Source organism: Passer montanus, unplaced genomic scaffold (genome assembly GCF_014805655.1).
Source record: "Passer montanus isolate IOZ18808 unplaced genomic scaffold, ASM1480565v1 scaffold6, whole genome shotgun sequence".
In the NCBI taxonomy this organism is placed as follows: Eukaryota; Metazoa; Chordata; class Aves; order Passeriformes; family Passeridae; genus Passer; species Passer montanus.
The window spans coordinates 8,460,754-8,604,932 of NW_024371037.1; the positions used below are offsets into that span (position 1 = coordinate 8,460,754).

The window sequence follows — 144,179 nt, forward strand, 5'->3', positions numbered from 1 at the left end:
TTTAAAAAAGACAAAACAAACAAATCAAGCAAACAAACAAAAAAACAAACAAAAATGCAGAATGGCAAAATATGTAAGTAAAGTGGGTTTATTCCATTTTAAACATAAAAACTTAAAAGTATTTGAAGGGTAAATCTGAAAGAAGAAGAAATTCCTGGGTTTTTTAACAGTAGCTCCATCCTCGAACAAATTAAAATAGTAGAAAGCCCTCACTGTACCAAGAGTATCAAAAAGTTCTTGATCATTATATAGTAACATGCAATATTAGTATTATACTATTGGACTCCCTTCTCTCTCCAAAAAGCAAGTGTCAGGGAAAAAAAAAAAGCCCTAAAAACTTCCTCCCAAGACTAGATTACTTAGCACTCCTGGATTTGCCAAAAGGAGACTGGCCCTTTTCAAGTAGCAAGGATGATAAGTTTCATTGAAGAGAAGAAAGAACACATGCAATTACTGAATCAGTTCCACAGATGAGCATGGTTTGCAGAAAATGCTAATGTGACTAATGCCTTCTTCCATATCAATATCTCCACCATATGGTGACAGTTGAAGACAAATGGTTGTTCCTGGTTTCTTAACAAAAAGTGACATGACTGAACTATGGTATCAAATTATGATGAAACTTAAGTAGCACAGTGAAAATAGTACACAATGGAAAGTCATCTATCTGTGCTGTCTGCAACAACAATTTTCTTAATCTCAAAGGAACATAGCTGGTACCACACTTAGAGAAGAAGGAAAAATTATGCTCAGAGTTACAAACAGGCTGAAATGATTTAACCAAATATTCTTAAAGACTACTCTGAATTTGCAAGAAATTTTATTTTAAAAGTGTATGTCAGCATTTTTGCCGTGATGATACCCACACAGATATACCACATCACTTAAGCTCAATCTTAAGTAAAATACTTGGATGTTTCATAACTGCCTCTATACTCAAAAATCAAGCATATTTTTACTAGACTCCTGACTTGCTGAATTTTATGCTCACATGTTTAAGTAAAAGAGACTGACAGACACAGAAATGTTAAAAGTATTTTAATGAAATTATATTAATATAATGACATGACTCAGATATTAACTGTAGATTCAGGAGACCATTCCATGAGTTCCAGGAAAACTCCTATGAGACTAAATGTGTAATAAAGTTTGGAGAGGTTGCTCACTTTCCAATAACTCTACATCATAAACACAGAAATTTCATTCTTAGAAGAAACAATTTTCAAAGTATGGGGAAAAAGAAGACCTTTGAACAGACTGCGGTGAGGAGGTAAAATTAGTCATGGAAAAGCTAAAGAATTAGAACTAAACTTATTTTGGCAACAATACCTTCTTCCTCTTATGTCTGTATAGTATGACATTTTTCAGTTACATAGTAGACTACTATGTTGCTTGAATATCTCTGTCTCTCCCATTGCACTGCACAATTTCCAAAGGATCATAAGAAAAAAAAATATCATTCTTCTGTACTGAAGATGAACTCATCCACTGTCTATGAAAGACATGGAAAAACAAACAGACCATCTTAGTCTCTCTTCTTGTCTCCCATTGACTGGAAAATAGCTGGTAATTTAATTGAGTACTTTTAATGCAGGACAGATGTGATAGATTCAAGCTACAAAATTCAGTTTGGTTTTACCTATAAAATGTACAGTGTTCAATCAAGCTGTCACAAGGCTGCACTGTTGCATGAGGTCACCAATAAAGACCAGAGAGCCTGACAGGTTTTTTCACATGAAGAGCCATTCTCAACATCACTTAGCTTGCTTTTGGGAGGGAAGAAGTTAAGTCTGAGAAAATGGACTTCGCAAAAGGCAAAGAAGCCATTGCTGATGCTGCAAGTGCTGAGAAACAACAGATGCATAGGGGACCCTATGAGATGGATTTGTGTCACCTCCAATGCCTATTTTGCAGATATTTGTACAGAGAGATTTGCAGGCTACATTTTAATTTATAACAATAGAAAATACTTCCATTTTCTCACCAAACATAATGAAAAAAGTATGTACAATGTGTAATGTAATCTGTCCTATAACTAAGAACAGTTTGTCTGACAGGCCATTCACTGATATGCATGATGCTGTGTTTTTATATGGTGGTCTTCTTGGCATATAGCATCACCAAACACTTCAAGGGAAAACTTTTCTCCTCAGATTTTAGGTCCATTTTGAATAACATTTGAATGACAGAAGAAGAGGGGGGAGGAACTGTCCAGTCCACATCTTTTTTATTTAAGCTGGTTTTAATAACTCTTTTTAACTGTTGCAATTATGGTGAATGAAGGCAGACAAAACAGTAGGCCAGATTAACTTTGCCTTTTACTTCATAGGACAGGTATTTTGCTGAAAACTGCTCATTAATTAATCAATCACTTTCATTGGCCAAAATATGTCCAAACCCTATTTCTCAAAAAGCAATTATTAATTGCTGTACTAGAACTATCTCAAGTCAAAATTTTACAAGTAAAACTTATCATAAGCTTTAGAAAATGTGTGGATGTATCACAAAAATTTTTTCCTTTTAATAGTTAGAATATAGACTGAATTTGCATTGAGCACCATATACCTGCCAAGCAGGCAGCTTTGTTCAATATCTAAACTTATTTTAGTTATTCACGACTTTTAAATGAGTAGAGGTTCTAACAAGAAGTATTACATGAAAATTGCACCAACTGAATAATAACTTCTGCACAAGTTAAACACTTGGTTGAGCAAAAAAGACCTATTACAGCTGCCTCCTGAGGAGAAGAACAGCCAACAACTTATGTTTTCAATGAGCTGTCCTGTCTTTTTAACCATGATGGAACACATTGCTCCAAAACCAATCAATAAAAGACAGCACTACATCTGCCCTCTATCTAACATTCCACAGAACAGAAAGCTTTTCAGTGAGACTCTTACATATGTTGATGTGACAGAAATATAGTAGAAGAAAAACTATGGTAATTAGTTCTTTTCATCTCAGGAATAATCTGTTCCTGTAGTGCTTTCTTGTAGCATGAATGAGTTTGAGATAAGAGTGGAGGGAACAGACTAGAAACAGATTTGCATCTATGCTTTACACTAGTTAGGCTTTAATACTCCTTTTGGCTTGGGCATTTTTGTACACACACTCAAGTTAGAAAGACTATAAAAACCCTGCCTTGTAGGTGGAATCACAACAAAATAAAGTCATATTTCTGAAAGGGGAATAAATCCTGTGCCAGTCATTGACCCAGCTTGTTCCTAATATTTTCAATTTAATGATGCACCTTTCATGTCCATTTGACAGAGGTGAATTGCTAGAAGACAAGTAGATGTTATCAAAAATTAAGAGCTAAACTCAGAATCTATTCACCCCCCTGACAGCCTTTGAAGGCTCTCAACACAGGAAAAGTTTAGTTTGGTATCATGTCTCATGTACCCTTAACCAGTGTAACCGTCCCTGAGTATCAACTGTTCTATTAATTATTTACTCCGGTCACATAAATCCTTTTTTAGCACTGCAGTAATAGTACTTGTAACATGATTTAGTGTTGATCTATATAATTTATAAAAGTCTAGCTGATATTTTAAAGCATCTGTTGCACATCTGGGAAAATATCATACTTCAACACACACAGTTTAGTGGAACTGATGCATACAGAAACAAATCTGTCAGTGAAGGTGATAGGTGTACCCTATTCTCTCAGTGGGTACACACAAACTCTCTGCTTTATGGACACTCTCCCAGTAAAGAAATGCTGACATCACTATAAGTATCTCATAACATTACATGGATATATAGCTTTGCCAAATGTGGCATTTCACTGCAGAAATGATAGCCTAGCTGATTGTAAGGTTGCTACATGAAAATTATTAATTTTAAAGCTTCCCTTTGATTAATAAATGTCTGGGCTAATTAATTTTAAATAACATATGATATTCCCTTAGAAGTTGAATCCCTTCTTTATCATCACTACTGTCATAAACTCAGTCACAAGTTCAGAATTCAGCAAAGAAATCTAAACAATTCCACATTAGACACAACTGTACAGTAAAAAAGATCAGAAATAAACATAACAATTTTTTTATATATCATGTATACAGATTCCTCTCATAGGAACTTTTCATGCTGAGAAAAATTCACGGATATTACTCAAAATTTCTGGAACCACTGACAGCAATCATCTCAGTTTCTGTATGATGCCCTGACAGCATTAAGAAGGACCACTACTGTCTGTTCTGGAAGGAATAGAAGAGACTGATACAATCATAAAATTATTTGCAAACTTCTACAAAAACTCCAGAGGCTGCATTCTTAGTCTCAAGCAAACATTATCCTGCATGAGCTCAGACTGGGCAAACACTTTCAGAAATAATATGATTGATTTTTCCCTAGAAAATGCTCTCCAAAGCTAACAAAACAAACTTGCACACAACAAAGAACACTCACTCTTCTTTATACAGTACTTGGTTTTAATAATCCAGCTACTCATTTTTGCAGTGGAGACAGCCACAATACAAAAAGTATCACCATACAATTTCAGAAAGCTTCAACCCCTACAGAGTAACACCAAACCACATCAGGTTTCAGGTGTCTGCCCATACAGAGCAACATCACTTGAGAAGGCTGCAACCATCTACCTTTCTTGCTCTTTAGCCCAAAATTTATACCCCTCATGTTCATGCATTGCCCCTGTGTGCCCTCTGTTCCCTTTGGTTGGTCAGTGCCCCTGGGCACTCCATGGCTCATTGCTGTCAGTGCTGCTCCCCTGTTTCTCACAGCTGTGCCCATTGGGGATGAGGCTGCAGCCCCACTCCCAATCTCCAAAAACTGTGTACTTATAACTCATCATCCATTTGCTCCCTAAAAATTTCAGGTGTTCAAATGAGAAGCAGTAACAATACTGCTTGACTTCATTGCCAAGTCCCAAGATTAATAGTAACAGAGTGCCTACCAACAGGAACATTTTAGAGGTGATCCATGGGAGGAATGGCTTGAGGTACCCAGACTATCAGCAGAAGTCACAGCTCCTAAGGACAGCTCTTAATGTTAGCACTCCCATTCAGGCCAACCAACACCTTTAGCCACATGCAGAGAGACCCTGCAAGCATACACCTTGTTTAAACTAAAAGGAATTGTTTATTGACCAAAAAAACCATAAAACTCCCCTGTATTTTTCTCCTCTGAGATTTTATATATTTTCAAAATGGCTTTTATTTTCTTCTCAATCTCTGCCACAACAACCCTACATCTGATTGCATTTTCACATTCCTTATCTCTCTGTAGACCTCTCATAGCTGGTTCTCCCCATAAGGCAATTTCTTCATAAGCCAGGGTTATGCATCTGGTCCATGCAAAGTAAAGCCAAGGATCCTTGGATATCACCAGTGCCAGCCTGGGCCAGGGAAAGTCCACAGAGGGGGTTACAGTGTGAACAGGTTGCGCAAGTGACTACTTAAATGAAATACTAAGTTATTCTTTCACGTACAAGTACAGTTCTGGTTCTTGTAGTACTGAGAGGGAAGGTTTTTCTTCCTGTTAGCAACCAAGTACCCCCATCCCATTTCAGAGGCAGCACTCAGGATGACCAGCTTCAGAGAACAACCTCTACTGAGTCCTTCCAAAAACAGTGCAGTCCAAGTGAACTTTGCACTACAAGGATCTGCCAGATACAATATGAAAATGAAATACTCAGGGTTTCCAGACATGCAGCTCCAAATTACTGCAATGACAGCTACAGTATAATGCCCCAAAAACTGACACAACTTCAGTCTTACTTGGGGGCCCAGATATAGGATGTGCATGCACAAAACCAGGATCATACGGAGTAATGCAGTAGAAAGGGTTATGCTGCCTAGTGCTACACCCATTTAGCTTCTCCCATCTTGTATTGCTTCCTGATGGGAGATTTGTCTGTAAGATTGTGGGAATCTTTCAAAAACATAAAAGGGTCTTGATGTGGTTAACTTCCATTTGATGCCCATGAAAATTTGAGTTCTTACAGTTATTTGTGCCTCTCAAGATGTCACTAAAATTACTTTTGATTTAATTATTGTAAGCAAGGATAATAAAGTTGATTCTGCTTTGTGCCGTTAACAATCTTTGTCCTGAATTGCACTGCCTACATGTTACATTAATAATCCTTTTGCTATTTAATTTCTCTTGACTAGCTCTTTAGAATTGATTAATTTATTCTCCAAAGCATTATAATGACTTTGGGCATACAACAGAATACATTTAGGATTAGACTTTACATTTGGTGTAGTACTTTCAGGTTCCTGGACATTCAAAACCAGTGAGACCATTTCTACAGTCAATTCAGTTTCTTACTTGTACAATTCCTCCATTTTTTTAGCTTACAAGTGAAGAGGTGTAGGTTACAAAGATTTACATAACTTAATTATGCAAAATTTAATCAAGAAATTACATTTTTCTTATAGCTTGAAGTAATTCCTAAAAATCTAATTAAAATCTCTTTAATTAATGCTGGCAAAACTGTTCAAGTGTCAAAGCAGATCATATTCTTCACCTCTAGCAGAAATGATAAAATCATTTTACAATTTATATGCACTATTGCTTCTGGGAAAAATATGGCCATTCGACACTTTCTAAACACTCTGCTCAAAAATGTTCAAAGAAAAACTGTGCAATGAGTCATACTGGCATTGTACTGCACATGACAAGCATAGAAAAATCATGATTATTCTGGCAAAAACAGTGTACTGAGATGTCAAACACTGTGTCAGTCAGCAATGTTATCTGGAGTGTACACTGATTTATTACCAATTGGATGAGGCAAAGTACTCCATTCTGTCTAATGCATCTTCTATTTTATTCATTAAACAATAACTTTTGAAACTCATGTCTGATCAGTGTCAAAAATGCAGGGATTGCCCAGCTAAATCTCATTCATTGTGGTCAAAAGTCAAAAAACATGCAAGGAGAAACTGGGTAGTCACAAAAGCTATTTTTCTCTCTTTACCAGCAAAACCTGCACAGGATCTTGGAAACATTGGCATGCTCTAGTGACATGCACACAGAAAAGAGCTTGAGCCTTTGCAATGCAGGAGTTGTGTCCACTCAGCCTTTCATCACATGTGCCACGGAGTAAATAGGGGACTCATTTTGTGCATCTCACCCCACAACCTTCTGCCAGCAGCATGTTCCATGACCACCACAGCATGCCCCACCGAAAGGACTGCAGCTCTCGCATTTCTCTCAATGTCTTAACAAATCATGCTGCAGCCTTCTGCACTCATGGCAAACAGTAAGATGGGGACCAACACTAGGGCCAGCATCTCAGGAACATCCTCTCCTTCTGACAGGAGAAACAGTGTAATTGCACAGTGGCATGTGCAGGGCTGACAGGGGATGCACATCGGAAAGACAAGAGGGAGTGGGCAGAGAGAGATATAAGGGGAGGAAAAGGAATGGAGATGGGGAACAATACAGTCAAAACTGTATGTTCAGAAATGGGGCCACAGAGAGTCAAACACCATGTCCCTGGGATTTTCGGCTGGGGGTGCACCACTCCTAGTGTCAGCTGTTCCACTCCTTTCCGTGTAGCATGGCATAAAAATGCCAGGAACACTCAGCAGGTCTCCATCTCAATGCACTGGTATTATTGCAAGACCTCTCCTGCTGTCTGTTATTCTGTCTAATGGAAACTCACCTGAAAAGTTAGTACAGACACTGTGTACCAAAAGATCGCTGGCTCCCAGACCAGAAGAGCTATCTTCCTCATCACTCCCTGGATGTGTTTATGCAAGATAGCAAAAAAATCAGGAATACAACAAAGATAAACAGATCATAGAATCATAAAATATTTAAGGTAGGAAAAGAATTCTAATATCATTGAATCCAACCATTAACCTAACACTGCCAAGTCCACCGCTAAACCATGTCTCTAAGTCCACATGAAGACAGATAAACATGCAAACACACATCCACACCTGTAATAAATCACCAGCAAAATTTCTCCTAATTCCATGACAAATGATGAGATTCTTCTGCCTTCACTCAGGCAGGAAGTGAAGGTATAGACAAAAGTCTGGGGGCACAGAGCTAGTAAGAACATAAGAGATCCAGGTCTGGTTGATTAAAGGTTTCACCTGGAGTTCCTATCACAACCCAAAACTGAGAGCTCCCTCTTCCTTCTGAAAATACTTTCCCTGCCATGATGGAGAGAAAACCTATCACTCCCCAAATAATGAAATGTTTTCTAGCAACTTCATTTTCTTTCTTTTTGATGTGTTGTTAAGAACCTGAGCATCAGTTCTACCTCCTTCAGGTCAGCAGACTGTCTTATTTTATGAGTACCTCAATTAGCTAGTAGTAGTAGTACATTTCTCATGTCAACTGCCTTTTTCTCATTATTCTTTGAAATATCTCAGATGCATTGGAGAAGTTGGTGGGGGTAAAATAGAAGTTTGAGGGTCATCTCTACAACTGAAATCTGATGCTTTCAGAGTTAGAAGACCTGCAAACCACAAGGCATTTGCAATAAATCATGTTGTTTCTTATTATGCACGAGCACAGGTGTTCTGGAGAGGGATCCAGTGATGATTCCCTGCTTAGTCACATACAGCCATTCCTCCTGACTGGCTGCTGTTATGGTTTTTACTACTATAATTAATGCTAACAACAGTAATAATAATATTGTCTAAAGCTTGGTAGAGCTCTCAATTAGTAGATCTCATAATACATCCCAGGAACCATTAACTTCTCAGTTTGTCAGTGGCATAAATGAGATGAACTAAAGCGCCACTTACTTTCAAATGCACATCACTGTCTGACACTAATAGGACTGGCAATTGCCTTTATCCACGTATGTGAGCATAATTACTTATGGTTGTTGTCTGAAGTGCTGCCATAAACTAAGAATTAAAAAGTCTCAAATGCTTTTAAATAAGCTGCCTGCCAAAAGAATCAGAAGGGATATCAGCATACAAAATCTTTAGAGACATAATTTAGACAGTGAAATGTTTCAGTTGGTTTTTCATACTTTCTTCCTACCAAATTGCAAATGGAAACTTTCCGTTATTATCAGACAATTTTCTTATTGTATGTTTCTGTTTAAAAATTTCGTTAGTCCATGACTGGCACAAAGCCAATGGCACCTCTGTGCTTGGGCATTCATGCACCAGTGCAAACCATTATGCTAGTACAGAGCATCAACACCACAGCCATTTCCACAGAAGCCAGCCCAGCTCAGAACACATGCACCCTAATTCTCCCTAATAAGTTCTGCTAAGAAAAGTAATTTCCTGAAGTATAAGGCCACCTGAATGAAGGCACACAGTGTTGAAGTTAGTGGGAACTTTTTGTGAGTTCTGATGTGCGTTAGGATTTAAAGTTACTGAAACAGTTTTTAAAGCCTAACTTCTTGTTCCTTTTATTATGGATATGAGCAGGGAATTAAAGGTCATAAGAATGAGTTAGAAGAGCATTATTTATGTATATGCAATGTCAGTTTATCCACTGGAAGCATGTTGCCAAGCAGAGTAATAAATGTTGTATTAAAATTTTCAGGATTATACCTAGTATCTTATTTCTCTTTCATAATCAAGTTAAAAAAATATCTTTATTATGTAATGATTATATATCCAAAGAAATAATTGCATTTTTAATTAATTATGACAAAATTATGACATTGCAAGATTTAGAACAGGCTGGGAGAGATTAAGAACTATGCTATTAGTTGACTCAGGTATTTCACACTATAAAAACACATAACGAATGTAGCAGTTATAAAATTTACCCTAGGAATAAAGTTTTAAAAATTAATACACAGGCTGCTAACTTGGTCACTGCAAATAAAAAGAACATTGAGTTGTGCAGGCAAGTTGGACTCAGATGAGGTTGAACTTCTGGCCGAGCAATCAATTTCCAAAAATGAGTAATTTTTACACCATACTCAGTACAGCTACTCACAGCATTATTTTTATCTTTGGTTGCAATAATGCATTGGAATAGCTGCCCTGAGCGATGAGTTTTGTGACAGTACAAGTGAGTCTTGTGCAGACTCACTACAAGGCCCAGCTGTGACCTAACAACTTTCTGTCTTCATGTCACAGGCAAAGCTTACTAAAAATTGCTAACAAAAGTTGTTAGAAAACTGCATAAGACCAGATGTAACATGAAGGCACATAAGTTTTCCTCTTGCATACTTTTCATGGACACACTAAGACAGCCAAGATATTTCCTTCTGGTTTACATTTTTTTTTTAATTGCAAGACTGGGTGTGCCCAGTCTTGCAATAAAAATTGTGTGAGATGAAAATTTATTTCCTCCAAATGTCTGTGCTAAAATTTCCACCTCTACACCTCCCTTGACTATGCAGAAATCTTGCACTGACCTGAATGGAAAATGCAAAATGATGCAAAAGCATCATTGTAGGAAAGAAATGTTGAAAAAGGTAGTAAATGCATAACCTTTTCCTCATGAACATTATCTGGTTCCTGCTAACAGCAGAGTTGCATACTGCAAAATATGTTTTGGGGTTTTTTAGACTGAAACAGCCCATTATTAGCAGTTCATTCATTCATTAAGCACTGTGGACACCATAACTCTACTTGTATGAATTATCCCCTTATGTATGCTAAATATGGACAACAGCTGCATTTAGCAGATTTCATTGATTGCCCAGTGCTCCTGAAGTGTAGAGAAGTGCTGTGTACATTTAGGACTAAAACATTTCCAGGTCTCTTTTTCGTTATCAGCCAAGGGCAGTTAATCCCTGGAGGAGAGGAGGTACAGTATGTTTTTAGTTTGCTGTTCTCAGCATCAAACTTGATTGTCTTTATTCTCCTCCATTCCTTCCCAAAGCAAACAACTGGTTGTCTGCTTCCTATTCCCCAGCGGCCCAGTAATTTCAGGCTGCTTTTGAATCCTTGAAGAATCCTGTTTCTTCCAGTCAGACTTCAAAAGAGAATTATCAAGTGGGCATGGCTGTGTAACTAAAGATTACTTTTTCACTTAGCATCCTCCTCATGTTTTTCAATACATTATTTATTTTTTTTCAAGTCTGAATTTCCTTGAAGAATCCTGTTTCTTCCAGTCAGACTTCAAAAGAGAATTATCAAGTGGGCATGGCTGTGTAACTAAAGATTACTTTTTCACTTAGCATCCTCCTCATGTTTTTCAATACTATTTTTTTTTTTTTTCAAAAACTCAGCTTCCTCTGTACTTTGAACAAAATCTTAATCTTCTTTCTCTGTCCTATATTTGTCTCCAGTTGCACGGAGACAGAAGTTTGATGGGAGCACACAGCTGTGATGACTACTGAGGGACTGTCTGAGCAAGGAAGAAGTTGGAGATTATGGTTCTTAGCACAAAGATTGTTGTTGGCAGAAGTCTGAGATGAGGTCCTGAGGGAAGCACTTCTACTAGGAGGAGTGCTTTGAGGAACAGGATGAGATAATTTAAGGTGGTACTGTAGGAAATGGAAAAAAATGGGAAAGATTAGGAGAGGAGGAGAATACAGTGATGAAATCACAGCAGGATGAGAAAGAAATGCTAAGTACAATTCAGTTCCTGAAAGAGGCATTTAGTGCTATTTGAGATACTCTACAGTACTTTAGACATCTCCATGGAACTGGCAGCTGAAATACAGAACACAAGTGAGTGTTCCTGGACTTGCAGGGGAAAATTTCCAAGGACATTTCAAAGGAAAATAAATCCTTATGAGTATTTGATTGAACTATTCCTGGCATATGTGGCAAGACATAGAAATAAGGGAGAAACAAGGACCACTCTATAAAGAAAGCACAAAAAAGTAATCACAGAAAATGGTAAAAGCAAAGTAAAAAAGGGAAAACTTGACAGGTCATATTAAAAAGAGAAAACATGTTGAAGAGTAGAAAGCACAGAAGCAAGGGATCTCTGGGGTAATAGTAAACAAGCAGAAAACTGCAGTGCTGTTTAAAAGCTTCACTAGAGAGCTACTGGCAGACACTCCCTACACAAGTCAGGTTAAACTTCAAAAATATCCATGTCCCACAAGACCTCAGGTTAAACACAGCTTTTATTCTGTAATCTCAGAACCTCATGCATGAGTATATTCAATTAACACGTGGAGGTTCTAATGATACATTTTGCTTAAAGGTAATACATTTATTATTTTCTAAATTAGAAGTTAAAACTAAGGAGATAAATTATGTAGGTCAGCCACTGAAGCACATACTTTGCTTATGTCTGAATCCATCTTTCTTGCTAGTTGGTAAGAGTGAGCAAATGAAGGATCATAAAGTCCTTTATACAGTAGAAGGAGAGGGGAAGGAAGAGGGTGGAAAAGAAGCAGCTTCATCCTCTTGCCTTAGATCAGCTGGGCATGACTTCAGGAAGAGGGTTGTTTTTCAAACTGGAAACAAGAACTGGATTGATATGGTCAGATCCAGACTCAAACTGAACATTTTTCCCCGTGACTTGCATTTTGCATATTCAATTCAGATTCCAATTTAGTTGGATTGATAAAGAACTTGAAAAACATGCTATTTAATAATAACTCTGCCTGGATAGACAGGAAAATAAAGATGGCAAATCATTCAGCCTAATAGGTTTTTTAATTGCTAAACATATTTACAGATTTCATTGATTCTTCTATGGGAACAAGGAATATATTCAAGATGGCAGATAAGGGCTTACCTTCAGTGGCCCCAAATTGCTCATCTTAGGTTTTAAGTCTGTACATAATGCTAACATACTGGAAAGAAAAAATAGAATTTATTGCAACCCCTAATGTCTCACCACATAACCAAAATTCTGTAAACATAAATTGCTCTGCATAAGGCACTTTAGCAGGTAAGATGCTGCATTAAGCATCAAACTAGCTCTCGTGATGGCTTGACATGCAAACTTGACTTCCTGTGTTCTTGTGTACCTTTATCCATTTTTCTTTCACTGCTAATGAGCTGCAGCATGTACAAAGTGTTATGTAGTACCCTGACAAAAGGAGAGTCCCAGTTCCTATGAGATTTGTGAATGCAGAAATAAAAGTATTAAAAAAGGGTATCCATAACATCCATAGCTTCATGATCCTAATTTAGCCTAGGAGCCCACTCTGTTAGCCAGTAAACCACAGTTCCTGGGAACTGCCTATGGCCTTTTCTGCTAGGCAAATGTTACTCCTCTTTAGTGAAGCATGGTGCCTATTGCTCAGCAAGAGAACATCCTCCCAATGGAAATGTACCACATGTTTGGAGAGGCCTCATGGGCCTACAATGCAGCAAAACCAAAGTAAAATACGAAAACTTCAGTTCAGCTGTTGACTTCCTACTGTACTTCTCACGGAAGAGGGAGAGTAAGAAGAAAGATACAGCAATGTAGTTTCTATTTCAGAACAACTGAGAACCACCCACAGATCACTGTAACATGCAGTCATTTGATCCATGTGAATAGAACCATCAGTGCCCAGCCTGGGAGCACAGTTCATGTTTTCCCTAAGAAATTAAAGTAACATTAATTCTTGATGAATCAAAGAGTCTTCTAAATACCAACCATTGTAATTTGTTTTAAAAGCATTTTTTATCACCAGACTATAAATGGGGCAATATACCCGTAAGCCTGTCACTCTGTAGAGAACAAAGCTGAATATCTATGACAAAGAAGAACTGTCTAATTAGTCTACATTTAAAAAAAAAAATTTTTGCTGTCAACCATTTAAACCATGTTTGTGGAAACACTTTTCCCAGGGAAGCTATTGAAATGACAGGATGTGGATCCCTGAGAATATAAACCTTCCTCAAAAGCAGTCCTATTTCTGTTGAGTTGTAGAAAAGTATATTTTCTGTGTTATTTTATATTTGAAGTGCTAAGCATAAAATTAAGGAAAGATGTTTAAACGTTTACCAGGGCTCCAGCAACAATATTGTTCAACTAATGTACAATAGCTCATTTCAAATAACAAGGCCAATGATTTATTTTATGGTATATGGTAAGTGTCCCTAAACTTAAACAGTTTAAAGCATTGATGTTAGTTTTTCAGAGGACATAAAGCCCATGCATTAACAGTGGCATGAACAGAAGAATGTGAGGTTGAAGGAAAAGGGGTTGAATATTGAAGCTGTCACTCCTGAGGAAGATGGAGGCTATTTTTGGATCTTCCTTTTAAATTGTGCTTAGAGCAATAATGCATTTATTATCAGACTCCATTAGTACTTCTACAAGGTAAAACTTATTCTGTATGCAGTGGTACAGAGGCTAGGTTCTTTCTAAGATATTATTACAAAATTTAGAAAACATAAAGCATACTTCAATAAATATTAGTATCTTTAGCAAAGCTCAAATGAGCTATTTTCCAATACCTCATTATGTATCGTGCCTTCTTATTCTAACAGCAATTAGGCACCAGGGAGGAAACAGATCTAATACCAGGAAAAACAACTAAATTAGAGATGGCATAGACTTGTTTTGCTCTAGTTATATCCCTGAAGATGAATCTGGTATGATGTAATCAAGAAACTGCTAAGAACATTGGTGAAAACTCTGCTTAATTATTTATTGGACATTGATGTTTATCGATTTGTATAACTCAGTTCTTCACATAGTACAATTTGTAAATGCTGTGATTTACAAATCACAGTTAATTTCTGTTTTTTTCAAGGCTAGGGTTCTACACCTTTAAAGTTTAAAAATTAGAAAACTTAGAAAATGGGGAAGTTTTCATGTTCACACTTACCACGACTTTCAGCAATGCATCTCTCTACAAAATACTTATTCTTATCCTTATCACCCAAAGCACTATGGTATTTAAACAGGGGCAACTAATATTTGCTTGCAAAAAATCTTTATTTCATTTTTTACCTTAGAGAAAGATTGTGATATTTGGCTTTCCAATATATATATAACCAGAAATAAAAATCCCTGCTAATTTTAATATGCTTTTGGAGCACAAAACTAATTACTTCTCTGAAGTTTACACACTAGAAACAAAAAAACCCAAACCTCTCTTTTGCCATCTGAATTGGCAGACACCACATGTAGGGGGTTTTGTGTTTACTTGCCATTCATAATTGGAAATCTCTTAACATCAGCCTTCAGGAGTATTTTTGTCACACTATCTGTGAAGCAAGAATCCTGATTTTCTTTCCATATTCAACATATAATACATAAGAGAGATGGTATTGCAAATAGAAAAAAAAATCCCTGATCTTAATTAAATTAGTGATTATTTGACTACAAGACCCAACATGAACATTTTCCAAAATACTATGTTCATTCTTTCAAAATACTACATTCACTCCTTTTGCTAAATAAACACCCCAACAAATCAATACCTTTAGATACATTGCTTCTAGGTACCTATATACCTAAATCTAAGTCTTATTTCAGCCACCTTCAAAAATTTCAAAAGATACCCTTCACTTATACTGCAAGGACACAGGATAGCCTTAGAATTCTTTTTATTTGAAAACTATTTATATGAAAGGATTTTTAGTTGTGTGTATATAGATATATAACATATCACCTATGTGTGTTCTGAAAAATAGAAAAATTAGTGGATTTGGAACTATAACTATACTTTTCCATGGACCATCAAGTTTCCATCATGAACACACCAGTGACATCACTGAGATTTTACTTTTGTACATGCAAACAGAATCCAGACAAGACTGGACAAATACATCAAACAATAATAAGCCATATTGCTTATTGCATATTGCTTAGGTGTGTGTTTGGCTTTGATTACACTTTGTGTGTACTATATGCATCATTTTCAGGCATCTCTGCTGTAAATAACTAGAGTGGTAGACTCTGTTTAGAAACAAATGGACTCTGTAAAACAATATTCTTGGGTATACCAATATAAAAAATTAAGAACCTCACTGGGAAAAAATTTGGCTTACCACATCAAATGTGACAAGCAATGTATTAAATAGACTAGTCACAAGTTTGCTGTGGTGAACTATGGAAACAGGTCACATTGTACTTTTGTGTAATTTTTAGAAGGAAGTCTGAGCATGCCTCCCACTCTCTCTCATTTGTTCTGTCAGCAACACTTGTCTCTTTGATGTCTAATTGCAAACTGTCTGTATAATGCAATTCTGCTGGTACCCACTACACCCAAGCTCTACTTTATCAAACCAAATTGGTTATTACTGGTCTGAGGTTGAAATTCTTGATTCAGTTCTCAACAGAGATGTTATAAATCCTCAGATAGCACTGAATCTTGTAGGTCACACATGGCCATTCTGAAAAAACAGTTCATAAACTTGCAGTCCCTGTCAGAGTCTAGTTACCACAAACAATTCAGAGGAGGAGGCAACAATAAGAAGTGGCATACCATCCAAAAGAGGGTAAATGACACAGGGGTGTTAGTATGGGGAAAATCACAAGCAACATTGCAATCATCTGTATCAATTTGAAGAGAACATAGTTTACAATTCAATGTTATATATAATAATAACAAGAAGATAAAAACAATGAAAAAGAAAAATACAACAGAAGAAAAGGTTTTTTCAGTGAATACAAAAATAAAGATCACAGTGAATATAAGAATTGGTAAAGCCATCACTGCAATGCAGTTACAGAAGAGGAAATCGAATAAGTGAAGAAATTGCCTTTTAGAAATGTTTCTATGCTTTTATTACAGAATCAGCACCAACTGTGATTTAAATCTCAGGGGTTTTTTTCACATTTATTGCTAAGTAAATTGCTAATGTTTCAACTGGAAAAAAGCTCTAGCCCTAGTGCTGGTGAAGGGGGAGAAAAGCACAACTTTTTTTAAAATAAGAACATCTCTATTGCACCAGGCCATGGAACAAAATCTCACCACTGGGGCCCATGTTAAACTCTTACAGCTACCAACATAATTGAAAAGGTTTATCTTCCTACAAAGAAGAGAACTTTCACTGAACTACTGTAAAGCACACGTTTTACCATTTCCTCAAAGTTCCTCTTGGCTGCCATCCAGTAGATCATACATAGCTGCTGTGCTGCAATATGCAGTGGGCTTAAAAGCCTTTTCTGCAGAGACTAGTGGAATGTACACTTTTAATGTTGCATCATGTCATTAAAAGCAGAATAAATTTTGGTGCACATTGCACTGGCATGTATCTTAGATGGGAAAAACATGTTATTGCAGAATTATTTATGTGATCCATTCAGTTCCTCCGAAATACACTTGGTATTGGCCTCACATAATTACTACAATCTCTATTTTTGCTTCTAGAATACAGGTTGTATTCATAGTTGTAATACATCATGCCAAACATTACATGGTAGAGGTCTGCAGTAGGGAATACACTTTTGTTCATAAGATGCCCTCAAGATTTGAGGAATCAGTATGGATACAGAGAATTCCTGTTGGTTTCACAAATTTTTGTGGTTCCCTTTTGGTTTACTGACTCACACTAGACAATAATGAGAAACTGTCTCCACTTATAGTCAAAGAGAAATATGCTTTACAGTCACGGAAAGTGATAATATTCAGATTTGAATGTGAAGCAGTTTAAGCTCAATAATCAAATTTAAAAGAAGACTGAAAATATTAACATAGCTCTAATGATATTGGAATAATAGTGTGTGAACTTCAAAATAGCTGAAGCCTACTGAGTTTATCTACATGCATACATCAGACGAAATGTAATGAAAAAATTTCTTACTATGAGGGTGGTGAAACATTGGCATAGTTGTGGTAGAAATCCCATCCCTGGAAACATTCAAAGTCAGATTGGACAGGGCTCTGAGCAACTGATCTAGTTGAAGATGCCCCTGCTTATTGCAGGGGTGGTGGGACTAGACAACCTTTAAAGGTCCAAGGATGCATCTACTTAAGCATCACTGTAATTAAAATACAATAAACTCATCAGATGTGCAGGTTTCACCTGGGATAGAATTACTTTTCTTCTCAGTATCTGGTAAAGTGCTTTGTTTTGAATTCAGTATGAGAATAATGTTGATAATACACAGATGTTTTAGATGTGGCTAAGTAATATCTACTCTAAGCCAGGGACTTCTCAGTGTCTCATGCTCTGCCTGGCCATACTCTCTCCCAGCAGGAGCTGCACAAGAAGCTGGGAGAGAGTATGGCCAAGACAAAGGGATATTCCACACCACAAAACTTCATGTCCAGTATATAAACTGGAGGAAGTTGACTCAGACTTCTCCTTGGGGACAGGCTGGGCATCCATCAGCAGGTAGTCAGCAATTGTATTGTTCATCACTTTTTCTAACTTTCTAGATTTTTCTTGTCTCCCTTTTCATTACATCATCATCATCATCATCATCATCATCGCCCTTTTCATTACATCATCATCATCATTATTGGGTTTTTGTTATTATTAATATAAATACTACTTCAATTATTAAACTGTTCTTAACCCACAGGTTTTATTCTTTTTTCCCTATTCTCCACCCCATCCCACTGGGGCAGAGGGGATGTGCAGTGGGCTAAGCTAATGGCTGCATGGTTCTTAGTTGCTGGCTTGGGTTAAACCATGACGTCATTTAACTCAGCATTTTCTTCTTGAGGCTGGGAATGACAGTTGATCATTGCCATTATTACTTTTAAATGCCTGGGAGGCACTCTGATACTCCAGTGACAGAAGTACACAAAGTCTGAGGCAAATAAATGGATTTTCTAACTGAAATCTAAAACACTATTATCAGTTTTTTCAGAAGATGTGATGTTAGTCCCAAGGGCAGTACAGTGATGGGAACACACTGCCTGATGTTATAACTCCCATACAGTTTTTCATTTCTGTCCCTTTCATCTCCCTTGTACCATGACCTATCCACATGCAGAGAACTGAATGGAAGGGACTTTTTACCAGAAGATTTGTGCCTGGAAGGAATGAAATGCACTTTCCTTGTATTCTGTGTGAACAATGGATGATCTTTCCTGCAGCAGCGACTAACTAGGCACTACTGAATCCAGACATTAAGTCATGAACATTTCACAATATTTTCAGAAATGGACAAGTAGTTGCAGGGGCCAGAAACTTTGCAAGCAGATGACTTCACACTGCAGCTTCCATCTCAATTAGTTTTCAGTTGAATGTCCAGAAACATATGCACACTTTTTTCTTTTAAACCACGAGTTATATAAAATAGGAAAAAGTACTTTTTTCAAAATAAGAATCTGGGGTTTTTTGTTCATTTAATTATCCACCTGCCTCAATTACTTCTCTGGAAAATATTTTTTAGTGTGAAAGTTTATAATGGAAATTGTTGTTTAGTCTTTACTGTGTATCCAACTCAGTATTACCTTTCATCATGTAGGGAAATTTTATCTTCAAGAAAAATCATAATTTGGAATGTGGTATACAAGTACACTAAATTATTCTGCTGTTGTTATTGTGGTTTTAGTACATTATTATTTCAAATCATGATCTCATTTATTGTCCCTTTCTTACAAATAAAGGGCAGAGGAAATGGCTTAGTTGGAGTTTAATTTCCCTACAGATGGTAAAACCAGCACACTGAGCTACAAGCTGGCCACAAAATACACTGACAATTTAAAATACACATTTGGTAAAGTCATGGCTTTAACAAGAATTCACACTTAATCATCACACTGTTGAGATGACACTATATTTCATTACCTGAAGAGTTGAGTTCAGGATCTATCTCTCTGTGTTATAATTCAGTGGTTTATAGTACTAAACTGAATGTATTTGAAGTATAGACTATGACAGGCAATAATGGAGTGTGTTTAACTACAAACTGTGACAGGCAATAACCACACTCTGGTTATCAGGGAAGTATTATACTCCTAGAAATCTTGAAACACTAGTGAGAGAGATTAACATGAGTCTATAAATCTAATGAAGACATCTGCATTAGTCTTTCCTCAAACGATAGTGACAAGACAAATTTCAGGCTGTAGCTATCATGAATTTAACTTCTGACAACTTTCTTGTTAGAGTGTAACAAATACTAAGTAGTTGGTTACAGGTCTCCTCCGGCACCAGTGAGAGACAGCAGAGTAAATACTCAGGGAAAAGCAATAATGGTAAAATCAGAAGTAATAAAACCCATAAAGCATCTTAAAATAGCTCTAAGTGTATGAACACCTAATATAATAGAAGTCCTTCGTATAGACTTCCACTCAATAGTTCAGAATATCATGCACCTTTAAAAACGTGAGGAAAAAATAAAACAGCATTGAAATGCATAAACAGCAACTTTTCTGTATGCCTTTGTCAATGAACATGTAATGTTTTAATCCAACAGCAACTTTAGCTTTATAACTGGAAACTTGGACATTTTGCAATATTTAACCTTAAGTGCTTTGGAAAGAAACTGCAAAAAAGTAATCTACTTATTCTTTCCATGATGAAAAATGACTGTGCTGGAATGGGGCTAAAACCAGCCCAAGTGTTTCTTCCTCTTAATCTAAAGTTTGCAAGCAGTCCAAGTAACTTTGAAAAGATCACTTGAATATTTAAAATAGCTACTTACCACATCAAGCCTTAAACCTAACCAACAAATGCTAATAAAAATATAAACGCAATAACATTATAAAACACTAAGTTAGAAAAACCAGATTGACATGAATAAACTCATTTATATAAGAACTCAGTTTTGCATCTATCATGCTGAAAGAAGCATGTAGCATGTCTTTTTTTTTTTGTTCAGTCTAGTGCTCTCCCAACTGCACTATTGAAACATCCAAACCTCGACCTCACTTTCAGTGGGATAATGAGCTGTTCTAGCGAGATGGTTTTTTAATCTTTGGAAAATGTAATGAAACATAAAAGGTGTTTGCAGTCCTTCGTGGCAGAAAGTATTAGAACAAAGGAATGCATGTTACCAAGCATTTTTCAACTATTACATGCAGCTTCCTTTTTCTAGCTGCCCAGTATTTTGACTAAACTATAAAACAAGTACCAGAAAAATAAAAATAGAAAAATATACAGGAGTTTGGTAAAAATTAAATAAATCCAAGAATTCCTTTTTCTTTCTTTTATCTTAGAATCATGGCTAGGTGAAACTAAGTGCTTTTCACGCACACGTCTTAATTTTTCTTTATCTTGTTAAAGGGTAACTAACTGGTTACTTTTCTAAAGGTTTTTTAATGCATTGCTGTCACTGAGATTGCTTTTTATGACTCATTCAGGTTAATCTACTGCATTTTTCCATTTATTGCTACCTGAAATTTTATATGCAAGAAGAAACTCTGCAATGACTGCATTTGGCCTCTTAAGAAATTTTATTTTCCTTTCATTTACTTTTCTTTCTATATTCTTCTCCATCACCCAGTCTCACCCCACTGAGGTTTTATTGCTAGTGAAAGAACATTTAATTACATGAAGCAAGCACACTTTTTCACAAATACATGTGAAACAGATGACATGGCCATAGAAAACAAGATATATGCATCCAAGATATACTGTACCTTGCCAATGCAGTTTGATAACTTAACATTAAATGCTCAGGAGAAATGTGCCCCTCAGGTCAGCATTATTCAGATCAGTACAGATGATTGGATAATTTGGCTTATTCAAAAAGCATTCCTTTATGTGATTTATATGTCACCCATTGAGAAGAAGTAAGTCTTTGGACTGTCTCCTGTAGGGAAGGAAGATGATATTTATGACAGAAAATGCTGAGCTGCCAGTATAGGTCTTGGGTCCACCAGCACTTTTTTAGTCCAATCTCTTCAGTGTCTATTTAACATACTTATTGGCTCCTACTGATATAGCTTCTAATCTGAGGAACATGTATTCTTGAAATCTTGTGGTCTGAGAAATAGCACTGCTCCTGTTCTCACAGTTGGGTAGAATGAGGCACAAGTATTTTAAATAATTTGCTCAGGATCAAAGAACAAATTCCTGCTTCTCTACAGTTTAAGTCTGAGCTACAAATGCTCTTGTCAATTTAATGACTTCTGAACTCTCAAACTCACTCATGAACAAGCAAAGCAGAGCAGTGCCTGGAGAGCATCAGTCTGATGTGGGGCATGTGCATACCTAACAAGTTCCCAAACCACAAATTATGTTACAGCAGAACAAAATCCTCTCTTCCACAGGTCCCTGGCATATCTACCAGGGCTTCACTGGTGGACAGAAGTTTGAGGGCTGAGACAGGATAAAACCTATTTAAGTACTGAAATCAATGTTGCTGCACAACAATAAAACGGGATAAGACTACAAGGACTCTGATGCACACTGCTGAGTGCATGCATCCTGAAACTACACAGGCACCTTCCCCAAAGCAAGTCTGGGAAGAGGCAGGTTCAGCACAAGCTTTTTCTACTTCTTTCATCCTGCTGCAGCTGGTGCAGCAAGCACACAGCTCAGAGCCATTACAGGCAAAGGAAACAAACTGTGTTATGGAAGACAGGGCTGCTGAAGCACAGCTGTGCTTTGGTTACATGGTGCTGGGCCTGATGCCTTTGGTAGGGAAGAAAGGCCTCTTGTGGCCCTGAATGTCTTCCTGGGACTACTTAGGGGGGAAAATACCCATCATTACTATAGAGAGGAACAAGGACCTCAGACTGAAAAGGTGTTTTGTCAGTGAGACAAAGTCTCACTATGGCATTTGTTATTGGCTCTGGGAAAAGAAGCCACAGAGCTGTGTACTTAAATCCTCTGAGTCATCTGTGTTGGAAAAAGGACTTCTATCTGTCCTGAATATATAAATCCATCCTCTTTTAACACTGCAAATACATGCTTCCTGGTTCTTTGAGATCCAGACAGTCTCTAATAAAGAAGCTGAGGAATTTAACATTCTTCCTTTTGGCTGTTGAGAGCACTTGCCCACCACTATTATATAAGTCACCTAGAACCTCCTTCAGTAAATGCTCTAAGTGCAGCTTAAACCTAAAACTGATCTAAGCATGGACAGAATAAATCAAGCCAGATAGGGGCACAGGGCTAAATGTGAGCAGAAGTTTTCAGAGGTAGCTCAGGGAGCCTTTCCCAGGTGGGAGGTGATCAAGCTTAGCTGAGCCCTCCTGCAGCCCCTGGCTCCCAGGAAGAGTGGAGTGTCAAGTGAACCATAAACCTTGTTCATGGTTAATGTCATTCATTTAGGAGCAAGGGTTTTCAGAAAAGAAGACCTGTGTTGATTGTTTTGTGTGAACAAATGTTTTGGATTTTTTTATTCCTCTTCTCTCACTGAAGCTTCAAAGTAGCCAGTAGCTTTGCAGTGCATGTCTGTGATGTTTCAGATGTATGAACATTCTGTAATTACAGCATGAAAATCTGTGGAAGGATATTGTTGTCACTTCCTAGCCCCAAAGCTGTTACAAGAGACCAAAATTTCTTGTTTTGTAACTAAAAGACAGTGTTTAACATTAAAACTACCTTATTCTAAATCTGTTAGCTTCAAAATAGTCCTATTTATAAACATGGTGATCCAATTTAATTCAGTTGCCTGTTTCAGTGTATTACTCTGGCTCATTCAGCTGTAGGAATCAGCAAAGGTAAAATCACCAGTGAACTGATCTGTTTCAAGCTCACGCAAATCACCAACATCAAATTTCTCAGTGGCTTAATTTGTGAATCGGAAAGAGTTTTACTGAACCTAGCAACTGTCACTGATGTCTGATAGTGTATTAAAGTACTTGCTTCCCTAATTTTTATCACTTTTGATAGATAATAGCTTTATAATAGCTTGAAAATTTTCCCATCTCTACCACTATAGTTTCTTCATTAACAGCAGCCTACCAGCTTAAATATACTGTATATAATTTTACAGTGTTTAATATTCCCTGACTACTTTCAATTTACAGTATCTCCTTTCCTCCCCCCTCTCACAGAAGAATATTATATTTTGACCTCTTTCTCCCATTTATACCTCCTAAACTGCAAAAGCTGTTGCCTTTTCCCTGCTGTTTAAAATGTCTTCCAAGCCATCCATCAATTTATGTCAGAGTGGCGCAGTGAGGGAAATGCAGCAGGGCTCTGCACCTGCACCAAATCCAGTGTTGTGCTGGGCTGGTGAATAAAAGCAGCAAACAAGCTGCAGCATAACAAAAACAAACCCAGCAGACTGATTACAGCAGTGGGTAGTACTAATGTCTTAAATTAAATATGTCTGACAGTATCCTCATCTATTTCTCACACTTGATGTCAGGATGTACTTAACTTCAGCACAGGCCATGGCAGCCTGCAGCATTATAACAGGGATGGAAAGAGTCCTGATCCCAACAGAGAGCTGTACAGGCATGCAGCTGTACAGCACAGATATCAATGGAAAAATATGTTTTGTGTCAGCTGATCCTAATGGAAAGAATAAAGCCTCATCCCTGCTGCTATACCTATGTCTGGTTATTACTTGGATTTCCACAAAAATATCACCACGAATCCATCTGCCCTGTAGTTCATGTACATCTCATGCAATTAACTTGTCATGACTAAGAGGTATGGGTTCTTGCAACATTTACCCAAATTCCAAAAATTGGTACAATATAATGTATTTGAAGTCATGACATAAAACACCTGAAATGAGAAATGTATTTCTGAAATGTACAGACTTTTTCACAACACTTATTTGCACTTACTTAACCTCCAATCTAGTTTTGCTCTAGTACGATCTATACATAGTATTTGCATGATAGTGAACCCAAGACACAGCCCCAAGCCACAGAGTGGTGGCAGTGCAGGGCCAAGCTGTGCAGAGCACAAGCCCCAGTGGAGTGACACCAGTGCTGGAGGCAGCTGCTCAGAACGGTCTGAGGTTCCCACTGCAGCATGGCACAGTGCAGATGATCTAGTTTCTGAGGGGGTTTGTTTGCCCTAGATCTCCATTGTCTGCTTTGTCAGACAGGGCAGTGGGAGCATTAAGCTGTGGAAGTTCTCATGAGCCATATTGCTCCTGTCTTCCCAAATACCACATGGCCCTGGTGCAGGGCTAGTTGCCATATTGCTTTCATCTGGAAAACCACACAGGGCACTACCTTAGGGAAGTGCTCTTGTTTGCTTGGTGGTGAATATCCTTTTGTGGATAAAAAACTCTCTCCCTTTTGTACAATTTTTGTTATTAATATTGCTGTGGTTATTGCTATTTTCAGTAAATTGTTATTCCAATTCATAATGTATCCTAATGTTTCTCCATTATCAGAAGGGAAGGGGAAAGGGGGAAGCTTGAGTGTGTTTCATTTTCCACCTAGGTTTTAAACTACTACATCATCCTTCTTTTATATAGAAGTGTATCAATCCTGCAACCCTCCCCAAATGCCCATCTCCACCCCTGCACATGGTCCCTTCCCCATTTTCATTGGAATGCAGGGATAAAAGCAGACCCAGCAAAAGAGAGCCATGCCATCCACTTATGCATAGCCACATAAGAGAAGCTAAAGAAAAGACTCACCCTGAGGGGCAGCGAAGGTTGGGTCAGCTGTCAGCACTGCAAAGGAAAACCAGAAAATGAGGACTGAGGGCTAATAAGAGAGCTAAAATTCTTTCTGCACAGTGAAGCACATCTAGACCATGTTCTCTTTAAGACTGCCTGGCTTCAATGAGTTCCTTCGTAATCCCATGAAATACAGAAAATGACACAAGACTTTAATAGAGAAGCACTATCCAGTATTATACTAATCTCAACAATACAGCACAAAAAATGCATACATTTGGAAGGAGTGATACCAGACTTTGTCTCGATTAATACTGTTTCCAGGCTGCAACTGAATAATAATTAAATGTAAAAACTCTGCCTTTGTATACTGCTAGGGTTAATAGTTTACATACAGCAGAAGTAAAGAAGGAATAAAATTATATTATTTGTCTGCCAAATCAGATGAAATTGATCTATGCAGAAGATTTCATAAAGATTTCGTAAAGAAAGAAACACATTGCTCAGTAGAAGGCAACAATAAGACTTATGTCATTAGAGTACTACAAATAATCTAATTTGTATCATAGATCATGTCACTACAGAATTTTGAAGGGTGCATAATATAATCTTGTTCTCCATCTTAGGAAGTTGTCCTGTGGGCACATGTCCCATGTTGTGCTTTTGTAGCTTGAAATAAAAGAAATAGCTAATCCTGAGTTGGGCTATTTAACAAGAATCAAACACTTAACTGCATCAATGTCAGAAGCAGTCTGAGTAGGAAAATTTATTGTAAAATGAATCACTCCTAATATTAGAAAATCCTAAAATGTCTCAGTTCTCAAGTAAATTACTCTGTCACCTTAAAAAATCACTTTCTGGAGGGAAACTTCCGAAAATCTCAGACATTGGTCTTGCCTGGCCCCCACTATCTTCTCATGTGCACTTTCCTGACCTCTGTTAAAGCCTTCCTTGTATTGTCTATCCATCAATTTTTGTGTAAGACATTACAATGCTCATGGGAGTCATTTGCAAGTTACTGAAGTTGAACAGGTAATCTGAGAACTTCCACTCATATGCCTTCTGAAAAAAGGACTGAAAACCTGAAGAGCTCAATTCTGTTTAGCGTCCTCCTACATTAGCAAATAGCTTGGCATTGCCTTTACTATGCAACCAAATTACAGCATCAGAAATATTAACATCAAGGTCTTTGTTTTTATCTTGCCTGCCTTTCATCACCTGAGATAATGAGAACCTAACTGGAAAAACTACAATGGAGCACACCAAGAGGAAGAGAAAGGAAGCATAAAATTTTGCTTATTATAGATTAGTAGGTGATATCCCAAAAGAGAGATGGAGAAAGATGTCATGCTTATCTTTTGCTTTCCTTCTCTGTCTCAAAACCCACCTATCACCTGTGATCAAGTTATAAAACTGCTCTTTTTAATGACTTAGAAGCCAGAAAAAATTCCACTCCCATACACGTCATCTGTGGTAAAAAGCCTGCATGATTTGTGTCATTTTGTTTTGGCATGAAAAGAAGACAGTAGAGCTTATCGTTATGATGAATGCTGGATTCTGGATATTCTGATGATATGATTCTATAAAAGAAGAGTTTCAGTATTGCTGAAAAGATCCTGTACTAGTTCACCAATTATAAATATTTTCAATCCCTCACTGACAATCTGGAACAGCCCCGCCTCATTAATTAACACTAATGATTAGGAGGATCAAATTAGTGACTAATGGATGAATACATAATAAAGCAAGGCAATGCAGCAACAAAAGTCTGTTAATATGTTTGTTCAGAACAGTTTCATTTAGTTTTAATGCAATGATTTATGATTAGAGTCAATTAAAACTTTCTTTTTATAACTATTTTTATCTATTTGAAAAAATACCTTCCTTGTAGCAAATGCCATTTTGTTAAATCTGAGATATCATGTAGTAACATCTGAATGCAAGGAAAAAATTTACAGAGAAAAGGTGTACACCTCCCTATCTCTCTGGCATCCTACCAGAGGTTAGTTACACTGCTTGGTTCAGACTAGCGTCAGGCAGAAACACTGAGTCTATCTCCAGATAAACTGGTGTTCCCACAGAGCAGAGGTCAGCATTATCCAGATTTTTGCTTGTGTCCCATATAGTAGTACCCAGTAGTACCCAGTCCTTTTACACAAACCTCTGCTCATGCACATTAGCCAAAACAATGCTTGTTATCCAGATTTTTGCTTGGGTCCCATATGCAGTACCCAGCCCTTTTACACAAACCTCTGCTCATGCACATTAGCCTAAATAATGCTGAGCGCCTTATTTTTAGAGCATCAGGTTTCCAACCTGGCTGGTTCAAAAAAAGCCTTGTGCCATACATGCTCATGCCAAGAGACAACCAACAGCCTGGCAGCTCTTAATCAAGTCTCCAGTAGAGATTAGAGAAGGTCTGCAAGCATCTCCTGCATCCCCTTACTGTAAGTATGTGTGTATAGTTTGGCAGGATTTCCTCATATCTATTTTGGCCCCATGTACTGTCCATACAGCTGATCAGGACTGTTTCATCCACTCAAAAAATATCAGAGTAGCTAATTACCATTTCTCTAAACTGAAAAATTCTAATCCAATTCTTTTTCCATATAAATTGTTTAAAATCTACTCCTTTTTTGTTTCATTTATTAAATTATAGAATTTCAGGAATTGAATTGCATGATGTGTTACAATAATAATGGTACACTTAAGCCCTAAAATTCAAACTAAAAGTTATTATTGTAGAAAACTTGAACTTTCTTAATGTGGCTGTGTTCTACATTTCTCCCTTAGGAGTATCTGTAACATCACCAGCTGGATAGTGAAGGATATACTGGAATAGGCAACAGCTCCCATCTGGCATCAGGCATCTGTGTTACCTTTCAGATAGTGTATTTATTGGAAATATATCTTCCAGAGGGATTTGAATATGAAGGAAATCTAGAAGAAAACTCACTTTTATGTAAAAAATGCAAAATGTTAATAAAATGCAAGTTTGTAAAATTTTGCTTTAACACTTCTTCCCAAAATATGATTGATAATCTGCCATGATAACAAAAAGGCAGAACAGAAACTATAAATATAAAACAGGAAGCCAAAAGCTGCTAATTAAATATGAATTTTGAGCTCAAATGATCACTGCATAATTCTCTGTAAAGGAAATGCATTACTGAATTTACCTGCTCTTCTAGCAGCCCTATCTTATAGAAACACACCCAAAAAAGGGAAATTCTCAGTGGAAGTTGAGTCCCATGGAGGTCAAGTGGGGGATGTCTACACAGATGGACTTGTCATGAGCTCTCCTATGCCCTACCACTGAGCCATGAACAGGTTCATCCCAGGAAACCACACAACCTTATTTGTTAAATGTAGAGCTGTGGGCAGTGGGAACAGACATGGCGGTGTCACTCTACACAGGTATGATGCCCCAGGCTGGCTTGGCTTACATCTTCTGCCAGGGATTTCTGTGCTGGGTGACAGCACTGTGTTAGCAAAAGTTGTGGTGCTTTTCCAGAGCTCACAGGTTGGCCAGTGGTGCTCCCCAACCTGAGAAAAGAGCCCCTATGGACAGCAAGGCTTCACACTGTTCCAGCAGAGACAAAGCAGTGCCCCTGAGCCTCACCCCTCTCTCTTCATTACAGAGCATATGCACAGAGTGTAAATAAACTAATTCACCAGGGAAATTATTTTCTGTGTCACTTAATTTTCTACAGCCTCTCCTTCCAGAGGCCTGAAAAGGCTGGTATTGAACAAAGAGGCAAAAATAATTAACCTCTCTCACCTTCCAATTGATCAGCTCACTTTTATCTGGCTACAAGGAATAGGTTTGTGGAATAACTTTTCTATAGTTTACCACTGGTTGCTGCATGAGACATTATGAGATCTACTGATGCAGAAAAAACTTATAATTAACTATCTGAGATCTTCAAAAAACTGAGCCAAAGGGTCAGAGATGAGATCTCAGCCCTTAACACATGTTTGGGGAAAATTACCAGCTCAGTGACAGACCCCGACCTCCTGCTAGCAACAGTCTACTCTAGAAGGATTTAACTCTTGGTCACTATTTTTCAAATGGAAATTCTGTTTCCATGCTGCTCCAATAAAACACCTTGAATGAATGCACAGGTTTGCCTTTCTAGTAATCCAAGTGCAGAGATTTCTAAATATTCATAGCTAATGGGTGATGCAGGTCTCAGAATAGCTGTCTGCCCCCAAGCACCTTTTAACATTACTCAATAAAGCAGCTGTGAAAATGTTTCCAAACTTGTGTTACAAATAATCTTCTCAAGACAGTTCTCTCCATACATGAAAAAAAGGCATATGTCTTTTTGTTCTGGACAAAATCTTCCCCAGATTTTGACCAATGACTTGTGGAAATGGTCAGCAAGTGTCTTACAATAACTGTTTTGTTAGAAAGTCAATGCTCTTCTGCGGACTGTGTTACGAACAGGACCCTTATTGCAAGCTGACATCGGAGCTCTTGTAACACCTCTGCCTCATTTTTAGACAGAGAAAAGGCAGAAGAGATTGAAGATCACATAGACTGCTGTGTTTAGAATGGTGTTTTGCTCAGTGATGTCACACATCTTACAGTCAGCGACAGCCCTGAAGGGTTTTTGAGGGAGAGAAGGGTGCTGTTGAAGTGAAGGGGGAAGTGGAGCCTTGCAGGGCTTCACAGGTGGCACTACTTTCTGGAAGCAGAAAGCATGACCACAGCAAGTAGGAAGTTTAGTCATCACCAAGTGACCAAGGAGATTGTCTTCCTGTGGTTGTATCAGAGGTTCTGTCTGCAGATCTTAGGTGGGCCATCTTGGAGAAAGAGAGGATGCTAGTGCTGATTTGGAGGATTTAATATTTAGGCATGTCAGGACATAGAGACCTGTTATCCCAACCATCCCAATGGAAAATAGATGGGTAGCCTGTCTCTTAGATCTCAGGGACCAGAATCACTGCACTAGTTATCCCTGCTCTGTAGGGACAATGACTTTTTACCCTGCTATTGACTGACGTAGACATATTAATTATGGTCCTTGAGTCCACTGAGTCAAGGACTTTTGAAGCCTACATTCAGCCTGCATGCAATTGCTGTAGGTCTGAAGTACCTGAAGTTTTACTTCAAAAGCAGTCAACCTTGAAGTTTGGCTGCTGTTCCTTTAAAATTCAGAACAGGTCTGCTCTGTGTGGAAACACAGACACACTGTTCCCCATCTTTACAGTCTAGACTGATCCAAATTATGAACATTTTACAGGCTGTATGTACTGGTCTCTTAAATATTTTTCTCTTGAGTATCCTCATATGTAATTTCCTCTCTTAAAGTCTTTCTTTACACCTGTTTTTGTCTGCTCTCTTCATGTCAGTGCATCTCCTAATTCATTTGTGTTACCACTAAACTGAACTTGAACATACAAGGAATTGTATTGTTAATCTTAAATAATCTGCTGTACAGCTTGTTATCTTTCCATAAACCATTACTGCTGAGATGTTTGACAGACAAAGCGCAGCTAGTAGTTCAGTAGTAGATAACAGACCCTGGGGACCTGTGCAAAAAAATGAATCAGGAAGGAATAATTAAATTAGTATACTCTACTGAGGCCTACATGTTGTACTTCTGTGAGAAAGAAGTGGCCAGCCGAGTAAAATCCAGGAAACACAAAGATGCATTAAGATAATGCCAAATAATATGGAAATCTAGTGGTTCTTAAGTAAACATTCATGTTCATCTATACCTGGAGCTCACCAAGACTTCCAATACAACAGAATGCACAATATACAAATAAAAATCTCCAGGGGGAACTGAAGGCATTCAGCTACCTAGCTAGCATTCTGATTGCCAGGGTGGGACACAACAAAGCCAAAGCCTCTGGCAGACAAAGTGCTGAACAGACAGGTAAGCTGTCCCTAGAGGACAGTGACAGTAACAATGACACTCTTTTTTTTTTCATTGTGGTCAAGCCTAGAGATATATTACTGAGATTAAGCAGAATAAAAATCTCTGTAACCTCTTTCCTTGAGAACAAACAAAAGCAGCCTGGTAAAAAGATCAGATCTCTGGGAACAGCACGAGTCTTCACCACTGACCACTCACTCTGTGTCGCATCAGCACATCAAGTCTCTGATTTATGAAAAAGTCAGAATCCCAATAACAAAATACACCTTCAAGATATCTGCAATTGGTATTCTTTTCCTTTTATTTTTCTTCTGTGCTAGTCTTCTTTAACTTCAGCTGAAGTTCTTGTCTTGAAGTAATAGATTTTTATAAATAAAATGCTCATCCCAAGAAGATGCATGGAAAACATGAATTCTTTATACTGTGCAGCATCTGAGCTGGATCATTCACACCCCCCTGGATTCAGCCAGACTGGTAAAGCTGGTTCAAGGTGTTGGTTAGTGGCACTGTCTCAGAATTAGAGGGGAACAAATTACCAAATCTGGGTGGAAGCAGATTAACTTTGCAAACAGCTGCCAATATCCATATCTAAAGCTATTACCCTGAGCCTGTGGGTTGTTTTGGCTGGTTTTTTTCCCCACAACTGCTTCAGGTGGAATCCAGTCAATCACTTTAAAAGGGAAAGCCCATGAAGGAATAAGGGCAACCTCTTTCATTCTGAGTGGATGGCAAAAGCACAGGGGCAGGATCATCCTGAATCACCACATATGCTTGCTAAACAGACATATATTAATTAAACATCTGCAAACAGTTTAGTAATTGGGAAGTAGCCATCTGTGAAGTTTCCACAGGATAAAGCAAATTAACAAGTTTCACACATAGGAGACTAAGCCACTAAGAGTTCAGTGGGGAAACAGCTCTGTAGCCACACAGCAAATGTGGTGGGATAAGAGTCTTGTCCTCATGTTGTCCTGGTGAACAGGCTGAAGATACTGCTAAACAAGCTCACATGCTTATGGGTGCAAATCTAGCTACAACAACATAATCTAATTAAGCTAAGAAAGTTACCCTTTCATGGAATGTAGGTTAGAACCCTCCATTTCCTTGGATTAGAAGACTTAGGTTCCCTCCTCCAGTGCAGTGCAACTTGGAGCTGTGATTTGAATATTCCTTTTAAGACTTGTTACCTTGCAGTACACATCCCTAAATCAGCAACCAGGTTTTCATACCATCACGTAATGAGTATTTGGTTAATTAACTCACAACTCCATTAAGCTTCAGAAAAGTACCGATTTTGAGCACTCCTGTGGTTTTACCTGACACTGGATACTTCATCCAACCTGACCATTCCATCGAGTCTCCTGACCCTTCTCCACAGCAGTACAGTCAGCAGCATGGGTGGAGAGTTGCTGCTTGATGGAGGGGTCGTACTACAAACAATTTTGTACCTTGCCTAAAAAGTAAAATTGCGAGGCAAACAGTACACGAAGACGTAGCTGCCACTAGATGGCACAAAGTGCCCATGAAAAGCAAGCGTATTTCTGAGAGCACAACTAATGGTCTCTTCACTTAGAGGAGTTTACTCCACCATGGGCAAACAGAGGTAGGAAGGCAACAGAGCAGCACAAAAGCCCTGCCTGGGTACATACTGTGCCTTTCGAAAAGCTGTATTGTATCCCAACGCTGCCTAATTCTCCACCTCCCATTGCATCAACCTGTGTTTTAAAGCTAACTAACAACAGCAGCAACAAATACAACAACAAAGTTGCAGCTGAAGCCCCAAAGGCTGTTCAGATGTTCAGAGAAGCTTTAAAGACAGCGCACAACAGAGTTCAGGACTCTGGGTGCAAGAGACTGTGAAGTTGTGAGGATAGTGAAAGAGGAGGGAACATAGGAAACTCCTGAGCCATTTGAAAGGATTTACTCCAGAAGTCTTGTTGTTGACCTGTGGAGTGATTATGTGATCTGTTCCACATGATAGGAACAGAGACTAATTAAATAATACAAAATGACCTCACCTACACTAGGCCTGGGGACATACAACACTGTAGGAGCCTCTTGAAAAAACACTGGCACCAAACACTAATCATCACAATGATGGTGGTGTAAGTTTTCTTTTCCAAAAATACTGGGGAACAGATCTCCCAACATACTTCCCTCATACAGACAGCATCATTTCCTTTTAACACTAGGCTGGGAAGTGACCCTTACTGTCATTGCATCTCTGTGAACACAAACTGAGATGTCCCTGAGGGCTGAATGACTGCAAAGGTCACAGGTTAATAGGACAGCAAGGACTTGTACTACACATCCTGGCAGGTCTACTACAAAGGACCATATTACTGGCAAGCTTAATTTATTCTGGCAGAGTGCTACAGACAGAGTCCATTCATCCCCTTTTTGCTAGTAGATGTACTAACCTACTTCACATCAAAATCCACTTTCCATCACTTCTTCAGCTGAAAAGACTTCACAATACCTTGCAAAGCACAATGACTCAAAAAAGAGCAAACTGAAGCCGCCCAGAAAGCAAGTGCAGAGCCTCTGGGCCTTCACATTCTCCTGTGACTGGGACCAACAGGGATGTGTTCTCAAGCGTGTTTGTAGCGGGCCGTGTGCTGTCGCTTGGCTGGTGGAGCAGCAAAACACAAAATCAGCGCTGGCAGCTGGCACAGCAGCAAGTGCCAGCAGTTACCACGGTGTACGGGGATAAAGACTCTGTCTGGTTTTCCAGAGGGACAAGACAGAGGAGTTGGGGAATTGTCCTGGAACTCTGGCATTGCAGCCTTGGAGCGATCACCTCCGAGGTGACTGAGAGCTCCGGTGGCCCCCGCCCGCTCGGGATCCGACCCCAACCTGAGGCTTCCTTTGGGACGCGAGCCCAGCGGCACCGGCCATGCGCTCACGAGCTCCGGTGGCCCCCGCCCGCTCGGACGGGGATCCGACCCCAACCTGAGGCTTCCTTTGGGACGCGAGCCCAGCGGCACCGGCCATGCGCTCAGGGCAGAGCCCAGAGCGGACGAGGCGAGAATTGCTCGGGCGCCTGCCGCAGCCTCCGGCCCGGCCGGAGCAGCCAGAGGCGAGCCTCACAAGCCGCGGGCCGCCTCCTCCCCGGCCGCCTCCTCCCCGGCCGGCGCCTCTTCCTCTGTGACGCGCCCGGTAAATCTGCTGCCGGCCACTGTGGCGCCGCAGGCTCTGTTGGTGCCCGCAGCCGGCGGCCAGAGCTGCCCGACCCGCTCCGGGAGCAGCAGCGCGTCTCAGGCTGGGAGCACTGCGCGTCCCTGCCGCCCTCTCGGAGGATCCAGACCGCCGCCACTGCGCGGGGCGATCTTGTCTGCCTCGTACCCGGCGCCTGTTCTGGTCCTTTTCGCTTCCCTGCCCTTTATCCTCGCCCTGTTCCTCATCCTAATCCCGTCCTTCGTCCCCTATCCACACCCGGGGCCAAGCAGCCCGCCGGGTGCTTCCTGCGGCTGATCGTCCCCAGCAGGGCCATGTCGCACGCCCTGCAGAAGAGACTCGGGTGGCTGTTGGGCAGTAGGCGACAGCGGTGGCCATCCAGTAGCCCGTCTGGGCAGCCCTGTGCCGAGCTCAGTGACAAGGTCCAGGGCAGGCTGAGGCGGTGGCGCTGGTGTTTCAGGACAGGCGGCATCGGCCCGCGAGAGCAGCTGAGGGGGTCAGTTCTGTGGGACACTGATGGGACACCTTGGCTGCCTCCGGCAGGTGCTACCGCGGCTTTTTCTGAGCCAAGCTCCACTAGTCCTCAGCAGGCTTCTCTTCAGGAAAAGGCAGAACCAGAGTATCAGCATGGTGCGACCAACACCCCCCAGCAGCTTTAGATGCCACGTGGAAGCACCCGCCCTTAAGGCTGTGTGTGAGATCGCGTTCAAGCTAATGGCTTGAAAAGCGAGATTTGTCCTGTCAGCTGGGAGAGTGAACTCTCAGAGAGTTTTTCGTGGCTTGGAGCCGCCTGGTTGACTCGAGCCCTGTTGGAAGTGCATGCTGCCAGCCTGCCGCTCTGCCACTGTCTCTCTGCAGGGCTGTTGCACTGCTTCACATCACCCATTCTCTTCTGCCCTGTGGCTCGTCCCGTGTGACTGGTACATGCAGGTCTGCTCTTGGCTGCTCTCAGACCCTCGGTAGTCTTGTACTTTGTCTGCTGAGGACTGCCAGAACGTGTTGTCTGTGGTGCACTCTCCTCACACAGACCCAGACTCACTGGGAAACTTGCCATTAGATCAGCAGCAAGGTTGCTGTGCAGGAGAGGGGGTTTTAAGCAAAGGACCTAAGTGCTATGAATTGGAGCATTGGGAGAAAGAGAAGAAACTTGTCCAAGGGGAGATGATGGATTCCAACCACACATGAAGAGAAAACGTCTTGCTGTGTAGATGGTCAGGTAGTTGAACAGCTTGCCCCAGGAGTTAATGCAGCTGCATCCAGGGGGATTTTGAAGAGTCGTTGAACAAGCAATAAACAGCATAGCCTTATTCCATAGTTGAGCTGCACTGCAGAGGCGGTGGGACTGGAGACATCCTGAGGTTGTCTAATTCTAAGCTTCCTTGTACTTGGCTGTCCTTTCACAGTTCTTGTAGGAAAGGGGGAAAGAGTAGACTTGAGAGCAAGCAGGGAAAAAATTATGTGGAATTGGACATATTTCCCATTAAATTTTGGATGCTTTAGGACTGCTCTTGTGGTTACTACAAGCCATGAGGCCGATGTGGATGAAGACAGTCTGCGCTTGCAGGAGAGGTTGGAGAGGGCTGAAGTGGAGGTATGGAAAGCCTGTTCCTACAGGAATAAACCATGGGGTTCCTGTCCATCATGAAAAAGGACAAAAGAGTATCCTGTGAGCCAGAAGAAGAGAGACCTAAGCAAGTGATGGTTACATTGGGCTTTGATTTTTCCCAGTCCCTCCTGCCTTTGTGCCTCACCATGGTGAGGTAAAGCTGCCTCTCCTCAGGGTTTCACCACTTTCCAGTCAGGGGCGTGGGATTCCTCTCTCTGCTCTACATTCGAGGTCTTCCTGGTTTAAGGACCCTCCCCAAGCACCCTGGCATGATTCCCAACTCCAGAGCAGGTCTGATGACAGAGTTCACCTGGAGCCTTTGCTGAAATGGTGCTCCCCGGGATATAACTGTTGCCATCCCTCCTGGACCCACCACGCTGAGGTAGAGCTGCCATTCCTCAGGAATCCACTGCTTCCCACTCAGCAGGAGCTGGGCACCTCTCTTGGTGCTGCATTTAAGGTCTCTGCCATGTCAGAAAACTCCCCATGCTCCCCTGGCTGTGCTCCAGAGCAGGTCTGCCACAGCCGTTTTCCTCTGATACTTCCAAGACTCCTTTATTCTTTAGGAATGAAAGCACTTCAGTTCATGCTTTTCTGCAGTAGCAAATAAAGTGAATACAAAGAGCATCATCACAGGTCCCCAAAAGGGTCAGAGCAGCAGTGTCAGTGTTTAGAACCATGCTCTAGGAAATCTGTGGAGGGATGGGAGAGGGATGGCCTCTTCCATCCCTCCACAGATTTCCTAGAGCACGGAAATCTGTGCTGTAGATTAGGAAGTAACACAGCTTGTGTTCATTAGCTAGTAGAAGCTTTGAAGGTACTTGAGATGACTACAGTTCTTTGGACGGTGGGTATGGGCAGATATCTGCAGCATGTGAATCCTTGGGCAGCAGCTGAATCCTCTGTATAAAAGCTTATCTGAAGACTGTGGATCCTTTCTGTCATTTTACAGCTGCGGGAGGTAGAACACTATTGTAAGTCTAAGCATTTTCCTCATGACTTGAAGATTGCATTGGATGATAAGGACAGAGAAGAGCTGGCTGCTGTCCAGGAACTGCAGGACCAGCTGTTGGCATATTTGGAGAATCAGGATACTGTGAAAAGACTGCAAGAACACCTGCAATGGTGAGGGAACAATGCAGTGGGATGAGGTGTCTGTTGCTTGCGGGGGCTGGAAGGAAACCACAGGACACATACTCTGACTTTGAAGGACACTCTTGTTTTTCATTTTGTTACTTCACACTGTTCATCTGTAATTGGAGCTCTCCTTATAGAATTTTCTTCAATAATACCTCTATTTCTCTTAAAGCCTTGAAATTGAAAACACCAGATTGGAAGCCACTGTCCAGCAACAAAGTGACAGGATTGAAGCCCTGCAGGGAAACCTGCAAGCCTCTGCCTCAGTAAGCTGCTCATAAATTTCTCTTTTGGAGACTCCTGAGCCTATTTCTATGGGGAAGTTGTATTGTGTACTTTTCCTGAAGACCTGAGGAGAGCTCAGTGCCTGCATTCTCCTGAATACAGGCTTCTCAGAAAGCAGCTGAGGACCTGGCATTCATAGCAAGTGGCCTTTGAGTAGCCTGTCTAGTCTCAAATAGAAGGAGTGAAGTTTTCTGTTTCCCCCTGCACTTTGGGCTGCTTGGCTGGAAAAGGAGGAGAGAGAGTTCATTGGTTTTCTGGCTACCTGCTGGTGGCCAGCAGCATTTCTTAGTTTGAATTCACTCTGAACACAGGCATAATTCTTCAACTGAAGAAATAAAAGCACCCATAATATGCTCAGCGAAAACATCATGCTTGTGAAACACCATTTCCCTAGGACTCAGTGCCTGCAGCAGAAGGTTGCCAGTGCAGTTCTAGAGCAATCTACATCCAAAGCTTCACTGTCAGTTACTATGAGCCTTGAGGCTGACTTGGAGAAAGGCAGCCTGTACTTTTGTAAGGAATTGGCTAGGGTGTGAGCAGAGTTAGGGAAAGCCTGTGCCTTTAGGAAAAAGCTGTGCATGCCTATCTCTTCCAATACATCTTGAAAAAGAGCAAGACAGTATTCCAGGGGGAAGGACACCTAGGAAGTGGTAGTTACATTGGGCTTTGACGTGCCCTCCTGCCTCCTCCTCTAACCATGGTGATGTAGAGCTGCCTCTCCTCAGGGTTTCACCACTTTCCAGTCAGGGGTGTGGGATTCCTCTGCTCTGCATTCATGGTTTTCCTAGTTTAAGGACCCTCCCCAAGCACCCTGGCATGATTCCCAACTCCAGAGCAGGTCTGATGACAGAGTTCACCTGGAGCCTTTGCTGAAATGGTGCTCCCCGGGATATAACTGTTGCCATCCCTCCTGGACCCACCACGCTGAGGTAGAGCTGCCATTCCTCAGGAATCCACTGCTTCCCACTCAGCAGGAGCTGGGCACCTCTCTTGGTACTGCATTTACGGTCTGTGCCATGTCAGAAAACTGTCCCTGGTGCTGTGCTGTGCTCCAGAGCAGATCCACCAAGCAGTTTTCCTCTGACACTTCCAAGACTCCTTCATTCTTTAGGAATAAAAGCATTTCAGTTCATGCTTTCCTGTAGTACCAAATAAAGTGAATACAAAGAGCATCATCACACGTCTCCAAAAGGGTCAGAGCAGCAGTGTCAGTGTTTAGAACCATGCTCTAGGAAATCTGTGGAGGGGTGGGAGAGGCCGCTGTAGAAGATTAGGAAGTAACACAGCTTGTGTTCATTAGCTAGTAGAAGCTTTGAAGGTACTTGAGATGACTACAGTTCTTTGGGCAGTGGGTATGGGCAGATATCTGCAGCACATGGATCCTTGGGCAGCAGCTGACTGCCCTATATAAAAGCTCACCTGACAACTGTGGATCATTTCTATGACGTTACAGTTGCGGGAAGTGGAAGAAAAATACCGAAATGCTAAGCATTGTGTTCACAACTTGATGGCTACCTCCGATGATAAGGATAGAGAAGAGCTGGCTGCTGTCCAGGAACTGCAGGACCAGCTGTTGGCATATTTGGAGAATCAGGCTACTGTGAAAAGACTGCAAGAACATGTGCAACGGTAAGGGAACAATGCAGTGGGATGAGGTGTCTGTTGCTTGCGGGGGCTGGAAGGAAACCACAGGACACATACTCTGACTTTGAAGGACACTCTTGTTTTTCATTTTGTTACTTCACACTGTTCATCTGTAATTGGAGCTCTCCTTATAGAATTTTCTTCAATAATACCTCTATTTCTCTTAAAGCCTTGAAATTGAAAACACCAGATTGGAAGCCACTGTCCAGCAACAAAGCGACAGGATTGAAGCCCTGCAGAGAGACCTGCAAGCCTCTGCCTCAGTAAGCTGCTCATAAATTTCTCTTTTGGAGACTCTTGAGCCTAGTCACCTATTTCTGTGGGGAAATTGTATTGTGGACTTTTCCTGAAGACCTGAGGGGAGATCAGTGCCTGCATTCTCCTGAATACAGGATTCTCAGAAAGCAGCTGAGGTGATCACAGTTCTTTGGGCAGTGGGCATGGGCAGATAACTGCAGCATGTGAGTCCTTGGGCAGCAGCTGACTGCCCTGTATAAAAGCTCACCTGACAACTCCTTCTGTGACTTTACAGTTGCGGGAGGTGGAAGAAAAATACCAAAATTCTGAGCGTTGTGTTCAGAACTTGATGGCTATCTCGGATGAGAAGGAAAGAGAAACAACAGCTTCTGCCCTGAAACTGCAGGACCAGCTGTTGGCATATATGGAGACTGTGAAACAGCTTGAAGAACACGTGCAACGGTAAGAGAACAACACAGTGGGACAGTGTCTGGTGCTTGCAGAAGCTGGGTGGAAACCACAGAATAGAACCCTTGATACATCAGAGCAAATCATTATGGTTTTGAATGATGCTCTTCATTTTCAATATTTTACTCTGTTCTTTTGGAATTGGTGCTCTGGCAGATTTTTATAGTAAGACCTGTATTTCTTTTTAAGCCTTGGATTTGAAAATACCAGTTTGGAAGCCACTGTCCAGCAACAAAGCAACAAAATTGAAGCCCTACAGAGAGACCTGCAAGCCACTACCTCTGTAAGTTGCTCATACATTTCCCTACTGATGAATCCTGAGGCTAGTTACTTATTTATACAGGGAAATTTTGTAGTGTGTTTTTCCCAGAGAGCCAAGGGGAGCTCAGTTCCTGCATTCTGCCAAATAAAGGCTCCTCAGAAAGCAGCTGGGGACTTCCCTGGCTTTCAGAGCCAGTGGCCTTTCAGTATTCTCTATGCCTGTCCTACAGAGATCGTGCTCTTTCATGAGTAGATTTGTAGCAGTACTAATTTGTCCTTCATCCTGAGTGAAAAGACTTAGCTCCAGGATTCTGCCTTAACTGCTGATGGTAGTGAGAAGGCACAGCTGCCTCTGTGAGCCAAGCTGCGTGCTTGAACTTGGATACATGCAACTGACAGGTGGGGAGAGTTCTCTTGTTTTTTTTGTGATGGTTGAAGGTGCACTGTCTCTTTCAGGCACAGGCAGCCACTCAGGAGTTCATAAAACAAAGCAGCGCCAGTCATCATGATTCACTGACCAACCAGCTAAAAGACAGAATTAGAGATCTTGAATGTGAATTGGACAGGATAAAAGATACTAAACAAGAGAGTACTTTTCAAAAACAATGTACACAGGCAGAAGTGGAAAAGTACAAGGAGCTGTATCTGAAGGAAGTGAATATTAGCAAATGGCAAGCAAAGGAACTGGAAAGGTGAGTCCATATCTTTGGGAGTGGTAATAAAAGTGACTCGTTTCCTCATGCATCTTCTTTCCAAATCCCTCTTCTCCACCTGCTTAGTGTCATGTGTGGAAGCATGAGATGGCATAATTCTGGTGAAAGATCCTTCCCCTTCATCAGCCTTCTCTTCATTTCTCTTTAGTGTTACAACAGCAACACCACAGTAGCAACATTGTGGCACAAACAGGATACTTTTCAAGTTGATGATTTGTTAACTGGCAGCTTTTTTACCAGTCTCTATGATATTTTTATCCTTTGTACAACACAAAATATTAATTTCATGTCAATTACTCTTTGAGTGTGAATAGGCCCCTCAGAGAACAGAATTCAGTTCTGTTAAGGAAAAATACAAAAGATCTTTTTTTAGCTTCTATTCAAGCAGTGGCTCTGAGCTTTGAGCTTTCCTTGGGAAGGGTATCCAGCCCAGAGTTGTTACAGAGGTGATGTACCTTCCAGAAGAAGCTGTGCAAACACATGGCTTTCACAGAAGGCTTTGAAGCCCTCATGCTGAGCACTCCTAAGCACTGGTGATGCTGCTCCTTACACCTAGTGCGACATCTTAGAAACAGGCCCACCAAATAAGCTCAGGTCAAATGATGAACTACTTTTGGGGGTTCTTCATCTCAGAAGTGAAATAATAGTCAAGGACCTGGAGAGTAACTTTGGGAAAGTGTTGCTAACAAAGGTAACTGTCTGTGTGCTTCCAAATGTTTCAGAGCTAATGAGAGACTTGAAGAAGCCAATGCTAAGCTCCTCCGGGAGCGCCATAAAAGCAAATCGTTAATCACGAGCAGCATTGTCAGCGGAGGTCTGGCTGCAACTCCAGTTCTGTATTCAACTGCACTCGGATATCCTGCAAACAGTTTAGGACTGGACAGAAGTCTTACTCTAGGGGGAAGCTTCCTAAGCCAATGTGAGATGATCTTATCATCAAGAAAGAGACTTGCAGCTTTTGTGGCCAAGGTAAGCATTTTGAAATACCATTCTCGACTCCTGCTGAAGAGTAGCCATATGCAAGGTTCTCCCTTTTAGCCTGAAGTTAAAATCCATTTATTGTTCCATGTCATATTACGTAATAGGTGAAAGCAACTGCTAATCGTCAGAACAGTGCACAACTGTACGTGGTAAGGCTGAAGATTTTTGGTCATCAGGGCTGTAAAAATTTTACTTTTAAAAGCTGGTCTTTCCTCTCTGAGTCATAAATAGGAAGTACTGTTAGTGGTCTGTATACCTGGATTTGGAAGATGGGGCCTTAGGCAGAGAATGTCTCTGCTGCAAGTATTGCAAGAAGATTTTGGGCCTCAAGGCAACTTGTTAAACTGTCAAGCTTCCATCCTAACAGCTGTGCCAAAGGCTGCTGCAAATGAATATGGGTGTTTTGATGCAGAAAAGAATAGTGAATTCTGCTATCTGCAACCAGTGTGAATTGGTGGATTTCTAAAACCAGTTTCCCTGCCTAATGTGAGAAAGGGAATGTCAGCTCCCTACGCTCTCTCTCAACTTCTGTTCCTTTTCTGGTTTCATTTTCCAAATGCCTTCTTGTATTTTAGTGATCTTCTTATTGTGAGCTTTTTTCCTTGCCTCGTGTACATGTAGGCCTTGTTCTTGTGTCTCACTGAAGACCTTTGAACTAAAGGCTGTTTTTCTTTCTTCAGATCCTTAATCAAAAATCTTCTCTCTTTTCTCTTCAGCCAGATATATGACAAGGTTTGTAGCCTGTCCTGTTTAACCTTGGGTGCTATTGCAGATGTTTGTCTATTTATGCTGCTAGGTTTGATTCAAACTTACTGATGCATTCACACTGGCCTAAAGCTGGAGACACTTTGAAGCTGCTGGTTTCTCTTGAGTAAAAGAGTGACTTGCTGCTGAGTAGTTCTGTGCTTTATGTCTTTGTGAAGTTATGGCTTTGTGGTAGTTCAGCTTCTGTAAGATGGCACCGTATGTATGGATTTCACCTCTTCTGATGGAACTTGGTTAAACTAGAGGAGAAGGCTCTTTACCACCCTTGCCTGTTCTGACAGTCAAAAAGTCCTGGGTAGCAACAGCAGTTGTGTGTGCAGCAGCAATGCTGCTCTGACGTTGAGTTCCTAGACCCTGAGTACCATCTCATGGGTCTTGGAGGATCCAGCTTACTCTGTGCTCAAGAAGCTCCATGGGTAAGTAGTAAGTCAACATCACCTCCTGAAACAGAGTTACTGAGATGGTGACTGCTGCAAGTGACCCAGTATGTTACTGCTTGAAGAGCTGAGCAGTGAGAGGTACCTGCTCAGGATGTCTGGGCTAGTCAGCTGTGATGCCTTCTCCAGGAGAACAATGGAGACACTGTCAGAGTCCTCAAAAATGTAATTTTATTCTAAGGCCTTTTTATTCCTTTTCAGAGAAATCCATGTGTTTGCTTTATTTCCACTAATTTTTCTTTCGTTGGGAAGGGATGAGAATTACAAAAAGGTTACTAAAATAAGTAAGAGGCAAACAAGACCTTTTTCGTCTCTTGATTAATCAACACGTAGCAGAGAGTCCTGTGGACTTCTGGTCATTGTGAAGGCTTCATAAACTGGGGAAAGTGCTTTCTTCCAACAGCGCAAGTACTATGGCTTTGCTTAGAATTAGTCCTGCTTTAGGACATCTTTTTATCTAGACCTGAGATTTTGTGCTTCCTTCCACTACCCATGTCTCATTTCAAGTTCTGGAGGGATCCCTCTTCCCCAGGACAGGATTTTACTGTCCACGCTTGAAGAAAACTTGCAGCTTGCGGGGAGTTGGTTTTTTGGTACCACTGAGAAAAGTTTGGCTCCATCTCTGTTACTCCACCCCCCTGGTAGTTAATACACACAGACAAGGTCGCCTGAGCTTTGTCTACTCCAGGAAAGAAACAGTCACAGCTCTCTCAGCCTGTAAAATGTGTTGCTTCCTCTTGCCCAATTTGTCCCTTGCTACGTGTCTTTGGAAATTTTCAAGTCTTGTTCGGATTTGCAGACTCTCAAGTTATGTGAAATCTTCTTACAGTGTCTGATGTAGAAGTAACATAAAGAATCTTGTGTCATTTCCCCCAGCCACTGCTGAACTTGAAACTGGACGTGCTGGATCTTCCAAAAACCTTCATGTGGACCAGGACCCCCTTTGCAGAGCAATAGAGGAGTACCATGATGTTTCAGCCAAAAATTATATCATTTAAATGAAATGCTGTGGAAAGACTCTGAACATTTTTTGCTTTTGTAGAAAGCAGATCTATGGTTTCTCTTCTCCCCAGTTCAGATGTAAAAAGTTGTTCATTGCAGTCTGAATATAAACTTAAGTCTATTAAATGTCTGTCAAGCACAGTGCACTCATCTGTTGGGTTTTTTCTGTATAACTGGCTTCTTTTGCACTCACAGTAAGAACCACATCTGTTTCTTCTGACCAGCAGATTGACTGATCTGGGTTCTTGAGCTTGACAAAACTGTCAGAAATGTTTCCTCTTACAGCGACTTCACTATGTTGCATCACTCATGTTCTATGTGTGAACAAAAGTTAAACCAAAGTTTCCATTTGTTCTTTCTTGTCCTTTCCCTTAAAGTGGAACGTTTCCAGTGTTATTTTCCTGCTTAGAGACATGTTCAAGACCTGGATGTTGAGAAGAAACACCATTCCCAGGTCTTGCTGGGAAGTAGGCATCTATGGAAGTCTATGTCACCAGTCCTCATTTCCTCAAAATCATGAAGGCAGGCATTAGAACTTTGAGACATCACTCTTCATATATACACCAAAGTACAGTTGGCAAAAAGTGCATCAAAAATAATGTTCCACCTCCTCTCCAGGTAATCCCTGTGAAAGTTACATTTATTAGCAAATGTGTGGGTTGTAAATCCCAAATGCCCTTTGGAGGCTAACAAATTTGATTAAACAGTATATTGCATGAGTTCTTCACATAATTGAAAATGAGACCTTGGCTAAGGAGCAACAGTACTGTAAACTCTAAGTCACGGCAAATTATGTAAGAAGCAGCAGTACCTGTGATGCCATGTAAGCTGATGAAATCTGGCTGCTTAGCAGTTTGATCAAGGACTATGTGATATAAGCAAATCACTTGCATATGTGTTTTGATTTAATACTGATTTCTTTTTGTTTGATGCTGGTTGATTTTAAACACCAAGTATGCATAATTATTTCAGAAAGTCTTAGTCTTTCAAGAAATTGAAACTAACTTGAACTTGAAAAAAGTTTAATAGTAAGTATGTGAGAGTCACAGAAAAACCATTTACCAACTGAAGATTTCAGGGGCCTTTTCTAGGAACAATCATGGTTCTCTTCCTCAGTGTCTGTTGAAAACCATGTTTAAGCCTATTCTAAACTCAAATTTATCTCTATCTCAAACACAGCTGACACAAACTAAGCACAACAAAACATTTTATTAGACAACAAAGTGAATAATGTCATCATTTGTGGATAGATAAAATGTAGGAGAATAGACATAGTGGTGAAAGTAATCTAGCCCCTAAGGAGTTACAGCTGGGCCAATTATCAAGCATTAAGAACAACCCTGCCCTTAACAGGCCACAGCTGGATCCAATTAAGAGGGGTATTATAAAAGAGCAGGTTGGCTGGTTGAGAGGAGAGATGGAGTTTATTGGCTGTGCTGAGAAGAAGGAGTTAGTGCTGTGAGGAGCTGCCCCTGAGAAATCTCCAAGGTATGAAACCTTTGCAACAAGATGGCAACAATTGGTGACCCTGATGTGATCAAGGACCCAGGATGGTGCTGGGCTCCCCCTGAATGGCAGCGTGTGCAGCAGGACACAAGCTGTGTGATAGAAGTGGCAACTGGCATGGCCACAGCAGCAACCGGTGCCTCAGCAATAGCATGGCCCCTGAGGAGCATGGGGGGTAGTTTGCTAAGTCACTGCTACATGAACACTGGAACAACAGCAACATGGAGCTCTGAGAGGCAGAGTCAGGGCTATGCAGACAACATGTAAGAGAAGCCTTCAAAAACTGTGTAGTGGCCATCTCCACAGTAATCTGACATGATTGGGAGTGGGCTGTAGGGCAAGGTGCAGCCAGAGATGGAGCCCAGCGTAGCAATGAGAGCAGCAGGGGAAGCTGCCTGATCTGGACCTGACAGATTTCAACACCTGAGGTACAGGTGAGCTGCTGGGGACACAATGAGAAATAACATATCGAATGCAGGACAGATTGTTTGATATACATGGAAAGAAATTTAAAAAAAAACAAAAAACTGTGAAATATAGTGTCATAAAGGGGGTAAGGCAGCTGCAGATTTGGTTGCCACCTGGAAATCACTTTAAAAGAATGGAAAACAGAGCAAGACAAGAGAGGCTTGCGATGATCAACTAATACAACAAAATCTGTAGAAGGAAGAAGAGAATTATTAAAACAGCAGTGGGGATTGGGGAAAGAGTAACTCTATTCTTTAGTATGGTCTATTTGTTTGCTAATGAAACATGTGCATTTTGTTTGTGAATTGCAACTATGGATCTTTGATTAAGCATAAGTTTAAAAGTTTGTATTCCATAAGCATAAGTACACTTGACAGATGCTGGATCAATGTTGTTCAAAGTTCTATAGCTGTTGATTTGTTGCTGCCTTAATATATAGCCTTTAACTTATTCTTTTGAGTTACCTTATAGAAGTTGAACAGCGGTGGATATTGTCAATATTCTAGAGACATACTTTCACTGCGACATAGAAGTCTAAGTAATGTTGTAATTAAAAGAAAAAGGGGGAATTGTGGATAGATAAAATGTAGGCGAATAGAGATAGGGGCTAGATTACTTTCACCACTAAGGAGTTACAGCTGGGCCAATTATCAAGCATTAAGAACAAGCCTGCCCTTAACAGGCCACAGCTGGATCCAGTTAAGAGGGGTATTGTAAAAGAACAAGTTGGCTGGTCGAGATGTGATATGGAGTTTGTTGGCTGTGCTGAGAAGAAGGAGTCAGTGCTGTGAGGAGCTGCCCCTGAGAAATCTCCAAGAAGGTATGAAACCTTTGCAACAAGATGGCAGCAATCATTAACCTTCTGCCTACTCTTTTATTTGTATAGTTGTTCACTGCTGGAAGAATGAAAGCTCACATACCTCTCTATCAAGATGTGTTTCTCACATATTTTCTGTACTCAAGCACAGATCTGGGCAGGGCAGATATTTGCCCTGCAGACTTGGAATAATTGATGTGTTAAGTTCATTGCACAGATGCACCAAACCCAAACATAGGTCTAACCCTACAAAGCATTTTAGCTCAAATTATTTCATTGCCATTACTGGAATCACTGACGGACTGTTCATTGAAGAGGAATGCACAGTCTTAATGCAGTTGTATTCTGAACATTCAGCACTTTTCAGAATGAGTAAGATTGGAAATTAAGATTAGCTCTGCCATCATTGCTGCCATGAATAAAACTTTCTACTTGAAACTTTCGCATTGTTCTGCCTGATTTAGCCCAGGGCTATCCCAAATATTGTCTGCCTGGGTAGGCAGTCCAGGACTATGCTCTCAGGACCTGACATTTTGTGGCTATCCCAGAGTAGGTGGCCCAGGACTGCACTCTTGGGACCCAACAGCACTGCTCAACAATAGCAAAAACACCTCGACACTATCATCACTATGTTCAGAACAAATCCAAAACACAGCCCCATACCAGTCACTGTGAACAAAATTAACTCTACCACAGCCCAAACCAGCACAATAACACAATGATGTTTTGGCTGTTGCTGAGCAGTGCTTATCAGAAGTCAGGGAGTTTTCAATGTCTCATATCTTAACCAAGGGGGGAGATACAGAAAAAGCTGGGAGGAGACAGCTAGGACAGCTTACCCAAACTGGCCAAAAGGATATTCCACATCATAGAAACTGAGTCAAGTTAGACGGGATGGGCATCAAATAGTGGGAGCTGAGCAACTGTATTGTGGATCACTTGTTTCTTATGGATTTAATTTTTCCTTTTTTAGAAATTACATTTCTTACCTTTTTTGTTTGTATCAATTATTAAACTGTTCTTATCTGAACGCACAAGTCAGGGTATTTTTGTTACTTTTTCTAATTCTCTTCCCCATCCCACTGCGTTGCGGGGGGTGGTGGTGGTGTGTATGCAGTGGGTAGTGATCACTCTGAGGTGTGGTACCTCAGTTTGGGTCTGGGGTTAAGCCACAGCATTCAGGACTTGAAATAAGTTCTCAGTACATTGCAGTCCTACAGTCAGCAGACATTTCTCCCTTTCTTATGGTTTATAATTTCCAAGTAGTCTAATAAAAAAGAAGGAAGACAAAGGTCTTGTTTTGCATTTTTCTTGACTAAAATGAGCCAAACCTAACAAATCCAATTGCGACCAACCTGACCCCACAATAAGAGAGTTCATTTCCATGATAACTGTATATTGGTAGCCCAGAATGCGTGAGCCAGTGAATTTGTGTGGTTCTGAATATGCTAGTAAGCCTCTTCTGAATCACAGTATCACAGAAGATTCTAAGTTGGAAGGGACCCACAAGGATGGATCATCAAGTACAACTTTTAAGTGAATGGCCCATAAAAGGATTGAACCCATAACCTTGGTGGGGATAGCACCATTCTCTGACCAACTGAGCCAATGCCCTACAGTAACTCTTTTACTGTATTGAAAAGAAAATTTCTCATTCATCACTTAGAGGAAGCCAAAAGAAATCCCTTCTACATTCTGAATGGAAAGCTAGCTGTTAATCCACCATGTGCATGGGATATGGTGTGTCAGTCTGGACTGGGAGCAGATAAAACTGCCCCACTGGACTCAGCAACTATCCAATGACTCCAGAAGGCTCCAGAGGCAGCGCACCAGGGGCACCCCCACAGCTGCAGCTTGGCTCTTACAGCAAAGCTGCTGAAGTCATGGTCTGCAGGATGTGTTCTAACTACCCTGTGCCCTTCAAAGCCTCAGAGTCGCCATTACTGAGACATGCAAGCCTCCCAGGCAGCTTTTCTAAGCTGTACCACTTCTTCTATAAATACAGCAGTTGCAAAGCAGGTGTACTAAACCAGATTCTTAGCAGCATATTGTTATCAGCCCAAGTCTTTACTGAGACTTTTCCTTCCTGGTAGACAAAATTCCCCAGGTGGTTTAATAGGGGAATTAGCTGTATTGGCAAAGGGGAATTTCAGACTGCCATTTTATACTTCAGCTGTACAAAGACTGTGAGCTAAATTATCCAGCTACAATGAATCATGTTGAAGGAAAGGTGTACCTATAGCAGACTAATCCAAATACCAGTGCTTATGCAACGCTTAAGTCACACTTAAGCCCTATTTGGAAATCTCCCTGTGGTACATAAATCTTGTAATGAAACAAGAATTCAGGAACAGGAATGAAACATTTCATGTAGACAGGAAAAGAAACAACTGCTATTAGATGATACTGAGAAAACTACATATAAGCATAGAGAACACTGAACAGGAAAAGCAACAGAATAGGAAATTCCAAAATTAAAAAAAACCCTCAAACCTAAACCCAAAAAGGAAGGATAAAAATTAAATTTAAAATAGAAATGGATCAAAACTAAAAACATACATGTTGATATTTTCAACAACACCCTGAGCCATAATGATTAAAGAAACAGTATGAACAAAGATTGATACAAACAGCTGACAGTTGCTTTAGTGACAGACTAGCTATTTCTTTTGCATCTTTCTTGGCTAGTAAGGAATGAACAGTTCCTTTTGTACCCATATGACTCCATGACCCAGCAGCATCCCCTTATCTTCAAAAGCAATGAAACCAAATTTTAGTCCATTCAGCTATCCAAGTCACCAACTGAAGCTGAGTAGTAATCACATGTTTTTTTTATTGATACCATTCTGAAATATTTGACATAGAATTAAGGTTTCCTGGTCTTAGCTGGGGAGTAACCTGTAAAAACAAAACTATTTTGTGGCTGAGCATGTGTCCAGTTGAAAAGTTGAGATTAAATACTTTCTCCTGAAGAGCACAGAGATGACTCATGTTTATCCCATGTTGCCATCTTGTAAATAAAAACTTGCCTTTCTTCTAAGATGGCTGGAAAGAAAAAAAATATATCCAGTTAAAAATACATTTTGCTCTCAATTTTTCCATTAAATGGTCAGACTGACTATAGAGACACTCTCAAAATGGTTACTAGTAGTTATTTCCTAATACTCATAGAAATTTAGGTTTTGCAACCTCAATCTACTTAGCTGCAGTTTCAGCAAAAGAGTATTTTTACATCTTTTTTAAATTACTGTTATTATTATTTTGGCTTTTTTCTAGAGTTCAGGTCTGAAAAAACAGAACACTGCTCATACACTGAGAATCAACTAATGAAAGTGTCTGCACATCAGTCACTGCAGTACAAGAGAATATTGTCAGTAGAAAATATTTGATAAAGCTGTGAAGATTCATTCTGGAAAATAAAGATTTTAATATATGTACCATTCATAGTGATGAAGGAAAAGAAAATATTTCAAAGGGCTGAATCGCCTCCCTACAAAGTGTTACTATATCCTTGTCCAGTTGCAATAAATATTTTTACTGCTTATCATAGTGAAATGTATTCCTCTTTGAATTAGGTTTTGTTTGCCATTTGTTTTTCAGAAATTCACATGCAAAAAGGAGTTTCTAAAGATAGGAAAAATTGTTTTGGCAAGGTGTTCCATTAGCCAAATACCCTAGGGTAAACTGTACCATGGCATCATGTCCCAATTATATGGTATCTGAACTACCCAGTGGCATCACTGTAACAGGACAATATTAATAATTATTCCAAACTTACCAAATATTTTGCTTTCTGTACTACGTTTTTATACAGGCCATCTGCCATGTTTGTATTCCTGTGTCAGTGCCAACTAAGCCACACTTATCAGAAAGTAACTTTCTGAGTGTGCCATGGGTGTTAGGGAAACTTCCAGTCTGGCCATCCACAGAACTCCGAGTCCCACAGCCCAAAGGTGTCACAGGGCCAAAGGCTCCGCTGAGGTGAGGCCTGACGCATCTCCCCGCACTGCCACTCTCACACGGTCACACCAGGCTTCCTCACCGGCTCGAGCCCGGCCTCCCACAGCAGAGTCTCAGATACCTCGTTCCATAAAGCAGTTTATTCCTGTGCAGTGACACAGACACAGCTCGAGCTGGTGCCTCTGAGGAGAGCACCTACACAAAGAACCTCTGGGCTTCTGCAGCCTCACAGGGGCCCCCTGAGCCAGTCTCGCTCTTCCGCCCGAGCCTTGGGCTCTTGTCCCACTCTCCATGCTCAAGGACTTCGCTGGAGTCACCGGTCTTCATCTCCTTTGTTACCCAAAGAGGCAATCCAGGCTCCTGCTGTGTCTCCCAGAGTCTGTTCACCTGACCAGCATCTCCCATCTTCGCGCCCTTGGACATCCCGAAGGCTGGCAGCTCACGGCCTCTTGTCTCAGGCTCCCACCCAAAGCTTAACCTAGATTTCAATCGGCAGCTTGCGATCCCAGCTACCTGGACCGGACGTATTCCTCAGCATCTGGTCAGGCACGTAAGCAGATGATGTCTGAAGCTCTTCTCCATCCCCTTTCCTCTTGCATTAATCCCTACTGTCTGTTCTTGTCTCCCATTCACCCAAGCCCGTTAGCGGCACCCACGCAGCCCCGAGTGCCCGGGGACACTAATTCCATCCAGCACCGCTCCGTCCCTGACTCCCCGCCTCCCGCGGCCGCGCCTGCGCCAGCCCGCCCGCGCCTGCGCGGAGCTGGCCGTGAGCGGAGCTATCCTAGATTTCAATCGGCAGCTTGCAATCCCAGCTACCTGGACCAGACGTATTCCTCAGCATCTGGTCAGGCACGTAAGCAGATGATGTCTGAAGCTCTGCTCCATCCCCTTTCCTCTTGCATTAATCCTTGCTGTCTGTTCTTTTCACCCAAGCCCGTTAGCGGCACCCACGCAGCCCCGACCGCCCGGGGACACTAATTCCATCCAGCACCGCTCCGTCCCTGACTCCCCGCCTCCCGCGGCCGCGCCTGCGCCAGCCCGCCCGCGCCTGCGCGGAGCTGGCCGTGAGCGGAGCTGGCCGTGCGCGGGGCGGTGGGACGGGGCTGCCGGGGCAGCGGGCGCGGGCTGTGCCCTGGGGCTGCTGCCGCCCCGAGGTTCGCTCCGCTGGAGCCGCATCGAGTCGAGCTCGCTGCCGGGGCTCCCCTCCCCTGTCCCTGCTTGAGGCACAATACAGCCCGCCGGTGCTTCCCGCCGTCACTCTCCTTAGACGGGACTGTGCCGGCGTTCCTGCTGCGGGATGAAGAGGATCTTCGGGTTCGGGAGGAAGAGGAAGGAACAGCCGCCGCCCGGCAGCGGCTCCCTTCCCTGCTCCGCCGGTGCCTACGAGCTTCGGCAGAAGGACCTGGGCAAGCTACACCGCGCGGCCGCCAGCGGCGACCTGGCCCAGGTGCGGCAGGGACTGAGGAAATACAGCATCGACGGGCGGGACAAGGCGGAGCGGTAAGGGCGGGAGCCGCGGGGCGGTCTCGGCAGCCCCGGGTGCAGCTGTGGGAGCCCCGGGAGCTCCCCGGCAGGAGCCGACCGGCAGCGCCGCTGTGAGGAGTGGGAGTGCAGCCCTTGGCTTGGGCTGCCAAACACCCCTTGGACCCGGCCAGCCGTCGCCTTACTGTTTTTGACCCGGCCTTCTCAGTGCCCTCATTCCCGGACTCCTGTGTCTTTGCCCAGGAGGGCAGGGGGGGAGGCGAGCTCTTAGCCTGGCAGAGGAGACTTGCAAGAGAAGCCTTATGGCCATTCTCTAGCCAGGGTGTGAGGTCTGAGTGTAATCGCCCCATCTCTATGCACCTCTGAGGGCTCAGCGTGCAGGTTCAGGAGTTGAGCCCAAAGGATGCACTGCCTCAGCTGGGAGCAACGTAAAGAAAGTTGGACACTGCAGTTAGGAAGGATTTATAATGCAAAATAAACGTGTTGTTTATTGATGCTGCACGCATAGTTGCCTTTTCTGAGTGTGATGTGGCAGCCTAAGCCACAGTGTGGTTTTAGGTGGCAGATAGTTTTTCCTCTGAGGCTTTGGTGCAGCTGATCAGCACCTTGGACTGGAATATCTGGTCTGTAACTTGCAGGAGAAGCTGTTGCTTTCTAGCAGGTGTTGTGTGGGGGTTTGAGTCAAGCGCAGCAAGCACTTAACAGTCCTACCTTAAGGAGAAGCCCTGGGCTGCAGCATAGTTCCTAGTGATCTATCATAAACAAAAGGGAATCACCTTTTCTGGAAAGGCTCGGAGTCAAACCCTTTGTGATATTCCAAAGAGGGGCTGGTTTTAGCAGAATAGTTCAGCTTCCTAGGCTGAACTTCTGGCAGCAATAAAGTTCATTTAGTTTTATTGCCCTAAAAACACCTACTAGATTTGTAGGAGGAAACACATGCAAGAACTTCCTCGGTGCTTGTGTCTTTGTGTGCAAGTAGACTGGTTAATTGACATGACACCTAAGGACTGCTTTTCCTTCTGGCAAGGCTTTAAATTGAAGAAGAAAGTTCAGTTTTCCTGTGCTGGTTATGTATTGTGGAGAGGACTTAATCTGTAGTAGTCTTTTTATGACTATGATAGTTAAACATTACAGGAAAGTCAAAAGCTACTTTCCTGTAGTCAGGATCAGTGTTCTGCTCTTTGTTTTGCTGTATGTTGTTAGAGGCTCTTGGATGCAAATGTGGTCTTGGTTTTGCTTCAGTAGTAAAAAAGCTAGAGGAAAAGGAAAAATTCTCAAAGTGAGGGGAAGCTCTAATATTCTTGGAATCAACCTATCTCTGACATTTTCAATACACTTCTGGCCCATGAATGATCAAAGAGAAACTTAGAAGTTGATTTGTCATAGTCCTCAGATTCCCTGGCTTTGTCTCTGTTGCTGTGCCATATGTGTAGTCCCACACTGCAGAGGACAATACCCAATGCCTGGGCACAGGAATTTCTGCAGATTCTGTTCTGTTAGGAAATGTTCCCTTACTAAGCAGAAGCTGTGGAGGGTTTTTGCTAGCAAGTCCCACGCATTTGGTGTGCAGCTCCTGTGCAGCTAATGGAATGGGTTCTTAAGTTTGAGATTTGCAAAGTGAAACTTGTGGTCATATCTGTTTATAAAAAAAACCCCTGAAATTATCCCTGTCTGTGCTAATTCAATTTACTTAATTTTTAGGACAGCTCTGCATCTTGCTTGTGCAAACGGCCATGTGGATGTAGTTACATTTCTAGTAGAAAACAAGTGTAAGCTAAATCTTTTTGACAATGATAACAGATCACCACTGATGAAGGTACGTGGACTATGGTATGTTCTTGCAAGTGAGACTTACTGATTTCTAACTAAATGATGTATTTTTCAGGATTCTTTATGTAGACCTTTGTAAAATCATGCATATTGTGATTGTTGTGGAACGGGCATATGTTAGTCAATCTTTGAAGATGCTTTTAATTCCCAGTATTGGGAAGATGGAGGAATTGCAACAAAGTGAAAATGTAAATGCTAAAGTTTTTTGTATTTTGTTTCCAGGCAGTACAATGCCAGCAAGAAAAATGTGTGGCTATTCTGCTGGAACATGGTGCTGACCCAAATCTGGCAGATGCTGATGGCAACACTGCCCTTCACCTGGCCGTCCTGTCTGGTAGTACTGCTGTAGCAGGGCTGTTACTTCAGCATGATGCGAATATTGATGCCCAAAATAAGGTAAATTTTTATATTTGTTAATAAAGTGCTTTCCAAAAGTTGCATTCATATTTTTCTTACACTTTTGTTTGTTTGTTTTAATTTTGATTTTTAACTTTATCTGCCCTTTCAGGAGGGATGTACCCCTCTTATTCTTGCTGTCTCCGAACATCATGAAGAAATAATGGAGTTTCTCCTTAAAAAAGGAGCTGACGTGCATGCTCGAGATCAATGTGAAAGGTCAGGGGCTGTCAAAACTTTACATGGGTCTCTTTAATATTCTTCGGCTTGGCTTGAGAGAGGCATGGGAATGAGGTTTGAAAAAAACACAAAACAAGGAGCCACACAGAAGCAATTACTTCTGTGTGACTTGTGAAAGATGGTCATACCTCAGTGGCTTGCTGTCATATCTCGTTCAATGCTTTCCACATTGAGGATTGCAGAATGTTATTGTCTGTGATGGCCTTTCTGGCAGGAAGCCTGTCACTAGCTCAGTGACATTCCCTCAGATTGAAAAGCCATCTCCTGCATAGTAGTAGAGTTTATAAGTGTTGTCTGTGCGGAAGCTTTTTTTTATATTAAACATTTAATTGTTTTGAGACCTTCTCCAATTTTATTGTTTATCTTAATGAAAAAAGCTTTTTCTTTCCTTTTCTTCATTTTAAAGTAAAGGAGAGTATGCTTTTTTGAGAGTGAACAGAAACAAAAATATTTATGGTGAGTGTAAAGCAGTCTATTTCATATCGTATTTCTTGGATCCTTCAGAACCCCGCTTATGACTGCTGCTTCTGGTGGAGAGCTTAATGTGATAAAGGTTCTTCTTCGGTATGGTGCTAATGTTTCCCATAAAGACACTAACGGATGGACAGCAGAGGATTATGCTGTTATTCATGGATATTCTAGGTAAATTTAAACTGTATCACCAGAGTAAGTTGTCAGTTATCAGTGTGGTTTTTGATAATATTTGATCACAGCACCAAGGTTTAATGATGTGCTGAGACTTGTGTAAGGGTGTCCTCAGTGATGTCTTCATAGAATCATTTAAATTGGAAAAGGCCTCTCTAAAGAATCAACCTAACACTGCCAAGCCCACCACTAAACCACATCCCTAAGTGCCAATCTACAACGTCTTTCAAATACCTCCAGGCCTGGTGACTCAATAGCTTCACTGGTCAGTCTGTTGTAATGCCTGACAACTCTTTCACTGAAGTAATTTTTCCTAATATCCAGTTTACCCTTCCCCAGTACAACTTGTGGTCATTTCTCCTGTCTTCTGATATGTATCATTGCAGTGTCTAGTGTTAACTTGGAAGTTGAAGAAAATTTTTACCCAGAGTTCTTGGTTAGATTTCAAGTTTTATGGCTAAGCTCACATTTGCTAACTATAAACTCTAAAATCTGTCTGTGTCCTACAGTTATCCAGAGGTGAAACTTGACAGGCAGCAAGCAGGAGTTAATACCTTCGTACATTTGAATATGACTGTAGAGTGAACATGACTGTAGTGAATATTGAACTATGCAATAGTCATGCAGTAAGTGCATATGAGTACATAAATCTATATGGCTATGGATAGAATGAAGACAGGATAAGAATAGGTTGGATAAGAAGTGGCTGTTAACTCTTCTATTAAGTGTTATATGCAAGTATGGGAATATTTTTTACCTAATGCATTTCTTCTCTTTTTCTGTACAGTCTTAGCAAACAACTGGCAGAATATGCAGACTGGGAAAACACAGGAGAAGCTTCTACAGGTGGTGGTGCACGAGGCACCACAGCACTTGGCACTCCACACAGGGCAGCAGCTGCTGGCTTTACATTGGGTGCACCTGCTGTGGACAGAGGAGGTAAGAGCCTTCACCATGGAGGAGCTCACAAGGACAATCAGTGTGGCTTTTCCTTAGTGGGTTTGTGTTGTTAGTGCTTACTGCTGGCTTTAGTGGAGGCATCAGATGGAGTAGCACAAGCTTTGTGAATGTGCTTATTTGGTGGTAGTTGGAAGTGCTGCTTGTCAGGCTGTGAAAGCATTTGATTTGCATTCTGTGTTCACTTCTTGGGGTTGTTACTTTCTATCTGTCAGATTGTCCACCTATTTGGGTTTTCCTAGAGAGAGAGAGGAGGATAGGAAAGGCACTAGGCAAAAGTGTTTACTTTTCAAGTGTGTACTTCTGCCTAGAGATGGCAACTGAGATTGTGAAAATCCAATTACAAAAGCAGTGGGTTCCACCTGAGTAGTTGTTCCTCTTTCTGTACTTGGGAAGCAACAGAGAAATGAGCAGAAAGGTATGTGTCTTGTTAGTTTTCATGGAGTTTGTGTCTTCATTTTAACGTTAATTGTTCCATCTGCACTAAGGTCTTTCTTACATGTCCTGTTTCTCAAAATCAGTTATGACTTTCCATGTAGGTGTTGTAGAGACATACTTAGCAAATATTGGAAAAGTAACTTTGTTGGGAATAACATTGCAGTGTCCGTGAATGCTGTATTGGCTAGAGCACAGTTTGATTTACAACACAAATAATGCTTTTCTTCTACTTTCAGTAATTATGATTTTTTTTTTAGAAAAGAATTATTACTTTGTGATCCAGAAAAACAATGTTTTTTTTTTGATCACAAGGCAATTTAACTCCTTCAGTGAGTTTTAAAAATGCAGTCTATGGTTATGAGCTCAGACTCCTAGAGGAATCTTAGAAAATGAATACCTGAGTATAAATGAAATAGCATGTCTTGTACTTTACATTTCAAGCCCTACAAGTGGGAGATTTTATTATTTCTGAATTTTTAAGGGTGTTACTTTGGAATTATGTGGCAAATGGGCAGAAGACACTGCTCAAACACAATTCATTATGCATTTAAATACAGTTCCTTAGTCCATTTTTAAATGTCTAGAAAAATGAGCAAAATATGGGATATTTTTCCTCACTGACCTTTCCTAGATATAGGAGTTTAATTTAGAGTCAGGCTTTGTTGCTTTGACTTAGGAACACTTGATTTGACCTGGTCAGAGATTTGGAAAATTGCTTGATAGATTGCAGGAATGCAATCTTTTGCCCAAACAGTGCACACTGTTACTGTCTCTTAGAGATTAGTAACATAAAGAGAATATTTACCTACATTAATTATGCAGTCTCTAACTTGCACAGAAAAAGTACAGGTCCTGCAGCATGAGAGTCCTTCTAATATGCTGCAGTAACAGACTTTGAAGCCTCTGTTAGAGAGAAGTTGGAATGATCTCAGGAGAACAGAGAAACATATTTTGGAATTATTTTTGTTTCTGTTGCTCTTCTGTACAATTTTTCTGGAATCCTCAGTGTTGTCTTTGTTCCTTTTGCTAATTTTGCACTTGTTGAATATGTTTCAAAATACTCTCCTCTAGTGAGCAATTCAGCCTACTTCAAAAGTTGGCTTTTGTTTATATGAATATTTACTGTGTGATGTGTTGTTCCTTTCTTGTTCCTGGGTCCCTATGGAAACTGTTGGGTTTCCATCATAGAGCTCTTTGAAAAGAATTCAGTGATTTCTATCTCCCAAGTTCAGTAAAAGCTGTCCTGTATTATCTCTTCAGAAAGCTGAGAAATGTAGAAGAGGTGAGAAACTATCATGCAGTCCTTTCTTAACTCTTTAAATGTATCTTGCTTTGATACAAGTAATTTTGCCACATTCGTTCCCTGTGGTAAAATCTATAGAAGCAGGACTCCCTTCTGTTCTGATATAAACATTGCATCATGAAGAAATTTGGTGTCAGCTGCAATAACAGAATGAATTCTTGCATTTTACTAAGTGGGATGGGTAGAGCAGATGCACAGTGATTTATATTCTGAACTTGTGTTTCCCAACACACAGACATGTACACACAAATACACCAGTCAACGCACCCATTTTGGTCCGGTTGTGGCCTGCTCCATAGCCCTGGGGAACATACTGCCCTCTTGTCATGTCTGAGTGGTTCAGCATGGTCAAAGGAATATAAGCAGGACTCTTCCAACTGAGGTAGAAGTGGCCTGTGTTTATATCAGGCACCAGCTGACACAACTTTTAAGATTAAGATGAGCTGGTTTAAGGCAACAAGTTACTGTGTTCCTTTTTTAATGAGGGATAACGAACGTGCTAAAACTGTAACTTAAGACAAGTGTGTGTAAATAACATAATGTCTCAAAGTTACATGCTGGTCTGAGTACAGGGAGCCAGGATTTCCTTGAAACTTCTGGATAGTCTGCAAAGTTTGGTTCTTGACACATAACGGATTTTTGAGATCTTCCTTAGAATAAGGACTTGTGTGTGCTGTATGTGTAAGGCACTGTACAACCATGAAGGAATTTAATTAGCATCTCTGCTAGACAAGTAGTCAAGTTGAGGGAAATACAAAATTATCAGGAGAGTATATTTCCAATAATATGTTTCAGTGTTTCAAAATACTGAAATATGGATGTTCTACATGGAGCAAGTACTTTAAGTTACTGTTTGACACTGTCCCTTGAAAGCAGAGTTCTTTAGACTCTGGTTGAGTTGTTTCCAGCACTTCTGACTGTAGAATAGGCTGATAGTCACAGTATGTTCTCCCATTGCTGTAGCTGTTTTGATGTACTGCTTATGTTTTCCAAGTTTCTGGAAATTCCAGTTTATTCTGATGTCATTGTTCCATCTGTCCTTTCCATGCCTTTTCCTAAATGGATATAGGAATGCAACAATCTCCTAACCAGACATCAAGAACAGGAAAATCAAGGAAAGGTATTTTATACAGTAGCATTTAAAATATGAAACATGTTGTGCAGTATACAGATATCAACACATCTATGATGTTTATTATCCTGGAGGCTCCTATTTTGATGGTACTGGTTTTATGAACTACATTTGAGAGCAGGCTTTGTGTGATTTTTGTTTGTTTGCATGTTTTGCCTTTGTTCTTTATTATTGAATTTAGTGTTTGCTTTGTGTCATTGATGATAGTAAATAATTTTTTAAGTAAGCCCTTCTTGTACTCTGAAATGGAAATGGGCTTGAATTAAAGTGGAAATAAGCAATCCCCAGAGACTGCTTTTCTAGATCCAATTTTTACTGTAATCAGAGTTCTGTCTGAGAGGTAGCTCATGAACTTTCTCTTTTGCCTTCTAAAGGACAATGTGACTTGTTCTTGATCACTGCTTAAAGTCACTATTTACAGAGTGACAGAATATTTGGAATTAGAAAGGATCCACAAAGATCATCAAGTCCAGCTCTTAAGTGACTGGCCTATACAGGGATTGGAACCCACAAACTTGGTATTATTAGCACCATGCTCTACCCAACTGAGCTGATCTATTCATTGGAAGCAAAATTTCAGAGAACTTACTCAGCTCTTTTGATTACTTATAACTGTACTAATTGAAAATATAGCTGAAGTCACCCATCAGGCTTGATAACTGACTGCCTCCACACTGGAGCAGTGGTGGAGATGTTTTTTCTCAGCTTGGGAAATCAGCAGGTAGGTTAGACTGCTGGTACTGATTGAGTTAACAGGAACTGTGGTATGTACGGGTAATTATTATTATTTAAATATTGTGTGTTTGCAAAAAGAAACAGTAAAAATTAGAGACTGCGTTGTATTTTTAAACTGTTAGCTTGTCCTTGTTTCAGCTTCTAGACTTTCTCTTCATGACATGCACACTGTATTTCATTGTCCATCAGCCCAGTGCAGGTCAGGAGATTTACTCATCAACATTTCTACATGTATCCTGTCTTTAGAACAGACAAAATTTCCATGCTCTTTTGTATTTAATGCTAGTGGAGGAGATGTCTTCAGGCATATGATATGCCTTTGTTTTCTTTTCCGTTTAATGATTCTGCCAAATACTTTGGATTGGTTGTTATGATAGTTGACAAGAATTAGTTATCAAGAACTTGAGGAATACTGAAATAGGTACTATTGGAAGTTGTGTTTATTTCCTCTTCTGTTTTGGGAATTGAAGAGCCCTTTTATATGATCTTAGCTGTTGATAGTTGAGAGGTTCTAGCACTCTTGAAGCTGGATTCCTAGAGGTCAGGTTTCTTCAGTGGGTCAGAGATGTGCTAGAGTGCACTCTCAACAGTTTGCAAGTAGCCCTAAGTTGGGAGGATCAGTGGATGCACTTCAGGGTAGTGCTGTCATTCAGAGGCATTTACTCTGCCAGACTGTGTAAATGAACTCTCAGGCCTGTCTAGCAAAATTCAGCCAGGGCAAATGCAAAATCTGCACATGGAAAAGAACAACCCCTTGCTACAAAGCATGCTGGCACTGCCTGGCAGGAGAGATGCCTTGCTGAGAAAGCCTGATGGGTCTTGGCAGAGTGAGCTGAGAATGAGCCATCAGCAGGGTGCCCTGGCAACAGTGTCCTGAGTTGTATTAAGAGCAGCATAGCCAAGAGATTGAGGAAATTGATTGTCCACCTCTGCTTGGCACTCTCTGGATTATGTCCAGTGCTCTGGGTGTAATTTGAGCCTCCAGTGCAAGAGAGATTTGTCTTTCAAAAGTGAGGAAGCTCAGTGCAAAGCCATCAGATTCATCAGGGACAGGAATATTTGCCCTTTGAGGACAGGTTGAGGAAGCTGGGATTTTTCAGCCTAGAGTAGTGAATTTGCAGAGGACCTAGCAGCAGCTTCTAGTATATGTGAGAAGACAAATCCAGGTGCTTCCCAGTGGTACATTGACAGGAGGCAGAGATATAAGAGGCATAAATGGCAACAAAATAGTTTCAAATTGGATGTGGGAACAGTAAAACAGAGGTTGTACAGTCTCCCTCCTTGGAAGTGTTTAAGACAAGACTGGATAAAGCCCTGAACAACCTTATCTGACCTCATAACTGAGCCTGCTTTGAGAAGGCTGGCTAAGAGACTTCCTGAGGTTCCTTCTGACCTGATTTATCTTATTATCCGTTTGTAACACTGATGAAAGCTTGGGGTGTGCTATAGAGTGCCCTGGGTTTGCCACTTTTGTTTGCTGAATTCCCTTTTTGATGCAGTGTACAGAAGTGTTGGTGATTCTTCTACTTGAGCTTTAGACCTAGATTATGCTTTTTGATTTTCATTACCTTTGCAAAAAAACCCCTGAAACTGGGTAGAGCAGCAGACAGTGTAATATCTACCATAATGTTATACATAATGCTGCCTAAAATAATGAATCTCTGTATGTGATGTGTACTTGTGTGTAAGATGAGTACTTTGGAAGTTCTTAATGTCTTGCTAAACCACCACCATTTTGTTAATTGTTTACTACTATAGGATATTAATGTTATGCCTTTTTTTTTTAAGTTTAGGTGTGTTTCTATGTTTTTTAAACTTCTAGGTATAAGACTCCAGAAGAGATATAGCTCTGGTCTTTTTATTTCCTTTTTTTATTTTATTTTTTTTTAATTCAGTGTTGTTTGAAGATGCAATTTTGTTTGGAAGTGCAGTCATTTATGCCACCTTGTACTAAATTTACTACCCAAAGCATTGTTCTATTATGATGTGTAGAGTTGTCCATGTAAAATGTTGAATTTTTAAATGGTTAATTTTTAACATGCTAAATTTAATTTCAACATGTTGATTAATGTTTAAACAGCAATAGATGACTTCTCCCAAGGAGACTCAATAAGGTGAGACTTTTAAAATAATAACACTTACCTGAGGAATGACTTAAGAGACACGGTACTCATTTTGCTTTGCTTTTAAAGAAGCTCTGAGAAAGAGGGGAGCGATGACAGTTGGCATACCTCTGAGGAAGAGGAACTTGATTTTACCCCCAAGGTATGGTGCATTTACAGGAAAAATATCCTGTAAAAATAAGGGGTTTGAAGGCAAATTTTCTTTGGAACTGAAAGAAACTGCAGCTCCAGTCAATATTGTTTTCTCTTTAAAGTAATCTCTGGCATGCAGCCTTCCTTCTGCTGTGAGTTTTTTCCTAAAGGACCTGTATATGTGACAGAATATGCAGTAGATTTGTAATTGGAAGCCAAAAAGCAGTAGGTGACAAGATAGCCACATAGTTTTATATTTTTTCTTGTTCATATGAGTCAGATTTGAAGGCTTCAAAAATTTGTAAGTTATTATTATAGCCTATCCTGTTCTTGTCTAATCATTGTTATTGTTTTCTGTAAATTTGGGGATAGATTCCTAAGCGATAAAGGACATTGTTTTATCAAGATCTGTAAAAATCTTCATCACCTAGTTCTCCTTTCCTCAGCAGGTTCCTCAAGAGTGCTCAATGAACAGATGAGTTACTCAAATGGGTCATCTATTTTCTTCTATAAGATGACATTCAGTACTTGCATGTGATCTCACAATGCATGTTTTTCCCCTTTTTTTTTTCTTTTTTTTTTTTCTTTTTTTTGTTTAATGCTCGGGTAATACTCTTTTTATTAGTTACAGGCTCTTATGCCTACTGTTTTTACTAATAATTTGTAGAATTACAAACTTCTGAGTGATGTCTGGAGCATCAACTCTGTTGCATTGGCATTGTGCTGTGATGTAGAACCTGAGTGTGGTAGTTCAACCCACTCTGTAATGCTAGAGATGTAAGCATGTTTAGTTTTAACTTGATTTTATTTTCTTGCACTGATTTAAATAGAAATGATACATTTTCCTGCCATGATTTTGAAATTTAGGGGTATTTTCTAAGTGTACTTGCAAGGACTAAATTTATGCATTAAGTATGGGGATATTAGTAGTTACCTTGTGCACATTTGCAAGTAAGCATCCTGAAAATGCACTTTTAAATATAGTTGAATTTTGCTTAAGTATTGCACGTATTAGAAAGATATTTTTAGAACAATTATGCACATAAACATTTTTGGAAACAATTTGCAGAAGGGTGCCTGCACATACTTACTGAATTGGATATGAGAGGAGTGTTTTTATAGTTAGAAGTATAGGATAGAGCCAGCACTATCATAAGGACAGTCTCATTATATTTACTGTTCAAGATTTGATGTGAACAAAGGATTTGTTTTTGTTGCTGTTAAAAAAAGAATCTTAAATAAGTCTTTGTTTACAGAAGTTGCAGAAGCCAAACCTGACACTGTTAATGAATGCTTCACAGCAGTTCAGGAAAAACAGTAAGTTAATTTGCAAAAGGTTGCATGATATATTGACATATAAAGTAGACTTGCTAAGTAGCTATTTTTGTTAGTTTGGGGTTTTTTTTTTAAATAGTAAATGAGAAAAGTAGCATTTTGTAAACACGGCACTGAATAATTCAGAATAAAATAAGTCATTAAAATGAAGCTATTAATCACCTCTTAAGCCCCTTTCCTTCATCAAGTTCATCCTCTGTCCTGCTCAACCTCTTCATTTCTAGACATTCCCAAATGGCTCCTGTCTTGTACATTAATCTGATAACATGCCTATTACTGCTTCCATAATTCTTTCTGTTCACATGCCTTTTTTTTTTTTTTGTACTTTAAGATGATGGTGGTGGTTCTAGAATTGAAAGTCCTAAGTCACCGAAGAAAAGTCTCAAACAAAGAATCCCAACAGGTGCAAATGTGAGCAAAGGGGACAGTGAAGAATTGTTTAATCAAGATGTCTCAGCTGCAAGCAACCTGGATGAAGAAGAATTGGAGGAGGAAGAAGAGGAGGAGGAGGAGGAAGAGGATGAAAATGACAATGAAGATGGTGATGAAGATTATGAGGAGGAAGAGGAGGAGGAGGATGATGATGGTGAAGATTTTACTGAAGATGAAAAGGAGGAGGAAGAGCTGAAGGATGAAGAAACTCAGTCTAATGAAATACTGGAAGAGGAGAAGACAGAACCTAAAGGGGAAATTAATCAGAAATTAGAGTATTTCAGTAAAGCAAAGTATGAACGAGATGCTCGATGTGGAACAGGAAATGTCTGTGAGGATGATGAAATAAATAAAGAACATGATGAAAAGGTGGAGGAATCTGTTGATTCTCCTGTGTCTTTCATAGCTGAGTCTTGTGAAAGGTTTCAAGAAAATAAAGCAGCAGTGTCTCCAAAGATCATGAATAATGAAGTATCTTGCAAGTCAGTACCAAAACAAGCTGTCTTTCAAAATCTGAATAATCTGCAAGATATGCAAGAAAGCTGGAACAGAAAAAGCATGATTGAGGAGAAATTTCACAGAAACGCTGACTCCTGTTTTCCAAACTCTGAAGTGACAGAGTGGAGAAAAGAGGTACCTCAGCCTCTCGTAGATAGTTGTGGTGTTAAGGAGAAAAGGTCAAACTTCAGTGATGGCTTTGAACGTGGCAATAATTGGTTAGCAGAAAAACCCCCGGGACCTGAAAGTGAAAGACCAACCTCTGTCATACTTGAACATGTGGATGGTGAAGATGCTGAAGAAGAGGAATATGAAGGAGTAGATTATAAAGTCTATAAACCACTGAAAAAAGAAAGTGAAAACTTGCCCTTAAATAAGCAAGAAGAAAATTTGAGAGCAGCATTTCATTCAAGCAGTGAAGTAAGTATATAAGGATGATTCAATTACAAGGGTATTTTGAAAGGGTCAGATAGGTAAGAAACACATACTAAACCAGATTTCTTTTAATACCTATGTTTCACATATATCCATCTTTCAATCATTCGTTTTTGATGTTAATGTCTTACTTGGAGTCAAAACAGTTTGTGTGGTAATAGAATATGGAAAAAGAATAGGCAGTAGATTGTGGAATCGGTTTGTTTTTTCTCAGTTCTGTTACACTTTTTATCCGTGAAGTTTTACTATAATTTAGGAAAATTCATGGCATGATAGCTGAAAGTGACGAAACAAAAAAGAATTTTGTATGAGGGTGGGACGAAACAGTTGAATAAAACTTGCTTCTCAGTTTGACCTCATCAATGAAACCTGCATCTTTGAATGTACAAACACTCAAGAATCTTGCTTCTTACCTTATTTGTAGATGACTTTCCAACAGTGGGAGCAGAACAAGAGGAAGATGCTGAATCTCCCTGGGATTCCGAGGTACTTATTGTGAAGGACACAAGGGTTTCCACTGCAGGAAGTAGAAGTAAGATCCAGAATCACTTGGACACTACTGTTGGTAAGGCTTATTTCCTCTTTTCTTCCTTTTGCTGTATGTTTGTAACTGGGGGCCCTTGAAATAATTCTGCTCTAGGCCAGCTGCTTGTTTAGGTTTGGGATGAAGTTAGGTTGAGCTAATTGCTTGGGTCACAGCAGAGTTTGGTTTCTAGTATAGTCCTGAAACAGTGAAGTTCCTTGCTGCTTAAAATATTCTTACCTTTTCACAGAGGCTGGCAGGATTGTTGCTTTTTCACCATGCCGCCCAAGTCTGACCTGGTTAGCTGTTGCCCTTGGGGTCTACCAGCTCGATGGCTAGCTGCTTCTGAGCAGATCCTCTCTACCTTTTGCAGGTGTACTCTGGCCCTCTTTAAAATCACATTCAGCAGAGGCACTGCACATGTTGGCCTTGTTTGCCTTTTTCATTCTTTCTGTCCATGGCAATCAGCAAGGTCTGTAGCTAAGTCCCTCTGGTTCTTTTGAGAAAAAAGGACTCTTCCCATCCCCTTCTTAAAAATACAAGGCTCAAACATTGTTACTTTCAAGGTAATTTTAAGCTCTGCCTTGCTGATCTTTGTTCAATCCAAAGGCTCTTGCAGTTGGGAGCAGCACTGTGTTCATTCACTGCCGCAGGATATATGCCATGGGAATGTCCGTACCAACTTGAATGTCATATACAAGTTCACTACAAATGCTGGACCACTGCAGACATGTAGCTGTTGGTTCACAACCTGTATCTTGAGTTATCATGTCAATTCTTCTTTGTAGTTGTCTAGTCTGTCAAGATTTGTCAGCGTGGCAGAATAGTGGTATGAGGTTTTGCTTAGGATCTGAAAACAAGCACAATTGCTGTGATTTTCCAATATACTGTGTTTTGATGGATTCTTGCCAAGGGCCTTAAGAAACATTTTTGTATCTGGAATATACTTGATACTGTGCTACATGAATTGGTTTAGCAGGAACTTTTTGTATAGCAATTAGTTGAAAATGCATTTGTACCAATTCTCATTCATGTGTTTTAGGTTACACAGACAGATTCTGAAATGCCAAGAAAAATGCCATGTGGTGTGCTGCTCCCAGCTGCAGAGAGACATGGAGCATGCTCCCAGTTTGTTTCAGGGGAAAGTGACAATGGTAACTTCCTGGTGGGCTAATGTTTATCTGTAAACATTAATAAGATAAAGTAAACTTTTGTCAGTGTCTGTCTTAGAAATGCTGTCGTGGTATGAGTGCAAACAATACCAATGAAGTGCTTATTGTTTGTTAACTAATGCCAGTAATCACAGCACTTGCTGGCCTGTTTGTAAAGGAAATTCTTTGCATTATTTGTGTTCTTCCAGTGAGTATCTATTTTTTTTGATTCAGGTTCTTATTTCATAGTGATGACAGGTCAGTCCTAATAGACATACACTTTCTCAACATTTAACATTCTTAGATGGTAATGCAGCAGAAGACAGCTATGATCTGGCTTAGCATTTTTAATCTTTAATGGCTTTTTGATAGCTTATGTTGTGCTTTGCCTAGGAGCTAAAGTAGGACTACAGGTACAAGGATTTTTGCTGAGGATTTCTGCCTGTAATTTGTGACACTGTCTCTTGAGTGTCTTGTGCAAAACTTTACAAGCTTCCAGGAGTTTCAAATGCAGTTGTTAACTATTTGTTACAGAATTCTGCTTAGACAAGAATTCTACTAAGACAAGTTTAGGATCAGTGTGAAAAGATGGTAAAAGGTGGTTATGGTAATCTTTCTAAGGTCTTTTCACACTGCTGGAGCACCAGGTTTACTGAAATTGAATACTGTTTGTTTTTTAATGCTAGTTTGGTTTTTTAATATAAAATATAGAGAATTTTATTTAAATGTAAAATTCTTGCCATGGGGCCATTCTTAATAATTCTAAGTATTCTTTCATATACTTCTTTAGTCAGAAGACTCAAACCATAAGATGACTTAAGCAGAGGATTTGAGAAGTGTAGGTGGGATTGTGTGGGTTTGGAAATGATTTAATGTTGGACAAAATTAAAAAAAATATTTGGAACTATATTATAAATGTAGATTAAAACCAGACAACATTTGTTTCTGTTATTCCCCTGCAAGCTAAACCACAATAATCTGAACACTGCCTTGATTTTACTTTGTTAGACATGTATGAGGTTTTACTGTCTGCATCCATGCTTTCTTAGTCTCATCAATGGAAAAGAACATGCTCCTCAATATTAAGCACTTGCAGAATAATCACAGTCATAGTGCTGTTTTGTGATTATTCATTGCAGCAGATCAGCTTTGGCTTTTGAAATAATCCTTTTAGAATGCAGGATTCAGCTCCTTAAAAGGACTAAATATTTTAATCTTGTTCTGTTAACAAGCATGACCTTACTGCTTCACCTATATTGTCCTAGTTCTGTGATAATCATATTTTAAATCCAGGGTGTATGATGGGAAGCATGCATTGTTCTTTTCTTGTATACTAAGACACATGCTGCATGATGAGGTGAATGGAATGTTCAGTATTGTACTCTTGATGAAATAATGCTTGTGACTGATACTTAGTTGTAGAAACTGCTGATGTTGAATGGAGTAAAACGTATCCACAATTTAAAAAAATAACATTTCCCAAAATATTTTTCACTTCCAGGCTTTTTGGAGAAACCCAACAATCCACAGGTAAGTATTTGTTCGTGTTAGACTATCTACTTATTCTGCGCATTAAATAGTTTGTAGTTACTTTGAATTTGGTGTTTTATCATTGCATTGTCTTTCATAGCTGAAGACTCCCATATCTGTTTTGGAAATGAATGAAACATCTCCTGAAAACAGGCAGCAGAAATCAGGTACATTTGTCTTAAGTGATTCTGGATTTAGCTTCATAATCTTTTAGGAGTATTTAATAAAGCATCTGTTTTATGTTTTGCAGATCTGTTGCAGGAATTTGATTTAGAAGATGTTGAGTTTGTCCCTTTTTAGCAGTGAAACTTTGTATATAGAAAGGCTATTGTGTAGAATCCATGGTGTTATGGAGCAAGACAGGAGGTGCAGAGTGATAAGGGTGAAAAGCCTCCATCTTTTGTTTTTAGATTCCCCAGTTGAGTTGCCAAGACTCATTTCTTTCTGCAAATTTGTCACTTGAAAGTGTACTATATGCCTTCCACAAGAACAATGACAGTGAGGTGCTGCTTCTGGATTGTGTCTGGGATTGCCTGGAAAGCAGTTTTCTGGTATAACAGAGATTCAGAGTAGGGTGCCAGACTAAGTGAATACATCTGAGAAGTTTGTGACCTGCTCATATTATATAGAAATTCTGAGAGAGGGAAGAGTGGAATCCGGTTTTCAACAGTATAACCAAAACGTTCAGATCATGGATTGTTTCTCAGCATGACACAAATCTGTCTTTCAGTTCCCATCTATGTCTTCTGCAACAGATAAGGTAGCAGTTTGAAATACTCGGTCCAGATCCATGTCTAGAGACAGATTTGTTTCATGGACAGAGTAAAGCTGGGGCCTTAAAATATTTCAAAGCTGTGATTTTTTTAAATGGTTTTTTGTGTACTGCACATATGCACGTAGGAGAATTGCAGTTGATGGAGCCATATTTACTGTATGGCACACAGTGTTTCAAAGAGAAAGATCACGGTAATGCAGCTTTAAGAAACACAATTAGTTTGTGACCACTTGCAGCAATTTTCAGCAAATTTCCTTTAAATGCCATGTAAAAGCAGTGTACACAGATGCATCTTCAATCTGTTTTATGGTAATTTTTGTCTCTTAAGAGCTCACAAATTAGAGGTGATGTATTTTCTTTCAAGATTTTTCTCACAAATATGATTCAAGATGCGCTCTAAATGTAAATATGTAGCATTAGGTCATGCTGGTTATGAAAATATAGTTTTCTCACTGTAGGTGAGTACTCAGGATCTTCTTTTCATCTGTCATCAGCAGCTGAAAAAGAAGATGATAAGGATGCCATTGAAAACTGTGGAGTGTGGGTATGTAACACCAAAGGTTTTGCATTAGGAGTCTGAAATAGTAAATTGTATTTACACTGTAAAGCAAAGAATTATATATTATACACATGTAAAGTGAATGAAACTTACCAGTCAATTAATAATTCTGTAGAATCCTGTAGATAAAGGTTGTACAACAGCCTGAAGTAAAATAGGATGCATTCTTCTTATGGTGGGGAAAACTCCTTATTGTTATATTGTATACTTGCTGTTACACTAATTTGTTTCCAGCTGGTTTGCTTAGACTTTGTTCAGTGTTTTTCCTTTTGCACAGTGCTGAGAAACAGGGCAGTCAAATTCTTCTTTTTCCCTATGCAAAATGCACATTCAAGTAAAGAAGGAAATTTGTCTATAGTATGCTGATCTATTTGTTTAAGTATGCCTGGTCTTCCACTTTGTAACACATGAAGAAACAAAAAAAAGTTAAATTTTGTGACCTCAACTCTTTCCTTGTCTCTACAAAACATCTGCTTGTTTGGCCATGTTACTAAGTGTTTGAAAAGTTTTTTTTCAGAGAGTGCTTTAGATGGGAATAAGGCAGGTATCCTGTTTGTGTTGGGCCTACAATAGGAGAGGGAGAGGGCTGGATAGAGGAGTTTTCTGTAGCACCTCAAGGGACAGTGGAGCAAATTACTTCTACCCCACACCCAGGTGTGATGGAAAAGGAACATGCTTAATAGTGACAGGCAGAGCATGGAACTTAGGCCTGCTGGAAATGGCAGTGGTTGGGCAGTGACCTTGGGGAATGGTGAGGCTGAGACAGATGGGAGCTGGCTGAGGTGTTCCTTCCCCGTTCTGAAAGCAGGAGGTTTTGCAGAGAGAGGAGGGCTTGGCTGTCAAGAGAGAGGAGGTGAATGGTCTCAGCCCCGTGGGACTAAGGCTGCAGCCTGTGTGGAAGGCGCTTGGAAGCATCTGGGGATGGAGCATGTGAGGAGTAGGGTGTGGGGTCAGGGACAGGGGGAGACTGGGGGTGTTAAGTGAGGCATGGTATGGTTTTCACATACGTTTGGGTTCCTCACTTTAGGGATAAGGGAAGGAATGGACAGGTTTCCCTCATAAATGCTTTTCTTGGGATCTTGGAATGAAATTTAACATTTCTGTGCCTTGGGTGAAGAAATAGACCCAGTTCTCTGTGTTGAGGACAATAAAAACATTGTCATGTTTATTAACACTGTGTTAGCTTAGCTGACAGGGGATTCTAAAATACCAGACAGTAGGAAGGAAGGAAGGTGAGGAAACATGGGCAGTTCCAAAGAAAAATGGTATTAAAGCAATAAAATGTGAAAAAGTAAACTGCTGCTAACAAAGGCCACTGGTTACAGAAAACAGGCAGGCCTAAACGTGAAAGTAACTCTCGTATAGACAACTCCAATCCTAGAAAAGCTGTTGTCTCTAATAAGTCGCAGTAGCTAGTCAGCCCTTTATTTTTAAGAAAAAGCTGAGTCAGTGAACCTTTAATTTAGTATCCCTTGATTTATAGTATAAAAATTGCTCTCAGAATATCTTGATGCTGTTATTCCTGTTACATGATAGGATGAGTTTGCAATGGAAATTGCCAGATTAACTTCCTTTTTCTTGGTAATCTTTTTGTCTGTACCTGTTTGCTTAAGGATAAATGTATTTTAGAAACTACCAACTTCATAGAAAAAACAGCACATGAAAATCAGACTGACAAAGCAGAAGTTTCACATCAGGAAGCCCTAACAAAAAATGAGGAATCGCACAGTGCTGACAAGGAGTTAAATCTAAAACCTTGGGAAAAAAGATATGAAAGAATGTGGGTTGAAAATGAGAAAAGGGAATTAAAAACAAATTTCAAAAACATTACAGCAGAGCTGAAGCAGTTGTTTGGTGAAAATGAAGCTGGGGAAACTGCTTCACTTGTGGAAGAAATACCAGAAGATGGCTTTGGTGAAGAATTGAAGAGTTTTCACATTATTTCATCTCCTGTGACAGAATCAAGTAATAATTTAGAAAGCCAATGTGAATTTGGTGATATTAAACTTACACTAGGTGGAAAAATACCCAAAATGGAAATTGTATTTCCAAGTCATGGTGTTCTTCCTGATCAAAATAGCATAAGGACAAATGAAGATGATACCTGGAATACAGACAAAGAAGCTGGCATTAACAATGTAGATAACAGGAAGATGTCTCTAACTAAAGGAAAGAAAAAGAAAATGCCTACTATGGAAACAGAAGAGAATGATAATGGAAATAATAAAAATGCAGAGGAAGGTCCTGCTTACTCCCTGAGACATAGCTTAAAATCAAGTATTTTGGGTGACATTTCTAATATTTTTCCGAAAATAAGACCTGTTTGTACAAGTGATGAAAGTGCTCATTCTGTAACAGAAATGAAACTTAAAAGATACTCTGGATTTAATGATGATGTTCCCAAGGACTGCCATATCAACAGTAATGTAGGAGAAACGGAAACTGAAAGTCTTTTCACTAGTGCTCAGGAGTGTGATGTGCTGGAAAGGAGTCTTGATGAAGAGCTAAAACGAGATCTGGAAAGATTTAAGTGTAAGGTAGGAATGCTGCAAACAGTATTCCTGGCTTTGGAGAAAGAGAAGGTACAGCTGCAAAAAGAGGTAGTTCACCTGCTACTCCTTACTCTTTAGTCTTTCTCCGTATCAATGGTCCTGTTCACTTCAGCTATTCATCATTAAACAAAGTTGCTTTGTGCAAATTAGTTACTGTTTGAATGAAAATACAAAACTTATTAATAAAGACAGCAGTGGAAAGTTGCCTTTTCCCCTTTTCAGAAAACACAGAATGCACTATTGTTCCAGTTTAACAGTATGTGGCGCTCAGTTCCAGTGTAAGAAGTTAGCACTTCATTGACATAAAAAGTGCACACAATTAAATCAGTTTTGATTCTGAAACAAAGAATGAAAATAGCTTCTGAACAGGGTCTTGACTGAACTTCTCATTTGATTTCTGCATGGTGTGTCTTCATTGCCCTTCACTTAAATTCCTGTTTGCTGTGAGTGGAGTTGTTTCTGCTTGTGGGTTTGGAATCTTTTTCCCAGCTACCCTACCCTCCATGGAGAAAGCAGTAACCAAGCACACATCCACTTGTTTTTTTATTTCTGTTTTCATAACAAACATTGTGCAGTTCTTGTAACTCTTTAATCCATCAGTAATGCTTTTACATTTTTGTTGTTCATGTTTTAAGATACACTGTTGTTTTCTTTCTAAGGACTATGTTTCTGTTACATCATAGGATCATGAGTAAATTTGAAGTACTTTCAATGACAATACACTTTGTAATGTAATTTTTGTGAAAATACTTGCTTATATTTTTTTTATTTTACTTTTCTTCAGAGGTAAACCCTGAATTATTCGATCTTGAATATTGTGTTTCTCTTGTATGGAAAGACTGATTAATACTTGAAACTTAACTTTCTTTTTGTAGGTTGAGAAGGAAAAAAACAAAGAAAGATGTTTCAATATGCAGACAGTGGCAAAAGAGGAAAATATTGATAAATTAAATACACCACCATGCAATATTACCAATCTGCAAATGAAAGAAAAGCTTACCCAAAGGAAGAATGACTCTTTGAAAATGGAGGATGAAAACATTACAGAAGAAAAAGTCAGCAAGAATTTTTCACCTAAGGAGAGGTCAGAAATTATTAAAGTGCCAATGAAAGTAGAAACTAAAGACGTGATCTCTAATTCATATTTGTAGGATTACTTAAGTATCTTTTAGGTTTTCTAATATTGTTCTAGTTGAAGCAGTTTCTTTGATGCTGAAAGCAATACTGAGCAGACCATTGCTTCATAAACATATAAGAAAAACACTTTTTTTAGGAAGAGGGGAAAGATATTACCAAATGAATATTAAAAGTTTGAAGGAGGCACTGATATTTTTATGAAATCCTAAGCAGGAGGGTTTTTCTGTCTGTCCTTCAAAGGAATCTCTGCTCTTAATACTTCCCCTAACGTGGATATAAGATACTGCCTGAATCTTGTTCAGGTTCCACATTCTCCCCTCATTCCTAGGGCAAGGTATCTTAATGCTTTCAAATACTCCACAGTCCTTGGAGTTAAGTCTGTGTTTTATCACAGATATTTTTAATCTCAGTTGTTTGAGATATGACAGTTTCTGACATCATCTTATGTCTGTTTCAAATAAATATTTTCTGTTAAGTTACTCAATAGGTAGGGTTTTTTTCTTTCTGTTTAATGTAGCGAATTTGCCCTGAATCGTGATGTTGCAAAGAAAAATAAAGGACCAACTTCAAAGCAGAAGGCTAATCAGCAGATGAGTGGGAATAACTTGCAAGTACTAGATGATAGCACTTTCAGTGAAGCATCTCAAGAGGAGGAAAGGTACTGAATATAAGGAATGTTATAACTAAAACTTACCTAATTATAAAAATTGACCTAAAGCTAAAGGTAAGTTTTTTGTAAACCTGATATGCACAGTGGTTTTTGTTCCTTCATGTGACCATATTTTTGTACTCCAAAAGACATCTTTTTTGCTTTATGTGCTTTGAACATCTTAGCCAAGTTCATTATAAAGACAGTGTGCACAAGTGCTGAAAAATTACCTGAAGATCAGTGTATATGTAAACATACATTTTATATTTTTAAAAAGGGAGAGGAGAGACTTATACAAGAACAAAGCTGCTATTTCATCACATGCATCTTAGAGTTTGAGGTTTATTTTTATTTTTTTTCTTTAGCTGTATGTCCTCTTGACTTCTTGCCTCCCTCAAACTTAACTGTAGGGGAAAAATGAGAAACAGAAATTGCCAACAGAATACAAGCACTGTTCAGCAATAGCCAAAACACTGGTATGTTGTCAGCACTGTTTTGGTCAGATATGTAACACAAAGTATTGTGTGGGCTGCTCTGAAGAAAATTAACTCCACCCCAGTCAGCCTAAGTACATTAGAGAATCCAAAATTACAGGTCTTTGGCTTTAGGGGAGAGAGTCTAAATACTGAAAAGAACTAAACCTCTAGTATTAAACAGGGAATGCACATAACTATGGATCTGTATATCTCCATGTCTGTAGCTATATGATTCCTGTCACTTTGAGTGAACAGTTATTTCAGCTATTTGCTTAATATCTTGTGAGAAAAAATCATCTTCCAATAAGGATGATATTTTTTTCCAGTATTCACCTACGTCTAAAAAAACTCTTGTATTAAATTTTACGTTAATTCCCTACGGAAATTAGGTTTTCAAAACAACTTTAGATATTGTCCTTAATGCAGGATAAACATTCCAGAACTGAAATACATTTCTCTTTTCCAGACCTGCAGCAAAAACAGCGAGTGAAAAGAACAAGGTACTGTAAAATAAGTTTCTTGATAAATAGTTTTATCAGCTTTCACTCACTCAGATGGGACCAGTCAGATATGGCCTGTGAATGAAAGAATGAGTCATTCATGCATGTGTAATATTACATAGTTGTATACAGAAAATACTGTATTGTTTGTAGGTCAGCATACAAATGGATGTAACTGATGACCTTGATTCAACTCACTCATCTGACACAACATCAGAGGACGTCAAATTACCAACATCCACCTACAAAGAGGCTGTGTTGCTCTTGGAACAGCTTACTGTGGATCATACAGGTATGTTCTAAAGTCATTTTTTCCTCAGATGTTACAAGTTTCTCTTTTAAATCATGGTTTCTTTGTGTGCACTTCTAGGTATTGTGGTTCATTTATATGTAGGATAACACCTCCCCACCACCCCCTTCATCGCTGACCCGTGTGTACAGAGCAGCTGTTTTTCCTATTTGTTGCCTTTGTGGTGGTTTTGTCTTCTCCTAAATATATTTTTATGAGGTGCCGCCAGCTCAGTTGTGTCCTGCAGTTGGTCCATTGTCTTGTGTCTGGAATGGGGCAACACCTGGCCTCTTCTCACAGAGAATTCCCACTGCCTTCGTTCATTCTTCCCACTGCCAAAACTTTATCACCTACACCAAATCAAAGAATTTGCACATTATAAAGTATTTATGCATATGTGCAACTTTGTCTCGTCTGTCTCAAAACAGGTTCTGCTATTTTACTGAAAATTCAAAACATACTTCTTAAATATGAACAAATAATAGAGCATGAAAAAAATCGATATGCTGCAGTCTGGAGAGAAGTAAGAAAATTGGAAAGTGAAAAGGAGGAATCAAAATTAATAGCGGAAGAGACTCAAGATTTGAAATCCATATTGGCTCATCAAGAAGTGGAATGGAAAAGTGATATCCAAAGCCTTAAGTATGTAATCTTGTGTTCTGATAATGTGTTACCTTGTAACAGTATATTTACCTAGATAAACTTAAAAGTGACAAAACACTTAAGAGTTTATTTTCATATACTGTAAATGTGATACCATGGATAATGGAATGACAATGGAATTCTTTAAAAAGTTAAAAATTAGCGTAAAAATATAAAATCTGAAAATATTTAACATTTTTATGGTTTGAGTTGTTTCTGCAAGTTCATAGTGTAGAATATCTAATTTTTTTTATCAGCACTTTAGTTTCTCAACTCTACTGTTAATTCCCAGGTTTACTTTGAAACAAGAAGAAGAAAAGAGGCTCAGAGTAGAAACACTATATGAGCAAACAAAAGAAAAACTCAGAAGGAAAGAAGAGCAATATTGTAAAGAGATGGAGGAGAAACAGCAGCTTGAGTTACAATCAAGGAATTTAGAAATGGAGTTAGTAACACTGAGAAAGCTCTTCAAACAGGTATGTTAGATAATGACTTAAAAAATTGTTTTCTTATATTCTGCTTCTTTTTAATTGTTGTTGTATTCCAGTATATCTAAAGAAGAGGTACTTTGTTCATGGAAGAGGCATTGGGTAACTATTGCCAGATTTTGCAAACAGCTGGTTTCCAAGTAGTGTGTTCCCTTTTTTTTGTTTGTATTTCAAAGCCTAACTTTGAATTATTTTTCAGAATTATTATAAAATAATAATTAAAATAACTAAATTATTCTGTATTTCTTCTTAATTTTCAGAATACAATTAAAATTTATAGATGGATTATTGTAACTGTGGAAAGCAAAAATATTTAAAAGAATACAAGGGAGAGTGGGGTGATATTGGTAGCTTTGTTTCTCTGAAGTTGCAAGTAATTTAATTGTGTATTATTGTTGTAGGTTGAAGACGAGCGTGATGAAACACAGAGACAGCTGTCTCAGGAAAAGAGTGCCAGAGCCCTGCAAGAAGGCATTTTGAACAACCACCTTTGGAGACAAAAGGAACTAGAAGAGGAGACAAGAAGAACTACAGGGAAAAGTTCAGATGTAAGGAGATTTTTTTTTCTAATTAATTCAATTTCACCATGTTTGTTCTAAAGTTATAATAAAACTTCTATTTTTTTTCTGCTTCTTGATGGATTATTTGCAGTGTAATTTTACTGTGCAAATACCTCTTCTGTTTTCCCTTATGTCTTTAAAAGTTTTGGAAAGCAGTATCAGTGTTGTATGTGCAAGTAGAAAGCTAAAAGAAAACACTATTTACACCATTTTTTGTGTTGTTTTTATTTCCTTGATATTTTATCATCACTTTTTAATGTTTCTAGCAGGGAAACACCTAGCTACCTACATCCAGGCTGGCAAGGAAGGAAATTGACACTCACTCTGTGTTCCCATTACTTGGGGTTTTTTAAATTATTTATTCCCTTATCAAACTTGAAGTATGAAGTTCTTTTCCACCTCTGCATATTAAAGTTTTATGAAGAAAGATCAGCAATAAATTAAACTCTCAGTACTAGTTAAAATAATTGAAGGAGAATAAGCAATCATGGACACTATAAAAAAAAAGTCTTGAAATGTTTAATGAATTTACTAAGAATGTGAAATTCTTGGAAGAATTATTTGTTCTTGGCTATGCTACCCAATAAATACAGGGTGAATATGCTTACATGGAAAATAATGTGTATAATAAACAGGCACTATACAAGAGTCTTGCATTCCAGGGATGTTTCAGCTGTATAGCCAACTTTCAGTAATGCCAAAAAAGTATTGAGACATTTAAAGAGGAAAATACCCTTTTTAGCCTGGTAAACAGAGATTTTACCCAACTGGTAACATTGCCAAATTAATCCAAAAGGGAATATTTTAAAGACCTGCACACACCAGAAAGCACTGTTATTTTATAACCTTTATACCTGAAACATTTTGAATAATTTTATTATTTAGTTCCTGGTTTACAGAAAAAAAAGGTATTATGTATTTGGCATGTTTATTTATGGATATGTTATGCTTTCATTCTGTGCCTGCAATGGACACAAGCACTAGTTCATTGAGTATCTTATGTGTTATCTGTAATTTCATTCTCATCTTTGCAGTCATATTGCACTGTTAGAAACAGTAAAGTGCAGTTTAATGCTGAAGTGGTTTTGCAGAATTATTTCCCACCTGAATATTTATTCATGTTCCCTATCATTCAGGAATCCGACACTGAGAGAGAAAAGGATCTGTTGTACAAAAATCAGTTACTGCAAGATGAAATTGCCATGCTAAGACTAGAACTTGATCAAATAAGACTTAGGCACCAGGAGGAAGAAGGAAAATATTTAGAGGAAAATGAGACCTTGAAAGAAAAAAATGAAGATCTCCACAAAGAACTTAAGCTGAATGAGGAAGCCTTAACGCAAACAGTTTTTCAGTACAATGGACAACTGAACTTACTGAAGGCAGAATCTGCAATGCTAACTTCCAAACTTGAGCAGACAAAAGAAAGCAAAGACAGACTAGAGACAGAAATTGAGTCATTTCGCTCACGCTTGAACACTGCTGTGCAGGAACTTGAACGTCACCAGTCATCAAGAAGCGATGTTGAACGAACGTTTCAGAGGGAGCGCGACGAATGGCTTCGCTTGCAAGACAAGCTCCATCATGACCTCTCAGATGTGCGAGAAGCCAACAAGAGCTTGTCTCAGCAGCTAAGTAAAGCTGAAAGCAAAGCTAACAGTCTAGAAAATGAGCTTCACCAGTTAAGACAAACGCTCAGAGAGAAAACATTGCTTTTAGAAATGACACAAAAAGAATTAAGTCAAACTCAGTGTCAGGCAAAGGAATATGATCATGCTCGACAGCTTGAGAAAGACCAAGTAAACAAGCTTATAATAAAGCAGGAATCCATGCAGGAGCGATTGGCCCAGCTCCAGAGTGAAAACGTTTTGCTCCGTCAGCAACTAGAAGATCTGCAGAACAAGGGGATCATCAAAGAAAAAGTAGTTAATGATGTCCAAGATCGGTTTAATGATATTTTCAACAAACTCAGAGCTGATACTGAAAAGCAAGTTTACCTAGTGGAAGAGAGAAACAAGGAATTAAATGCCAAGTGTATTGATTTAAGAGAACAAGTCTTCAAATATGAGACTGACAAAATAGAGAGAGAGGTAAAATACAAACTTACAGCAATTTAAAGTTTTCCAGTTCTTGAAATTATTTTGTGTTTCTAAAGTGTATCAGCTATAAGCCATATGCGTGGGACTAGATAATGATTATTTGTTCTGTTTTGTTGTGTTTCTCTTGAAACTGTGGAAGGGTTTGGTAAATGGGGTGTTACTGCTCACATCTGAGCAGAGAAAAGGTGTATCCAAGTCTGCTTTGATCAAAAAATAACTTGTCATCTGTTTTTCTTAGTCCACTTTTTTGCCCTATAGAATTCGTTTGGGTATTTGATGTTTTTTTAAGTTTTGCACTAATGACACAAGTAAGAGTGATGTAGAAGAATGATCCAATATGTGACAGTTGAGAAATGAAGATGCAGATGAGTGAATTGTATAAGATGGACTTGTATTAAGTTTCTGTCGAGGAAAAACACTGCTTTTCCCTAAGTTGTTATCAAAATTGAAGAGTATTTTAGTGTCCAGGTATTAATTTATGAATATTCTGGGGGCTCTAAGGGGTCTGCCTAGAGAATGCATCATCTGTGTTCCTAGGAGTAAGTAGGGTATTCTGTAATGATAGTGTTCTGGCCGATTTCAGAGCAATGTTAGAGTAATGACTTAAAAATTGCCTTACACATTTTGTTTAACCTCCTTTACTTTCTAGAAAATAGGAACTAATAAAATTCAATATTTAGACACACTGGTGTACAGTTTGTCACCTTTTAGTGATTTGAACAGTGATTTAAAATGGCACTTCCTTCTTCCTAACAAGTGCGGAACCTTTGAGTGGGATATAGGCATGTGTGAGATAACTGCTTTATTCTTCATTTGTCAGTTCCTGTAAGGTGTGTGTGGGGAGAGAACTCCAGCAATACTTTCAGTCATTTTAATCTGTGAATTGCTGTGTATTCTTCATACCAAAACACCAGGTTCCCTCTGAAAATACTACATCTGTGTAACTGTATGAACTATCCAGGTTTTTGCAAACCTAATATGTCAGTATAAAGACAGTTGTTATTCTGAAACATACTTATTAAGACAGCTGTAAGAGGACGTGATTCAACATATTCTTAGAGTGTATCTAAAGGGAGCTTTTAGATATAGGTATTAATTTAATTATATTTGTGAAATGTCGGAATAGAACAAAGAATGATGTGATACCAAGTCCTGTCTTCGGTCAACAGAATAGTATCTGCAGTCAGATTATGGCTCTCGCATCACAACAGGTTTCTTTGGATTATGTTAGTAAAATTCCCATGATTGCAGTGTGTGCTTATGCACAGTTTCAAGAAGAACAATATCTGGACCTTTTTTATGTATTAGGAAACAGAAATCCTCATGAACAGCTGCTGACAGTTTGGGGGTGCTCAGCTGAGAAAGATGGAGAGGTGATTGTGCATATGCCTGCTGGTAGCATAATTTCACTTGAGTTCAATTCAAAGACATATCTAACTCTATAATCAAATAAGTCAAAGTAAAGGGATTTTTCGTATTCTTACGACTTTATTCATGCTCATTTAATTGTTTCATTAGGGCATGATCAGACAGCTGCAGCAGGAGCTTGCTGATGCTCTTAAAAAGCAGTCTATGTCAGAAGCTTCACTCGAAGTTACTACGCGCTACCGCAGTGACCTGGAGGAAGACAAGCTGCACTTGCAAAAGGAATTGGAAAAGGCTAAAACCAAGGTACATAATGTCTGTAGTTGTAGCAATAAATCTTATGGTGGCTGTTAAAAGTAGGATTGGATGTTGTCCTAAAACCCCAGGAAAAAATGAAACAGGATAGATTTAATGATGTGTGAATCAATTGCATTGTTTTATAAACTTAGTGTCTTTGACATGCGGACATTATGCCCTAACTTGGACAAAATGGTTTATTTGCGAAGGTCCTTTTCACAATGAATTTGTGTCTGCATTTTTGCCTTGTTACCTTTGGTTTTACCAAGGAGGTTGTCTAATTTCTGAATAACAATAGAAGTATTGGACTGCTGTGTTTGGACATTTTTATGCTACTCCTTTCCCCCTGCCCCCACTCCCCCACCCTGCCCTGTCACCAGGTAACATGTCAAATTCTGAATGCTTTTGTAACTTACTCTGCATTTTCCCCCTTTGGCCCTGCTATAATTTGCCATCCTTAAGTGGCTTTCCTGCAAGGAAAGTATAAGCTATTTCTTAGTTAGGAACCACCTTTCACAGTGTTTTTCCAGGGTATGGGTGTATGAAGGTCTTGGAGTTCTAAAAGGAAAGTAACTTAAAATCTAGTCCTTATGAGGGACTTCTGAAGTCACTACAGACAGATGAATGTCTTAATTCATGTTTTCATAGAGGAGCAAACAAGTGAATACAAAGAGCATTCTAAGTCACTAAAAGAGTCAGAGCAGCAGTGTCAGTGCTTAGAACTGTGCTCTAGGAAATCCATGGAGGGATGGGAGAGGCCACAGTAGAAGATTAGGAAGTAACACAACTTGTGTTCATTTGCTAGTAGAAGCTTTGAAAGTACTTGAGATGATTACAGTTCTTTGGGCAGAGGGCAGATAACTGCAGCATGTGTATCCTTGGGCAGCAGCTGACTGTCCTGTATAAAAGCTCGCCTGACAACTGTGGATCCTTTCTGTGACGTTACAGTTGCGGGAGGTGGAAGAAAAGTATCTTCAGTCTGAGCATTGTGTTCGTGACTTGAAGAATGCCTTGGATGGTAAGGAAAGAGAAGCAACAGCTTCTGCCCAGAAACTGCAGGACCAGCTGTTGGCATCTTCTGAGACTAGCACTACTATAAAACAACTGGAAGAACACGTGCAACAGTAAGAGAACACAGTGGGGTGAGGTATCTGTCACTTCCAGGTTTGGCTGGACACCACAGCATAGATAGGTAGCCTTGTTGCATCACAGAAAATTATTAAGATTTTGAAAGATGTTCTTTTTTTATTTTGCACTGTTCTTTTAGAATTGGTGCTCTGGCAGATTTTTATAATAATAATAATAAGATAATAAGACCTGTATTTCTTTTTAAGCCTTGAAATTGAAAACACCAGATTGGAAGCCACTGTCCAGCAACAAAGCGACAGGATTGAAGCCCTGCAGAGAGACCTGCAAGCCTCTGCCTCAGTAAGCTGCACACAAATTTCCATTTTGTTGACTCCTGAGCCTAGTTACCTATTTCTGTGGGGAAATTTTGTGGTGAGGTTTTCCTGGAGAGCCAAGGGAAGCTCAGTGCCTGCATTTTTCTGAATAGAGGCTCTCGGGAAGCAGCTTGCTCTACTTTCCAACCATCCTGTTTTGAAAATTTTCCTGTGCTGTAACAAGTCAAACATAACACTCTAAAAGGTAAGGATTTGACAGCAATACACTGGTATAACTTCATAACATCAGATGCTGCTTTGGGGACTGCAATGTATTCCGTTTAAGGTATTCATCAAGTTAACTGGTAGAAATTCCACAGGATGTATTGATGCCAAGCCCTTTATGCTAGAGACATGGCTGACATCATCAGACTGAAACAAAAAATTACTTGTCCCAGAGCTTTTGCTGTGCAGAATTGCTTTTTCTTTGGCTACTTGCTGTGTGTCTATTTTCATGAAACAGTGAAGAGGACTGCTTGTGACATCTGCAAAACTCAGTGTGAGCCTTGGAATGTACCACGGCTTCTACACAGTGGGTAATTTTAGCTCAAATAAGGTGCTAACATGTGTGGCCTGAATTAAGATATATTTTTGCTGTTGCTTTTTGTATTGTAGCCACTGAACTAGGATTCTTGTTACAGCTGTAATTGTCAGTTATTGCTGAACGTATTTTGAAAATCACTACATGTGATAGTCAAACTTTGTGATGTACTGATATTGTCAAGAGAAGTGGGAAGGCAGTCACAAATCCTTCCACTTTGATTAACAGGGCATGATTTTCAAGTGTACTAGGGATGAGAAAAGCTACTCCTGCCTGTTTTCACTGAAGATTCTTTATATCCCACATGGTTTTTCTCTCTCTCTCTCTCTCTCTGCACCAAATGGCAGAGGTGAGGATTGCTAACAATTTTGCAGTGGTGTGAAACTAAGGCCATTTTGATCATTGCTGCTGGGTGTAAATTATGTAGGAATAAAGAGGTGAAGAAGTTTTGTGTAGTACTTTTGTCAGTGAGGTGTAACTTCAATCTAAAAAGTGATAGTGTACCTTCTTGCTTCTTGTAATGCTTCTATAGGTTCACAGCCGCCTGGAAGACTTGATAATGAGCTTACAGACAGCACAGGCAGCTGCAGAGGACCACCACAATCAGGTACATGACAGGCTCTGTGAACAATGTTTTAGTCTTTGAATTTTTTGTGTATAGGTAATTGATGAAAAGATCATGTGGACTGTGTAAGCACACAGCTGTTAAATATCCATCTGGTTTTAGGGCAAGGCACTCTCAAGGGAAAAGGCTATAAGTTTCCTCATTTTTCTACTTCTGTGTTTTGTATGTGTTGTGGTGTGCAAGACAGTTGTGTTCATCATTGTGATTCTTCTGATGAATACTCTTCCCTATCCCACCTGCAGGGAGTGAGCCAGTGGCTGTGAAATGCTTAGCTGCCTACCAGGGTTAAGCCATAGCAGATGACTGATAGAGTGGATGTTGTGGACAGCATGGAGATCTGTGGTTGAAAGCTGAGAGGAGAGCAGACTTTACAGATCCATATTTTCTGTGTAATTTTGTGAGAGCTTGTCTTGAGGCCATGTCCAGGTTTTTTTGTGAGACCCAGTGTTTTACCTCCTCTATGAGGACTTGAGAAAGTCATACACCCTAAGGTTGTTTTTTTTTACCCGAGACTCTGTGTTAAGTGTTTTGTCACTTTCTGTAGCCATCTCTTGTTTCTTTCCTTTCTTGCTTTTGTAATTTTCTATGTTTTTCCCCTTAAAAAAAGCCACTAAAAGCATCTAGTCAGCTTCCAGTCTTTATACTTGAACTGAATCAGCAAGTTGTGTTCAACTCAAATGCATCTTACATCTCTTAGGCAAATCTTTGTCCCTTTAGATAGAACCATCAATACCATTGTCAATTTCAAAACATTTTCTTGCTCTCAGGTGATATACAGCTGTCACAGAAGCCATGACAGTAGGGTATATTCTGTGGTGGGCACTAGAAATGAATACATTAGAAAGTATGTAATGAACTCTGGAGAGCCTTTGGAAGAAAGCTACAGGGTGATTTGTGTGTGTGTGTTTGTTATTCCCCAAAGTTCAGCCTCATCTAACCACCCCTATAGCATTCATTCTTTTTACCATCCTCAGTTTGTCTTCTTGGTTATGTATCCCAAGCTGTGTTTTACATTGCACATTAACAGTAACCATAGATATTGGATGGGGAGAGGAGAGAGTTTCCACTTAAGTTACAGCTTTCTGTTCCAGTGTTTTCTTTACGGTCACCTTAGTTTCTTCATCTGCCATTGTTGCTTTTACAGGTGCAAAAGCAGAATGTGCTGGCTCTGACATCAAAGGACTTGCAGAGCATGTGGGAAGAGCAGTTTAAGTCAAGATCTAACCTTGAAGAGCGTGTTGCTCAACTTGACAGGGAAAAGGCAGACCTTTTTGAACAGGTAAATTTAGAACATTCTCCAGAGACTTAAGCCAGTACCTGAGAGAGCCACATTAACCTTTTGGTCAAGTTTTTAGATAAGGAGCATTTTTTCATTACCCCTGCCATTCAGGGTCTGGATATGTTGTGATTTGTGGATCATCCAGGAAGCAAATGAAAGCTATCTGGGTATCTCGTGTAAGTTCTGGAGTGATTGTCTTTGAAAGAGTTCCCAGTATTGTTTGCATCAGTTGAGCACATCAAGCAGGGCTTCAGTTCCCCAGGTCTTTCTTGGATTCCTTCTGGCCATCTTTTGACCCCTTGTTTTCTGGGCAGGGTTGAAGTATTTCATTTTTTCCAGTGCAGTGCAGGGAGGAGTAGCAGCACATTTTCAGGGTTTTGGATGCTTAAAAGCTTTGCAGAAAAACACAGTTGAAGGAATTTTGGGGAAATGAACCTAGTGCTTGGGAAACCAGAAATGACTGACAGTTGCAATGAGGCAGTCTTTCCCACTTTGTCTGTAGAGGAATAAAGGAAGTGCGAAGCAACTAGCACATAAGTAGCCACAAAGAAGGGGTGGAAGGGAGTAGTATATTGAAAAAATTCCCAAAGATCAAATTCCTCTGCCTGCTTATCAATAAGGATCCTGTAAAAGCTTTAGATTAATTTGTATTCTCTCATAATAAGCATACCTAAAAAATCGTTACTATGAGTTGAGGACTCTTGAAAGCAGTCCAGCATCTTCTCCATCTTTGTTTCAGTGGAGGTATCTGGTTTTGTTCTTCAATATTGGCCCAGTTTGCTCTGAAACCTAACATGTAACTTGGCTAATGGAGGTGGATTGCAGCTTCTCCCTGGAGAACACTAGAGACACATTGCACGTAGCTATTGTTCTTATGTGTCGTGTGTGTCATGTGTCTTTTCTGTTTTGAAAGTGTGAGAGTGAAAGAAAGAAAGTGAAGAAACTGATAGAGTTAAAACGCCCAGTTGAACTCCGTCTGGACCAAGAAATGAGACGAAACTTAGAATTGCAGAAAGACTTCAAGAGGTATGGCTTTTTCATATGGTGAAGAGATATCCCTGAATAGAAGTCCAGTTTTATTGAACTGTAATGTCAGAACAAGTATACATACTCTGCGAGCAAGCTGAAGTCTTGTGTTAGTTCCTGCAAGGTACCTCTGTGCATGAGCTTATACTTAATTATAGCTGCAAGAGGAATTGCCAGTCCAGGTTGCCCTGCAGTTCTGTGGGGGTGCGGAAGGTAGTCTTTAATTCGTCTTTTCACCTGGAATTTGGATGTGCCAGGTGATTTGTGGCACAGGAAGAGCAGGGTTTTATCTTCAATTCCTGGTACTTTCAAGTATGTTAAAGATGAAGAAAGCTATTTCTGCATACCTTACTGGAGAGCATATGGAAAAGGTTGCTTATTCCTGTGTTTCATTGTTTTCTGAACTGATTTGCTGTTTAGATTGAAGAGACTTCTCAACAGAGCTACAAAGAAAATAAAGGTGTATGAGGAGAGAGAAATGGAGTCACAGCTTAATTTGAAGGGAGAAATGAAGAGCAGATATTCTGAAATGGTCAGTGAAGTTGATAGATTGAGAACAAAGGTGAGCTCTGCTTAATTTGGGTTTTGTTTGGTTGTGGTTTTACTTCTTTTCAAACCTGTGTGAAGCTTTGCTTGTATTTCTTGTCATGTTGATGATTTGTTTTCCTTGGCTATATTTTTGATTTAATTTGTCTCTCTCAACGGTTTTTCTACTGTTAGAGAAGCAGGTCACTTTAGTAATACTGGTGTAGTTGTCCTTATGGGTAAAGATGTATGTGCAAAGCAGCATCTGCAATGGCACCAGAAGGGCAGACTGTCATGCAGAGGAAGGACAAGCCAAGAGTGGCAGCAAGGCTGGCAGGGTCCATGACCTCATGGTGCATGGAGCCATCCCACAGGTGCTCACCAAGAAGAACAGAACTGGTCTGGTGACAGCAGGCAGGGTCAGCCAAGAGAGCAGATCCAGCAGGTTCTCAGGGCAGGTCCTAGGGATGGGCAGTTCTGCTGTCCTACCAGGACATCACGTCCATGACTGAGGGTCAGGGCTGAGTATACAGATGATAAATACAGTCTCCATGGACAACCCCTTTAGTGATTTTAACAGAATTCACTGCCTTTAAATGTCTCTAAGTTTCTTTTTTTTTTTTTCCCACATACAGGTTGCTGAACTTTCCCAGCAGCTAGACGTAGAGTCTAAAAAAAGCATGCAGCTAGAAGCCCAAAACCGGGAATTGCGAGAAGAGCTATCTACCCTGCATGGGAACTGTGAAAAACTGGAGAAGAGCAAATGCCAGCTGAAAGAAGAAGTGGCAAAACTCCAACATCACTTGGAGACTAACACGGTGGATCACAGCCAAATAGAACAGTATAAAAGAGAGGTTGATGAACGAGCAGGGCAAGAAATAAGACAAAAACTACAAGAAGTCAATTTGTTTTTGCAAGTGAGTGACTTTCTGACACGTGTCTCTAAGCACTCTGTAGACTTTGGTTGTGGTCACCATTTTTTAGTGTTTTGATTTGGGTGGCTGATTCTGTGTGTTAGTGTTGCACTTGTGTGTGTGTGTTAGTGTCTTTGCCAAAGGAAAGTGGGAGATGGGCATATGGCTGGGCAGGAGTGCTCTTAGGATGTGTAATGTGCCGGCAGGTCCCTGAATCAAAAGCTTGCCCAAGGCAGGTTTCCATTTTGCAGTGCTTGGAGCTGTCTTTGTTCATTGGTTGGCTTCTCACTGTTCATGCTTGAAGAGGTGTTGCACCTTCCAGCTGTCACAGCCAGAACTTTGTTCACTGGTCAGCTTCTCACTGTTCATGCTTGAAGAGGTGTTGCATCTTCCAGCTGTCACAGCCAGACCTACAGGTCCAGTTTTGTCCTTGTACACAGGAGAGTGCTCAGAAAACAAGTGGCTGAAGTTGCAGGTGTGGAGATGGGGAGGAGGTGAGGCATCCTGCTAAGGTCTTTGAGGAATCCTGTTCTCCATGCCCTGTTTTATAGAAATAATGTCCTTTCATTAGTAGATTTGAATAGTGGTACTGGTTTGGGCTTCATCCTCAGTGATAAGAATTATTTACCCTGGTGGTAGCTTCAGGGTTCTGCCTTGACTGCTGATGGTAGTGAAGAGGCACAGCTGCCTCTGTGAGCCAGGCTGGGCCCATGACCTTGGGTACATGCAATTGACAGGTGGGGAGAGTTCTCTTTTTCTGTGTGGTGGTTGAAGGTGCACTGTCTCCTTCAGGCACAGGCAGCCTCCCAGGACAGACTAGAACACATCAGAGCAAGTCATCATGCTTCTCTGAGAAACCAGCTAAAAGACAGAATCAGAGATCTTGAATGTGAATTGGACAAGATAAAAAATACTCAACAAGACAGTACTTTTCCAAAAGAATGTATACAGGCAGAAGTGGAAAAGTACAAGGAGCTGTATCTGGAGGAAGTGAAAACAAGACGATGCCTAGCAAAGAAACTGGAAAGGTAAGTCCATGCTTTTTTTGGACTGGTAATAAGAGACTCCTTTTTCTTCATGCACATTTCTTGTTAATTCCTCTTCTACACCTGGCCAGCATTGAAAGCCTATGATGACATGTTTGTGGGAAAAGTACCTCAAGACCCTTCCCATTTAGCAGGCCTTCATTTCTCTTTAGTGTTTCAACAGGAATACAACTGATCGTGGCATTAACGGGAGGCTTTTCTAGTTGATGTTGTTTTAAGTGGCAGCTTTTTTTGCCAGGGTCTGTAGTCTCACCCTCTATACAACAGAAAAAAATGAATTTCATGTCCTTTATTGTCTGAATAAGGGTAAGCCTCTCAGGGAACAGATTTCTCTTCTGTGAAGAAAAAATAGAAATAATCTTTTTTGGCTTCTATTCAAGCAGTGGCTCTGAGCTTTGAGCTTTCCTTGGGAAGGGTATCCAGCCCAGAGTTGTTACAGAGGTGATGTACCTTCCAGAAGAAGCTGTGTAAACACATGGCTTTCACAGAAGGCTTTGAAGCCCTCATGCACTCCTAAGCACTAGTGATGCTGCTCCTTGCACCTAGTGCGACATCTTAGAAACAGGCCCACCAAATAAGTCAGGTCAAATGATGAACTACTTTTGGAGGTTCTTCATCTCAGAAGTGAAATAATAGTCAAGGACCTGGAGAGTAACTTTGGGAAAGTGTTGCTAACAAAGTAGAAACCAAAGGTAACTGTCTGTGTGCTTCCAAATGTTTCAGAGCTAATGAGAGACTTGAAGAAGCCAATGCTAAGCTCCTCCGGGAGCGCCATAAAAGCAAATCATTAATCACGAGCAGCATTGTCAGCGGAGGTCTGGCTGCAACTCCAGTTCTGTATTCAACTGCACTCGGACATCTTGGCAACAATTTGGGACTGAGCAGAAGTCTCAGTCTAGGAGGAAGCTTCCTCACCCCAGCTGAGAACACATTATCCTCGAGAAACAGGGTTGCAGCCTTTGTGGCCAAGGTAAGCATTTTGAAATACCATTCTCGACTCCTGCTGAAGAGTAGCCATATGCAAGGTTCTCCCTTTTAGCCTGAAATTAGAATCCATTTATTGTTCCATGCCATATTGTGTAATAGACCAAAGCAACTGCTAATCCTCAGAACAGTGCACAGTTGTACGTTGTAAGGCTGAAGATTTTTGGTCATCAGAGTTGTAAAAATTTTCAGGAGGGTAAAGGCTATAAAATATTTAAGTCAAAGCAGTGAACTGGCCATGACATTGTTTTACAAGAGAAACTGTGACAAGGAGTACTGTAGCATAGGGAGCTCCCAGCTAAGCTCATCATGAAATTCCAGTGTGTGGTATGGCTAACCCGTTTAAAGCGGCTAACGTCACATTGAGTGATAAATCCAATCAGACATCTCTGAGACACTTTTTTCTTCTTCCTTGATCTTCACTGCAGCAATTTCTTCACAGAACTTGCATTAGTATGTTAATACCAACAAAAGGATGCTTCAAAAGTAGGATGATATGAATGGGATGGCATAACTTTGCTCTTAAACTTCACTGCAGAATACATACTATGCATAGGAGACATTTGTTCTTGTAGTTCCTGCCATGTTATTTCATGAAATGGTAAAATTACCTACTCTGTGGCAAGTCTTCAGAGCTTTCTCATTTTATAGCAATGCTGCAACCTCTGCAATGCCTCTGGTCCAAATATGCCCTGTAATTAGCAGTCACTGTGATAGCACATCCCTCACAGAAGGCTGAATATTATGCCATGAAAAACCCACACCAATAGTTGTAATCACTGAGAGATCGACTTAACATGGCCGAGCTTCTCTGTTGAGGCATGGTATTCTGTTGTCAAGGGAATGTGACAAGTATTTCTTCACTTTTAAGTCCTTCTCAGTTTGATGGTCTCCCCTCATTGGAAAGAACCCATTTAAACCATGTGTCTACATAGAGCACCTGTTCTACAAAAACCAGCCAAGAGAACAGATGGGACCAAAGCAGCATTGGAAATGCATAGCTATGGCAGTTACGGAGATGAGCTTCTCTGTGTAGCTGTGAACACACTTTTGAGGGCAGAGGTGGACAGACATTACTGGAAGAACTCATGAAGTCGTTAGTACTGTATCATCTGCAGGGGCTATTCTGCATACAAGCACTAGAAGGGTAGGAAAATTGCAGGACCCACTGTGAAAGGGAAATAAAAGAGGGGAGAGCAGGAGGGGTAGGGAGCACAGAACAAGAGAGGGAAAAAAAGGACAGAGAGATGGGAGCAAGACATTAAAAAAAGGCAAAAGAGGAAACCATTCCTCTGCTAGGCAAAAAATGCTGCCCTAGGATACAAGGAAGAGTTTAACAGTTGTAGCTTTTTTGGAGAAAAATGATAAAAACGGACAGTGAAGGGAAAGAAAGTCGGAGTACTAGGTGCTTCTTAAAACTCAATTACAGCAATGGTTTTCAGGTAGTGCTTTTCATTTTCATGTTCCAGAAGACATTGGAACTCTCTGAGAATCTCAAAGTTTTGTCAGTATCAAGATAGACACATTGATGTGTTTGCTCCCTTCCCCTAAGTAGGGAAGTTTAATTACAGAAATTAAATATTTCTCCAGGCTGTTTCTTAGCTTGTTGTTTTATACAGCTGCTAATAAATACAGATGTATAGTTCAAACTGCTGTGTAGACCTCTTCAGTGTTTTTTGAAAAATGCTTCCAAATCCACTTGTGAAGAACATTTGAGCTGATTCCAAGACAAGTCTGCATTAGACCTGAGAATGGTGATACTGTTCTCTCTCGGTGTCCTGACTTCAAGAGCACCCATAGAGTTTCTTTCCAGAGAATGTGTGTCTCACAGCTTTGAGCGTACTCTCAAGGAAGTTGTTGAACAATTATGTATAGCATTTTCCAAGTTTCAGTTACAGATGTCCAGTATTTTCTTCTTAACTTGGGGGCTTTCTTCTATACTAAGATTTTTTTCTTCCTAGTGCAGTTTTGTTGGTAGGACTTTGAAGTTCTCTCTGCTCTTGACCACAACCTATGGTTGTTGTCAGCAGAGGAGCTGCAGATAATTCACTCTCACTATACACAGTTTGTCTTCTTAGGATTCCCTTTGAGCTCTAATGCTGTATCAAATTCTGAAGTTTTATTCCTTGAATAAGGGTGAGTCAAAAAACTGCTATACCACAGAAAACTTACCTATTTCTTACCATTTCAACCAGGTTCTTTTAAGAGAAAGATAGAAATCTCAGCATGCCAGATTTCTCTCAATAAAAGCAGAAGGCTGGTGTCTGGGACTCAGATTTCCTGCTGTGAATTTATCTGCCTTCATACTAAATTGAGCTGCACATTCTGTTGTGATAAGTCTTCCTGAAATCACCGATTAGGGAACTACTGAGACAGTCATGGCACCACCTGTAGCCTCAAGTACCTCAATGTTCATTGTGTTCAGCAAAGTCTTAAAACCTGGTCTTCCCTCTCTGAGTCATAAACAGGAAGTACTGTTAGTGATCTGTGTAACCAGAATTCGGAAATGTAGTGCATAGCCCAAGGCAGAGAATGTCTGTCTACTTGCTGCAAGTATTGCAAGAAGATTTTGGGACTCAAGGCCACTTGTTAGACTGTCAAACTGTCAAGCTTCCATCCTAACAGCTGTGCCAAAGGCTGCTGCAAATGAATATGGGTGTTCTGATGCAGAAAAGAATAGTGAACTCTGCTAGCTGCAACCAGTGTGAATTGGTGGATTTCTGAAACCAGTTTCCCTACATAATGTGAGAAAGGGAATGTCAGCTCCCTACGCTCTCTCTCAACTTCTGTTCCTTTTCTGGTTTCATTTTCCAAATGCCTTCTTGTATTTTAGTGATCTTCTTATTGTGAGCTTTTTTCCTTGCCTCGTGTACATGTAGGCCTTGTTCTTGTGTCTCACTGAAGACCTTTGAACTAAAGGCTGTTTTTCTTTCTTCAGATCCTTAATCAAAAATCTTCTCTCTTTTCTCTTCAGCCAGATATATGACAAGGTTTGTAGCCTGTCCTGTTTAACCTTGGGTGCTATTGCAGATGTTTGTCTATTTATGCTGCTAGGTTTGATTCAAACTTACTGATGCATTCACACTGGCCTAAAGCTGGAGACACTTTGAAGCTGCTGGTTTCTCTTGAGTAAAAGAGTGACTTGCTGCTGAGTAGTTCTGTGCTTTATGTCTTTGTGAAGTTATGGCTTTGTGGTAGTTCAGCTTCTGTAAGGTGGCACCATATGTATGGATTTCACCTCTTCTGATGGAACTTGGTTAAACTAGAGGAGAAGGCTCTTTACCGCCCTTGCCTGTTCTGACAGTCAAAAAGTCCTGGGTAGCAACAGCAGTTGTGTGTGCAGCAGCAGTGCTGCTCTGAAGTTGAGTTCCTAGACCCTGAGTACCATCTCATGGGTCTTGGAGGATCCAGCTTACTCTGTGCTCAAGAAGCTCCATGGGTAAGTAGTAAGTCAACATCACCTCCTGAAACAGAGTTACTGAGATGGTGACTGCTGCAAGTGACCCAGTATGTTACTGCTTGAAGAGCTGAGCAGTGAGAGGTACCTGCTCAGGACACAGACACCGACTTGAGGACTAGTGGAATTTAGTATAATGTAAAACTGCAGTGAATTCTGGAAGGATATGCTAAGCTAAGCAAAGCACATAATCATTAGCAGAGAATTATAAAGGACAAGCTAAGCAATGCACCTAATGATTACTAGGAAATAATGCCTGTAGGGGTAAAGAAAGATACATCACCAGTTACTCCAGTACTTTGCCATAATCCAAGTCTGAGACACCTCAGCTGTCAGGGAAAGGTGTCACAGTGAAAGACTGGAGAACCAAGGTAACTGGGAGCGCCTGTGGCGCATCCACCTTGCAGGCCACCAGGCTCCCCCAGCTTTGCTGTGATAATAGCCCAGCTTTTATACTGTTAAACAAACAAGCTGACATAATGTGTAATTTCATTCACCTGTTGGCTTTCTCCCAGAGCCTGGCCTGGGCTCAAGGAGGAATCAAGGGAGTTGTCTTTGATCCTACACCCGCTTGGTTAACAAAATGTGTTGCTTCCTCTTGCCCAGCTTGTCCCTTGTTAGGTGTCTTTGGAAATTTTCAAGTCTTGTTCAGATTTGCAGACTCTATAAAGTTACGTAAAATCTTCTTACAGTGCCTTATTTCCCACTGTCTGATGTAGAAGTAACATAAGGAATCTTGTGTCATTTCCCCTCAGCCACTGCTGAACTCGAAACTGGATGTGCTGGATCTTCCAAAAACCTTCATGTGGACCAGGACCCCCTTTGCAGAGCAATAGAGGAGTACCGTGATGTTTTAACCAAAAATTACATGATTTGAATGAAATGCTGTGGAAAGACTCTGAACATTTTTTGCTTTTGTAGAAAGCACATCTATGGTTTCCCTCTCCCCAGTTCAAATGTAAAAAGTTGTTCATTGCAGTCTGAATATAAACTCTACTAAACAGATGAGTGCACAGTGCACTCATCTGTTGGGTTTTTTCTGTATAACTGGCTTCTTTTGCACTCACAGTAAGAACCACATCTGTTTCTTCTGACCAGCAGATTGACTGATCTGGGTTCTTGAGCTTGACAAAACTGTCAGAAATGTTTCCTCTTATAGTAGCTTCATTATGTTGCATTATTTGTGTTCTAACAAAAGCATTCCCTTTGTTCTGTTTAATCCTTTCACTCAATGTGTTTGTAAGTTCTCCAGTGTTATTTCAATGTTTAGGACATCATTTGATGTTCTTTGAGCCCAATGCTTCAATCCTGATGCAGTACTAAGTTCTGCTAATTAACTTAGAGTGGTGTTCAAGCTGGAGAAAAGGGCACTTTGCATTGTTGTCACTTTATGCAACGTAAGTTTAAAATGACTGTGACTGTGTAGTAGTGCCAAGACTTGTTTTATGGGCTTTTTGGTATTTTTATTTTGTATCACAGAATGAGTGAAGTTGGAAGGGACTTCTGGAGGCTATTTGTTCTACCCCTCCTCCTCCAGGAGGACCACCTTTAGTTAGTTTCCCAGATGCGTGTTGGGTTTTTAATTACTTTAAAAAATGGAGACTCCAAAGCCTCCATAGGCAACCTGGCCTCATGGTCAGTCACTGTCACAATACACTTGAATATCATGAGGGATATTTAAACTCAGTACCTCTCATGGTATTGGTGTTGATTTCTGTATTAAAAATTGCTGCAGCTTCAGACTTTTGCAGCTCTTGCTTAAACACTTACGGTACACCTGAAAACACCTTCAGTGGGAGGGGTAGAAAAGGAACATTAATATCATCAACACTCCTCAGTACTCTCCAGAACTTGTGTGATAGGATACTCAGGTTTTTTGTTTCTGCTAGCAGCTGATGATATGGTGTCTGTAGCACAAATGTGGTGGAAAATTGATAGCAACCATATAAGCAGTTTTACTTATTTCAGGAAGTTACCAGTTTTTAATTAGGATGTGTGTTGTCATTTCCCATCTGCAAAAGTCACCAGCAGAGTATAGAACCAAGTCCCAGTTCTGGAAAAGTAAGAATAATTGTACTGAGAGTAATCAAAACTGAAATAATTTTAGGGTTCTACCCACTATTTTAAGGACTTAACAGATAGTGAGAAAAGCATTAAATGCTGCTGTAACACTCTTCCTTTTTATATGAATACATTTTTGTGAGGCTATGACACTGTATTTAATTTAACTTGATATTTAATAAACTTTGCAGTCTAGAACATGGCTTTGTTTTATTGTTCCTCTTCTTGACAGTGCTTTCCACCCCTTCCCTGCTCATAGAACTCTCCAGTGCTCTCAGCTGCACCTTGCCTGTTCTCCTGTAAGAGACTGGCCTGCTACAGATGAATGATTCAAACACTCAACCATTTGCAGTAACTGCCCAGGTGCTGCAAGAGCCTGGACTGGCTCAAACAGTCAGCTGGGTGCCTGGCCAGTGATGCACAGAGTGGCCTCCCAGTGCAGGTGGGTGTGCACACCTGAGGCTACAAACTGGGGTTCCAGATAAGGGACGGGGCTGGTAAGAGGCAAATCCTTCAAAGTGGGATAGTCCTTCTTACCATGCCAATATCTTCATTTACATGGCTCAGCTGTGAGAACTCCCTTCTGAAGTACCATAGGATGAAGGTATTTATCTCGGCTGATGCGCCATGATTAATTGAGCTATAATGGGTAAGAGATAGATGCAACACCTTAGAAGACGGTCAGTGACTTATGGAATGCCCCGTGATCCAGTACTGCATCATCCAGGGGAATTACAGGGGCCTTTCCACCTAGCCTCAGCTAATATAAACCCCATGGACCTGGTGTTTTGTGGGCTCTGTCCTCCCCACTTGATGGATTCAGTCTGCAACCACCAACAAGACAGAAGAACCAACTGTCATGGGAGCTGTCATTGGAGCCTATGGGGTGGTGATACTTCTGATGTTTATTCTGTTTCTCAGTCTCTTTTTCTCCCTTCTCTCCCTCTCCTCCACTTGTCTTTTTCCTATCTCTCTCTACCTCACATTTACTGATAAATAAAAATTGAGACTAATGCCGTTGGCATATGGTCTCTCTTGCACCTTTAGTTGGGCAGACACTTGTCTCTAATAATTTTAATAACCAGTCAGATCTTAACAGCTAGAGAGAGGCCAGGCAAATGTGTCCTGTAGAAGAAGCTTTGTCATCTTAGAAGTTTCTCGCTTCATTAAATTACTAAGGCTCAGGTAGCCCATGGCAGAGAGCATGGGATCTTCAGTACTTTCATAACAAATGCTCTGCTGCTTAAAGACCCAAGATGATGGAGGGCATTGCTCAGGCATTCCTGTGTGTTGAAGAGTGGCATTAACAGTAGGGTATCCTGGTAATTCCCTTTTAGCTGAGGGCCATTTTGCTGCCATCTGCACTTTGGTTCTGAAACTCAGAAAAAGCATAATTAGAACCAAACTCAAAACTATTGACACATACAGCGTAGTTATAAAACACTATACATGTCTTGTGCATAAATGAAATGGATACATACAAACATATTAATGTTTGCCTTTCTTACTCCTTTCTGCATTGGCTGGACTTCCATAAAATGGTGAAATCAGAAGTTGCCGCATAAAGCTCAAAATTACTTCATGGATGTTATAAATGATGCAAGTTAAACTAGTCTCTAGACAAATCAGGAAGCTGTCCCCTTCAGCCACATAATGATCATCACTTAACAATCGATAACAATCGCTCTGTTCCATTTCTTATCAGACTGTTTCCACTTGGATCCTGACAATTTTAATTGAATGTTAGCTGATGACTTTTCACAGAAGCTGTCTTGAAAATCAGAAGTGCAATTCCAGAGCAATCCTACCTTATTACAGTTACACAAAATAATCTTAAGTCTTTCTTTTCAAAGTCCTTGACCATTTGCACTTCCTAGATTTAAACTGCACTTACGCCTGACTCTTGTATCCAGGATGAGTTAGGACAAGCTGTAGAAGAAACACAGCAGAAAGCAAGAAGGCTGCTTCCGTTCAGCACTGATGAGCACACACGTTCATGGATTTTGCACTTGCACTTTAATCATGGAAATCATTCTGCACGCTCCTACTGCTAATGATCTGATTGTTAGGAGAAAGGCTGGCCCCAGTCCTCTTGACTGTTTACATCCTAATGTGCTGGTTTTTAAATCTGTTTCCAAACTGACTGAGGTTCTATTGTCTGATGTTTCCTCCACAGCATCACACATTTTCAATCAGCACCAGCTCCTTAGCCATAATCACTTCCTGCCTTGGCTTCTGTTCAGTCTTGTAACTCAGTGCAAAGCAGAACTGTATATTTGGTCTGTATGCATGAAATGGTACAGATGAGGTGGTATTTACATGGCAGCTGGCAATAAATGGTTTTATTAACTGGAAATGCTACAAACCAAATTTGAAGCTATTATAGATGGCTGGGGGTGGGGGCAGGGGTTAATGCAGAATGTTTTTTCTTGGTCTTTTGCATGCACACAGCTTTGAATAACAACCTGTCCCCTGTATCCAAGATCTCTACATCACACACAGGTTCACCAGTGTGAATGCTGCAGCCCCCAGCCATACATCACCAGCAGCTCTGGCCAATTTGCAGAAACATGGCAGCATTTATGTGCATACAGGTTTCCATCTGCATCATAAACAGCGCTGAAGTCTGAAAATTACACAAGTAAGAATTACAAAAAACTTAAGCATAAAACTACAAAGCAATAACCATAATTAAAAAGATTTTAGGATAGGACACTTCCATATAAAATTCCAGTGCCTTAAAATATTTCTGAGTAGAAAATGTTTTCTCACAATTTCTCAGTATTTCTTACGATTTATACAGATACAATAACTGTACCTGTGTTTAAGTGAATTTCACTACAATGACCACTGCTATAAAACCCAACTTTGCTCACATGCAACAGATTTCCATCCTAGTTATTTCTATTTTTTATGCATTGGAGTACTTCAGGTCCAACTTCTTCAATTTCTCCACTGAATAACTTCCACTCACATTTCTACACAAATCACTGTAATCATCACTGCTGCATTCAACACTAAAGATAAAATAAACCTAGAGTATAAAACAAGATGGCAGGAAAACCATTAAAGAGGTTTTAGCAGACAAAAGCAGTGCATGCACATGTGCTTGTCCTCTCTAAAGCAATGAAAGCCTTTCATCTAAAAGTGCAAGGAAAGAAGTTGAGTACTGAGTGAAATTTTTTGGCATCCGGTGGCACTGTTAGTGATGTAAGGCTGAACAGCAGCAGCACATTGTTCCAAGCAAGTTCCAGAGCTCCTGGAACGTGCTGCAACGCTCCAGGAAGGAACATTAACAAGTAGATAAGTCCTGCTTTTATGGCTAGTAAGCAGGTTTTGGCAAAAGTCTGAATGCTATTGTGTTTTCAGCTTTGCTTTTCACCTGCGTCAGTGGAGCTTTTTATTTTCTTCAGGGAAAATGCTACTGATGTAAGAAATATCACATTTCTGCCATTACTGTAAAAATTACAGAAAAAAAAGGCCCCTGAAAAGGATTCAGCAAAAATATAGCACTTTGAGAGAGACCATCAGGAACAGGATTTCCAGAACAAACACCTGGCTCTTTACTATCTTCTGTCATGTGTTTTTGACCTAGGTCTGGTATACACTTTCCCTCCCTCACCTCAATAATTATCTTGAACTTCTGGCACATCTGGGTTGTATGGTTATTTGTCCATGAATACCTGATACTTGAAGTTATAATGCCTTATTATTTAAGCAACAGAGAAGTTAAAACTAATTGATATGACACAATTTTTCTGGCTACTTCAAGTTCCACTTAATCCACGGAATTCCTTTCAGTATTCTTATCAATAAGCTGCAGTTCTCTCAATTGGAAAGCAGACATAAAAATCCATTAGTAAAAATTAGTAGGCTAGCATACACAGGTGTCACAAATGTACCACAGACCATATATAACTAGCAAACACAACCTTGGTGTTCTAACTGGCATAACTCACATTCAGTTTCCAAGTCTCTTCAACTGAGGCTTCTCCTTCTGGAGAAGTGCTGTTGTGGTCATTGTAATTTAATTCCTAAAGAGTAACAGCACGACTTACTATTTGTCATGTTAACAATGGAATAAATTAAATCTTTCATACCAATGCATGGAGAACACAACTCTGGTATTTAAGGATAATTTCTATATTAATCTCCAGAATAATATTCTCAGCAGAATGCAGCAGCATGCAGCAGAGGCTAATTGGTAGAATTATGTTGCCATGGGTACAAAACACCTATTCAGGCACACAGATCTGGTACATCTGCTACAAAAGTAGTATGGCAATGGCCATGAGATAAATACCATCAACCTGCACTTCATCTTCAGTTCTAGCACTGAGTGTTTGATGTGTATCTCAGCTGTTTACTTATAAAATGGATTGAAGAACAAACACCACCTCCAGGGCTAAGGACAACAGGCTATAGCTGATAGGAAAGGTCAAGTGGTACAGAAATTGTCTACTGTGGGATTACATCCTCAAAAGAGAATCCATGTTCTTTCAATCCAGTACAGCCAGTAACCTGCTTCCTGCTTGTAGGCCACGCAATATTTGAAGCACTTTGATTGCAAGCGTTCTTTCAATCCAGTACAGCCAGGAACCTGCTTGTAGGCCACGCAATATTTGAAGCACTTTGATTGCAAGTATGTGAAAGGGACAGGGAGGTCAATTTAATATGGATTGCAGTTAGAGAAATTGCCCTTGGAGCACAGAAGGTAGTTTCTGTGTTTCTTCATGCACACCAAATTTACTTAATCTCTTCAAAAACCAACTCATTCATTACACTGGAGGATTTTTCCACTACTAGTCAAGAGTTGTCCTTTCACTCCAAGATCTCTACTAACCAAACAAAAGGAGGAAGTGACCAGTCTATGACAATGCAGGAAATTTAATGGCATACGACAATTACCTCCAATTCAGCATTACTTCCTTTTGGCCTTAGTATTACCTTTCTCTGCCTCTCTTTTTTGTACAGTATGTTTATTACTCCGCAAGGACTCACTGGATTTTATTGAATATCACCTCTTATTTACTGAATATTTAATCTAGGCTCATTACAGAAAGACAGTTTCAGGAAAAAAGTATTCATGATCTCAGCAGGGCTCATGGGATCATGTACCCCATGGAACCAGCTGACAGTCATAAGGCACCAGCAATCAGAACTCTTAGGGAGCACCTTCAGATCCAGAGAGTTACTCTTTTTTTGTTAAGAGTACTTTTCTCTCCAGGAAGAATAAAGCAAAGGCTTTTAGCAGACAATACTACTTATCTGCCAGGAGAAATTTGCTTTGCTACATTTCTGCAATCAGTGTTAAACAGGAGAACCTTCAACCCAGCCAGCTGGAACACAGCGATCATACTCCTGCTCAACACAGAACTATTATCTGTGGTGCTCTTTTCTCACTCCATCCAGTCCTCCTTCATACCTCCTCAGCATCTGAGGAGTGAAGTTTTCCTCGCAAAAATTCAGCTCTACTCTATTTGCTCTGTTGTACCTTTTGACTACCTTCAATGTGCTGAACTTTGACTCTGACTGCAGAGTTTCTCTAGTGTGAAGACACAACAGACACATACAGGCTTTGCATGTGCTGAGCTTCCACCCCACTCTTCCTCTGGGGACTAACACTCTCTAGCTTTCCTCAGAATCACTAATATTAGGCCATCAATCTATGTCCACTTTGTGGTTTCAATTGCATTGATTTTTCCCATCTTTCTTCATTTATAAAAACAGTGACATAAATTACTCTCATTGGTGATCTGTTTTGTAGCCTAGATTGTGCTACAGTCTTGATTCAATGAAAATAATCTTTCAGACTGGTTATAATTCAACTCCATGCATTAAATACTATTTTACTGAGTGATTTCTCTGCAGCATATACTTACAGGTACCTAGTTAGCCACTATAGCTTAGAGTCACCGGAAGTTCACAAAGCTTTGACAGCATCTTAAAATTTTAAAAAGAATTATCAAGTCCTACATTTGATTTCAAGAAATCCCTTCTGACGAGGTCTCCTGGCTTTGATCCCTTCACCATTGGAAATGATGTGTTTGAAGTAGATGGTCTCCAAAATGCATTAGCATTCCATGATTAATCTTCAAACATAATTTCTCAGCTATAAGACAATGTATTTCCATAGTTTTTCCAGTGCTACTAGAAGTATTCAATCCATGTGTTTCAACTATAACTCTCCTAATACATCCAACAATAAGTAGTGCATTAAAAATCTGCTCATCCTGACTCCTCTTTGCCTCTGTACTTTTTGCTGAGCTCTAAAAGATCTAATTGAATAAACTGCTTTTTCTTTATCAATAAATTCAGTTCCTATACTTTTCTCTTGTGAAGGTATCAGCACTTCAGTAGCAACAAGGCTTTTTTCTTGACTTTTTAATGAAACTGATTCTCCTGACATAACCAATTATAGTCAGAGTTAGTACTGACTTCTGGTAATCACAGGAAAACCCTAATTTGACTTATTCAATGTTTGCTCAGCAGCTCCTGGTAGAAATGTGCAGAGTACTAGATCAAAAGATGGGTAAAGGCAAAAAAAGGTTTGCTGGGCTTCACATGCTCCACCAAGAACAATCTTGGAAAACGAGGTAGAAACTACAAGACTTGAGACACATTTTATGGAAAACAAGTACCTTCAATGTATTTGGCTTCCTAACAGTGAACTTGCAGTGAAAAATACTAAATCCCACTTAATATTAAAATTAGTATAAACCCCCCTAATATGCATATTGAAATTCCTTTTTTGTTTGTTTTGACAGCACATTTATATACAGGGGGAAAATACCAGACCTGTGGGACAGTGGAGAATAAAACAGCTTTGTTCAAGGGTACAGACTTCATGCTGATGTGGCATCAAAAACACTACACTGCACAGAGCTTGTCCCACTTAGCTTGGTACAAGAGGTCTGTATGTGATCATTGTTACATGGGATCCTCATATTCAATATGAGGCAAATTTCTTTCAAAATAATAATTTACCTACCAAAAGTACCTCTGTGTCTTCTAAACTACATTCTAAGACAATGGTTACACATTAGCAAACACCAAATTCTCTTTCTGTAGGTCTTACCCAAATTTTGAGCAATGACAGCTGTTGAAAGGTAAAGACAGAGAATGAGTTGGTCTGGAATTTAATGTCCTTCAAATAAATGAATGCATTTGGGTTTTTTGTTCCTGCTCAAAAGTCTGTTTCTCCAATTTGTCTGCAAGGATTAAGACATTACAAACTCCTGCACCTCCAGTGGAGTCTTGGAGAACAAGGTCTGACACCACAAAGAAAAAAAAAAAAAGTATTATGTGCATAAGTCATTAATTTGACTGTGAAAGCTTTTAACATTCTTCCCTTCTGCATACACACATGCACATTAAAAATTACAAAGAACAGTTTTCTACATACAGCCACAACTACACTTAGAGATGGTTAAACGTTAAACTGACTGTTACAAACCTACCCTCAAATAATCTGGGATAACTTGAAAAAACCTTGGTTTACCTTTAGGAATTAGACCTTATTTTAAGAACAAGGTATATATACACAGTATCAGGACCATCACTGATACTGATTGCATTTCCCAGTGAAATTACGTAGCATGAAATCCCAAAAGAAATTCAATGAAAGTATCTTTAGCAAAATGTAGAAACTTTAATTTACATGCAAAACTACAACATATTCATAAGAAAAAACTGGTGACTGAACAGATTAAACACAATTTGTAAAAACGGTCCACATTGCTAAATAGGTCTGTACAACCAAAGATTTACAAAGTCCCTGTGCATTTTTATCTTTTCAGTGCACAACTGAGTTTAAAGGTTCTGCTCGAATATTCCCCAAGTCAAGAGCAGAATCCGTCTCTTCATCAATTTCACCAATCACAGCACTGCAATTAAAAAAAAAAATCAGGTTATTATTTGTTGAAATCAAATCACACAGTTCTAAAACAGAAGCTGTATTTTATCTTCTAACAAGCCTTACTTCCTGTTGAACTATACCAACATCAGATCGCTGCTGTTTATTCCACGAAAGTTTCTAGTGATGGACACAGAGCGCTCAAAGCACTTTGTACCATGTACTGTTTCTTTCCTTTTATTTTTCAACAGCTTCCCTATTTCATGAGAGTCCCCTATTTTGAAGTTACTGTTACTTAGCTGTTGATTCTTTTTACTTCTTCCTATATGGACACTGAATTTCAGCATGTTGAACAGTTGCATGAGTACACAATTATTACCCATAATAAATGTTTGAATCTGTTAAGATTGCAAAAATAATTATATATCACAGAAGCATATTCTGAATATATTTCAGTAATGTGGCTGTATGATAATGTCTTTCATCATACACTTCAACTGTATGATGAAACAGTGAAGTAGTAAGCCATTATTTGCTGTTTTACACACATTTTTACTATCTGCATGAAAAGCTACTGGTAGAATGGCATACATAGTCCCACCTTTGTACATGTGTCAAATTACTTTTTCTTAAAAGTTTAAGTCGAAAGTGATGGAAGTATTCAGAATGACCCACCTTCTCAATGATGTTAGATAAATGCACCTAGATATCAATTTAGGCCTTGGTATTTTGTTATACAGAAGTATCTATTAGAATTAGAAGATGAAAATTCCTATCCAGGCTCATGTGGTCACTGCAACATGGTCTTTTTCCAGCTGTGATAAAAAAATAATCTTACTTTTGCCATTGGTTTCATAATGCTGCTGCAAAAGTGATCTTCCAAGCTGGCCCACTTACCAGGCCTTCTTCCACTTCTCTTGTGACCCTCCCATGGGCTTGGTACACCTACAGCTACTTCCCTCTGCACTCAATGAGCTTTCACCCTCATTTTGTGAAGGAATTTTATATCAAATACCAACTCATACATTTGACACGTTACTACACTGGCTTCAATACTTGCTACACTGTCAAGTCAGAACCTTCAAGGATTTTCCAGATTATAAAGTGTTCTTTGTGAACATCTGCTCTAAAAAAAAAAAACAAAAACCACCCCAAAACTGTTGCAAGTCAACTTTGTATACCAGATTGCTGACTTTTTGCACACAAGTTCTATCTCATTTTTTAGTGATTATTCTTTTCCTCCATCATCTCCCAGCCTGTCCTTGGAGGAGAGATGCTCCAGCCCTTAGATCATCTTCAATCTCAACATTACAAAGTAAAAGAAGCATAGATGTTTGCTATTTAATACAGAATTACAGTCATTTGTTTGGGAAGATCAAGTCCAACCATTAACCTAACACTGCCAAGTCCGCCACTACTCCATGTCCCCAAGTGTCACTTCTACACATCTCTTTAATACCTTCAGCTTTGACAGTACTTTCAGTGCTACCCACAAAGATGCAAGCTGTGTGGGCCCATCACGACTTACACAGATTATGGATATATAAATACACACACAAGCACATGTGCATCCACACACTAAGTCTGTATGAAAGCATTTAAGCAGGAGTAGGCTATACTTACACGTTATCACCTCTTACAATGTACAAGCCCAGCACTACTTGCTCAACTCCTTGTGAAGAGCTGAACACTCGCTCATGGCTTTCATCCAAAATCAAGTTTATGGTCTGATCAAAACCTTTGAGTGTTCCCTGAAAAAAAACACAGAAAGAAGCACACTGCCACTGCCCTTAAACATTTCCTCTTTGCTGTCAAGGGTATCTTAAACAGAGTGGCAAAGTAAAGGTACTGGAGAAGAGATGTTCTATTCAGTTTTTACTCTTTGGCTTCAACACAAAAGCTAAGGAATGAAATTTTAAAAGCAAGAACCAATTTAAGAAAAGCAGCCATGCATTATTGTGTGTTCATGCTAAAAGACACAATAAGCTTAAGCTTTATTATTAAAAAAAAGTTTCATTTTATCAATGATGTTCCTCTAGACAGCAAATTTTACTATTTCTACACTGGTTTTTTGTATGTACGATGGACCTTTGCAGAAATTAAAGAAATTAAATAAAGACCAGAAAAGTTGGATTCTTGTGGTCAACAATACTGAAACCATTCCTAACAAGCAATTTTAAGTGGTATCTCTTTGAAGATCACCTTGTGTTTACTAAATTATTTTTAAAAAATGCAGGATTTTGTGGCACTTAAGTACATGTTTGGAAAATTGTTAACATAAATTTACCATCACTAATTGATTAATAAATTCAAACTCACATAAGAGATCAGCTTTACATAAAGCAGCCATAACATGCATTTCTATCACCTAACAATGGGTCATAGACACCAACTCCATTCAGATCTTTACTGACAGGAAGAACCTTGCAGCACACACAAAGTTTACCAGACTGACTTCAGCCAAGCAGACTTGGTGAAGCCAACACATTTCTGCTTTCTCTTTCCAGAGGCTGCACAATGCTAAGTGCAGACAGAAAGACACAATCCTCCTGCAGAGATCAGCTTTACATAAAGCAGCCATAACATGCATTTCTATCACCTAACAATGGGTCATAGACACCAACTCCATTCAGATCTTTACTGACAGGAAGAACCTTGCAGCACACACACAAAGTTTAGCAGACTGACTTCAGCCAAGCAGATTTGGTGAAGCCAACACATTTCTGCTAAGTGCAGACAGAAAGACACAATCCTCCTGCAACAACCACACTATTAAGTCACACCCAAAACACAAAAGAATAAAGGATGGGGGAAGCAATGCAAGGAAAAAAAGCCCAGAATAGAGAAGCAAAAAACCCAAGAATATTATACAGTCCAATATTAAGTTGGCCTATCCTCAGGTTTTCAGCTATAAAACAGAAGCCCACAACACTTCTCCAGCTGATGTTTTTCTACAGCCATAGGGAAGAAATGGTTTTAGCAGGAAAGCTGAAGAGCATACAGAACAAAGTGGACGTTTTAGACAGAAACTAAATTACTGAACAGAAGAGGAATGCATCTTTTGGTTATTCCCACAGAAAAAGCCATTTGACAAAAAGGCCAGAGCAGCTGCACACACAAATTTATCAATGCAAAAAAGCTGACATGACATGCAAGAAACAGTAAGTGTTCATACAACTATTTTTTAAAGCTTTATGGCAATTGTTCTATACAATATAATTTAGTAGTGTGAGTATATGAGACTGTCCTAACAGAGTTTCTTTATTGCCATGATGGGAAGTCTTTATGGGGGAAAATAAAATGCTAAAAAAAATAAGTCTTACCACAATCATTCTTCCATCAGAAGTAATTACTGCAACAGTACCTGATATTTCATTAAGGAAACATTTAGTCATATCTGAAATGGAACCATTAACACTTTCTGAAGCATTCATATACAGGTTTTATAGCCACTTAGAGCCTAAAGCCTGTCAGCACCTTTTTTAAAGCAGCATGGTTGACAATAACATGTGACAACACAGTATTTTTCATTATCATCTCCTTGGAAGTCTCTCTTCACCTACCCATGGACAGTCATACACAAACATGAAAAGCCTTAAAAACAGAATATAGATTTGAGATCACCTCTGTTCCCCTTACTAACTGCACTGCCTCAAAATGAAAACAACAGTTTCACAAACATTTTAAGTCCTTAAAAAAAACTTTAGAAGGCCTTAAAAAGCTCTGCAGTGGTGATCTCGAGGCTAGTATTCTGCATCCCTTCTTCCTGAAGATCTGATTACCCCAATTCGATGTTCATATATTCATCATCTTGACTAATTCTGGGTAACTACCTTACCGTTTGTGAATAAAACTGAAAATGCCCATGGGTTACAAGAAGCACAGAAAAGTTAACACCAAAAGCGCTGCAAGAAGCCCAGCTCACAGGCTGTGAGCAATCCAAAGGCACGCTAACAGCCCTCTAAGGGACAGCCCGCCCCAACCCCGCTCATCACAAAGCTCAGCGGGCAGCGCGGGGCGCTGAAGGGGACCCGGCTCTCGGCCTGCCCTCCGGCCCGCCAGGCCGGCGTGCCGCCAGGAGAGGCCGGCAGCGCAGCAGGGAGGCCGGGCTGCCGGGCTGCCGGGCTGCGGGCCCGCAGGATACGGTTGATGTAGTTCTCCAGCGCGGAGGTCATGGCGCCCGCCTCGGCCCGCGCGGCGCCGCCACCGCCGGCGCGCTGCTGACGTCACGCCGCCGCGCAGGCGCACAGCCCGGGGGAACGGGCCGACCGCCAGCGCGGGGAGCGCGCACGCGCCGCGGGCAGGGAGCGGCAAGGCGGTGGGAGAGGGCCGTACCAAGGAGCGATGGCCGCGCGGGGGGGCTGCGTCGCCCCCTCCGCGGCACGTGGCACCGCCCGGTGGGGCGGGCCGGCGTGTCCCGCGCGCGAGCGGCCGCCATCAGCCCCGGGCGGCGGGGGGGCGGGCGGCGGGGCCCCGTCAGCGCCCGCGGGCAAAGAGCTGAGGGGCACTGTCCACCCCGAAACCAGCTACTAGTGGTGTCCCGCCAGGGGCCGGTGCTGGGGCCAGCACTGGTCATCGTTATAGGCGACATGGAGAGTGGGATTGAGTTCGCTCTCATCAAAATTGCACCAAGCTGTGTGGTGCCATTGAAATGATGCCATCCAGAGGCATCGGGATAGGTTTGAGAGATGGTCCCGTGTGAATCTCATGAAGTTCAGCAAGGCCAAGTGCAAGGTCCTGCCCCTGTTCAGGGCAATCCCAGACACACCGACAGGCTGGGTGATTGAGAGCAGCCCTGCAGAGAGAGACTTGGGGGTAATGGCTGATGAAAAACTCAGCATGAGGCAGCAGAGTGCACTTGCAGCCCAGGAAGCCAGCCATGCCCTGGGCTGCATCAAAAGCACTGTGGGCAGCAGGTCAAGGGAATGGATTGTTCCCCTCTCCTCCTGGGAGACCCTGCTGTGTCACAGGCTCTGCCAGCAGAAGGAGGACATGGAACTGTTGGAGCAAGCCCAGAATAGCACCACGAAGTTGATAAGAGGACTGGAGCACCTTCCTTATGAAGACAGGGTAGCAGTTAGGAATGTTCAGCCTGGAGAAGAGAAGGTTGCATGGAGACCTCACGGCAACCTTCCAGTATCCAAAGGGGTTCTCCAGGGAAGCCACAGAGGGACTCTTTTTCAGGAACTTTAGTGACAGGACAATGAGTAATAGGTACAAACTGAAAGAGGGGAAATTTAAGTTAGATATTAGGAAGAAATTCTTTACGGAGGGTGGTGAGATACTGGAACAGGTTGTCCAGGGAGGCTGTGGGTACCACAGCCCTGGCAGTGTTCAAGGTCAGGTTGGGTGAGGCCTTGAGCAGCCTGGTCTAGTGGAAGGAGTCCCTGCCCATTGCAGGAGAGGTTGAGATTAGATGATCTTTAAGATCCCTTCCAACCTGTAAATTCTTATGAGTCTTGCTAGTATGGGAGCCATGTAATCCTCTCTAGGTTTCCTGTGGGCTGCTGGTGTGAGGTGGGCAGGAAGGAGGCCTGACTGCTGCCTTTCCACACAGCTACCAAGTCCCACACAGCAGCTTGCCCATTTCCCAGTCATGGGATGGGGGAAGGAATTGGGAGAATAAAAGCTGGAAAACTCTTGGGTTAAGATAAAAACAGTTTAATAGGGAATGCAAAAGCCGTGCACACAATCAAAGCAAAACAAGGAATTAATCACTGCTTCCTATGGGCAGGCAGGTTTCCACCATTTCCAGGAGAGCAGAGCCCCATCACATGTAATGGTGACTTTGGAAGTCAAATGCCATCACTGTGAACATCCCCCCTTTCTCCTCCTCCCCACTTTATGTACAGAGCATGATGTCATATGGTATAGAATATACTTTTGGTCAGTTTGGGTCACCTGTCCCGGCTGTGTCTCCTCCCAGTTTAGATTGTCCCTGTTAGTAGCCCAACTTCCTTTTATTTCAGTAAAAGAGACAAATTGGCAAGAGGTCCAAACTAGGACTTTGTGTCCAGCCCATGGTTTAATTCCTGTAGGGAATACAATTTCTTGAAAGGAGAATGCTATTGTTTGTTCTCCTAGTGTGCCAGTTGTTTTCTTGCATACTATAGCCATCTGAACCACAAGGAAAGCAAAATTAATTTTTCTAAGGCAAATTAGCCAGGGTAAAAAAAAAAATAAATGTATTCTTTGGCACTTATGAAGGTACCTACACCAAAGTAGTCTGTGAAGAATTTGTCTAATGGCTCAGCCTTTATCAGAAACATGACAAGAGATGTCAGAGAACAAAATACTTTTGGAATTGGGCATTACATAATTCTCATCCTCTTAAGCTTTTATTATAAGGAGCTTAACAATTTCTACTAATGGATAGACCAGGACTGCAATAATTATTCTGTAAGAGGCTAAAGGGTTTTTGTGGGGTTGGGGGGTTGACATTTTCCTTTTCATACTCTTCCTTCTCTCTATAAAGAGACATTCTCAAAGGCCAAGAGCATTGGGATACAAGGACGTAGGATGAAATCTTAAAATACTTGCAGAACATTGCCACAAAACCTGATGTCAAGGATCTCTGATCCATCTGTTTATATTAAAAGTGTCCCTGAAAACCAGAGAAGGGCTTTTTTAAAAATTGTTTTTATTTTACAATGGAAGATTAGAACTCAGAGAGTAAGGCCAGACTCCTGAAGTCCGGTCCCCAGGCTTTGCCAAACCAGGTGCTTAAAAGCAGTTAGCACCTCAGGATAAAGGAGCTTTGAAAGGAGAATTACTGGCATCATCTACTCTTGGGCTCTTCCTGAAGGCAGGCAGCTCGGCCCTTCTTCTCACAGCCCTAACTGAGTTTCGGTCTCCTGTTTGAAGCCACCACTGCTCTTATTCTCTTCTTACAAAACACCCCCACACGCAGAGGAAATGGAGAACTCTAATTCAAGCCCGTATCTTCGGCGGGGCGAGAAGTATTGCCTGCGTCTCCCTTCAGGAGCAAGGTTTGGCAGGCTCAATGGCGGCTTGCGGCACAGGTCGCAGGTTTTGAAGCCGTGCCGGGCGATGGAAGGCCCGCAGCTGCGGCGCGTGCCCAGCAGGGGGCGAGCCTGGCCCGCCGCCCAGCGCTGAGGGCAGCGCGGGGAGCGGGCCCTGCGCCCCCGCAAGGCTCCTCCGCCTCCTTCGCACCGAAAAGTGTTTTCTACCCGAGAATGAGGTGCGTTTCCCACTGAAGATGCCTGTGTTTCGCCAGTGCTTACACAGCGAGCCTACTGTGACTAACTCACATACGGACATTTCACAGGTTCACATTTGCATTAGACCAGTCACGTTTTATTTCTGGTGACTGTATAACACTGGCAATATTTGGGATCAGAAAACTGTAGCTAGCAACCCTTTGCCCGTTCCTTCTCTTCAGTTGCTGCAGAGCTGCTCTTGGAGACATACTGAGTAATAATAATGCCCATTAAGCTCTCAGTTGAAGAAACAAAATACCCTTTTAAAAAAGCTTCCTTTCTCTTACATTGTTTAGTTATAGCTTACTTGCTAATTACATTTGCTGCAGTAATTAAAATCAGTTTATTTCTGCAGTTGATTGTCCATACATTAAGGTTGCTATGGCAAGTGATTGCTCCATGTTACGCTTTCTGCAGGGTATGTGACCAACCGATCATGCCCCTTAGTGTCTGCACACTTTCCGGCTTCCTTAAAGTCTGCCAGGGCAGGGAGGAAGCCCTGCAGTGGTACTTGTAAGGTGTGTGTGCAAGCAGCTGTGTGCAAAATTGTTATCTGGCCTAAGGCTGGTAGAATGCCTCAGTAAATGCTTTGTTGCTAGTCACTGCATAATGCTTATCAGTTTTACCTCTCTTAAACCGTGCTAGCTGCTGCTGGCTGTGCTTTCCATAGTTACTCAGAACAGCCAGGTTTTATAGAGCCTGCCATGCTGAAGGGTGAAATGGCTTTGTGATGCTCTCATGAGAAGAGGGGCCCTGACCACTACTGCTGAGCCATGGCATGTCAAGCCGTGTCCCTGTCAGATCAGATCAAGAAAGGTGCAAGACTCTCTCCTCCAGCTACCTTGGAAGCTGAAAATCTAGTATAATCACCTGATGACTGTTGGAACAGGAGTTTTAAAGAATTTAATATAACAAAACTGCCCAAATTAGTAAATCTGTCAGCCTGCTCAACAGGAGTTGCATCCCTTGGTTGCTGCTCAAGAAAAAAATAGCACCTGAGGTAGGGAATAATGGCATGGTACAAACAGAAGAAGAAGAAGAGGAAGAATCAGGCAGTATGTACTCCACAAGAAAACTAAGCATCCCCAAATCCCACATATTTAATTTACTTAATCCGATAGCCTTTCCAATACTTTCTGGGACTCAAAGTTTTAAATCTCTCTGATTTTCACCTACATGCTCAGAATAACACTTCATAGAAAGAGCTTAGCCCTTTAGCTTGTCTTTAGTTTGCACACACCCAGGCTGGCTAAACATGATTGGTTATGTGTTCAGGAAAAACAGAAGCATCCCTTCACCTCTGCTTTATTCCTCTAAATCTTTAGAGACTTTAGGGCCCATTACCAGCAATTCAAGGACATAGGGTTTTTTTCTGGTAGCTGCAGAAAAGTAGCAATCTCACTCATCTTACGCATGACTAGCTGCAATCTAAGCTGAGATGTGTTTCATGTATATTATTATATCAAATGACAGGGATTTGCAATGAAACAACTGGAAAATATCACAGCAAGTTAACAGTCTGAAAAGGGTTGGTAGACTGTGAATGTGTTACAATGCATTAGAAACAAATCTGTAGCATAAGATCTCAAAGTATTTTTTATTTATCTTTAGAAATTCATAAACAAACACCTGATCTAAATTTTGTTATGATAGCAACTGCTGCTATGGGAAACATTAAAAAATATTACTCCAAGTGCTCCTTTATATGAGAAAGTGCATATTTTCCCCAGCAATTTTTGCTAAAATGTGCAAAATACCATACCAATCTTAATGAGAATATCCCTACTTTATGTGTTAGCATAAAAAATAACTTTGCATGTTTCTGTTGGCAGGAAAACAAACTCTTTTCCATTTTCCTCTTTTTTTTTTCTGAAGAAATGGATAACAGCTGTAGAAGTTCAGTACCATTATCCTCTTAGCTAATAATTTTAGGGGATGTTATGAGCTATTGGTAGGAAAAATGCCATTGGTAATGGGTCATGTACCTACTACAAAATAACAGAGCTAATGGATTCTTGTTTTCAGTTGCTCTAAGCACAGCATAAAGACAATTCTGTTGAACCTAGAATAAATAATAAGCTTCAAGTAAGTGACATTTACTAGTATGTCACAGAATCATTTTTACAGTCATAGCTGAATTGCATTTGCTAAATTGCTTTCATGAAGTAGGCTTTTCCTTCTGATAGATTCCCTCCTTCTCAAAGTATAATTCATCTTCCTGTAAAAGCACTGATCCTAATCTTTAGTCTGCGTTAGGATGACTAGATCTTCCAGTTTTAATTATAAAGTCCTTTATCTTAATACTCTGCAGAGATGCCCATTTGACCCCATTCCACTTCGTGTTTTATATGCTCTGTGGCACATAATCACCATGTAAAAGGAACAGCATATTGTCAAAGGGCTCTGTTCAGAGGTGACTTAGATTTTGCCTGCTGCTAGATATAATGTAGATTGCACTAAAAAATCAATATATTTCTGCTTTGTAATTTATATAGCATCATTATATTTTGAAGTAGGTTATCCATTGTACCACAGAGCAGTCTTTTGGCACCAGGACCTTTGAACCAATTATGAAAGTGGAGAAAGATTATACTGCAGATTTTGTCCTGCCCAGAAGCGGTGTTGGAATCCTTGTTGGAAACCCCAATGAAAAATGATCAACAGGAGAAGAAGATAAATAGGACTACCTGCTTTCCTTTAATAGGCACTGTGTTTTTTCTGATAAAAGACGTAGGACCAGAGGGCAGCAGGAGGCTATTTTTCTTATCAGTAGGCAATGCTGTGAAAAGCAAACCTTGAAGAACAAGAAACAGAATTGCACCAACAGAATGAAGAGAGGTGGTACACGAGGATGGCAGATGCTATTCTTTCTTCAAAGCCCTGAGGCAGGCTGTCTGTTTTGTCATTATTTCTAGCCTAGGATTTTACAAGCTACTGCTTCAGCTGGGTATTTTCTCTTATTACTTCAGTGATCTCCTTGGTAATCACAGCTGGCATCCTTGTTCACTGCCAGAGTATGTGCTTGTACTTTTAGGCACTCTCTTCTTGTCCTCTGGTTCATGTTTCAGCTGGCACTTGAGACATCTTCTAGTGATGAGTCTTTTTAGCTGCTGTTGTTGAGATACCTAAGTTGTTTAATGTGTGGGGAGTAAAAACAGCTTCGGTGAGATATTTGAGCTTTACTGAGGACCTTGCTTGTCCCAACTGTGGTAGCTCATGGCTCACTCAGGTGAGCAGCTGACACCAATGGCAGGCTAAGCACTGAAGCCTTTGGTGTGAAAAAGAGAGCTTTATATGTATGCTGCACCTTGGACACTGTGCTGCAGCCAGCACAGGGGTATCTGGAGGGGAAGAAGGAACTACACTTGCAGAGATTAATACATGTAAAAGCAAGGGATAGCAGGAAAAATCCTTTTGGTTGGCTTTCTGTTTGTACAGTTGGTCTAAATTTGGGAACACCTTTGTAAATAAACAAAAAGGGAAAACCAGGACTTTGGATCATGATGAGATGGAATTTTATTGTAACTTCTTGTTTGAAGAAATATTGTCATGGGTGAAGCTTTTTGTTTGAGGCAGATCAGCTTCATAGCAAGTTGCACAGTGCTTAAGATTTTTCCCCCTTTTAACTGCAGGAAAAAAAATTTGCTCTTAGATTACCATGATCACGTGTCCAAGGCCTAATTGTGACTGGAGTGATGGATGGCACAGATAAACTCTGTGATATTTCTGGGCTATTTGAATTGGTACATCTAACACCTGACCTGAAAGTATTGCTTTGGTTTTGCAGCTCTATTGTGCTGTAAAGCTGAGGGGGGCAATGATAAAAGGCCTTGAGAAGTGTCCTCCTGTTGGGCTCTGAGCTGCTCACCTGGCTCTGGTGTAGAAGGGTTACCATCACTGCACAGTATCTACATGAGAGGAGAGCAGTGTCTCAGAGAGCACAGTGCTAACCACTGGTAACTTCTGCCTTTTCATTATCATCCATTGTGCTATTGCATTATTGATTAATGCTGTTGAAAGCCATCCATGCTGGTGTCTTATGTTCTTACTGAAAAACACTTAATATCTCAGCCACATCTAATTGAATAGCAAGAGGAATGAGTGAAATACAATTCATAAGCACTCCTTTTATAGTCAGTGACAAAAATATATATCATTGAATGTTGAACCCATCCTGAAGACATAAGATTTCCAATTTTAATGGTTTTTTAAAATATTTTACTCAATTTCTGCTGGCTATGGTGCTGCTATTAGTGTTCCGAAGAGTCACATGCTTAATTTATTGTAGAGGCTAAAATTATTGTTTCCATTAGTTGAGCATTACCATGTCTCAAAATTATTGGTAAATATTATTCTAATCATGTACTAAATCTGCAAGTTGAACTATATAGCTACTCACTGAAATAGCAGAGTTTCTTTTGAATTCAGTGGTGAAACTATAAATAGAAATTTTTTTGAAGCTGATTTTTAAATATGGGAATTACAATGGCTCCAGAAGGCATCAGTCAATATTAGGGCCTCATGGTAAACCCTCTACACAGACATGTGAAGAGGGAGAAAAAGTTCTGGCTACAAGTTCTTTGCATAGTGAATAGTCAAGAGAAAGTGCAGAGGGAAGAAGGTATTATTGCATCCATTTTGAAGCCCTTAACAGCATGTCTTAACTTTTGTTCAGCCCAGAAGTGGTTAGACAGACTGCATGATCATTAAAGCTCCCTTCCACCTGAAAATAATCTATTCTGTTTTGTTCCATAGTATTTTACAGAGAGAATGCAAAGAAAAGTAATTTGCCTAGGGCTGCTCTGTTCCACCCATAGGAAAAAAAAAATCAGGTTTCTGAACTATGTTCTAGGCAATTTCTAATAGTTTATTTTGCAACATCCTTTTGGTCTTTGGGGCAGGCTCTTCTGCTTCCCCCTCAGCATGTAATTTGGTACAGAATATGTAAGATCATTCCTCATCTTGCCCCTTCTCCTGTCCTTTCCAGAGACTTCAGGACTTTGCTAATCACCTTCATTCTCTTTCAGCCTCAGAAAGCGAAGTTTCAGAGTGGAATATGGATGCTACCTGTGATGTAAGTGACTATTATCATCTGCCTCACCTACTTGTCTGACTTTAAATAATTAAACAAACAAACAAACAAACAAAAAAAGATAATTACAGGAATCTGAAATAAATAATTAGAATAGAAATAATATTCATTGTCATTCCTGGTAATACTGGCTTGACACATTAGGGTCTTTATATGTCTTTCAAAAATGGTTTGCGATTTTTTAATGTCAAATAAGTGATGGAGCAGGTACCACTCTTAGGCAAAAAAGGCCACTGCAAATTAAATCACAGTATCAAGATAAGGCTGTCACTATGCAAGTCTCTGCTGCCCTGAAGCTAATGTGCACAATCTGTTTTTGCAAGTGCTTTCGTGTTTTTGCTCTTTATTATGAACATATACAGCATGTAAGTGTTTTTAGTATTGGCTGACTCTGGTATTTTGTAGTCACGATTGTGGTATTTAAACAGGAGATGATCTGTTCTGCACATGGAAAAGGGACTGTGTTAAAGAGGAAATAATTTTTAAAAGCATTGCTTTTTTTGGCAAGAGGATGTTATGTTTATTTCTCAAAGAACATATTCAGTGTTCATTATGTTCATGTACATACCCATGCTGATTTGAATCTGATTTCTATTCCGTACCTCGGAAGCATTATCACCATGTTAGAAATGCAAGTGTGCTATTAAATTGCAAAGTTCTTACATGTATATAGTCTCATCTAATTCAGATGTTGTATAACATGACTTCCCAATTTCACTCTAGGAGCTGTGATTACTTAGATTAAATAAGCAATGTCACTTGAATAGCAACTTCCATGAATAATGGGGATCTTTTTATAAAACTTCATCATATTGTTAATATCCAAAATGCATTTGGTATGGTAAAACAGCACATTGCCATTAATTAAGAAAATTTCGTTGAAAGAATCTGCCTGGCAATGATTTTTAAAACACATTTCAAGACTTTCTGAAAGTCTTTAAATACAAACATGACATGATTGTGTTATGAAGATGTGTTTGATGAGGTGAAAGCAGTGAAGATTTGAGAGGAGTGAGTACTGATGTTATCTCCTGAATAAATTAAGAATCAATAAGTTTCTTAATGGAGAGCAAGAGTCAAGGTGAAGGTGAGAAGGACAAAACAAAAGAGTAGGAGGTGAGAATGAATCCAAACAGGTCCTAAGGCAAGGAGGAAGTACTTTCTCTCTGGTTGAGATCTTCTTTAGATTTGGTTCCATAGGATATGATGGAATTGCATAAGGGCATAATTCTGAGCTCCGTGGTCAAGGCACTGGTTTGACATAGTAAAGGAAGCTCTCTGCATGTGATCTAAAGATAGGTAAGTAAAAACAGTCATCTTTTGTTTCTGTTCAGCCATTTTGGTAACTTCTGTTTCTATTCAGCAGTTTTAAGTGAGAAGTATAGTGCTCTAGGCATAATTGCCTACCAGCAGATGGGTCCTCTGGGGGAGTGGTATGGCTATCAGAAAATGTGAAGAGTTAGGTAGGATGACTGGACCCTGAAGTAATCTTAACACTCCCTTTCACTTCTTCCTGCCCATCAACTTCAATAAAGCAGTGCACAAAAGCTGTTTGGAAAACGGCCAATTCAAAACAAAATTTTGTGTGTCATTGTAGTTATATGAATGCTAAGCAACACCTACAATGAAGCAAACTGTGGAGAAGCTGTTGTGCTCTTTCAGAAACATTTCATAGAGCTCCATAAAAAAAAAAAAAGGTAAAATGTCTTTGGTAACAAGTCTAGCCTAGAAACTTTTCACAGCAGCTTTCCATGATGGTTTCAGAGTAATTTATGTCAAAAAATTCAAATATCAGTAGAAACTGTGATTTCCATAGGTATAAAGTGACTCAGTGTCATATCATGGTGATAGAAGTGTGATACCATGGTGAAAAAACACACAGGAACTTCTGTTACACTTGTGTGAATAGGTGTGCAGAACAAAAAACCTCACTGAATGTCAAAGATGTGATTCTGTCATAGGTGTTATCCCATCAGGCCTGAGATGATGACATAAAATTGTGCAGCATCTCTTGACTTAGTAGGTCTTTCATAGTTGATTTCTGAAACTATGTGCCAAACAGAGAACCACCATCTTTCAGTTCTTTCTAAGTGACAGATGGGAAAGACTTGTCACCCTTCCCTGTGTGCTGTGGCCCAAGCTTGTCCTGGAGAGCACAGTGAAATGTGTGCACATTGGCTGTGATGTCACCCCAGGAGGCACAACTCCAAGGCTAGACTGTAATCCTTATCACATGTATATCAGTAATTCCTTTCTTTTCACTGGAGTTTAACTGCTGATGTGAGGAACATCAGCTACAATTCCTGACTGTTTGAAATCAACCAGAAATTTGATTTCTGTAGATGAAACAATAGTTTAAAACAGCAGATTTATTAAGTCTTTGACTATGAACTGGAAGATTTATATATGAGCCTAAGTCTTATGGCTTTAAACTTTATAATTTTAATGTAGCCTTATTTTTAAAATGGAATTCATTCATGTTACTACTGTGTAGTAATGTTTTACAGGCACTATTAATTCTTATCCAGGATTACAAATATGCCTAAGAATGAAATGAATCTAGATGTTATGGTATTAATTTATGTATTTTTGGAAAACATCAAAGTCACATAACTTTATGACTAATGATTTAATTTCATTATACAGGTCTGCATTTTCATCTTCAAAGAAATCTGCAACCAATGACTAATTAATCCTTGCAACAGTGCTTTGAAATAGGTAGATAGATGTAATTAATTCCATCTAACCAATTCCTTGCCAAAGGCAATACATTGAATCAATATTTAAACTAAGATTAGAGGTCATTTTTACTTTTCAGTCATTTCACTAAAGTAGCAATTCCCAAGTGTCCTTGATGTGTTAGTTTAGATGGACATATGCTTTGGCCTATGCCAGATCTTCAGTCTCTATCATCCACTTCTCTGCCAAAATGCTTTCTGTCCTTCTTCCCCTCGGAAAAGTCTTCCACTCTGGTCAAGCCACATGTGCAATGTCCTACTTTTCACCTCCAGAATCTCATACCTGACTTTTTCTTTCTTATTCATATCCCTCCTTAACCAAGTCCTTGCAACCACAGTCCTCCTCCCACAACTTTTCTGTCTTCCAGGTGCCATTGCCCCTCTCTGGTGGATCCTTGCTTCTGTGCTTGGCATGCATGTAGCATCCCCTAATGAAATAGCATCGCTTTCCCCTGCCCTGGCCTCCCCAGCAGCCATGAGGAAGCTCTGCTGGTGTAGCTGCTTTTCTCTTCTAGCTGGCTCATTCTTGTGTGGTGAGCAGAGAGAAGATTGAAGGTAAGCCTTGCACCATTAAACAGCACACACTGTTCTCATAGGCCATGGCCCATACCAAGGTGCACCTGCAGTTCACGTCTGTTGTTCTAGGTGGAGGTTCCTGAAAGGCTTTGCCTTTCATTGTGAGTCACAAAAGCAGTTTATAGGGTCAAGGGCAGGCATTGTCATTCAGTTAATATTGATGTCAAGGGAAGTTCATGAGTGTGGAACCAAAGAGAATCTTATCTAGTCAAAAAGAATACTACTTGCCTTGAAAATGGACTAGTGATAATATTGACTGGAGTGAGGCAGGTCTGAGCACCATGGTGACCAGCAGGGATTGCAAAATGACAATAGTTGTCTGCAGCAGACTGTGATAACCTCCTGATTTGACAGAAGAAACTAATTCTGCATTGCATTCAGTGATGGATGTGGTACAAGAAAAGAGAGGAAAAAACAACAGAAAAGGAGATCCCCATCTCATTTCATCAAAGATTGGCACAAAACCGTGAGAAATAGTGCCAGAGCCTGGACTTCCTACTGTGGTGGTGTTTAAGATCTGGTCAATCTTATTTGGCTATAGCTTTTCTTATCTGGTACGAAATAAGAGTTAATGTGGTATATCCTGTAACTTTAGATAATAAAGCATGTTTGTATTTTGCTTTGATGTAATATGTCAGACCAGAAAAAGTATTCACAGTGACTGTAGGTAGTCTGCTCCCCAACAAATTAGTGAAGGAACCAGAAGTATTCCTGCAGGCAGCTGATCTGACTGCCCTCAATTGACATGCCAAACATTTTTGGACCCGTCATTACTTTATACAAAATGTTATGTCTTCATGTAACTGCAGGAGACAAAAGAGGAGGATACACAGAGAACCTGAAATTCTTCAGCAGCATTGCATAGTAGCTAAGGATATATTCTAAACCTGATGCGCTATTGCAAAAACTCTGATTTCTCTCAGCATTCCTAAAAGTGTAATTTTCTATGGGTGAGACTGCATAGCTATGTCTTCTTTCCTTTAGAAAAATGTTTGATGCTCTGCCCCTTACTTTCAAGTTCTCTGCAGCTGACTAAAAGGGCAGATAGCTTCCTAAAATAGACAGCCTGACACAAACACAAATTGACTGAGATATGACTACATAGAATTTTATGTGGTGCAGAGGATCAGATAGATGATCGAAATTGTCCTGCTTGGCTTTAGATCACTGGATTTACTTGGGCTTAGTCTCTCCATTCATCATGATTCAAGAGAGTAAAATCCAGATCTCTATAAAATAGGAATTGTCCATTCAACCAAATGGAGAATGGCTGAGTATAGACATATGGCAAATTCATTTTTTTGCAAGCTGTTGATAATCTCAAAGAACATGTAGTAACAGAACAAATCAGCATGATGGTGGAGGTTCCCCCGCCACCCACAATGGGTGATATTTTGGGGCATATAAACAGGATTGAGTTACAATAACACATCCTTTTCAGTCTGAGTAATTTTCACTGAAATCCAAGATGACTGGATGCATCTGGTTCTTTCTGGTTTAAAATAATTATATACTGCAAATATATTATATACTGCAAATATATGCAGGAGAAGGCAAATCACTTAAGGACTTGTTTTAGAGGAAGTAACTTAGTGAAAATATGAATGACTGTCAGTTTCCTGATATAGTTCAAATGTTAAATGACAGGTAAGCTGAGATCACACAAACTGGATGGCAAAGCTTTATTGAATGATGCTGTTAATGAAATCCTGCTTCTTGACGATTGATTTTTTTTTCACAGCAATTTTGGAGGTTGCTGTTCTGATATTTTCTCTTGCACTTACATGACTCTACAAGCGCATAAGTTATATAAAACAAATATAGTAGGGAAAATTTGTTGCATAAAATCTTGAAGGAAATTTTCTTCTGGTTTAGAAACATATTTTTTTGATTTCTGGAATTAAGGACCTGAGAGCATCTGACAAGCACAAGGCTAAAGCCTCACCCCACTGAAGTGTTACCAGGTACTGTAATGAACAGAATCCTTTAATGTGATGACTGCTGAGATATATTTGGTGTTCTTTGTCTGTCTTAAATGGAGAGGAGAAAATGAAATGGTGACTTTTCATTATGCAGATTTTGCAGGCAGTTTACTGTGTTTAATGAACTCTTACAGCATATGCAGATGAACACTTCCCACCCTCTCGCCACAGATCTGACACACAGTAATCACATGTTCTGTGTTTCTGTGCTGTATAATGGGTACCTCTACCCATAGAACCACAGCCCTCAAAACTGAAGCAAAGGTCTCTAAAGACTTCACTTTGCCAAAGGCTAAATCTGTCATGAGAGACTGACCACTGGTGTCGTCTCAGCTTTAAATCAAGCCAAAGGCTAGGTGGTAAGTAATGAAGTCTGCTGCCCTTTCTGTCCTACAACAAAGACCAAGCAAGATGATTATTCCATTTTGGCTTTCTCCTTCAGAGTCACTGAAAAAGGCCTCTAAAGACTTCACTTTGCCAAGGGTTAAATCTGTCTCCACCTCTCAGGTCAGGACATGAGAGACTGACCAGTGGTGTCGTCTCAGCTTTAAATCAAGCCAAAGGCTAGGTGGTAAGTAATGAAGTCTGCTGCCCTTTCTGTCCTACAGCAAAGACCAAGCAAGATGATTATTCCATTTTGGCTTTCTCCTTCAGAGTCACTGAACTCACGTTGCTTTGAGCTCCATCTGACCGGAGTGACTTTGCCAGTATCCTATTGGAATTGAGGTAGTCCTACAGTACCAGTTCAGGTAAAAGGAAGCATATTGAGCACTTTCAGTGAAGTTTAGCTCATTACAGAGAACACACATCCATCTGTAGGGTGCCTCTTAAGGTCAGCTATGTATAACCACAGACTTTCGCAGATCTCCTTTTTGCTGCTCACATGTTAGGCATAGTACTTCCATTCCTTCCTTTTCTCTCTTTGTTAATATATAATTGTGTCTGCATGTGTATGTTCAAGAATATTTGTTGTTCAGAGTCTGTAGATAACCACACAATAGCTTCCTGTCTCTTAGCTTGACTGGTATGGTGCTGCTCGGGTTAGGTCAGAGTATGAGCAAGAAACTTTGTGAACAAGTCAGTGGCTAGACTGCCAGGTGGCAAATGCTTGTGCTGGGGGACTATTTTTCTCCATTTATACTACTAGTCCTATCTTCACTGTGGGACTGGTATTTGGATAGGTGTTTGGAAATGTTTTAACTATCTTACCATTACTTGGAAACAAAAGTGAACTTTCTAACAACTGAAATGTCTTTCACCATGACAAATTGTTTATCTATCTATCTATCTATCTATCTATATCTCTAGAATGTCTTTCACTGTGACAAATTGTTTATCTATCTATCTATCCATCTCTGTATATCTCTATATCTCTGTATCTCTCTCTATATATATCATATATAATATCTACTTATATACCTTATGTATAAAATAGGTATGCATGTACATCCACGTATATATATAAAGTGCTTACGCTGCCATTGCCTCCAATGGTAACATACTTCAATTGTGGTCCAGACAAAACTGTAAAAGTATTTTAAGGAATGGTTCAATGGATTTAAGTTGCCAGTCTTGAGAACTGCTAAGCATGTATGCTTAGTACACTGTCAATATCAGACTCTTTAATTATCTTAAGTTCAGTCTATAAAAGTGAGAATACCTTATGCTACTTGCAAGTTTAGTTCTCACAGACCTGCTAGATTTTGCAGTCAGAAGCTTTGCAGATGAAGCTGTTCAAAGTCCAGATTTTTAGGGAGGCTCTTCCCTCTCTTAAATCAGTCCTGTGACTTACCTGGTGAATTGAAGGCTTGATTGTCTTATAAAGAAATCATCTGCTTTTGTGCTGGGTTGGGCTGCAGTTAGATCAGCTCTTCAAACCTCTGCCTGATCATGCTACTCCAGTGTAAAACCAGGTAGAAACATGTGACAAGGCTTAAGAAAGATATTTAACTCCTAGGTGGCTGTAGGCTAGTGTCTTCTGTACCTAAGAACAACGTGTCTTGCTCTTGATTTTGCCCCCAGCCTGTCTTGTTTTTACCTGCAGAACAGTGCAAGTAGAGACCACAAAATAATAAGCATGTAACATACTTCAGAAGTGACATAAGAAATAAATTAGATCAATGCTGCATCCCTTTTGTTTGCTGTGAATCAGCTTCAGCTCAGCCTGACTAGAAGTTCTTTAAGACTACCTGGCCGCCTCTTCCCCCATGAGCCTAGGAAGACCTCTGTCTTCTCCACTCTACTGCAGGTTTTGAATCCAAGCACTGCCTCTATACATACTGTAATCAAGCTAGAGTTACCTGCACAAAATCAAAGGGAGAAATTCCTGCAGTCAAGATGTTTTTTTAAACTTTTGCTCTCAGTCCTTACTAAACTACACGATATTTAGTGATCCAACAAGTCCATAGCCCCTGCCCAGGAAATAAAATGGTAGTATGTTCTTGGCAGGGATTAAGGACATTGAAATACTGGAGAAATTGAACAAAATGGGGGTATTGTGTAACAATGAAATAAATCAAATTACCTGAGTTGCCCAACCTACAATTTCAAACTTCCGTGTGAAGTTTTCAGAGTTTGTGTAGCAGGTTTATTTTGCCTGCAGTGCTAGGCAAAATTAGAATAGTTAGGCATTTCTGTAGCTATTTTCTTTTCCAGCACAAGTATTTATGTATTTTATAAATTTAAGATACTGTTGTCCATCTGTTTTCTTCATCAGTGGTGGCTTTAAAGAAATACCACTAGAGGGCAAGCTGACAGCTGTAAGCCATCTGAATTTTGGAACTTCAGTCCTCCAGATGCTGAGGTTGATGAGAAATTATTAGATCCAGTGGTGCTAAAATAAACCTTAAAAATTCATTCACTTCCTGAAATTCTTAAAAACTTCCCCAAAGCCCTTAAATATGGAAAAGAAGCTATTTCATTTAAGCTAAGATGTTATGAAGGACTGTTAAATGTAATGAAATATATATATGTATCTTGTTGATCAGTTTTATAAAACAAGAATATACAAGCATAATATCACATGTCCTTCTTAAATTATCTGGAGTTCTCTAATGTAAATAAACGGCAGATCTTAGCAATTCTGTTATAGGTGAATAAGGTATTTCAGCATGCATACAACATACAACATACACACATCTATCCATGCCTACAAATACATTTACCTCTACATTAACAGTATAGATGGAGTGCTGACAAACATGAAAAAGCTGAATTTGATTCCTAATACTGTTTTATTGTTCCCTAGAGCTTCAAAAAGTGCTTTAAAAAGTACCTAATGCAGTCCTAGAGCCAGAGGCTTAGAGCTTGTTAGATGCCATAAACAAAGCCACAATGCCACAATGGTCCTGGTCAGTGCTTGAATGAGAGGCCTCAGAGGCAAGAAGGGACTCCGTGGCATGCATGTATTTTTTACTTTTAATCCTGTTACTCCTTCAGTTTCCTGCAGAAGTTCTTGTATTTCAGTTTGTTCTCTTTAGGAAACCTTTGTTTCCTTTTCTCCTTGTATTTCATAAGAAAATTGTATACAAACAGTTGGAAAAATCCTACATTACCAGCTGGTATTTTATTCTAAACACTGTGTGCATAAGCCTTCAAAGGAAATAATAAGCAGAGTTTATAATAAAGCCTTTAGCATTTGGCTCTTTATTTAAAGGATGCTGTGGATAACATCTCAATTACCAAGTTACTGTGCCCTCAACCTGGAGCCTTTTCCCTCTAATTTTGTCCCACAAGTGCATGTTCCTGTGATAACACTTTTCTGGTACACGTATACAAGTCCCTAAACAGACTTCATGAGGCATACAGCTTGTTGTTATAGTAAAGGGGTTTCCTCCTGCAAGAATTGTGCATTAAGCCTAGGAAAAAAATAAGGCTTTCAACAAAACTTTTGGAGGCTTCCTCCTAGTGGAACACCCTGAAACTTTGAGCTCTTCTTGCGTGACAGAGTGGGCCTGTAAGTCCCTATATCAACACCCTTTAAATCCCAAACCTGGTGTGTCAGGTCCAAAAGAAGTAGACTTTTGTGTCTGATAGGTCCTCATGAGCAGATCCTGTTGGCCACAAATCCAGCTGAGATGTCTGCCCTTTTTCCACACAGCTCAGGTCTCAGAGGAGTTCCAGAACTGAGCCTTGAGAGCCAGCCAGTTCCTGCACAGCACGGACATAGCAACAACACCTCCTGGAAGGTTGCATGAGGCCCCTTTCCTATGGAGGTGGCATCCCTGGGGTTTGGGAAAAAATCATGGAATGTTGAAGTGGGGGAGAAAAGTCAGGTGCTACCTTTTAGGACAAAGTGGACTGTGCAGATGTTATTTGTCCTGTTTGTCTTTTTCTCTTGCTGTCGGTCTCTCAGCTAATCTGACTGTTGCTAACAGTGGAGCCATCAGAGGTGCAGGCAAGGAATGCAAACAGAAGCATCATCCTTATGATCCAAGATGGGGAAGGAGATTCCATTCAAGCGACTCTTCTTTATGAAATCCTGAGAGATCCTTAGTTGCTAATGGAATCCTGCAAGTAGTGATTGCAGTCCCTCATGGGGTATTAGTGGCATTGGGGACCAGACAGCTCTTAGAAGCTAGCACAAACCCCAGAGAAGCCCATTGGTTTTGGAAAGCTTCTGTAGGACTGAGTAATTTATTTAATGGATGGACGCACAGCTAATATTTTTCCAAGGAGCTAGATCTGTAACAGATAGGGTATGGCACCATTTTCTGGCTTGACTATGCAGTGGATGAAATTTCCCAAGTTGTTTGGGGAAGAGTGTTTCTCTAGTTTCTGTGATCTAAGTACTCTTTCTAAAAGTTTGCATCACCACTGTTAATCATGCATATTTGAATAGCTGTGTGCCCTGTACATCAGGTGGCTAGATAAGATAGTGTTATCTAATGATGATCTTTGTAGCTGGTTGGGTATAAGTACAGATAGTCACATTTTCAAAAGAAGCATACACAGACACATGCACACAATCTGTGAGAGTTTTTCAGTGGCTTATTCTTTAATTTTGCAAGTAATGATTAATTTTTTTTTTGTGTCCAGTTTCTCCATTTGTCCTTTATCTGGTACCTAACTACTGCTAAATAATGCTGATCACTGGAGTTCCTGACAACAATGTGCCAGTGGAAGTGTTCTCAAGACAGCATTATAAGAAAAGACAAGGGATAATGAAACTCACAAGACACCTGATTTTATTTCCAAACATAAAACTTTAAGTTTCAGAGAAAATGTTTTGTCTTTCATATTTTCATATTTCATAGAAAAATCAATGGAGCATGAAAAACAGACCTTGGAAAATTAACCAAAGCTGTAATTTTCTGCAAAAAGACTGCTTCGGTAGAAACATTTTCATCAAGCTGTTAAAAGCATGAGCCCCCCTGCTGATATAGTGCTCTGCTGTGAATTGGAAAAATGAGTGTGGATTCTTAGATATTTGCATACATCCTAAAGACACAAGTCAGGTTCCAGCAGAAGTTTGTTTTCATGCAAGATGTCAGTCTCTTGAACTCCACTGAAAGCTTTTACTCCCAGGCAATACATGGGAGATCTGCTTCCAGCTCTTAACTCTCCTCTTGCCTGATCTCTCTCAGAGCATCAATAAGAAGCTATTTGCACTTCCTGACTAAGATGCTCCTGACAATATTAAGCTATAATTGATCCTCAACTTCACCATCTGTATCAGTAACAAAGTAAAGCATACATTATCTTTTTGTAACACTTGCTTGAGTTGTGCAGTGGTTTGCATCAAACTTTTTTTTGTGTTAATGATATCTCCTTGGAATTCCTTTCATAGTATAAAATAGTTAATTATCAATGACAATCCTGCTGTGGGTTCTCTTTATTAGCCCTGTTGTCAAACAGCAAACAAAAACTGTGAGTGGTCTCTCTTAGTTCCTGTTGCTTTGAAAGCTAGTTATATGTCTTAATTTGTAAATTGGTAGTCTTTTTTAAAAAAAGAAATTTCAGAGAATCGTGGCTGTTTTTTTTAATCTTTCTTTCTTTCTTCCTTTCTTTCTGTATTGTCATTAATGTGCTCTGTTTAAGAGCTCTATTTCAAATTGGTAGGCTGCAGCTTCTGAGTCTTCTCAACCAGCCTTCTGAAAGCTGATTAACTCATAATTCAATTTAGAGCAGGACTTTATCAGCAGAAAGTCATAATCAGAGAGGAAGGATGGGGTAATGACTAATGAAGTATTTTTCCAAGGTCTTTACAGTCTTCCTTGGTGACCTTAGAAAATCTGTGTAAGCACTCTTATTTTCTTTTCCTATGTCTGTTTTATCTAGAGAAGAATTATTTTGATCAAGGACTATTGCTGTACATGAGAATGACTTCAAAGTGCTGCTGTCCTGATAATATTCTTCAAATATGTGTCATGTTGCCTTTGAGTCAGTAATGGGTCTCAGGAGCTTCTCCTAACATAAACAGGTTAGAAGGGTCCTCTGTTACTTAAAGTCTTGCAAGTCAGAAAGTAGAAAAGCATGGAAAAGTCTTTCAAAGTCCATGGCAATAAGGTCTCCACTATAAAATTTTAATGCAGTATAATTGTCATTATTTAGTTGTAGCTTTTAAATGGCATTTTCATTTGTTTTGAGATGCATCTGTCTAGCTAATGAGACTGAGAAGGAACTTACATGAATATCAGCTAAGTCCATGTAATTTTTAAAAATAGTTGTTTTGGGAGATAAAATGTAGAATAGGTACACATCCATCCCATGACATTTCCTCTAAGTACACTGTTAAAAACACATCTTTATCTAACATCTAGTAATTGCCTAGTTAATACAAAAAAACTGTTAGGGTACTTTGTCTTCTGTAGCATACTCAGACATACTGAGTTATTTTTACATTGGAAGGCAGGAGAGAGTCTTATTTTAGTACTACCTATTCACCACAGTGCAAGATTTCTGGCATTAAACTGAAAAAGGCTGTTTTATTTTTGCCAGGAGTTGAAATGCCTTTGAAAGTTGCCAAGCTGACAACTCTGAAGACTGGCATCATGGTTTTATCTGTGGGATGGGTACAATGCTGGCAGTGACTGCTCAAGCTGTCCTGCATTGTTCTATTGCCATCTACTCCAGGCAGATGTAGAAGGCCCACCCATAGAAAGGAGAGAGACAACCTTCATGACTTCATATTGAAAAACAGTAACAGTTCTGCAGGGCTTTTAAAGACTGTAATCTTTTGTTGGAATGACACTCACACCACCATGTTTATTTTACATCTGTTTTTGACTGATACAAGTTGAAGATAATTAAGTCCATTGAAATAAGATATTTTCTCCCTAATTTTTGTATAATCAATACAGAAGTGAATTCTGCCAAAGTAAAGTAAAGAGTCTAAATTTAGGAGCAGCAAACCTCTAATGTCACTCCACACTCCCCATCAAATTGAAAAAGGTTGAGTATCCCTACAACAGACTTAGAGCTCAACTCACCAGTCTCCCTACAAGCTCTGAAAGTGATTACCTTTAGTCATTCTCCTAAACTACCTGAAAGGAGGTTGTACCAAGATGGGAGTTGGTCTCTTTTCCCAAGAAACAATTGATAGAATAAGAGAAAATGGCCTCAAACTAGAGGAGGTTTGGGATATTGGGAAAAAAAATTCACTACAAGCAGTGAAAAGATTTCACAGCCTGCCCTGGAACAGGCTTCCCTGCCCAGGGAAGTGGTTGAGTCATCATTCCTGGGGGTATTTCAAACAGTGTAATAGATTGATTTGGAAGGAATCTTTAAAGGTCATCTACTCCAAACCCCCTGGCATGAGCAGGACTTCTTCAACAAGATTTCCCAGAGCCCCATCCAATTTGGCTTTGAATGCTTCCAGGGGTAGGGCATCTACCACCTCACTGAGTAACCAGTGTGAAGAAGTTTTCCTTGTATTGAATTGAAATTAACCCTCTTTTAGTTGAAAACCTAAAAAGTTTGTTCCCATCTTGTTGTAGGCCCACTTCAAGCACTAGAAGGCTGCAATAAGGTCTCCCCAGAGCCTTCTCTTCTCCAGGCTGAACCATCCCAAGTTTCTCAGCCTCTCCTCATAAGAGGGCTGCTCTATCCCTCTAACATCTTGGTGGCCTTTCTCAGGACTCACCCCAACAGATCTGTGTCCTTCCTGTAATATACATGTGGTAATTAGGAACATGGTTTAGTGGGACTTGGAAGTATTACAGTAATGGTTGGATTCTTAAAGCTCTTAAAGGTCTTTTCCAAGTAGGTGATTCTATGAATCTAGGATTCTAACCCACGAGGTTCCAGTTCTCTCCCCAGGAAACACTGTACAAGATAAAAGTGTTGTGGATAATGTATGGTCTTGAGAATGCACTTTTCCATATCCAGTTCCCAAAATACTTCAACAGAGGAATGCCTTGGTACTTTTTTAATATTCTGGAGCAATGTATTTATATATCTCTGAATATTGCCCAGGACACCGATACTAATGAGTCACATATTCTTATAGGTTTGAGATATTTTACTTTTACCTAGATATTCTGAGTTTGTAATACCAAAGAGATAAAATTTCAAACAAACAAAAGTACTCAATTTTAAAATTCCCCCCAAAAATACTATTTACTATTGTAAATATTTAATAACAGCCTAGCTAAAAATGTTAAAGAAAACCATCAATTGATCCTAAGCTTGTATCTGGAAGTCATCTAGCTCACAAGCCATAAACACTAGTAGTTGCCCAGTCCATATGGTCCATATGAAGTAGAATTAGCACACAGTATCTAAAAATATTGCATTCCTGGGAGATGGTATATTAATGTTGGGCTGTAAAAGAGTGAGTGTGTTTCTTTTTAATATTTTTGATGATGCCTACAAGGGACCAGCAAGGTACTGGGATTGGGTTTCCACTGAGATTTCTACCTCCTTTGTGACTAGTGATCCTAAAGTTTTTCAAGATGGAGACTGATCCTCATAGCCTGCTTTTCCTTGTGTGGAAATGTTAATGCCCATTGTACAGTCATCTGCTCTCTTATGGTAAACATGGCCTGTCTAATCTGCTAGCAAATCATTACTGTAGTGAGAGGTAAAATGCTCTTCCTGCCCTGGCATTCTGTAGAATTCGTCCTGAAGCCATTCTCTACCGGGCACCTTAAATTTACTGTGGACATGTATCAACATGGAATTTGAGCAGCATCGCATTTCTGTGACTCTGGAGACTAGAGGGTTTGATGATCAGTTTGGGATGGCTAATTTCCAAACCTTGTCCTTAATTTGGTACAGTAATACTACTGCTTCTGCATACACATGCTCATTCTCTGCCCAGAAAATAGCCCATTCACTGCCTGACATTTTTCTTAGCCTCGTTTTTTAAGCACCCCTTTCAATTTGCTACCACAAGGTACATGCAACCAAGGCTGTTAAGCTCTCAGAAGTCTGAGTGTTAGATTGAAGCATGTGACACAAGCATCAGACACTCAAGACAAGTAGCTGAAAGTTGTAACTGTCATAATTACTTTTCCTTTCTCAAGTAAGAAATATTTATTCCTGTTTAGGATCTATGTACTTACATTTTTCACAGAAAATGTTTTGCTGGTCTTTGAACTGCAAATTCCTCAGGTCTCCATAGGAACATATGCTAAAGGATGAAACTAGATGTTCTTGTGAAAGCTGAAATCTGCAGTATTTGAAAGATTTAATTCCTAAAAATGTGCCTCTTGATCTATTGTGAATCAGACATCTCAGTCTATCCACTCCCTACTTAATGCATGAATAAAAATCCCCAAAATATTTCAGATTTATTAGAGACTTCTTCAACAACACAACGGAATGGAGAGTATTAAGTTATTTTCTTATAACCATTAACTACAGTAACTTTGAAATTAAGATAAATCTTACCTTCAGGTTAGTAATCCCAGCAAGAGTAATGAACAGCATTCTGAGTATAAGAATATATTGACCTCATGAGCATTTAAGGCAACTTGTCACCTCAATGAGCTTGGCAGAATAGTCAAGGGATTTTTTCTATAAATTATCTCATTTTGTTCCTCTTCCAAGGATTAGCACTTACTGTTCTGGGCTTAAATTCTGGCTTCCTCAGAAGAAAGGTAATTATAAAGTTTTTGAAAAACATATAGAACATTATACTTATTGTTACAAATGAAAAATATGCCTGGATACATCTAATTAGGTGAAACATAGTTGTACATGAAATGTATTTGCATGCTGGTGGTGACACTGCAACATGCTGAATGTCAGAAAAAAGAAAAAAAAGTGTTGCCTCAGGACACTTTTTGTCAGATGATAGGGAATGAAATATGTATCTCAGATTTTCTCTTTTGGCATGCATTTAGTCAGAAGTCACTGGGTAGCAAAAGATGCTGAGTGACAAAGAATCTTAAGGGAAAAGCTCAAATGCTGAAAAGAGGCAGAAGAGAAGCCTTCACTTGCAGCATGTTCTGGAGCTTGTGAAAATGTAATCAGTGCCTTCCTTCACTGTGGATAAAAGGATGTCTGAGAAGCATCTCTACTCTGATTATATTTTGCTTCTTAAAAATGCACTAGGACTACTTAATTGCTCCATCTGCCTATATACAAATTCTAAAACAAAAGGATACTAACTTTTCACATATCTTTGATTGTTTCTAGTAGAGATGAAAAAACACCCAAACCACCTCTGTGAAAAGAGCTGTGATCTCTGTTAAGATCCCTATCCAGAAGTTTTATATTTATTTAATGCCTAAAGAAGGTTGCTGTCTCTCACAACATCATTATTAGAGCCATAGACAAGGAATATATTGCTTTCTTGGAAAGCTTTCTGCAAGAGCATCATTCTGTTCAAATTGTAAACAAAGACATAAACAATGTGCAAATGAAAAATATTATTATTTAATGTATCTGGTGGAACATATTATTTTTATTTATGCCTACAAGTAGTAGGCAATGAGGTTCAGCTCCCAGTGGGTGGAGACCAAGACAACACACAGGACTGAGACCTGAACCTTAGAAATATTTTTGATGACAACAGTATACTTTTCCTGACATTTGATGTCTTGCTTTTCTGACTGTAATTCCTTCTTCCATCGTTACCTCCTGGAACATTATTTTGAGTCTAATAGGTTGAAACGCTATTGCTTCAAATTAAAAGGTGATGCTTTAATCAAAAATCTCTCTTAATAGAGTTGTATTTGAGATGATGCATTTTTCTCACATTTAATTGCACCACATTTAGTTTGATGTTTTGAAATATGATTCACATCACCTTTGTACCGTTAATGTAAGACAGTTTGATAGTTCATCCATCAGCTATTAGAAAATAGAAGGCCAAAGGCCTATATTCACAAGTAAGTAATGCAAGTATAAAGCAATGTCACCATAGCAACTTGGCTTGCACACAGGATGCTGTATTTAACCTTAAAAACTCTTGATTCCTGAGATAAGTGAATTCTGTGTGATAGTGGGACTCTGCCTTCAATGCTCTAGCAGTAGATTTATCTTAGAAATACACAATTGCTTTGACCCAATATAACTTACAAGAAGCCAATGGTGTATGAGCACTTAAGGACATGCCTCATGGAAATCTTGACTTGCAGGAAGAAATGTGCATGATTGCTTGCTTTTTTTGTGGGACTGGGAAGGAGTCAGCTGTAGAGTTTATTGCAGTAAGATAGAAGCATCTTAACCAAAAATATCTGTAGGAATTACTCTTAGAGTAATTATCAGAGTAATTGGAGGGGTGGGTTTTTTTGGTTTTTGTGGTGTTTTTTGTTTGTTTGTTTGTGGGTTTTTTTTTTTTTTTTCTTTTTTTTTTTGCTAGTATACACGCACCCTTTTATCTTTACAGTTACTGAGAGCTTTGTCAGGTAAAGGGAGAGAAATAGGCATGCTTTTGTGTTTCTCTTGTGGGTTTGAATTTTCAAGATCCTAAACTAGCTATGTGGATGGTGTTAATTAATGTGAATCTATATGTCCTCAAGTGAGGTAAAAATCATGTGAATTAGCTTCACTAGAGGGTCATGCTGCTAATAAAACAAGCTCTAGATAGCCAGTTATTGAAAAACTGACATTTCAATAACCTTTTGTAGGGAACACAGGAGTTTTAGACGTGTGAGATCATAGGATCAAAATGAATTCTTAGAAAGTACAAACAGTGGCAGGTTTGAATACTACTCCCTCTCAGCAGTCAGGCTGTAATGCTTCACCATTTCCCCACTTAGCTCAACACTGGCTAACATAATAAAATACCCAGGTCAAGAGGCCAGATTTGCTGGAGGGCCTGTTACCTAGCTGCCTTTCAGGGTGCCTAAATCAGGTATTATTGAGTTTCACAAACCCCTCTTGAGCTACTTTGTTTCTACAACCCCTTGGCACCTCAGTTTCCAGTGGTAAGTGGCCCCAAGTTCTCACATTTCTGCAGAAACAATGAATACACAACTACTCAGTGTCCTACTCATACCTCCTGCTCTGGCAAGACTGGCAAATGAGGCCTTTCCTGTCTGTATCTCACCTATAAATAAAAGTGCTCATGTCTTTATATATAATTATTTTCTGTTGAGAATCATCCATTTGTAGCAAGGAAATGTGAAGGGCTCTCAGTAGAAGAGACAACTTTATGGATGCCTAAATTCCAAGGGAAGATTTAACAGAATAGTCCCCTTTAGCCTTCTAAAGAAATTATCAGCAGGTTTACCAATGATTGAAAAAAAAATACTGGTGTTCATAACATTAAAAAAAAAAGAGCCACTATTATAGAATTATATAATTCCTGAAATAGTGTGGATTTCAAGTATATAACTAAGAAATAGGCATAGAAACAGTTGTGTTAAATGTTTGGGGTTTTTCTCGCACTCTGCTATTGCACTCTTGTTCAGGTACATGTGCTTTTACTATGTTTTAGTACCCTGTCTGAACAGATAGTTTAAAACCCTCCATTATATTTAAGTGTATTTTTCATTATTTCACAACCAGAAACTGTCATGAAAGTAGAAAAGTGCTGAAAAACAATCTGTTAAATAAGAGAACAAAAAGGAGCATTAATACTTTTAAAATTCCTGCCAGGTGTCAAAATCAGGTTACGAGACTAGCTGAGAGTATTTTGTCCACCCCTTCAGTTTCCAAGTCAGTAATTTGTAAAAGCTGTAGGATTTTTAAAGAGTCAGGTCCAATGCTTAGTAAATTCAGATGCCAGAGATTCCCCATTGCAGCAGAAATCCCTCTTTTAGGAGGGATAAATGTTGAAAATTTCCTCCTTCAAGACAAACACATTTTGGCTTAGCTTTTCTGTAAGGTACAATCCTATTATTTGCTGTGCTGCTCCAGTGACAACTTCTCAGTGGATGAGTGCGATTAGAGACTGTCTTGGGGCCAGAGACATCCATCTGCCCGTCTGACCATCCTGCTGGGACATGGGCTTCTTGACTAATTCAAAAACCTTAGGCACAGTGGAAAGACTGTTGAGGCATATCCAGTCCCTGACTGTGACTCATGCTATTCATGTTACTCATCCATGTGGGCACTAATGAAGTGACTGTGAGGTTCTGGGAACACAGGGGATGGAGTCCAGGTCACAAGTGATGCTTGCCAATACTCCCATTCAACTGCAGAGGCCTACCCTGGGTCATATGAGTCATGAATTTGGATGCAGATCTTTACTAATAATGTCAGCACTGGGCTTCAACTTCCTTAAAAATAACATACTGCTTTTTAAAGGTGGAACGGTGGGAAGAGGGGTACTGTGACAGGGAAACTGTTTATTACCAGTGCTCAAGCTGGGAGAAGGACTTTGATCTAGGGTTAAAAAGATGCAGTCTCAGTATCCAAAGGAGCCAACTACAGAATTTCAAATACTGTTTGAAATGTTACATGTCATTCATGTCATATTGCAGAGACTAGCAAAATGTCTAGCGTGGTTCCCAGGCTGACCTTCAGCTGCAGATCAGACCATGACTTCAGGTTATTTAACATTATTGTTATGGAAAGTTAAACTGCTTGCAAAACATTCTCTGAATTCAAGGAAGGACACGTAAAACGAAGGGTACTATCTTATAAATTCACAGAATTGCAGAATGTTTGAGGCTGGAACAGACCTCAGGAGTTCTGTAATCCATGCCCCAGCTCGAGCAGAGTCAGCTACAAGAAGTTGCTTAGGTCTGTGTCCATTCACGTTTTGAGCGTCATCAAGCTGAAGACTCCACAAACTTTATTGGAAACTTATTAAAAGTGTTCGGCCACGCTCACAGGGAAAAAAAAAGAGTAAAATTCTTGTGTGTATGAGTATAATTTCCTATATTTCGGCTTGTTGTCATTGCCACAGCCTCTCAGGAGATGGCTGAGAAGGGTCTGGGTCCATCTTCGTTACTTCCTCCCAGTGCATAACTTTTCTGGAAAGGTGGATGTTGGGAAAAGGTGTCATAACAGACTATAATGCTAGGCACTTCCACAGCCACGGTTGTGGTTTACCCATACCCCGGTAAAGTGAGTGCTGAACCACCTCATTGGTTATGGAGTGACTGCCAAGAATAATTTTCACATTAAGAATGTGAACCCTCATGTGGAGTCCCATTTCTTCTAAGTAGCTTTATTAATGATTGAATGATGAAGTTGAATTAATATGTTTAGAAAATCTACAGTCAATATGAATGGATAAGTTGTTCTGACTTCAACTGGATCAAAACTGGAAAATAATGAGTCTAAAAAATCAGACATCCTCTGAAATTAAAAGCAGATGAACTTCAACAAAGACATGAAAATAGACATGTAACAGAAGTGACTTTGCACAGAGAAGGATCTGAGGATTGTGGTGAATCACAAATTGACTATGAGTAACAACACAGTGTTTTTTCCAAGAAAAAGTCTTGGTCAAAAATACATTCCTGGGAATACAAAAATACATTCCTGTATTCAACCCTTGGGAAGTAACTGTTTTGCTCTGCTTCAGAGCCAACTGGATCTCAGACCAGGTGTCCACTTTTACACACCACATTTTAAAAAAGATGACTTTGAAAAAAATCCACAGTATGGTGCAAAAATGCTAAAGTATTTAGCAAATGTAATCCATAAAGAAAAGTAATCCCATTCCTTTAGGCTACAAAAGGGAACATTAAAAGGGGATGTTTAAATCTTGTAGTATCTGAAAAAGATAATTATAAATAGAATAATGGCCACTTGTTACTTAAGACCAGAAAAGGACAAAAAAAGCTATTGCAACTAAATATCGTAATTTCTGAACTGCATTATTTAGTCCTTTAAGAAGTAATATTTTGACATTTGAAGTATTTAATACTGAAGTATTTAAGAATATGTGTGAGTGTTTTTTATTGGATGTGTTTAAGGACAATTCATACCAGCACCTGTTGGGGACAGTACACGGGATGGACACAGGACAGCATCCTGTTGTCCTTCCCAGATCTGTATCTCTGTGGTTTTAGGACAATGAGTCTCAAAGTAAGTTAACAGGCAAATGTAAATTCTGGCTCCAACAAAGAACACACCTTGGAAGGGAAAGGTTCACATTTATCACAGTCAATGGATAGGATAAGGATAAGCAAGAACAAAAGCCCCAGATATTTTTTTCTCAAGTGTCCTGAAAAAATAATACCTAAATTTTTCCTACACAGACCCCAGACTTGGTGTAAATCAGTGTCTCTCCATTGGCTAGAATGTGCACTTTGTGGAAGATGAATGGCATCAAATTTTTGTAGGTAATTAAATTAGAGGTATCAAAGCTGTGTTCTGAGTCTGGCAACAATTCTTAGAGAGACAGAAATCCAACTTTAATTTACCAGTCTGCAGTGTAAAGACAAGGTTATTAATCTGGTACATTCAGTTTTTATTAGTAAAACTTAATTACACAGCAAAGCTCTTGTGAAGGCAATGGCTGCTACCGCTCTCCCCCAGAAAATGCAGTTGCAGTGCCAAACCAACTGCATACGTGCATACAGAAACAAACCTGCTGCTTTTTGTCAGCCAGAAGATCTGAAATGAACTTTGACTAAACTGAAAAGGCACAGGCACCCCTGGGTGTTTCTTAGCTAAAACCTTGCTCTCTTTCCAGTTGCATGGGCTGCACTCAGAGCAGGAAGATCCTTCTCCTTAGTGGAGCAGTCATTGATCTCAGTCAGTGTGAACTGGCACTCATTCATGTGGATGCTGTGTCATTCCTCACTAGAACTAAAACAATCTAGGAATATAATGTTTTCTTGATTTTTTTAAAGTATAATTCCAAATGGCCTAATATATAGTGCATACTGATCCCATAAAGCATTTTTGTTGCTGAATCTTAAAAGAGTGTTGCTCCCTTTTGTTATTCTATGGATTTTGTCCCTAGAAGAAGCCATTGGTAAGTGCCTTTCTCTATGGCAAAGTCATTTCAGGGCAATATGCAGAAATTTCTTTACCCACACAGAGTAACTTCATCAACATCTCTCTAAATAATTTTATAATAAGTTTTGTGGGACAGATTCATTCCTGAGGAAATACAGCAGAAGTCAGTATAAACAGACTTATATGAGTGCCTTTTTTACCACAGATGAATTTATCACCAACTCTGGAGCTGAAAAGTTTGATCCAATAGTAAGACATCTGAGAATGAAAATGCAAACTTATAATAAGATAAAAATACTGTCACTACCTGATAAAACCTATGTTAAAAATACTAATGTTCCAGCAAACCCAATTAATTCCAATAATTACACAATCATTAAAGCAACAGTCTAAAGGGGAAAATACCTTCATAGAAGAGTTCATATGAACAGTTATTTAATCTACTTTTTAGACTATCTAGATGAATGACTTTTTGCCTAATATAGGACATTCTATTATCAGGTCTTTGCAGTCATTCTAGTTAATTACTTCTCTGCCAGCATCATTTGTACTCCTAGATCTCTATATAAGGCTAGTTTAGAGGGAGAAATTTTACTCCTGCAGCTCTAGGAGAGGCCTTTACTTCATTCTGTGAGTAATTTCATACTATATTTTCCTCACATTATCCAGCACTAAATAGACAACTATTAATTTCAAGGTAGCCTTTTCAGTAGTGTATCTGATGGCTGCTGCCACAATCAGAATTGAGCATTCAAATTCCATTTTATCTCCAGTATCAACATTTCAGTCCCAAACACAGATCATTAACACCATGTCCATGCTGCTGCTTAACCAGAAATGCACACATATTTCAAAAGGATGTGTTCCTCTCACCCACCTTCCCCACTAGGGTCCCTAACAGCCCAGTTATAGACACATTTCTTCACTCCATTCTCTGAGGAACCCAATGAATATTCATTCCATGCAAAGTGGAACAGTTTGAACAGAAATAATGGGATGCCTCACCTTTGTGCCTTAAAATAGCCGACCTTTTTGTGATCAGCATATTCACCTCCAAGTGGGAGATACCAGGTCAGATTCCCTCATGCAGCAAAGAAATTTAACCCAAGCCTCCCAAAGCCTTGCTAGGACAGGTGGGTATTATGATCCAAGATTTTCTTCACTTTATCTTTCTGGTTATCTTGGCTTAGCTTGTGTCTACATGTAACTCTTGATTCCTTAAATAATATTGGTCATTTATGAAACAAATATGATGGTCTCTCTGATGCGTGGCTGGGCTTCCTCTCTGTGGAAACAGTGTGCACAGAGCTGAGACTCCAGCCCTACCTAAGCAGGATAGATATGTACTCAGACTGAGAAATGTGAAAGTGGTCACTCTTTACATGGTCTGGATGCTATCATTACATAACTTGAGATACTGGAATCTCTGGGAGATCCCTCTCTTTCCTCATACTGTATGGAAGGCAGAGCTTCACAAGCTTTTTAAACTGGACAAACAGCTAACCCTTTGGAAAGAAGTCTGTCTTGCAGTGTTGCCACAACTGTTTTAATTGAAAAATACCTGCAGATATTTTATCCTGGAAAGTCTGTTTATTCCTTTTGCTTTTTAAACTCTCCTTGCTTGTGTGCCTGTGTGTGTAACACTATATATACATTAGGGGAAGATGCGTTTCAGTTTTGGCACTGATTTTATGCAAAACCTTCTGATTTCTTTCAGACAACTAACTGAGAGTTGTGGGTCCTTTGTATACTATGATGGCTATCTGTTCCACTGCCAGAATCTCTGCAAACTTGCAGTGATTCATAATTGTTACTGAACTTTTCTTCACTGCATTCCTGAAGAAATGGTTTGTGCTAAAATCCCATTGTCAGAGATGTCTGCTGCTTTTAGAAAGCTACCTAGAAAATCATGTTTCAGGGCACTTTTTAATGAAGAAACCATTTTATGAAATTTTATGCAGTGGGGACCACCCCCACCTGGAGCTGTGAGTGTTCACTATGCCTGCAAATTCATCCACAGCTGTTTCATATTAGATACCCAGAAAATGAAGAAAGCATAACTTGTGGCCACTTTTTGAAAACTGTGGTTTGGATGACCTTCTCAGCACTGTGCAGAGCTTGAGGAGAGATGCAGGAACACAATCCCAGCTCTGGATGCTAATAATCAGATTTGGAATGAAAGTGGCAGGTGTTGGTTGGGGGCAATATTTTCCTTGGGTTCCTACCCTTCATTTGACATAGGACAACATGGATTACATGCATTGAATGTGTCAGAATGCCTGTGAAAATAAATAGTATATGATAATTGAAATAAAGGCTTCATTGTAACATTTTTTATAAAATCAAAATACTCTTTAACAGCAGTAGTAGTCCAGGAACAGCCTGTCTTGTTCTTTCTGAGTGCTGGTATTTCTGGTCAGCATGGGCAAAAGGAACTGTGGCTACAGAACCAAATGTTGGCTTATCAGCTGATCTGGTAATGTACTTTGGTTTATAAAGGTTATGGGGAACTGAGAGATGAATATGGCCATGGATTAGTTTATATAGTCCAAACCTTAGAAAATGAAGCAATTATATAATGAATTCATTTGAAGTTTTTTTCTTTTCTGGCAGGTGTGAGCATTTAACTTACATGAGATGTTAATAGAAAAATAGTACCAAGACTCACTCTAAAACTTACTGTAGGCTCAATGAGAAAGCAAGTAGATATTGATAGACAGTGGGGACAGATAAAACCTGTGACTGTTATTACCTGCAGTAGTGGTCTCATGGTAACCTGGAGTTAAACTTGATGGTAAAATTAATGGAACCAGGATGGCTTGTCCAGAGGAGCCTCTGTGTGTATACCCAGCATCTGTATGCCCATTGAGTTGAAGGCAATGTCAGGAAAGTACCTATAAATATGACCCAGAGAAGCAAAGCCTGAGACCTTCTGAGGCACTGAGGCAGGAAAACTTCTACATTTGTTTATTTTGTGGCTGGCTAAGCAAAATTACCTTGGGTTTTTTCCTTCTCTTTTTCTTTTGTTAAATAATATTGCAAAGAAAATGACCCTTTTTTCTTCTTCCCTCCTGTCCCCCTTCTTTTTTTAAGTAAGATTTACTTTTATTTGAATGCTTCATAATTATTTTACTAAAGAAACAGCAATGGTAAAGCAGACTTCAGGCCTGAAACAGTCTTGCAAATGCCTTGGAAAGATATCACCTGAAAGCAGTAGGGGAAGCAGAGATATTAACAGATAAACCTCTAAATTGAAGTCATACGGTTTTTTTCTGTCATTCTGATTATTTATGGTCATTTTTGTTTCTATTTATGCCCTTTTCCCTTCCCTTCTTTTAGGAAGTGCACAGCAATATTAATGGAAATTTATTATCAAAATAATAAAAAATTGCTTTGAATTTACCTTTTACTTCATGAATTTTAAGAAACTATCTGGTCTAGTGTAAAGTATGTAAATCTTAATAGCATAGTTTCTAGAAGATTTAGAAGACAATAATTTTATTAGACCTGTTAGAGATTATTAGATATGCCTAGACTTAATAAAAGCTAATTTTAAATCTTTTTGAGACAGTGTAGTTTCACTGGTAACTTGACTAAATCAAACCTTGACCAAGGAAAAGTAATGGTGGAAAAAACCCCATATTTACAGATACTACTCGATAAATGGGGGAATCTGTGGATAGATAGAAGGTAGGAGAATAGAGATAGTGGTGAAGGTAATCTCACCCCTAAGGAGTTACAGCTGTGCCAATTATCAAGCATTAAGAACAAGCCTGCCCTTAATAGGCCACAGCTGGATCAAATTAAGAGGGGTATTATAAAAGAGCAGGTTGGCTGGTCTGGAGGTGAGATGGAGTTTGTTGGCTGTGCTGAGAAGAAGAAAGAGTCAGTGCTGTGAGGAGCTGCCCATGCAATATCACTGAGAAGGTATGAAACCTTTGCAATAAGATGGCAACAGGAATCATGCGGTGATTTTTATATATCACAGGCTCGTCCTGAGCCTACCAAAATAGAAGTAGCAGAAAATAGTTTCAGTAGAGGTGCTGAAAATAGCTTTAGTGGCTTGGTTCTGCTGGTTCTACTTCAATGTCATTCCTTGAAAGTAGTGATTCCTGCAACACAAACTGAAATGTAGCTAAACTTCTTGTCTTAGTTTCTAGTGCAACTAACCCAGCAATACAGAGTAAGAAGATGTTGCTGGTACAGCAGCTAAATGGAAATGCACAAATATTGTTCCAAAAGTAGTGACTTCTGATCACTACATTAGATTATTCAGAGAGAAGTCATGCAAAGTCAAGCCCAGGCTGGATGAGGCTCTGAGCTACCCAGTCTGGTGTTTAGGGATAGTGTTTCTTTTAATTTGTGGCCTACAAAAAATGCTGTAGTAAATTTTTGTGAATGTTTGTATAACTTCCATCAATAATTTGTGTTGCTTCTATTGACACATAGCTGAACAGGATTATATGATGCTTTTCACAGTGTGACTTTATAAAAGGGAGACTATGCTTCTGCTGCGGCAATATTAGATTAGCTTCCAGTGGGGCTTCCAGGAGAGGGAGTTTGTTCTTCATACCTGATTCAACTCATCTCAGACAAATAAAACAAGAATTGTAGATAAACCTATAACAATAAAACAATAGGAAACATCAGACGTGCAATTGTGATTCTGTGATTCAATACTTAGTGTTATTGTAGGCTGGCTAAAACACAGACAGTATGCTACACTAAAGTCACTCTTGCAAATGATTATAACAATTAATCTTTGAAACATGATAAAGGGATGTGGTGCTCACCATCGCGTCATGGTCGTTGCCTTGTTTTGCCATATGTCATTACATATAGACTAGATGGAGATGGGGCAGAACTTGCAGTAGCAAAATGTATCCTTTATATCCTCTACGTAGTAGAGAGAACATCCTTTCATTGGCTATTAAAAGGTTCATAAGATGATCTGTGATCCTTCTTGAAGAGTAGCTTTTGTTTACCCAAACAGATGAGATGACTTCTATGTTTCTTCAATGTTGATTTCCATTTGTAAAGAAGCACCAGGTAATGACTCCACTAACAAAAGCTAAAATGTGCAGGGGAAGGTCCAGGACAGTTTTTCTTTGATTTGCTTTGTGTAGAAACAGATTTGTATGGCACTCTGTAAAGATAGAGAATGAGTATTTGCTTAAAAGAAAGATGTCTAATTCTGAGTTTGCACAAATTTTAATTAAGTAGAAGATAAACCTTATTTTTATTTTGCCTTTTATGTAGCAAATAAATTCTTTTTGTAAATTATTTTCCATGGATAATCCCCAGCAGACAATGGTGAAATGATTTGAAGAAAAACAGAGAAAGATTGAGCTTTCATCTTTCCTCTGAGGGTATGCAAGCCGTACTCATGAGAGATATGGACAAACTGGCATGGCAAGAGATACTGGAAAACCTAAGCATAAAGGAATATGAAAGATATGGCAGGAGAGAGAATTTTTAAGTGGAATGCAAAATTATGCAGAAAACATGTGAGTTATGTTCTCTTGAAGCTGAAAATTACTCACCCCTTTCATATGCAAATGTTGTAAAGATGCCTTCTATCTGAAAAGGTAAGAGCACTCACTTACTAATGACACATAATATCAAACATATTTTAATTCAGTCTATTTGGAGTCTGCTAGTCAGGAAATTGATCTATGCAGCAACAAAAGTAATTTGAGATATTTACAGAGGTTTCAAAAATAGGCTATACATTTTTACCAGAAGTCTGTATCCGAGAAGGTGGAAGCTAGAATTAACTTCAATTTCCTTGGTGACAGTAATGGCTGAATGAAAGTTTTCCTATAGCGTGGAAAAGCTGGTGCTGTGGTGTAGCCTTGCAAAAAGTTTTTCCTTTAAACCAGTGCTCAAGATTTTAAGTGAAGTTCTAGTGCGATTTCTCATGCAGAAATCTTAAGTGAGGTATTTGAGGGTTTGGTTGCATATAAAAGAATTTACTTACACTTGAGGGTGAACGGATAAATTGGAGTAACAATCTAATTAAAAGATAATTTACAAAAAATGAAATTTTAAAAATTCAGTGTCTGAATTTATTTGTAATATTCTTGAATGAATCACAAGTTTAATTCTCTCTGCTAGAAAATTATTAAACCCCCCCAAGTTTCTGTTGGGATAGATTCAGCAGGGTGTCTAAATAGCTAGTCTACAGAATTGTTTGAATTGTCAAAATGTTCAAGTGAGCTGTAAATAGGCTGAAATAAAGTTACACAGTTTGCTACCTCCACCAAGTTGTATTCTTTTTCCCTATGGTACTTCATGCATATCAGTGGAATCCTTTGTTATAATAGGGTCTCTGCTCCTCATCAGTCAAAAATAATGGGGAAGAAGTGGGTTTGGAGACTGTGCTGTGCAAATGTGTCCCTGCCATGTCATGGCTGCACTGCTGCCACTAAGCCAGCCCTCCACCTGCACCCTCTGCTGTCACCTCCAGCAAGGATGGCCTCAGCTTTGTCAGAACTCTTGCTGGCAAACAGATACATACATGTCAGGCTTTTTTGTGATCTTTCTTCTAAAAAGTTTCATCATGTGTGCCAAAATTGCCCTGAGTTGACAAAATCTTAATGTCTTAAAAAAACTGTCGTCAGTTGTAAGAGATCAATGCTAAGAATGTGTGGATCTTGTCCTCTGTAATAGATCTTCTTAGAATGAGAACTTATGACACATTTTGGTAATATCACATGGGTACCTGCTGCTAAATCTATTTTCCAAGGAGTCACAGGCCAGAGTGGAGGAAAATGACACTTTCTCAGCAGTAGTGACATCCTGCCCAGCTTTATTCCTCTCAGTCTGCCTGGTTCCCATTGGCCACAAATCCTCCAGCTCAGAAATTCTAAAGTCTGATTGAAAGCCTGCTGAAGTCAGAGCTAGTCCATTTCCTCTGAGGGGCAGAATGATAGCTTTTAGCACATCAGTAATATTTTTTGTGCATTTAAAATTATCACATATTTTACTAAGTATATTTCAGAGGCAAATAATCAACTTGTGGATCTATAACCAAAATAAATTCATTGGTAATAACACTATGACAAATTTATTTTATGCTTTTGGGGGGCTCCTAATACCTGTCTACTGTGCAGCAAGTCAAAATCACAGTGCATGTGTGTAGGATATACAGATAACTCAGACCGTTTTCCTCCCTCAGTGAGACTGAGTCATGAAAGGAAAGGTTCCTTTTAGATCTTACCGTGTGTTTGTTCTTTAACACAATTCTGTATTTTGTTTTGTAACAAAAAAAATGGTCTTTAATAGCTTTAAGTGAAGGTGGTCTCTGTTTGTGTAAGGAAAGGTGTGGAAAACCATTTGGCACACTGTGACTAATGCTGAGAGAAGCTGTTTTTGTTATTGTGTTTAAAGAGGATTATGCAGTACAATTCTTTGATTTTAGCAATCAGGAAATTTTAAAAGAAGCCATCTGATCATGGCAGCTCTGCGTCTCTCTGGAGTTATTATATTCAACGGTAAAACAGGCGTTGCTATGGCAATTAAGCATTTTTCAACATTTTTGGGTTTTTTCAGATTTCTTCAGTTATTAATAATTTTCCTGAAACAGTTTGGAAAAATACTGGTACGTTAGAATATCACTTGTTCCTCATAAATAGACTATTTAATCATTGTTTTTTAAAAGTCTGTGTCAAATATCCCACTGACTCTTACAGAAACGTGGCTTGACTTTAAATATTTCAATTTCTGTATTACTTCCTTTGAATATATGCTTTCTAATCAGAAATATTGAAAATGCCATGGTTTCTGACACACAGATTCCACCAGGGCTTTTGCAGTCACCTTGTTTGTGGCAGCACAGTTCAGCTAACTTGGGAAGCCTCAGGCCTGTCCAACACCTCCTGCCAATGCAGTGTTGCCTTTTGCGGCAGCGCAGCACCCAAGCGTGGTCATTCTCAGCACACAGTGCCCAAAAGACTGTGAAACCAGAGAGTCTCATATGAACAAGACAACTTCGTAGGCAGGAAAAAATAAGAGATTATAATAGAATCCTATAATCTTAGAAGAGCATGTTTGAAGGGACCTCAAGAGTCATCTGGTCCAAACTTTTTGTGAAAGGCACAGTCTAGACAAGATGGTCCAGAACTGTGTCTGCTGAATCTTAAAAGTGTCCAATGTTGGGGTATCCACCACTTCCCAGGGAGTGGTGAAAACCACCCCCAAGCTACCTCTGCCTCAGGGTGCCTTTCCCCCATAACTGACTGGCAGGATGCAATGGAGAAATTCCTGTACAGCAGGATCCTGGAGGTAACTC

The 144,179-nt window shown here is 39.7% G+C and overlaps 2 protein-coding genes and 1 long non-coding RNA gene across 4 annotated transcripts; 1 reads left to right on the forward strand and 2 right to left on the reverse strand.

Moving 5' to 3' along the window:
- Positions 1–49,432: 49,432 nt before the first annotated feature.
- LOC120510736 lies at positions 49,433–51,553 on the reverse strand. The gene is made up of 3 exons (XR_005629571.1): positions 51,378–51,553; positions 50,377–51,071; positions 49,433–49,643 (listed from the first exon to the last, which is right to left on the reverse strand). It is a non-coding gene; the product is annotated as an uncharacterized LOC120510736 (long non-coding RNA).
- Positions 51,554–51,636: 83 nt separating this feature from the next.
- On the forward strand, positions 51,637–94,357 carry LOC120510666 (ankyrin repeat domain-containing protein 26-like). Its single transcript, XM_039726671.1, is given in 38 exon segments — positions 51,637–52,061; positions 53,745–53,859; positions 54,096–54,269; positions 54,382–54,488; positions 55,014–55,151; positions 55,942–56,093; positions 58,922–58,972; positions 61,800–61,833; positions 61,912–61,984; positions 63,231–63,291; positions 63,641–64,663; positions 65,099–65,160; positions 66,240–66,351; positions 67,850–67,878; positions 67,979–68,045; positions 68,129–68,162; positions 69,098–69,197; positions 70,826–71,812; positions 72,640–72,848; positions 73,419–73,559; positions 74,493–74,526; positions 74,680–74,818; positions 75,244–75,457; positions 75,750–75,933; positions 76,347–76,493; positions 77,642–78,595; positions 80,123–80,275; positions 81,215–81,390; positions 81,601–81,694; positions 82,782–82,856; positions 84,019–84,153; positions 85,067–85,179; positions 85,600–85,741; positions 86,340–86,621; positions 87,411–87,646; positions 88,388–88,638; positions 90,032–90,040; positions 92,828–94,357. Coding segments are annotated over 38 exon segments (7,365 nt in total). The 5' UTR covers positions 51,637–51,858; the 3' UTR covers positions 92,983–94,357.
- Positions 94,358–101,793: 7,436 nt separating this feature from the next.
- On the reverse strand, positions 101,794–106,278 carry LSM8 (LSM8 homolog, U6 small nuclear RNA associated). 2 transcript variants are annotated; one of them, XM_039726967.1, is made up of 4 exons: positions 106,166–106,278; positions 105,345–105,385; positions 103,645–103,772; positions 101,794–102,052 (listed from the first exon to the last, which is right to left on the reverse strand). In XM_039726967.1, the coding sequence occupies exons 1-4, from the start codon at positions 106,194–106,196 to the stop codon at positions 101,962–101,964; spliced, it is 291 nt and encodes a 96-aa protein (XP_039582901.1). In that variant the 5' UTR covers positions 106,197–106,278; the 3' UTR covers positions 101,794–101,961. The 2 variants fall into 2 exon arrangements, with proteins under 2 accessions (XP_039582901.1, XP_039582900.1); XM_039726966.1 differs by lacking the exon at positions 106,166–106,278 and having other exon boundaries at positions 105,345–106,142.
- Positions 106,279–144,179: the final 37,901 nt, after the last annotated feature.

Excerpts from the sequence above, each read along its gene's own strand:
- LSM8 (XM_039726966.1), bottom strand. The coding sequence starts at position 105,455 with ATGAATGCTTCAGAAAGTGTTAATGGTTCCATTTCAGATATGACTAAA. Across the intron at positions 103,773-105,344 it reads CTGATGGAAGAATGATTGTG|GGAACACTCAAAGGTTTTGA; the intron begins GTAAGACTTATT and ends GTTTTTTTTCAG. Across the intron at positions 102,053-103,644 it reads ATTGTAAGAGGTGATAACGT|TGCTGTGATTGGTGAAATTG; the intron begins GTAAGTATAGCC and ends TTTTAATTGCAG.